The 101,204-nt window shown below is 36.0% G+C and overlaps 2 protein-coding genes across 3 annotated transcripts; both read right to left on the minus strand.

Annotated features, from left to right (window-relative positions):
- Positions 1 to 8,591: 8,591 nt before the first annotated feature.
- On the minus strand, positions 8,592 to 26,735 carry GNRHR (gonadotropin releasing hormone receptor). 2 transcript variants are annotated; one of them, XM_039219881.1, is made up of 3 exons: positions 26,217 to 26,735; positions 11,452 to 11,671; positions 8,592 to 8,836 (listed from the first exon to the last, which is right to left on the minus strand). In XM_039219881.1, the coding sequence occupies exons 1-3, from the start codon at positions 26,733 to 26,735 to the stop codon at positions 8,592 to 8,594; spliced, it is 984 nt and encodes a 327-aa protein (XP_039075812.1). The 2 variants fall into 2 exon arrangements, with proteins under 2 accessions (XP_039075812.1, XP_039075813.1); XM_039219882.1 differs by having other exon boundaries at positions 8,815 to 8,836; positions 11,452 to 11,543.
- Positions 26,736 to 39,244: 12,509 nt separating this feature from the next.
- LOC120222175 (transmembrane protease serine 11C-like) lies at positions 39,245 to 93,004 on the minus strand. Its single transcript, XM_039219886.1, has 11 exons — positions 92,918 to 93,004; positions 90,756 to 90,907; positions 87,063 to 87,181; positions 79,888 to 80,006; positions 71,075 to 71,142; positions 67,465 to 67,628; positions 51,316 to 51,354; positions 47,748 to 47,919; positions 46,566 to 46,825; positions 45,009 to 45,151; positions 39,245 to 39,406 (listed from the first exon to the last, which is right to left on the minus strand). The coding sequence occupies exons 1-11, from the start codon at positions 93,002 to 93,004 to the stop codon at positions 39,245 to 39,247; spliced, it is 1,485 nt and encodes a 494-aa protein (XP_039075817.1).
- Between the last annotated feature and the right edge of the window lie 8,200 nt (positions 93,005 to 101,204).

Here is a 101,204-nt window from a genome sequence, read left to right on the forward strand (position 1 = left end):
TAATAGAAAAATAGATTGTGGGTGGTGAAGCTTAAAACAAATATATAGGGACTTTAAGAATGGTTAGTGGTTATTCTGGGGGACATGCCAAGTGGGAGAGGGCCTGGGGAACCAACTCGGTAGCTGGAGGGGTCCAGAGCCTCTTGATGTGGTAGGTGGTTCCACAGATGAATGCACATATACAGATTTCATTGAGCTGTTTTACGATACATGTGGAAATTAAATTGTGTATTTTATAAACTCAATTAAAATATTTTAAAACAATTTTGATAAGAAGGAAGGGTACTTAAAAGTAAGTGCATCTAGCAGTGATGGTTGTAGAACCTTAGGAATATACTAAAATCCACCTTGATAAATTTCGTGGTGTGCAAATATCTTTTTCTTTTATTTTCTAAAAACTTTTACCTGAAGTGTAAAATATCTACATAAAAGTACTCAATGAATTATCCCACATGTGTAAATACCTCAATTAAAATATTCACCCCAGGGTTTGCCTCCCTCCCTCTCCCCCACTATTTCCCTCTCCCCCACGGTTCTCTTTAAGTTCCTCCTAATCCTCCTATACGTGCAAACATATGTTAGCTGCCCTTCTCTGCCTGACTTATTTCGTTCAGCATAACACCCTCAAGGTCCATCCATGTTGCTACACATGGCCAGATTTCATTCTTTCTCATTGCCATGTAGTATTCCATTGTATAGATAAACCACATCTTCTTGATCCATTCGTCCGTTGATGGACACTTAGGCTCTTTCCTTGTGTAGGCTCTAGTTGAGAGTGCTGCTATGAACTTTGGGGTACATGTGCCCCTATGCATCAGCACTCCTGTATCCCTCGGGTAAATTCCTAGCAGTGCTATTGCTGGGTCCTAGGGGAATTCTATTGTTAATTTTTTGAGGAACCTCCACACTGTTTTCCAGAGGGGCTGCACCAGTTTACATGCCCACCAACAGTGTAGGAGGGTGCCCATTTCTGCACATCCTCACCAGCATCTAGAGTCTCCTGATTTGTTCATTTTAGCCACTCTGACTGGCATGAGGTGGTATCTCAGTGTGATTTTGATCTGTATTTTCCTGATGATGAGGGACACTGAGCATCGTTTCATGTGTCTGTTGGCCATCTGGATGTCCTCTTTGGAGAAGTGTCTGTTCATGTCTTCTGTCCATTTCTTCACTGGATTATTTGTTTTTTGGGTGTGGAGTTTGGTGAGTTCCTTATAGATTTTGGATACTAGCCCTTTATCTGATATGTCATTTGCAACTATCTTTTCCGATTCCGTCAGTTGCCTATTAGTTTTACTGATTGTTTCCTTTGCTATGCAGAAGCTTTTTATCTTGATGAGGTCCCAATAGTTCATTTTTGCTCTTGATTCCCTTACCTTTGGGGATGTGTCAAGTAAGAAATTGCTACAGTAGAGGTCAAGGAGGTTGTTTCCTGCTTTCTCCTCTAGGGTTTTGATAGTTTCCTGTCTCACATTTAGGTCCTTTATCCATTTTGAGCTTATTTTTGTGTATGGTGTGAGAAAATGATCTAGTTTCATTCTTCTGCACCTTGCCATACAGTTTTCCCAGCACCATCTGTTAAAGAGGCTGTCTTTTTTCCATTGGATACTCTTTCCTGCTTTGTCAAAGATGAGTTGGCCATACATTCATGGGTCCAATTCTGAGTTCTCTATTCTATTCTATTGGTGTATGTGTCTGTTTTTGTGCCAATACCATACTGTCTTGATGATGACAGCTTTGTAGTAGAGGCTAAAGTCTGGGGTGGTGATACCTCCCTTTTCGGTTTTCTTCTTCAGTATTACTTTGGCTATTTGGGGTCTTTTGTGGTTCCATACAAATTTTAAGATTGTTCTAGTTTTGAGAAGAATGCTGGTGCAATTTCGATTGGGATTGCATTGAATGTGTAGATTGCTTTGGGTAGTAATGACATATTAACAGTGTTTTTCCGACCCATGAGCATGTAATGTTTTTCCATTTCTTTGTGTCTTCTTCAATTTCCTTAATAAGTTTTCTATAGTTTTCATCATACAGATCCCCTGTATCTTTGGTTAGGTTTATTCCTAGGTATTTTATGGTTTTTTGTGCAATTGTGAAGGGGATCAGTTTCTTGATTTCTCTTTCTGTTGCTTCATTATTAGTGTATAAAAATGCAACCGATTTCTGTACGTTGATTTTGTACCCTGTGACTTTGCTGAATTCATGGATCAGTTTTAGTAGGCTTCTGGTGGAGTCTGTCAGGTTTTCCATGTAGAGTATCATGTCATCTGCGAAAAGTGAGAGTTTGACTTCTTCTTGCCAATTCTGGTGCCTTTTATTTCCTTTTGTTGTCTGATGGCTGATGCTAGGACTTCCAGCACTATGTTAAACAAAAGTGGTGAGAGTGGACATCCCTGTCGTGTTCCTGATCTCTGGGGGAAATGTCTCAGTTTTTCCCCATTGAGGAGAATGTTAGATGAGGGCTTCTCATAGATGGCTTTTATGATGTTTAAGTACATTCCTTCTATCCTGACTTTCTCGAGGGTCTTTATTAAGAAAGGATGCTGTATCTTGTCAAACGCTTTTTCTGCATCTATCGACAGGATCATATGGCTTTTATCTCCTCTTTTATTAATATGATGTATCACATTGATTGATTTGTGAATACTGAACCAGCCCTATAACCCAGGAATGAATCCCACTTGATCTTGGTGGATAATTCTTTTTATGTGCTGTTGCATTCGATTTGCAAGTATCTTTTTGGGGATTTTTGCATCCGTGTTCATCAAGAATATTGGCCTGTAGTTCTCTTTTTTTTGCTGGGTCTCTGTCTGGCTTGAGAATCAAAGTGATGCTGGTTTCATAAAATGAGTCCGGAAGTTTTCCTTCAATTTCTATTTTTTTGGAATAGTTTGAATAGAATCGGTATTAATTCTGTTTTAAATGTCTGGTAGAATTCCCCAGGAAAGCCATGTGGCCAAGGGCTCTTATTTGTTGGGAGATTTTTGATAACTGATTCGATTTCCTCACTAATTATGGGTTTGTTCAGATTTTCTATCTCTTCCTATGTGAATTTTGGTGGTGTGTGTTTAGGAATTTCTCCATTTCTTCTATGTTGTCTTGTTTGTTGGCATTTAGTTTTTCATAGTATTTCCTGGTGATTGCTTGTATTTCTGAGGGGTTGGTTGCAATCAGTCCATTTTCATTCATGATTTTGTCTATTTGAGTGCTCCCCATTTTCTTTTTGAGAAGCCTGGCTAGAGGTTTGTCAATTTTGTTTATTTTTTCAAAAAACCAACTGTTGATTTCATTGATCTGTTCAACTGTTGTGGTTTTTGTTTTTGGTTTCTATATTGTTTATATCTGTCCTGATTTTTATTATTTCTCTTCTCCTACTGGGTTTGAGGTGCTCTTGTTGCTCTCCCTCTAGTTCCTTTAGGTGAGCTGTTAGATTTTGTACTTGTGCTTTTTCTAATTTCTTGAAATAGGCCTGGTGTGCAATGTACTTTCCTCTTAGGACTCCCTTTGCTGTATCCCATAGAGTTTGGATTGTTGTATTTTCATTTTCATTTGGTTCCATGTATTTTTTAATTTCTTCTCTAATTGCCTGATTGTCCCTTTCATTCTTTAGTAGGGTGTTATTTAACCTCCATGTTTTTGGAGGTTTTCCAGACTTCTTCCTGTGGTTGATTTCAAGTTTCATACCACTGTGATCTGAAAGTGAACATGTCATGATCTCAATTCTTTTATATTTATTGAGGGCTGCATTATATCCCAGTGTGTGATCTATCTTGGAGAATGTGCCATGCGCACTTCAGAAGAAAGTGAATTCCATGGCCTCAGGATATAGAGATCTAAGTATATCTGTCAAATCCATTAGATCCAATGTGTCATTCAAGTCCATTGTTTCTTCAGTGATTTTCTGTTTAGTTGATCTATCCATTGCTGTAAGTGGAATATTAAAGTCCCCTGCTATTAGTATTAGATTGTTTCTGTTTGTGATTAATTGTTTTATGTATTTGGGTGCTTCTGAATTTGGTGCATAGACATTTATAACTGTTAGCTATCCCTGATGAATAGACCCTGTAATTAATATATAATGTCCTTCTTCATAACTTGTTACTGCCTTTACTTTAAAGTCCAGTTTGTCTGATAGAGTTATGACTACTCTGGCTTTCTTTTGACTTCCAGTAGCATATAGATATTTCTCCATCCCCTTACTTTCAATCTGAAAGTGTCCTCAAGTTTAAAACGAGTCTTTGGTCAGGGAGCCTGGGTGGCTCAGTCGGTTAAACGTCCAACTTCAGCTCAGGTCATGATCTGATGGTCTGTGGGTTCGAGCTCTGCATCAGGCTCTGTGTTGACCGCTAGCTCAGAGCCTGGAGCCTGCTTCAGATTCTGTGTCTCCCTCTCTGTCTGAACCCCCCTCCCCCCACTGCCACTGGCTCACGCTGTCTCTCTCTCTCTCTCTCAGAAATAAACATTAAACAAAATTTTAATGAGTCTCTTGTAGACAGCAAATAGATTTTTTTTTTTTATCCATTCTGATACCCTATGTCTTTTGATTGGAGCATTCAGTCCATTTACATTCAGTGTTATTATTGAAAAATATGAGTTTAGAGTCGTTGTATTCTATGTAGGAATCTTGCTTTCAGTGGTGTCTCTGGTACCTTGTGTCCTTGCAACATTTCCTTCATAGATTCCCCTTTAGGATATTTTTGTTTTTTATTTTTACTTTTTAAATATTTATTCACATGTGCAAGAGGGGCAGAGAGAGGGGGAAAGATGATCTGAAGCCACTTGGCACTGATAGCAGGGAGCCCAGTGTGGGACTCAAACTCACAAACCATGAAATCATGACCTGAGCTGAAGTCGGATGCTTTAATCAACTGAGCCTTCCAGGCACCCCTAAATAAATTAATTTTAATTAAAAATTAAAGTCAACTTTTTTCTTTTATTTAGTTTCCTATGGACACAATTTATACTAATTAGACAAGCTCAAGGAATTGGTTCAATATTTGAAAGTAGGCTAAAGGTAAAAAAGATGAAATTCTAAATATATTTTAAATGCCCATAAATATTATCTCTTTGTGACTATAAAGTAAGTTCTGAGACCAGGTCACTTTAAGGAAATTCCTAACTCATTTACACTGATATACACTCCTTGGAAGGTAATAATTGTGTACCCACTCCTCTCCTAGTATTTTTTTTTCTTTCTTAGCTGTTGTAGCTCTGTTTCTTAGGCTGAAATTGAATTAGAGCAGTCTTTTATTTTTTTTTTTCCAATTCATTGTCATTCATTTATATCATTTCTTTACTTAATTGAATTACAATAGGAAACCCAAGTTGTAGCCAGGAAGAGACAACCAAGATAAAATCTTAATTCTCTGGTATGGTGGATTTAGTCTACAGAATATATCCTGTTTTTATAAGGACTCCTCATCTTTTATTATGATTGGAGATAGAGTAAATAACTAAAATATCAAATATTGTATATTCTCTGTTGAATAGTATGTCTTTATTTTAACATACCATTTACCTTTTGAACTATAATTTTTCTTTAATGTTTGTTAATTTTAGAGAGAGAGTGTGTGGACAGGGGAGGGACAGAGAGAGAGGGAGACACAGAATCTGAAGCAGTCTCCAGGCTCTGAGCTGTCAGCACAGAGCCGGACTTGGGGCCTGGACCCATAAACCACAAGATCATGACCTGAGCCAAAGTTGGACATTTAAATGACTAAGCTACCGAGGCACCCGGTGCTATAAATTTTAATTTAAATCCATATCCATATAATAATTTATGGGCCACAAATTTATATAATATACTTATTTCTGCATAGTTTCTCATTACAAATTGAGCCTTGAGAGAATTTCTAAGTCTTAAGTGATGAGTAACCAAACTGAAACAATCCAGTTCAGTATTAATATTATTATGAATGCAGATAAACAAAGGAATATGTTCTTTTTTTAAAAAATTTTAACGTTTATTTATATTTGAGAGACAGAGACAGAGCATGAACAGGGAAGGGGCAGAGAGACAGGGAGACACAGAATCCAAAGCAGGCCCCAGGCTCTGAGCTGTCAGCACAGAGCCCGAAGAAGGACTCTAACCCACCGACTGTGAGATCATGACCTGAGCCAAAGTTGGATGCTCAGCTGACTGAGCCACCCAGGCGCCCCACAAATGAATGTGTTCTGATACACTTTTATCATAAATTTTCTTATACAAAATCGATGAGGGATTCTTAATCTTTTTGTCACATGAACTCCTTTGGCAGTCTGGTTTGGCTTACATAGCCCTTTCGGGATAATGTTTTTAAATTCATAAAATATAAGCAGAAATAAAAGAAAAGCAGTTGCACTGAAATACAGTTCTGTGCATGTACCATAGGTTAAAGACCCCTGCACCAAATTTTGAATAGCCCTTTAGCTAATGTATCAAAAAGTGCCAGAGAACATATCTAACTAGAACAGTTTCTTAAACATCTAAGGTCAAAGCTGACGTATGTGTTCATTAAGCACATATCTAATAAAGCCCTTAAATTATATCATGTATATGTGTTGTTTTTGCCTTTAAATCTGGAAGTAAGAATGGTTATCAATTTAGGAATAAGTATATGATAAAAATTAAAGGAGAAGGTTGGTTTTATTGTAACATATAGATATTATCGTGTCATTTGGTAGAACCATAAAATCTTGGTATCAACATACATGCCTTAAAAGTTAACTTTGAGCACTTTAGCACGTTACAAATTTTGAGCCTTGCCCAGTTCCACTGTGGAGTTGGTACATGGATTGATTAATTAAAGGTATGGGCTTAGTAAAACAGAAGATATGAATGGAAGAATAAGAGGATGGTAACAAACAGGATCAGTTGAAGTGGAATTAGAAAATAATGTGGGATGTGGAAACACACACACACACACACACACACAACAACAACAACAACTACACTGCCAAGTATGTATGAGAAGAGAAAAATAAGGAAAGACTATCATTAGCCTAATTAGTAATTTACTTTTCACACTTCCACATGCCCTGGAAATTTTGAAATTACGTTTCATCTTTGAGTGGCACTACGTATCTCATATTAAAATAATGATATTTTATCTATTTTCTTTAAAAGTATCTATTTTGACAGAGAGAGAGAAAGTTAGAGAGAGAACATTAACCAGGGAAAGTTAAGAGAGAGGGGGAGAGAATCCCAAATATTCTCTGTACTGTTTGTGTGAAGCCCGCTGTGGGGCTTCATCCCACAAACCATGAGATAATAACCTGAGCCAAGATCAAGAGTTGGGTGTTTAACCAACTGAGCAACCCAGGTGCCCCTATTTTACCTATTTTTTAAAAAGGAGTTAAATGATGACTGAATTACATTAAAGTCCCTTGTAAGCTTTTCTCATAATGTATATTATAGTCTCATAAATCTTATCCTTTTCCTTTTTCAATGGAACAGTAGAAACAGGCCTGAATTAAAGAGGTATTGTGCCCACATGTTTTGAAAACAATACCACTTAATGTGAATATCAGTAGGTGTTAGTTACACATTTATAGTTTTTCTCAATTTGTTTTCAATACTTTGTTGGCTTCTTTGACTTGTATATTTTTGTAACTACTTTTCAGTGTTCCTCTTAGGTATCAAATATCTTCACTTGTGCATTTGTTTGATTTATTATTTTTTCTCAGTGACTTGTGGATTATGGATTCAGTAAAATCAGAAGATAGAAAAAAACTCTCCTATTAAAACAGAGGCCATAATATGTATAAAACATAATCAGTATAGGACTTTTCTTGATTGTATTTAAAAACAATGTTATGTTAGTACAATTAATTACCACAAACACCACTGACTATACAGCCTACAATAATGTTCTAACCCCTGTCCAAATGTGAATCCGTCTACATTTCCCGTTTCTATCAAGGAACATCACGCTGTCCCAAGTAAAGCCTGGGATGAAGGAAAGCTACGTGTAAATCTTGTCATGTGAGTGGAATGGATGGTGGGTTGGTTGCTGAATACTTCAAACTTCGGAATGCTTTTGGAATCAAAGAAAAAATTAGATGCATTGCATTATTGTCTTTTTTTTTTTTTTTTTTTTTTACCAGAGGCGGGAAGATTGATCTTATGATCAGGGGAAATACTCTCTGTGCTTTACATATTATTGTAGCATAAGATATAATTGGTGCTAAGCCCTTGGAAAAAAACTCTCAAAAGCATGGCTAGGTTAAGACTGTGTTATGGTTTCTCAGTCTTACTTTTTGGAATCTCTTTGCCTTAGGCTATGGCTATGTTAAGTATTTATACATTACTAGACATGGAGAAAGTGGTGAGAAACCTATATAATATATTATAGGATCTCAGAAAGGGCAGAAATTAGTTCAGTTTATGATTATGAGTGATATTTTATTGTTTTTCTTGAATTTTCTTCTTTGTATTTTTTCTTTATATTTGAATTTCTGACAGTGTGATTTCTCAAAGAATAAGAATGTTAACATAACATTAAACTCTGCTTTGTTTACATATAAAAATGCTGTTGCCTTTGTGTTTATTATTCTCATTTGATGAAATTCACTACCTTGCTCTTCTTTACATGATTTCCTACATATTCTACTGATTACAGAGAGAAATATCCATATATAAGTGGATCAAAGCATGGATTTAAAAGAGCAAAAAGAAAGAAGAAGTGATTTACTGGCTCAGACACCCTATTTAACATTTCAGGATCAAACCAGTACCAAATTCCCAGGACATAGTAGGGAGTCCAGCAGACAGTAAAGGAGGTAGCAAATGCAACTGTCATCTTTAGGGTCCTCAGCCGAGCTCTTGGTATATTGTTCTTAGACTGATTCAGTTGTAATTCTGTTAGATAGAGAAAAAAGTAGGTGTTTAAAGACCAATTTTATTACAAAACTAAAATGACAAAAACTGAGGACTGATGGATGTGGGGGGGAGGGGGGGATGGGCATGGAGGAGGACACTTGTGGGGATGAGCACTGAGTGTTATGTGGAAACTAATTTGACAATAAACTATTTGTAAAAAAAAAAAAAAAACTAAAATGGACAATAAAGGAAGAGAGAATCACTAATTCAAACTAATTATTGGAATAAGAACAATTTCCCAATATTTTTAATAATGATAATTTGTTTGAAAGGGATGTTAATGCTCCAGGTTTTCCACTGTGTTATGTCACATAATGAAGAGAAACGGTTAAAGATGACAGTGCTTTTAAAGATAAGTTTCCACCAAACTAATTTGGATTTGAAATGTGGAGGTACTCAAACTCTTAAAATATAAATTAACAAAAAAACTATAATAAAGTTGAGCTGAATTGAATTATCTGTTAACACAGAACCATACTTACTGAGTTTCTCTGACGGTAAGGATACTGAGGATCATGCATGGGTGAAAGAGTGTTGTCCAAAATTGTCTTTCTCAACCATGCTCTATGATATTCAGAATAGTTTCACTTTTCATACCAATAGATTGCTTAAAGTTCACAGATGTGTGTGTCTGTGTCTGTGTCTGTGTCTGTGTGCGTGCATAGTGTATGTGTGGTGTGTATGTGTGTGTGTGGTGTGTATGGTGTCTGTGTGTGTGGTATATGTGTGCTTACTGTGTGGCGTATGTGTGGTGTGTGTATGTTTTGTGTGGTGTGTGTGTGATGTGTGTGGTGTCTGTCTGTGTATGTGTATCATGTGTGTAGTGTATGTGTGGAGTTTGAGTGTGGAAATTCACTAGAGTTTAAGGGAAGTGCTGACTCTAACAGGCTGCTCGCATGAATTTTAACACTTAACTAACTGCAGTTGTAAAGTACTCAAAATCTTTTCTTCTACTTCATAATCCAGAACTGCTATTTTAAAGTAAAAATTACCCTCTAGGTGCTATATTATTTTTAGAGAAATAGATCATACTATTAAGCAGTAGCCATTTTGCAACTTCTTGTTCATTAATCACAAAACAGTGGAAATTGGAAGAAAACATTTATATGTGTGATGTTTTAATTATAAAATCAATTTTTAACTAGAAATGTTAAAATCAGGAATTTATTGAGTACAGATTGGTTATAGATTTTTGTCATACAAATGTAATTACCATTTACTCTGTACCTTGCTATGGACCTTGTTCTTTCATACATTATTTCACTTAGTCTTCAATATATGTAAACTTAATGCCATTAAGTCCTAAAGCAATCAATAGGAATAAACACTTTTAAAAAAGCATCTTGGCTTAGCACAGGGGCTGAATTTGAAAAAAAATATTGAACCTCCTACAACATACTGTATTTCTACCTCATTTGAAATACCATCGCATTTCATTATTGGTTTACTGTTTTACTGTCTTTTCTGCTAGACGGTAGCCTCCAGGAAAGTGGAATTGTTTACTGGGCTGTTTTATTCATCACGGTATCCACATCTATCACCATTTCTAGCAATATTAAGTAGTTAAGACATATTGGTTGAATAAATAAAAGATTAAATAGCTAAATCTATGTTATAATATTTAACTATTATTCTTTGCCTCTGCTGTTGTGTTTTTCTGCTTCTGCCTAGCTCACATTGCTTCAGATTCAGCCTTATTTAGGATTTATCTTCTTAGTCCCCATGTGCCCTTCTTAGATATCCTGTATAGAACTTAATTTCTCTAGGATAAGATTTTGAGGGCAAATTGTTTTTGCAGTATACTTTTTAAGAAGTATCAGATACAATTTTTTGATGGGAACTGTCCAAGTTTCTATTACAGAGCATCACCATAATTATTTCCCTTAGAAAACACCTGCTGAGAGTAATCACGCTACAGTAACTAAGATAATTTTCCAGTTAAGTTGTACCATGTATAACTTATTTATCATGATACTGATAACATGTCTTTTGGATGTTATGATGACATAGCCATGTTTACTTTGCAAATTCATAAATTTTAGTTTTTGTGAATGCACCAGATTACTGAAGCAAAAAAGGCACAACCACAGCTGTGATGATTCCGATAAAAGAGTCAATTACAACAGTATTTCACACACCAACACACGCACACATGCATATAAGCCCAGTTATGCTGTGTGGAATAGGGGATTTGAGTATGAAACAGAACAGCTGAATTTTAATGAGTCTCCTGGCTACCATTTAACGAGGTATACTTTGCAATATTCTAGAAATCAGGTGTTTGGTACAGTGTTGTAACGGCCCAGCAGGAGCAATTTGCCAATGCTTATACTAGTAAAATGAAGTAATTGTTCTTTCGTTCTTAATTTCATGGTACAAATTTAGAGCTTTGGGAAATACCAAATTACCTCATCTGTAAATTAAGAATAGTAACAGTATAATAAAAGTATTACCTCAGTGTGAATAGTAACTGAGTTAATGTATGCAAACTGCTTAGAATAGTGTCTGGCACATAGTGCATGTCACTCTGCTTTGAATATTGCTGTTTGAAACCTGATTGCCCACAATTAACACCAAGTCTAAGGAATACATACTGTGGGGATCTTGATGAAGGACCTGTGTCAGAGTGAAGATGATTTTTGCATTGCAGATTAACATGATGAGAAGAGGGATGATGAAAAGGCAGCTGAAGGTGAAAAAGTTATAAAAGGCCTGATGCCACCATTGTAGAAAACTGCAGTGTGTTACACATTGAGAAAAACCCTCTGTCTGTCCAGAGCTGTCTGCTAAGTGGATCATCCGGAAGATATATAACTGTGTGAGAAAAAGAAAACAATTAAAAGATGGTGTTACTTTCTTTCAAACAGTATTTGCATGTTTTCTTGAAAGTTTCTTCCTTCTGTATTCTCCAGGTCTTCTAACATGTTGTTGCCCAAAGCAATGGCTAATATTATCCCTGATATTATCCTTTTGGTGCTTCAGTGAGAAGTTGTATGTGGATCTTTACCTAAAAAATGTTTGGGTAATGTGAATAGATCTATAGGATTTTGGATTTTTTGGAAACTATTTCAACCTAGCAGAATGATCACCAACCAAGGATTTAAACATTGTTTGTATTTCAATTTCAGATACAATTATACTGAGTAAACTTTTTGCAAGTAATTTTGTCTATCATAATTGAAGCACCTAAAACTGTATCTAACAGTTAGAATGTGCTTCCAAAATACGTATTTAAATTTCAGTTTTGAAACAGAAAACCCCATTCAAATGGTCAAAGACACGAATAGACCACTCTCAAAAGATAAAACAGTGGCCCTTAAGCATGTGAAAAGATGTTCAACCTCACTTGTGGTAAGAAAAATGACTATTAAGGCTAGAGTGAAACGGCATTTTTCACTATCAAGATTGGCAAAAATTAAAAATAGCAACATAGTCTCATGGCTAGGTTGTAAGAAAATAGAGAATCTCTCACATTGCTAGTAGGAATGCAAATTGGCACAACCACTAGGGAGAAGGATTTGGCAATAGCTAGCATAACTACTTCTGCATTTACCTTTGACCCAGCAATTTGACATCCAAGAACTTATCCTGAAGATACACTCCCACCTCTTTTATATGAAAATACTTAGGCAGAAAATTATTCACTGATGCATTGTTTGTAATTGAAAAAACACCAAAAATAATGGAAATACCAATTCATGGAACAGTAGCTGAAGGAACTGTGGTGGACCACACAACAGAGTACTATACAGCTGCCAAAAAAAAAGTAAGGAAAATCTCTATGTATATTTATATGCATGTGCATGTGCATTTATTTTCTAACTCTGTCTTCAGGGAGCCTAGGAACAATGAAATCCCAGAGGCAATAAGCACATCCCACACTCTCGTACCCAGAACTTGTTTTCTAAATACCATTCTCTACCAAAGGGAACCAGAGGTCATTGGAGAGGTGGGTGAGCCCATGGCTGACAGGCAAACTGCAATATACGCTTGGAACAGTTTGGGCCAAAAAGCCAGGAACTACTAGAGGAATAGCAAAGCATGTCAAAAGGAGCTCTGGAGCCAGCTTGAAAGTACTCCCATTAGTCAAATATGGGACAGTTGGAGCATTGAAAACCAAAACCAAAAATTAAGGGAAAAAAACCCAGTTAAAGGAATGATTAGCTATTGAACAAAGGAAGAATCCATGACTTCAGGCTGATAGAAATTACAAAAGAATGACATCAAATAAATGGGGAGGTGACAAAAGCTCTTTGTTACTGTAGAGAGCCAACTAATAAATGTGTAAAGAATAATGAGAGTAGTGATTACCAAATGGTAATAATAAGTGATTCAGGCAAGAATCATCAATGGATAGGAAAAACAAGAATGAAGTTTGAAGAAAGCAAATATTAACATCATCTTGAAGTATCTACCTGCAAGATAGTTTTTCACCATAAAGAGTGAAAAAACTTTACAGTAGATAATAACCAAATAATTAAATTAACAGTGCCAATAATGGGGACCAGTTGATAGCATCTGCTTCCTTATATAATGCATTGAGAGGTACTCACCATCAGTTCTTTTTTATCTTGGATTATAACCTTGGAGTTTCTTTTGTTTTTTAATTAGCAATACTTGCACCCCTGATAAACCTCATTGGCTACGATACTGCCGCTGCGCAAAGCTGGATTTTCTTTTGTTAAGAGGAAAATTTTGGGACAGTTGCTGAGATATGAATAAGTTATATAGATTAAAATAGCATTTTGTCAGTGTTAATTTCATGATTTTTGATACTTGTACTGTGGGTATGTGCCAGAAAAAAAAGTATTAAAAGAGACATCATATCTGAATTTACTTTTAAATGATTTAGAATAAATGGTTATAGGAGACAAAGCAGATAAGCAAATCTAGTAAAATGTTAATATTTGGAGAAGCTGAGGGAAAGGTATTCCAGAAATCTTTGTATCATTCTTGCAATCTTTCTCTAAGTGTGAAGCTTTTGTTGTTGTTTTTGTTTTTTAAACACAAATTGAATCAACTATTAAAGAAATGTTGCAAAGATAACAGAGCAGTAGGGGGACCCTATGCTTGCCTCATCCATTAAACACAGCCAGATAAGGGGTGCCTGGGTGGCTCAGTTGGTTAAGTGTCTGACTTTGGCTCAGGTCATGATCTCGCAGTTTGTGAGTTCGAGCCCCACATCAGGCTCAGCACTGATGGCTGAGAGCCTGGAGCCTGCTTCAGAATATGTCTCCCTCTCTGTCTGCCCCTACCCCGTTCACACTGTCTCTATCTCTCAAATATAGATAAATATTTTAAAATTAAAAAAAAAAACACAGCCAGATAAATATCAAATCATTCTGAACACCCAGGAAATTGGTCTGAGGATTGAAAGACAAGCTGCACATCTGGAGGGAGGAAAATGACCACATAGTGGAAAGTAGGAGCTGCAGAGACTTGATTTGGGGGAGAAATGAATTATAGGTGCTGTGGAGGGGAGAGAGCCCTGATCACAGAGGGAGGAGAGAGAGAGAAAGCAGCACACAGGGGATCACGCACGCGTGCACACACATACACATACCCACCACTTCCCCCAAACCATTCACTGAGAAAAGGACATTGGCTGATTATCATAAGATTTTACAAGCAGCGGAGCTCAAAGTCTGAAGTTTTAGAGTCTACACCATTGCTGAGATCATGCCTGGCAGGCTTAGCAATGCTCTTGTGCAGAAGAAGGGTAGGGCCTGGGAGCAGACAGTGTGTTCTGAGGATCCTTTGGGTTGCACTGGGAAAGACATTTCCCCTTATTGGAGTGCATTTGGGAGAGGTGACACTGCCTCTCAGGGCACAAAAGAAACAGTGGGCACCATTGAGAGGTCCCATTAATTAGCATAGCAGCAAGAGGCACCTGCTGAGAGCAGCTAACCTGGAAGCCAGCTTTTGGCTGTGTTTTATCATAAACTCTGAGCCCCTGTGTGGTTGTGTGACTGCTTTTCTGGGACAAACCAGCACCAGCTACAGTGCAATGAGAACTTCCCCTAGAAGATCAGTGCAGGTCCCTAAAATTTGGAGTTTGGAAACCCAGCCGCATTCCTGAGCTAAAACACAGGAGCACTGTACCAGATAGCTCAGACATAGACAACATAAAGGCAAGATTCTGATGGAAGCCTGGGATACAAGAGTGGAGACTGTCACTCTTCTGTGAGGGCAGAAATGAGGGCAGTTCTTCAGTGAGGAACACAGCACCCCCCAGGGGAGGCTGGAGCTGCTTACATCAAGCACTGCCCCACTGTGCTCTGCAGGTGCATCTCTACTAGGGCAAGTCAGCCTGAGAACCAGTGCAGCAGGCCCCTCTCCCAGAAGAATGGCACAAGCCCCTCACCGCAACTCCCCCCACTGTATGCACCAAGTCTACCGATCATAGGGAAACAGGATCTTGGCTTTTCTAACAAGTAGACCAAAACCAACTAGTTAAAAGTTGCCACAACAGGATAAGTTCCAAACACTCCCCACTGAGGGCAAGAAGAAACTCTGCAAAAGACTGATCTGAGGGAAAGAGCAGACAAAACACCACAGCAGAGTGCACACAGCATACACCAAAAAACTTTCTGAAGCACCAGGCCCTGGACAGTATATGACCTCTTCTTAATATTGCCATTATACCCAGAAGCAGGAAACATAGCAGTGTTTCCTAACAACAGAAGACAGAGAATTAGGCAAATGCCAAAATGGAAAAATTCATCCCCAAAGAAAGAACAAGAAGGGGTCACAGCCAGGGATCTAACCAAAACAGGCTTGAAAAAAGCATAGAAGACCCTAGGGATTCCCCTATTGCAGAGATAAAAGAATTAAAAATCAGTCAAGCCAAAATAAAAGATGTTATGCAGAACTGAGTGGTGTGATGACGACAAGGATGGAAGAAGCTAAGGAAACAATAAGTGCTCATAGAAGATAAAATTATGGAAAATAATGACGTTGAAAAGAAGCAGGGAAAGAAAAATATTAGATTACAAATATAGACTTAAGGAACTCAGTAACTCCAGAAAGCATAATAACATTTGTATCATAGGAGTTCTAGAAGAAGAGAGGGAAAAAGGGGGCAGAGGTTTATTTGAGTAGATTATAGCTGAAAATTTCCCTAATCTGGGGAAGGAAACAGACATTGAAATCCAGGAGGCATAGAGGACCCCCATCAAAATCAGCAAAAGGAGGCCAACACTGAAACATACTAGTACACTTTGCAAAATATACAGAAAAGCAAAGAATCCTGAAAGCAGGAAGGGAATAAAGTCCTTAACCTACAAAGGAAAACAAATAAGTTTTACAGCAGATCTTTCCACAGAAACTTGCCAGGCCAGAAGGGAATGGTATGATATCTTCAATGTGCTGAATGGGAAAAATATTTAGCCATGAATGCTTTATCCTACAATACTGTCATTCAGAATAGGAGTGATAAAGAATTCCCCAGGTAAACAAAAAATAAGAGTTTGTGACCACTACACCAGCCCTGCGAGAAATATTAAAGGGGACTTTTTAAGTGGGAAAGAAATACCAAAAGCAACAAACATTAGAAAGGAACAGAGAAAATCTCCAGAAACAGTGAATTTACAGGTTACTAAATTCATATCTATCAATGATTACTCTGGATGTAAAATTGACTAAATGCTCCAAAGACAATGGTAACAGAATGGATTAAAAATAAGACCCATCTCTGTGCTGCCTACAAGAGATTCATTTTAGACCTAAAGACACCTGCAGGTTGAAAGTGAATGGATGGAGAACAATTTATCATGCTAATGGACATCAAAAGAAAGCCGGAGTAGCCATACTTATATCAGACAAACTAGATTTTAGAACAAAGAGTGTAACAAGTGATGAATAAGGACACTGTATCATAAGTAAAGAATCTATTCAACAAGATCTAAGAATAAGATCTAAGAATAGATCTATTAAGATCTAAATATTTATGCCCCCAATTTGAGAGCACCGAAAGATATAAATCAATTAATAACAAACATAAAGAAATTCATTGATAATAATACAATAATAGTAGGGGAATTAAACACCCACTGACAGCATGGACAGATCATCTAAGCAGATCAACAAAGAACATTGGCTTTGAATGACATGCTGGACTGTAGGATTACATAGACTTAACAGATATATTCAGAACATTTCACCCTAATGCAGCAGAATATACATCCTTTTGAGTTACATGGAATATTTTACAGAAGAGATCACATACTGGGTCACAAATCAGGTCTTAACAAGTACAAAAAGATGGAGATCACACCAAGCACATTTTAAGACCACAACGCTATGAAACTTGCAGTCAACCACAAGAAAAAATCTGGAAAGTCCACAAATACATGGAGATTAAAGAACATCCTACTAAAGAATGAATCGATTAACTAGGAAATTAAAGAAGAAATAAAATAAATATATGGAGAAAAATGAAAATGAAAATATGACAGTCTGAAATTTTTGGGATATAAGCAAAGGTCATCAAAAGAAAGAAGCATATACCAGTACAGGCCTACCTTAAGAAGCAAGAAGAGTCTCAAATACATAAGCTAACCTTACATCTAAAGGAACTAGAAAAGGAACAGCAAATAAAGTCTAAAGTTAGCAGAGGGAGGGACATAATAAAGGTTAGAGCAGAAATAAATGATATGGAAACAAACAAAACAGCAGAACAGATGAAACTAAGAGCTGGTTCTTGGAATAAATTAATAAAATTGATACACCTTTAACTAGACTTATCAAAAAGAAAAGAGAAAGGACCTAAATAAATAAAATCACAAATGAAAGAGAAAAAATCACAACCAACACTACAAAAATCAAACAATTATAAGAGAATATTAGGAAAAATGATATGTCAATGAACTGGGCAATCTGAAGAAATGGATAAATTCCCAGAAATATGCAAACTACCAAAACTGAAACAGGAAGGAGGAATAAAAAAATTGAACAGATTCATAACCAATAAGGAAATTAAATCAGTAATCAAAAAATCTCCCAACAAACAAAAATCCAGGGCCAGAATTCCTAGGAGAATTCTATAAAAACGTTTAAAGAAGAGTTAATACCTATTCTTCTCAAACTGTTCCAAAAAGAGAAGAAGAAATAGAAAGAAACTTACAAGCTCATTCTACAAGGCAAGTATTACTTTAATTCCAAAATCAAAGACTCCACCAAACGCCGGTATCTCTGATGAACATGGATGCAAAATTTCTCAACAAGATACTAGCAAATCAAATCCAACAGTACATTAAAGGAATTATTCACTACAATCAAGTGGGATTCATCACTTAGCTGCAGACGTGATTTAATATTTGCACATCAAACAATGTGATACACCACATTAATAAAAGAAAGGACAAGAACCATATGATCCTCTCAATAGATGCAGAAAAAGCATTTGACAAAAGACAGCATCCATTCTTCATGAAAACCCTCAACAAAGTAGGAATAAATGAACATATGTCAACATCATAAAAGCCATGTATGAAAAACCCATAGCTATTTTTCCCATCCTCAATGGGAAAAAACAGTGCTTTTCCCTCTACAGATTAATAAGACAGAGATGTCTACTCTCACCAATGTTATTTACGATAGTGCCGTTGTCCTAGCCTCATCAATCAGAAAGAAAGACAGTAAAATGAAATAAAAGGTATTCAAATTGGCAAGGAAGAAACCAAACTTTTACTATTCATAGACAACATGCTACTCTATGTAGAAAAACCAGTTTCAGGTATTTTTTTCAAGGCCAAAATAGTATTTTCAAATTAATCCACTAGAGGGCGCAAAATGATCATATCATCAAATTTAAAACTCAGAAACTCAATTCAGCTAATTCTATTTTATAATCCAGATCTTTTTCCGCATCACAAAGTAACCATTTAAGTTTTCCATACTTCTTTGCAGTTTGACTTTTAAATTTAAAGTTTAGTTTTGAATTTGACCGAACAGATGTTGTGAATCTTTGGAAGGGTTACTTTACAAACAATTTGAGAATCTAGTATTTCTTTAAAGCCTTGGGTACTTCTCTCTTCTCTTCCCAATTATACTTGGACCCACTTGACCTGAGTTTGACTTTCTCTTCTGCACTAGGCGACATTTTCACTGTAATATTTAATCTTTTTTAAGTTAATATGATAAAGCTTTCAATAAAATGACTTTTTTTTTTTTTTTTCTGGTACAAAAAGGTGATTTTATTAAGGCACTGGAACAGGACCTGTGGGCAGAAGAGCTGCTCTGGACCCTGAGGAGAGACTGATTATGACCTTGGGAGTTGGGGGAGGTAAAGTCAAAGGGAAGTTTCCCAAGTGATTTTCACAGGCTAAAGAAGATTCACAGGATCCTGGGGGTCTAGCCATTGTCAGGCTAAGGTTGTTTTTCTCTCTAGCAAAACATTAACTTTAAGACAGTAGGGAGTTCCTGGAGAAAATGTATACTATGCCTGCCTCAAGTATTTGTCAATGGGATGCAGGTTTTAAGGAAATTTAATTTGACTTTGAAATAAAGTACTATGATTTGAGCTTCTGGTTATCATCTTCATTTAATAAGTGCTTATTTTTAAAGCAACTCCGTGTTCAAAAACTACACTAGGTGATCTCTGACATAAAAGATGAACCAGATATATCCTGTTATCAGAGAATTTAAAATTTGATAGGGGAGGGGCGCCTGGGTGGCTTAGTCGGTTAAGCTTCCGACTTTCGCTTGGGTCATGATCTCGCGGTTCGTGGGTTCGAGCCCCGCGTCGGGCTCTGTGCTGACTGCCAGCTCAGAGCCTGGAGCCTGTTTCAGTCTGTGACTCCCTCTCTCTCTGACCCTCCCCTGCTCAAGCTGTCTCTCTCTCTCTCCTAGAAATAAATAAAACATTAAAAAAAAATTTGATAGGGGAGATATAGCATGGTTGTGACACCTGTTATACACACTAGGTAGACCGTGATAAGTGATTAAAGAGTGATATGGTAAAGTTTATGGCAATTCAGAACCTTACTTGCCCATTAATAGTTTAGGCTAAGTTCAGTTTATTTTGTGCTCCAAGGTCATGTTCATCTGAATGATTAATATAGGGATCAACTTTACTTTGTGGGTCTTTTTTATTTTTTGGGGGTCTTTGGATTATATTTCTTTAATTTTTTTGTTTCTCCTTTCTTCTCCCTGACCTCAGTTCTCACCAGTGTTTGCTTTTTGCCATAACTAAGAGAAGTATGTTTTCCTTCTTTACAGTCATTTGCAGATGCTTCTTGGAGTATTATTTTTAACCCTGACTATACCCCAGACTAATTTCATTATTGCCTAATCTTTTCCAGAGGTAATTATCTTTAATACTATTTTTAAATGTTTATGTATTTTGAGAGGAAAAGAGCATGAGCAAGCAAAGGAGGTGCAGAGAGATGGAGAGAGAGAGAATCCTAAGTAGGCTCCACTGTGTCAGTATAGAGCGCGATGCCGGGCTTGAACCCATGAACAGTGAGATCATGACCTGAGCCAAAACCAAGTGTCAGACACTTAGCCAACTGAGCCATCCAGACATCCCTAAGAGGGAATTATCTTTAGGTGATGTACTTCAGTTTCCTCATCTATAAAAGGGACATGTTAATAGTTTTTACCTCTAGGAGCTGTGAAGACAATTAAATGAGTTAATACTTGCAAAGTATTTCTAATAATGCTCGGCACACAGCACTGTATGAGTTATAACCATTATTATCAAAAATTCAAGGCATACAATTTATAAATGAATATTCATATATATATTTATTTATATATTTGTAAATGTATACCATATGTTTTTTTCCTTACAGCTCTTAGCATACATTCTGAACTTAAGACTTTCCTACCATTTCTTTCTACATCATCCTACAAGAAAAAACGAAATCAACAACATGGCATAGTGTGATATAGTGTAGTATTTAAAAGCTATGGGTGTGGAGTTAACTGGATGTAATGACACCCACACTTACTAGAAAGTAATCTTGGGCATTTTATATAACATTCTTAACCTTAGTTTCTTTATGAATAAAAAAAGATAATAATTGTGTCCAATACATAGGGTTGTTGGGAGCCTTACATGAAATAACGCATGCAAAAGGATTTAGCATTCCCCAGCACATATTTTTATGTCTTCAATAACTAACATTTATAATCATCATCGTTACTGTTGTTATTTATGTATTTAGTATGCTATTACTATGTTCCAGTATAGTTCTTGGCATATTGTGCATGTGTGATAAGTATTTATTGAACTTAAGCTGCTTGTCAAGTTCAGAAACACATTCCAGACTGTCAAGTGCATTCTGTGTGTCAAGGCAAGCCTCTGCACATCTTCAGGACACATACCTTTTTTTTGTTTTAATGTTTATTTTTGAAGACTCTTTTTTTAATGTTTTATTTATTTCTGAGAGAGAGGGAGACAGCGTGAGCAGGGGAGGGTCAGAGAGAGAGGGAGACACAGAATCTGAAGTAGGCTCCAGGCTCTGAGCTAGCTGTCAGCAGCACAGAGCCCGACTAGGGGCTCAACCCCACAAACCATGAGATCATGACCTGAGCCAAAGTCAGATGCTTAACCAACTGAGCCACCCAGGCACCCCTTAAGTGTTTGTTTATTTTTGAGAGAGTGCAGGCAGGTAAGGTACAGAGAGGGGAGAACAGAGGATCTTTAGCGGTTCTGTCCCCCCAATGTGGGGCCCACACTCAATGAACTACAAGATCATGACCTGAACTGAACCAGATGCTTAAGGGACTGAGCCCCTCGGGTGCCCCCAGGCCACGTATATTTACACCAAAGACTGAAAGGATATCTCATGTATCATGCCTTCTGACCTGAGTTAATGATAGAATTTAAAAGATGTCAGAATGTAATGCTCCATATTAACACAGATAAGCTAGAGTTATGAACTTCTGCAAACAGTCTGCTACTCTAGAGCTCTTGTGGTGGTAGATGGCTGTCATTGGAAACCATGTGATTTGTATTAGATATGGACACATCTAATCCAGGAAATATTTTCTCCTCAACACGCACTTACCAGCCTCACAACACATAGTCTTAAAGCAGATTGCCTTTCAGGTCATGTTTGTTCCTTCTCTTTCTTTCCCCTTCCCTTCTTTTTTCTTTCTCCTTCTTCCCTCCTTGCCTCCCTCATTGTCTTCCTCCTTCCCTCCTTGCCTCCCTCTTCCTTCCTTCGTTCCTTCCTTCCTTCCTTATTTTACTGTTACAAATGATATATTTAAGACTAGAATTATATGCATTAGCATATGAGCAGGATAACCTGGTGACTAGGGGGTAGATTGGCTGAACTTACTTATTAGTCAGAATGAATGTTATAATTTTGAGAAATAGGAAATAATCTTTATGTAAGCAATTCTCTTTACTGTCTCTTAAAGCATCATTTAATTTTCATACTCATATTTCCCTACTATTTTATCTCCTGACTTTTTAAAAATTTTTTATTTAAAAAATTATTTTAAAAAACTTTTAAATTTATTTCTGAGAGACAGAGAGAGAGCATGAGCAGGGGAGGGTCAGAGAGAGAGGGAGGTACAGAATCTGAAACAGGCTCCAGGCTCTGAGGTAGCTGTCAGCACAGAGCCCAATGTGGGGCTTGAACCCATGAACCGTGAGATCACGACCTGAGCTGAAGTCGGACGCTTAACCAACTGAGCCATTCAGGAGCCCCTCTCCTGACTTCAAAAATGTTATTATGAACAAGGGAATGAAAACAGGAGGAGAGGGAAAAATGAACATTAACAGTGTCTAAAACACTGCTCATGTTCTCTCTCTCTCTCAAAATAAATAAACTTAAAAAAATGAAGTGGAATGGAATTGAATATTTTATGAAAAATTTTCCCAGTTATTGGTGTGTGAGGAACAGACAAAGTCCCAATGTAGTATGCATTTCTTTTTTTTTTTAATGTTTATTTATTTTTGAGAGAGAGAAAGACAGCGTGAGCAGGTGAGGGACAGAGGGAGAGAGAGAGAGAGAGAGAGAGAGATAGAGAGAGAGAAAATTGGAAGCAGGCTCCAGGCTCTGAGCTGTCTGTCAGCAGATGTGGGGCTTGAACTCCTGAACTGTAAGATCATGACCTGAGCTGAAGTCAGACACTTAACTGAGCCACCCCGGTGCCCCTGTAGTATCCATTTCTTACTGCCAGAAAGGTTGGCATTACTTTCAAAGTTTCTCTTTGTATGTTCTCTGATACGCAGGGTGGGGGTAGTAACATGGCTGTTACATGCTACACAGAGTAAGGTTTTTCAGGAAACTTTGGCAAAGTGTTTTACAAATGTAATCTGCTACTGAAAGTAAGGATGAATCATGTGTTTTACCAAATAAAATAATACCATCATTTTCTGTGGCCCATATTCACATAAATCTCTTAGGAAGAGTGATGTATTTGAGGTCAGGCTATTGCATGAAAATCCTAAACAATTCAAATTTGATTTCATAATTTCTTTTTACTACATCAAGATAGATAATTATTTGACACTATCTTTCTATTATTGCTGTGACATACTTAGATGATGATAATTGAATTAATAAATCAATATTTTTATTATAGCCTCTGGGACAGTGCTTTAGAGAAGACTGAAGTTGTTCATTTGCATTCAGTTATTATCACAAATTGACCTATTCCTACTTCTTCAGACTTTCATCAGTATCCTAACTTACCAACTACTTTCCAAATGACTATACTTATACAAAGACCTTATATTGGTATTATTATGGCCTAAAGCAAATGTTATCAGCTCTTTTCACAGCCTGCCTTCCCTCCCCATTCAAACAGAGAAACAAACAAACAGCCACTCTTTTTCTCAACCTACCTGTCTATTTCAGTGGTTTTACTGTTAAAACTCCTTGGCTAAAAACATTAGAGCTTTAGTTTATACGTCTCTCTTTATCAACTCCCTAAATCCAATTTGTTGCCAAGCCTTGTTTTTTGTTTGAAATGTCCCTCTTAAAATCAGTGCTCTCTGTGGCGCCTGGGTAGCTCAGTTGGTTAAGCATCCAACTTCGACCCAGGTCACGATCTCACAGATCAGAGCCCAGAGCCTGCTTCAGATTCTGTGTGTATCTCTCTCTCCCTCTGCCCCTCCCCTGCTTCCACTCTGTCTCTGTCTCTCTCAAACATAAATAAAACATTAAAAAAAAATCAGTGCTCTCTGAGGCCACCATAGCCACCAATGTAATCATTTCATTGCCAGAAAATCCTGAAAAGGTTTCCCTGTTTCTTGCAATTATTTGGCTCTATGGAAATTTTCTTAAAATATTTTTGTTAAAAAATCATTTTATTTCTTGCATTGGACTCACAAAGGATGGATGGCTCCCACATTAATTTCAGAATTCCCCCTCGCTCTCTATGTCTTCTATAATATAGGTCCATTATAGCCTTCACTCATTGATTTATTTAGCCAAATTTTTTTTTTAAGGAAAAGGTGAAGGATTTCTTTGCTCTGAAGAGAAATTAGATCATCTGAACACTTACAATCTATGTTTTTGCTAGTTGTCCTATTATGTACAGTGAATGTTAGTGAAAGTTGAACACAACATAGTCTCCACCATTTAAGAGTGTATTCCTTAACGACAAAGACAAGCAAATGCATAATCGTGATGTTTTATGACAGAGTGCACTGGGCAGTGGAAGACAAGGGAGCAACCACCAAATGTGAGATCCTGGTGGTGTCACCTCTCAATCTGTCACTTCAGCCAGACAAGTCTTCTCTGAAAATTAATCACACATTTCAACCTTTGCTGAAAAATACATGTGATCCCTGACTGATTTTTCCCTCCAAATACCATTCACTTGAAAAAACTCAGCTTATCCTACTTTTTTCTTAAATACTTCCTTCACCATTTCAACTCTTACTCATCTCTGCTCCCTATAATTGTACTAGGTTTTTAAAAATGCTTAGTATATAGTTGTATTAGTTTTATAAAAGTTTTGTCACCACAACCGAATTGTATTTTATTGGAGGGCTGTTTCTTTCAAACCATCAGTATCACGCTCCGTGTGAAGAATCTAACTTGTTTATTTTTCCCAAGAAAAACAGTAAATAGGCAACATAATCTTACTTTAAAGAAACAAAATGGAAAACTTCAGCCATAAGACTTAGCTAAATAATCTCATTTCGGGAGGCATATCTACTAAACCTATTCTTGTATATTCAGTCACTGTGAGAATTGTCATATGCTTTTCTCCAGCAAAGTCAAAGCATTGTAATTTTTCCCATTTCTCCTGCCATAAAACACACCCTAATTAAATTGATCTAATATCCAAAAAATATTAGTTAAGTGAGGAATTGGTGAGAACATTTGGTGACCCAACTTTCTAGTGGTTTACTGTATTTAGTGAGTTCTGCATGGCAGGATTTCTGTTGTTGTTGTTGTTGTTTGTTTCTTCTTTTTGTTTTTTAAATCACCTGGCCTGTTTAGAATGTCTAGATAAATTCCCTTTGGAGTAGCAAAGTTTTGGAACATCCTGGTTAACCTTGATGCCACTTCTTAACACATCCTTGTACCCTGGGTTCGTCATCATACGATACATTTACAGCATAGAGACAACTTATTCATCTGTTATTAGAGGATCTTTGCTATTTGTAAGACTGGGTCCTTTTCTTCAGAGATATGACTGCTGAAAAAAGGCAGATTCCACAGGCCACTTAACCAGTTTGCTTCTGATGAGGGCAATCTGGTGCGATATCTGCCTGTACTTGATTTTGCTAACAGCCTCTTATAGTCTAAACTTCTAGAAAAGCTCAAGTCAATCTCAGAGAAATAATTCAAATTTCAGAAGTTCGGGTTTTCCCACTTTTCCTCTTTTTTCAGTGCCACCCAGCTGCAAACTCCAGAACGACATACTAGTTGAGAATAATTTTAAGTTGTGACAGAAACAGATTAGTTTCCACTTAAGAAATCCCAAGTAAGACCATTATAAATACTTTCTACCTATGTAAATGTCATAGTTCCTAAATATTCTCTACATTTACCATATCAACCAGAGCAAAAAGAGAACTAGAGGAAAGAATAAGATGGGGACGAGGTCAAATTGGACAATAGCCACATTTTTTGAGGAGCATTTACCATGTACCAGAGATTATGCTAGACACCTTAATACATTGTTCTTTTTATTTTCACAAAAGTTCCATAACACAGGCATTACCTCCACTTTATAAATGAAGGAACTGAACCCCAGAGAAGCTACAAAAAATTGCCCAAGGTAACAGAGCCAGGATTAAACTGCACTCTCGAAATTCCAGAGTCCAAACTCCCAAAGATAATACAATATTGCTTTTGACATACAATCATACATTACCCAAGGTTAGACAGGAAATCTGTGATTGCCATATCCTAACAGGTTCATGATAATGGTTTACCTGTGGTCCAGCAAGGATGCTACTGAGGAGCCAGGCCAAGCCGATCATGGACTGCCCGAGCTTGCCATTGGTCTTCACAGCTAGAGGCCTCGTGATGGCCAGGAAGCGGTCCAGGCTGATCACTACCATCATGAAGGCTGGGGCATACATGGAGAAAAGCTTCAGATAGCTGAGGACTTTGCAGAGGAGCTCTCCAGCGTACCACTGGACTGTAATGTTCCACATCCCATCTAGTGGCATGACAATCAGAGTCTCCAACAGGTTGGCTAAGGTCAGATGTTTTAAAAGCATCTTCATTCTTGAGAGCTTTTTTCCTTTCTCTTTCTTCTGAGTCCACTTCTGAAGTTTCAACAAGAAAGAAGCATTAAAAGTTGTAGATAGTAGAAAAAGGAAGAAAGTAACTGTCACTCGGATCTTTCCAGATAAGGTCAGGGTGGGGAGGTTGCCCTGCATCAGTGGGATACTGTTGTTTATGGCTGAGCAGTGATTCTGATTCTGTTCAGGAGAGGCACTTGCCATACCTCCTGACTGATAGAGCTTCGAGCCCTGTGTTTCTGGCACTTCTGACGTTTTATCGTAACCTAGTCCAAAGCCCCGTTTTATTTCTGCCTCCTTTAGATGGAAATGTCACAGGTGTAGATTTATGTCAAATTTTGTCCCTGAGCTGCCTTATATTGAATGTAAAAGATCAAGGTGAACTTGTTTTGTGGGCTAGTAATCCAACAGAGTGCTAAAACAGAACATGTCAAACACATTGTGAGGGCCAAATGTAACCGTAGTACCTCAGCAGATGGCCTGGTTTTCACAACATTTTTCCTAAGTAGAGAAGGACACTTGAAGCTTAATTTTGAATTTAAAATCCACTCATGCTATTATGCACACAACTTTAATAAGGAGATTCCCTTAAAACTATTAAGTGTTATTATTCTGTCCAAGAGATATAAAATTAAAATGAAAAATACTCCAAAAGAACTAGGCCCAGTTCAAATCTGTTGTTTTAAGAAATTAATTCATTTCTCAAAAGCATTGGTTTTCTTTTCAATCACATGCTGCTGTACATTGAAACACTAGACAACATATTTATGTTCATTTAAAACCATCCTCCACAAAATGTCAACTTAATACGTTAACAGAATTAATTTGATCTAATAGAAATTAGCCTGCATTCAAATTTATCTATCAGTCTTAATGGTCAGACTGTCCATACTTAGGTTGGAGTAAAAGTGATTAATTTTTAAAATTATTGCCTTGATTTTATTATTGTTTAAATACTATACTTTCCATTATTGCATATTATTCATAGGGTAGCTAATATTGGAGAGAGTACTATATAAATGCTGTAATCACATTTATATATTTATATACAATATGAATATTCACTTAAATTCCTTTATATGTTATCTGATCATTTCAAATTGGGGCCACTTCAAAACTTTCTCTGTGTTGCTGCTTTACCTTTCATGGTGAGTGCTTAATGATGTTATTTACCAATACTGATATAACTTACACTAGAATTATTAAATCACTAGGTTGATTCAACTTATATCAACCAGTTTGCTTTTGTGGCAGCTAAAGCAGGAATGTTAAGCGTGCAGGTGAGTCTTTTGACTTAGACGGTCCATTCTTGTAGGTTCATTTATTTGTTTTTTTCTGTCTTATATTTGTTTATTTAATAAGTAGTAGCTATATATGCTCTTAGCCTTTGCTGGTGATAAAACATGCACGTGGCAGCATCCGTGCCCTGAAGGAGCATATTTGCTACTACAGAAGAATACATAAGAGTATTGGATATGTCTTAGGTGCCTCCTCCAACTCCCTTTGCGCTCCCTGCCTTCAGGATCTGGACGGACTTCAAACAGTTGTGTACCTGGGCTCCCTCTTGGCTGTCACCACATGGCCAAATTACTGGCTTTCTCTCACTATTTCTAACCTTAAATGAAATATTATAGTGCAGGGCATGGAATCTGGCTTCCTAAGTGGTTTTCTGAAGGGACTGGAAATATTTTCTGATGGAGTATTTTGGTTCTGAAATGGACCCTTTCAGAATAATTAGTGAGAGTAATAGATGAGTCAGGAGTTATGAGAAGTACACCTTTTAGAAAAACATGCCACATGTATTTTTAAACACAAAAGGAGCATAAATATAGACTTGACTCTCATTGTCTGTGGTAGTTCTATCAAGTTGCCACAAGAACGGTCATACCCGCAAGGTTAACGCTTTTCACACCAGGTGGCCTTTCGAACTGTGCAAGTCAGTTACCGTAAGTTTTTTGGCTTTCACTGTCACAGCAATGCTGTCTCGCATATTTTTAATGCCTTTTTAAAGTTTATTTATTTTGAAAAAGAGAGAGCATGAGTGGAGTAGGTGCAGAGAGAGAGGGAGAAAGAATTCTAAGCAGGCTCTGCATTGTCAGTGCAAAGCCTGACATAGGGCTTGAATTCAAGAACAGTGATTCGTGATTGCCTATAAATAAAAATCAATAAATAAAACCAAAAAGTTAAAGAAAAACAAAAATTCCCACAAGAACTTCCAAACGAATTAAACTGTACTACAAACATAAATGTGTATAACATTAAAAGAATAGTATTTTAACCCAGAACTTCACAATAGATTGAAAGAAATACTATTTGTTGAGTCTTGAGCTGTTGAGAGTTTAAGGGAGATACTGAAATTATATTTATATAGAATATTAAAGAAAAGGATTTTTTTTACACCTGAGATTTATGACCATAAAGGTTGTACCCATTATATTAGCTATATTAGGTTCATTATAAGAGTTTAGTTACCTAAAGAACTCAAAAGGCTTTGCATATACATCATGTCAGTTAATCTGAGCAGGGTCATATGTTTGAAACAAAAGAAAACAAGGTAATCACTGGACAGATTTTACAAACCGGAAAAGCTATTATATGTGGGCCAGAAACAAAAAGAAGAAAGGAAAAATGTTCATGGTAAAAGCTGATTACACTTACGCATATCTTGCCCTTTGTGTCTCATTTAGGGAAAGAAAAACTGGAGCATGAATGCTTTATTATTAATTTCTTCCTTTCCTTTCCTTTCCTTTCCTTTCCTTTCCTTTCCTTTCCTTTCCTTTCCTGTCTCTTTCTTTTCCCACATTCATCTTGGTTGTAACTTCTTCCAAACTGTATCTATTCATTAAAGTAAGAAAGAGAGCAAAGAAAAAAAACAAAGGATAGGAGAAAGGAAGGGAAAGGGAATTTAAGAGACAGGCAAAAAAGTGATTGTGGGATGGGGAGGACGTTCTCGGCAGCTAGAGCAGTCAGGCTTAAATACAACGTTAGAAGCATCACTGTGCCTGCACAAGCGTGTGTGAGTGTGACGAAAGATGAGGCAGCTGTCAGATCAGGACAGTAGTTTCTCTTATCTACAAGGAATATGTTCTAAGACCCCCCCAGGGACCTCCTGAAACTGAGGATAGTACCAAACCCTCTATATTACTCTGTTGTACCTATACACACATACTTATGATAAAGTTTAATTTATAAATTAGGCACAGTAAGAAATTCACAACAATAACTAGTAAAATAGGGCAACTATAATAATATGCTGTATTAAAAATTATGTGAAGGTGGTCTCTCAAAATACCTTATTGTACTGTACTCAGCTTTCTTCTAGTGATGATATGAGATGATAAAATGCTTATGTTATGAGATGAAATGAGTGAATGACTAGGGATCATGACGTCGTGTTAGGCTACAATTGACCTTCTGTTATCTGTGTCCAGACTATATTTGATCTGGGGTAACTGGAGCTATGGAAAGTAAAATTACGGATAAGGGGGCACTACCATACATGCTAAAGACTTTGGGCTTTCCCTATAAATAGTGCCTTGAACGATGGAGTGGTATGGTATAGATACGGCAGATTCATACTTAGAAAAGTCATTGTGTCACATACAGATAGTGCTTTGAAGGCATTTGGGAATTGTGGGTGGATCAAATTTGAGGCAGTTCATCTATTTAGAAAGTCTTTGTTACCAACACAACATGCAAAATATGGTGTTAGCATAAAATGGAGAGAGATAAATTTTAAATTTTATGTGTATAGAAAGTACAGTTAATAGGACTTGATTGGTTAGTTCTTATTTTTGAGAGACTGGATGGAATAAAGAATTAGTCCTTAATTTCCAACTTTGGAAAAATGAGTTGAATGGGCTGTTTATTAAAACTAGGAATAGTGGAAGGAGAGCAGTTTTAGATGTATGGAGTTTGAGATGCCTGTAAATTAGCCCAAAGGAAATTTTTAGGAGGTACTTGGCTATACAGGGGGGAAGCTCAAGACATACATCCTGGCTAAAGATATAAATTAGCAGGATATATTTGTATATTGCTTGTGGATGAAGCCATGGGAATGAATGAGATTACCTAGAGAGAGTGTGAACAATGAGAAGTGCCAGGAGAGAACTCTGTGAACACAGTCATTTAAGGAGCACACAGGAGGTTGGGAACATTGTAAAATAATGAGGAGACCAGAAGAGAGTAATGTAATTGAAGTAATAGGAGGAGAGAATTCCAGGAGAGAGGGAGTGACCCATACATTAAATATCTCAGTGATAGGATAAGACCCAAAGGGAATTAGTGGGATGAAGTAATTAGGAAGTCACTGATGACTTGCATAGAGTAGCTTTGGTGTTTTGGTGAGAATGGTCATTATAAAGCACACGAAATTTGAGGAAGTGGACATAAAGAAAAAAAGATTTAAAAAAACAGATATGTGAGACTTGAGGATGTTTAGAGATTTAGAGATGGAACTAGTAGAAAGAAGAGGTCAAGGGACTAGGGCAGATGTAGCAGAAAGACAAGGGAGCAGATCCCTTAGGGGAGCTGATTATGTAGTAAGGCACTAAAGAGTTAGGCTTGATAGGGAAGGAAGTGGATCTATGAATGGGGTAGAGTTAGGGTAGACTCAAATAAAAGAGAGGGCTTAAGTAAAGAAGATCCTGATGGAAAGAAAATAAATGATAATGGAGTAAGGGGGTCTTACACAAAGGAGGATGTAGAATTTTGAATTTAAGATTCTAGATATGAAGTTGTTCTGATTAACCAGAAAGTTCAGGGTGTGGCCATGAAAGCAGATAGGTGAAGTGGAGGGTCAATGGATTTTGATGTCATGTTAATTAGGTCCTTTTGGTTGCAATAATAGAGGCCTCTTTCATAATACACAAGGCCTAGAGTAACTCAGGCAGTTCCAAGGATGAGCAAATCTGTTTCATGACCTCAGCTGGTCCTCAAGCAAGATATCTTTGTTTCTCTTTGTATTATCTTCATCATCTTCCTGTACCTAACAGCTAAGCTCTTTTTGAATTGCAGGTCCAAATTCTGAGGTGACAGAAATGATAGTTTGGAAGTGACCCAAAGGAACAAGGAATAAATTTTTAACACCTCTTTACCAAGAAGACTGACAGAATAGAAGAAGGCAGGTCTTTTAAAGGGGAAGTGTGTAAATGAAAAGTATTTGGGAGAAGATTTTGCTAGAAAAGTTAGAGGCAGCACACTATCAGAGAAGAGAAATATAAAATTTTTTCCTCTATTTTTCAAAACATGGTTTACTTCATTTAGCCAAGAATGATAATGACTGTGACAAATATGATGGGAGAAAAAGGGGAGATTTTTATTCAAGTTTAAATTGGAAGGATTTGAGGAAAGAATGTGTATTATTAATTATGAAGAAGTGTTTCCACAAAGTTGCTATGGAAATGAGGAATAAATTATAAAAGCTATTAATTTTTTAGTAGGTCATAGTAAATTACTTGTAGCATTTAAACTGGATCTTATTTAGAGAATCATGCCGCAAGACGTTATTATAGTTCTCATTTCAGTATAGCTGAGTCAGAGGTAAATGGTAGGATTAGGGTTGAAAATCTATGTAAGATACTGGAGATCAGATTAACAAAAAATACATAACAAATCATTGATATTATGAAATGAATGAAAAAGCAGAAGCATAATGATCATATTTATTTGTCAAAATTGATATATTCACTAAATATTGAAAGTATTATTATTAAAAATATTTTATTTTTGTTTTAATTATGATTATAATATGTAACTAAATATAACTAATAAACAAGAATATTTTATTATTTCAATAATTCAGTTAATTGAATATTTATTGAACATTATGTCCTAGGCACTGTACTTGTAGTTACTAAAGAAAGGCTAGCCAAAGCTCATTATACCTGGTATTTCCAAACATTTAATAATTATATTATGTTGAGATATTTTTATTCATCTAAACTTCATGTGGGCTGCTGGATATTGAAAATAGCATAGTTTTAATTTTATTCTTTTGCTGCTAATCTTCTGTTGACCCCATTACATATCCATTTCATAAAGAATGTTTTTCCATTTCTTTGTATCTTCTTCAAATACAATATATCTTAATCTCATCTTTTTCAGAATTGGATGTTTGAAAGCTACATCTCCAATAATCAAGTTGAGAATTTGTTAAAAATTTTAAAGTTTATTTATTTATATATTCAGAGAGAGCAAGCAGGGGAGGGGCAGAGAGAGGGGAGAGAATCCTAAGCAGGCTCCACGCTATCAGCACAGAGCCTGATGTGGGGATTGAACTCCTGAACTGCAGATCACTCCCTGAGGTCCCACCTTGGTAGTTGTGGGGAGCAAAATGGCGGCACCCGAGTCCCTGCTGGAACTAAGCACCGCAAATTGCTCCCTTGGGTTCGATCTCCCTGTGCCATGGGTGCAGTCAAGTTGGGCCGTGCTCTAGAGATCTGTATTATGAAAACTATAGAAAACTTATGAAGGAAATTGAAGAAGACACAAAGAAATGGAAAAACATTCCATGCTCATGGGTTGGAAGAATAAATATTGTTAAAATGTTATTACTACCCAAAGCAATCTACACATTCAATGCAATCCCAATCAAAATTGTACCAGCATTCTTCTCAAATCTAGAAAAAATTATCCTAAAATTTGTATGGAACCACAAAAGACTCTGAATAGCCAAAGTAATACTGAACAAGAAAACCAAAATGAGAGGCATCACCATCCCAGACTTTAGCCTCTACTACAAAGCGGTCATCATCATGACAGTATGGTATTGGCACAAAAACAGACACATAGACCAGTGGAACAGAATGGAGAATTCAGAATTGGACTCGCAAATGTACGGCCAACTAATCTTTGACAAAGCAGGAAAGAGTATCCAATGGAAAAAAGACAGCCTCTTTAACAGATGGTGCTGCATGGGCAGCAACATGCAGAAGAATGAAACTGGATCACTGTCTCACACCATACACAAAAATAAATTCAAAATGGATAAAGGATCTGAATGTGAGATGGGAAACTATCAAAACCCTAGAGGAGAAAGTAGGAAACAACCTCTTTGACCTCAACCGCAGCAATTTCTTACTTGACACATCCCCAAAGGCAAGAGTTTCAAGAGCAAAAATGAACTATTGGGACCTCATCAAGATAAAAAGCTTCTGCACAGCAAAGGAAACAATAACAAAACTGATAGGCAACTGACAGAATAGGGTAAGAGAGTTGCCAATGACATATCAGATAAAGGGCTAATATCCAAAATCTATAAGGAATTCACCAAACTCCACACTCGAAAAACAAATAATCCAGTGAAGAAATGGACAAAAATTGGACATGAGCAGAAAAAATGGACGTGAACAGAAATTTCTCCAAAGAGGACATTCAGATGGCCAACAGACACATGACATGATGCTCAACATCACTTATCATCAGGGAAATAAAGATCAAAACCACACTGAGATACCACCTCACACCAGTCAGAATGGCTAAAATGAACAAATCAGGAGACTCTAGATGCTGGCGAGGATGTGGAGAAATGGGCACCCAACTGCACTGTTGGTGGGAATGTAAACTGGTGCAGCCCCTGTGGAAAACAGTGTGGAGGTTTCTCAAAAGATTATCAATAGAACTCCCCTATGACCCAGGAATAGTACTGCTAGGAATTTACCCAGGGGATACAGGAGTGCTGATGCATAGGGGCACATGTACCCCAATGTTCATAGCAGCACTCTCAACAATAGCCAAAACATGGAAACAGCCTAAGTGTCCATCAACTGACAAATGGATCAAGAAGATGTGATTTATATATACAATGGAATGCTACATGGCAATGAGAAAGAATGAAATCTGGCCATTTGTAGCAACATGGATGGGTGTTATGCTGAGTGAAATAAGTCAGGCAGAGAAGAACAGATACCACATGTTTGCATGTATAAGTGATTAGGAGGAACCTAATGGAGTACCATGAGGGTAAAGAATGGGAAAAATAGTTAGGGAGAGGGAGGGAGGCAAACCATGAGAGACTTGAATACTGAGAACAAACAGAGGGCTGATGGGGGTCGGGAAGAAGGGAAGGGGGTGATGGGCATGGAGGAGGGCACTTGGGATGAGCACTGGGTGTTATATAGAATCCACCTTGACAATAAACTATGAAAGAAAAAAAAATAAAAAAAAACCCCACAAAGTTTTCAAAGGATATACTTGACAATAGTGCAGCAACCTAGAACCAGATTGAAACCATGTAAACTGGAAAACATGACTTATTGTTGACTGTCCCCCAGATCTTTCGTAACTCTTCTCCTTCAGTCATGTGCTTTAATTGCCAATTCTCTTCTCTGTTTCTCTCTCCTTCTACCTCTTTCTCTTCTTGTCTGTGTCTCTCCCATACACATGCTCATACATACAGATATCTATTAGACATTAGCTATTTAATAGACTTTATTTCTATTCTCAATTTAATGGTTTATCTTACTAATGAATCTGCTTGTGTTAAAGGCTGTTGGGACATTGATATTAAAGCAGCATTATTTGAGCCAAAAAAAAGAATTTATGATGCAAATGTGTAAGAACAAGTTAAATTAAAAAATACAAGTATATGTGGTTGTTGGCATTATCTATTAAAATTGTTTTTAAATGTTTATTTATTTTTGAGAGAAAGAGAGAGCATGAGCATGGGAGGAGCAGAGAGAGAGAGGGAGACACAGAATCTGAAGCAGGATCCAGGCACTGAGCTGTCAACACAGTGCTTGACTCAGAGCTCAAACGCATGAACTGCGAGATCATGACCTGAGCTGAAGTCGGAGGCTCAACCGACTGAGCCACCCAGGCGCCCCTATTAAAATTTTTTTTAATGTTTAGTTATTTATTTTGAGAGAAAAAGAGAACATGAGCGTGGGGGGGGGGCAGAAAGAGAGGGAAAGAGAGAGAGTCCCGCACAGGTGCTGTGTTGTCAGCAGAACCCAATGTGGGGCTGAACTCATGAACAGTGAGATTATGACCTCATCCCAAATCAAGAGTCTGATGCTTAACCAACCAGGCAACCCTGGTATTATCCATTTTTATTCAAATTACATTTTAGTAAGACTGAGTTCCCATAAAATTGATTGACATTCTATTAATTCCTATATAACATACTCATTATTTTATTCAAATTCCTTCACTTTTAAAAAAGGTTTCTATAAAGTTTCTGATGTTTCTAAGGGTGGTTTATTCACTTTTATAATTCCTTGATGCTCCTTTCATTAGGCATTTATAAAAAATCATCAGTATTGCTTGCTTTTAATTTTGTTATGTGCCCAATACAGTTGAGTATGCTAAAATTTAGTAATTTTTTTAGCTGAATTAAATACATTTCCAACCTTTAATTCCATACTATATCAGAGGGAGGTATAACAACACGGCAGAAGTACCTTTGAGTGTCACTAAAGTTAGTTTAGAAACGATTAGTATAATGTGATTTTTAAATACATAGTATATTTTTCTGGGAAAATAGTAAAGAAATGCTTTTAAAACTTATTTTACTACCTATGCTACTTCTAGAGAGAGCATAGGAAATTTCTCTGTATTTATAAGACTGAACTATTGCCTAATTCATAAATTAGACTAAAATAGTGAGAATAATATCACAAATCTATATGTAATATTCCATCAGAATAAGAATATACTGACTTAAACAATTCTCATTTTACCTCAGTAAGCAAATATATGCTAGGGATAGGTGTCTTAGTTCATACAGAAGGCTATTTTTAAAAAAAGAATTTCGCAGTCATTTGTGGTCCTCAGTCTAGCTTTTCTAGTTTCCATTCATTATATTCCCATTCTCTTACTCACCTAGTCATTATATCTTAAAGTTAATTTTGACCCTTCTTTTCCATTATCTAATCATTCACCACTATTTTATTTTATTTTTTAGAGAGAGAGTGCATGTGTGAATGGGGAATAGGGACAGAGGGAGAGAGAGACAGAGAGAGACAGAGAGAGATTGAGAGAGAGAACCTTAAGCAGGCTCCATGCTCAGTGCAGACCTGATGTGGTGCTCAATCCCATGATCCTGGGGTCATGACCTGAGCCAAAATCAATAGTGCGTTGCTCAACCAACTGAGCCACTCAGGCACCCCAATCATCTTGCTTTTAAAAACTAAGATACTAGAATATACATAGCGTGACATTGCTTTATGCAAAATCTGTAGTTAAGACAAAAAACATGTGAAAATATAGAAAATAAAGAATGAGATGATATAATTTGAAATAACATTGTATTGATTCAGAAAATAGCACATTTTGCACTGGGTAATAAATAACCATTATTTTTTTTGTCTGCCAGAATTCTTTTCTTCCTTGAAATACCTCCCTATCCTGCTTGGGGGGTGGAGGTGTGTGTGTGGCTATCAATCAAGTCCCCTCCCTCCCACCTTCACCTAAGCCCATTATAAGAATCCTCAGGATTTTTAAAAATTGGAGCCAGAGGGCAGGAGGCTCTATTTTTGTGGCACTGTTAGCACTAAAAGAAACCTAATTGTAGAGCCAGTAAACAGGTCGTTACTTACCTCAGTGGGCAGTATCTGACTATGAATGAAGACAGAGGAAAGAAAAGTTAAGATGTGGCTAGAGATCAAAACACTGTTGAGGCCCTGGATACAGCTTCGGCTCTATCAGATTCATGTAGATCTCTAGATTTTTAGTTAGATGAGTTGAAAATTTCTTCTTCTCACTTCAGGTAGGGTTAATTGAGTTTCCCTCACTTGTGACCAATGAATCCTGACCAATATCCATATAGTTTTTTGTAAATAAGTTCTAAAAAATTGAAAAGTAGAAATATCAACTTTTGTAAATGTATAACTTGAGATCTGTCAAAATATTTTTTTAAATGTTTATTTATTTTGAAAGAGAGAGAGGGAGTTCATGGGAACGTGGCAGGGACAGAGAGAGAGAGGAAGAGAGAATCCCAAGAAGACTCCACACTGTCAGTGCAGAGCCCAATTTGGGGCTTGGTCTCATGAGCCATGAGATCATGACCTGAGCCAAAATCAAGAGTTGGACACTTAACAGACTGAGCTACACACAAGCCACGAGAGATGTCACAATATTTTAAAAATCCATCAAATAAGGCTACTGTATTAACTAATCTATAAAATTTATGACAAATATTACATTTTAGAATACTATGCTAGGTAGACCCTTAGTTATAATCATATCACATAACAGGGCATAGTTGTTTCCAGTGTGGGCTCTGAAATCCAATCGTCTGATTTTGAATCCCAGCTCAGCCAATTATAAACTTTCTGAGCTCCACTTCTCTCTCAGTTTCCTTACCTATAAAATTAAGATTACAAGGGAACCATCCTTACAAGGTTGTTGAGAGGATTCAGTGTAATAATACACATAAAGTGAACCTGGCACGTAATAAGTAGTCTATAAATGTTAGCTACTATTATTAATGCAATTATTTTTTCGGCCCATGAACAAAATTTATATCATAATGAATGCTATTAGTGGTAGCTGTAGGGATGTCAGTGATGACAAAAGAGAAAGGTAAACTGCTTTAGAGACACTGGTGGACTGCAGTCTGGAAAAGCACCGTCATGAGATCATATTCATCATAAAATCCAACTGATCTGTTTATGTGGCAAGTGGGCATGAGCTCTAACAGTGCATTCACAGACATCTGTACCCTCAGCTAGAATGTTTCTGTATGGGCAAAAGGAAAGTATGTGAAAGCAAAATTTCCATATTATTTAATCTGGCTGATAATTTATATTGTTGAGGAATTTTAAGAGATTGGAGATATGTAATACAGTGTTATCTGTTCAAGCTTATGTAGTGAAACATAGCCCATGTGTCTGAGGATAATTTTACTGTTATGTGTGTACATGTGAGAAACGTCTTCTGGCCTCACTTACATATGAAAGAGAAATAGGGACAGATCAAAAAGCATTGGGATCTATCTATTCAATGCACCCCATGGCATTATCATGCTGTTTTGTGTCAGTCCAAGTGAAGAAGCCATAAATGGAGACGAGATTAGCATTGGGACAAAGACTAGAAAGAAAACAGGTAGACAGGTTTTCTTTGGAATTTTTTATAGGTGATATTACTGTAATTCATTAGGGTACAACCTATGACTATATAGATTTTGTAGCAGTGATGTGATTCAGCTGGGGATTATTTATATCCTAAGAAAGGAGTTTATTGCTAACATCTATTCTATGATTTCCTAAGGGACCTAGATCTACAAATCAGCAGAAAAGAACTTATTAGCACATCGTAATCTATATTTACTCATATAATTACCTTCAGTCTAGAGAGAAGTATAGGGGAGATAATATGTTCTGGTTCATTACTGTCACTAACCTCTTTTCAAAGTCTAATATACAAAAAATTTTCAGTTTTAGAATTTTATATCTTTATGTTTGCAACATTAAATGTGCATAAAGAGAAGTGGTTCTAAGTTAAGTGTAGCTACAAATATTTAACAGGGGATCATTTTCAAGCTTCTTTTTTTTTTAGATGTTTATTTTTGAGAGACAGTGAGCACAAGCAGAGTAAAGGCAGACAGAGAGGGACACAGAGGATCTGAAGTGGGCTCTGCACTGATAGCAGAGAGCCCAATGTGAGGCTTGAACCCATGAACTGTGAGATCATGAGCTGAGCTGGAGTTGGATGCTCAGGCAACTGAACCACCCAGGTGCCCTTCAAGGTTTAATCTATAAAGAACTTCTGCACTAGAGACCAGTTTTGGACAAGATCCAGTCTCGGTAATATGTTACGCGAGTGTAGACACCAGGCTTGTTTGGAAGAGCACATTCATCTCCCCAGCTTACAATACCAGCAAGGAACCAAGTGCCTTTATAATCTGCACCAACCAGAGGTCCACCAGAGTCACCCTAGAGAGAAGGATACATACAATTACTATAGTTTAAAGGTACATACTGCTTGTTTTTCTCTTTGTAATAAAGACAGGGAGACACAGAAAAAGGAAAATAAAACCCTAGATATTTCAATATTAAAATGATTCTAGTATAGAATGCTTTTGTTATCATTTATTTAAATCAAAGATGTCAGTATATGTCTCTGGATATAACACTACCATAATAGAAAATATATATGAAAAATTTCAATTCAATTATCACCCAAAAGAGATATTGAAGGTATTGTTGCTTATGAACTCAACAGTGTGCTGAAGAATTTTCTTATTATCTTTCCAAACTTCCTTATTTTCAGGCAGATATTGAGAAAAAAACAAGATTTATATTTACCCATTTACAGTACTGTACTGTATTTATTGAAAAAAATTTGTGTAAAAGTGGGCCCCTGCAGGTTAAGCCTGTATTGTTCAAGGGTCAACTGTATTTATTAAACATTTCTATGTCACTTTTTATCATCACTGGAATTTTTCCACCTGTATAATATTATTCAGCACTGTGATTGCCTGTACCTATTCCTTCAGTTTTCTCACTTCACTACCTTCCCATCTACATCTGTAGTTCTTCAACCTCATGAAGAATGGCAGTTCTTGACTACTCCCTTTGTTTTGTACTGTATTAGCTTACTTCTTACTTCCCATCTTTCTTTATGTGACTTTATTTCATAATATTCCCATACCACTATGCTTTCGCTAGGGCTCTTTACCTTTTTTTCCAAATGTAATTTTATTTTATTTTATTATTATTTTTTATCATAGTTTATCATCAAATTGGTTTCCATATAACATCCAGTGCTCATCCTAGCAAGTGTCTTCCTTCATGCCCATCACCCATTTTTCCCTCTACCCCAACCTCCATCAACACTCAGTTCTCAGTATTTAAGAATCTCATGGTTTGCCTTTCTCCTTCTCCTTAACTATTTTTTTCCCCTTTCCTTCCCCTATGGTCCTCTGTTAAATTTCGCCTGTTCCACAGATGAGTGAAAACATATGGTACTTGTCTTTCTCTGCCTGACTTATTTCGCCTAGCATAATACCCTCAAGTTCCATCCACGTTGCTACAAATGGCCAGATTTCATTCTTTCTCATTGCCATGTAGCATTCCATTGTATATATAAACCACATCTTCTTGATCCATTCGTCAGTTGTGGACATTTAGGCTCTTTCCATGATTTGGCAATTGTTGAGAGTGCTGCTATGAACATTGGGGTACATGTGCCCCTATGCATCAGCACTCCTGTATCCCTTGGGTAAATTCCTAGCAGTGATATTGCTGGGTCATAGGGGAGTTCTATTGATAATCTTTTGAAGAACCTCCACACTGTTTTCCAGAGGAGCTTCACCAGTTTACATTCCCACCAACAGTGTACGAGGGTGTAGGGCTTTCTACTTCTTACTTTCCACCCCATCATAACCTGGGCCAAACCATACTGTGAAAGAAAACCATGTTATAAATTTACATCCTCAAACTAACACTCCTCCCCGATGTGTCTTCCACCATATTCCTTTCTCATGTGTAAGAGCAGCCAATCCAAACTTTTCTCATTTCACATTAAAAAATCATTATTTATTTTTAAATTGTATAAAATATATATAACAGAAATTTACCTTTTTAACCATTTTAAATATATACCTCAATGGCATTAACTACATTCATATTGTTGTGCAATCAACACCATCCACTTCCACACCTTTTTTCATTCTGCAGAACTAATACTTTATACCGATTAAATAATAAGTCCCAATAGCCCTGTTCTCCCAGCTCCTGGCAACCACCATTTTATTTTCTGTCTCTATGAGTTTGACGACTCTAAGTACCTCATAGGAATGGAGTCATATAGTATTTATCCTTTTGTGACTGGCTCATTTCACTTAACACAGTGTCTTCAAGTTTTGTTCATATTGTAGCATATGTCAGCATTCACTTCCTTTTTAAGACTGAGTAATACTCTATTTTATATATATGCTACATTTTGTTTATCCACTTTTCCAACAATGAGCACTTGGGTTGCTTCCATCTTTTGGCTATTGTAAATAATGCTGCTAGGAATTAAATGTACAAATCTCTATGTCCTTGCTTTCAATTCTTTTGAGTATATACACAGAAATGGAATTAATGGATCATATAGTAATCTATTTTTAATTTTTTGAGGACCTACCATGTTGTTTTCCATAGAGGCTGCACCATTCTACATTCCTACCAACAGTACATAAGGCTTATTTTACAATTTTTAAAAATCAGGTTCCCGCACTCTGAACCTAATCTGTTGGTTTCAAATTCATAAAGTGGAGAATAATAGATTGCAATCTCTCCATTTCTTGTCCTTGTCTCTTTTGAGTTCCTAGCTCACCTGCAGCAGTCCACATCTGTATTTACTATCATTGTGTGATAAATGGGGGTATTTAGCTCTTTCTCAGGCTAATCCCTCCATCTGTTCTCTGGATCAAGGACACTGTTCTATCAATAATCTTCTCTTTTCTTGTTTGTTTTTCCTAATAACATCTTCCTTTCCTCCAGTCTTTCCCCACCAGGTATATACACTTTGTTTTTTCAGTTTTGCCCAACTGAAAAAAATGACAGCCTTTCTGGATCTTAAGATCTCTTCCATTGCCCTAATTATCTTCCTTTCATAGCTAAGTGGCTTGAAGTAGTAGTCTATACAGAAATTTCCATTTTCTTGTCTTATTTTCAACTTTCCTTTAGATGGTTTTTCTTTCCACAAATGAACCTTCTAAATTTTGCCAATAAACAACTGTTAAAGTTGATACACCATTTCCAGCATTTATCTTACTCTATGGAACTTGTCACTATTGACTATTCCCTTTTGTTCTGATCCCTGGACTCCTGTGACACGAATTTTTATTGTTTTTGTTTTTCCCCTGGTTTTCCTTATCTCTTACTGTTAGCTTCTTAGGAGCATTTATGCCTGAGTTCTAAATCTTAGGTGCTTCTTATTTTATATACATTACTTGAGCAATTGTATCTGTGCTCATGAATTTAATTGCCACCACGATGACAATAACTTTCAGGTATATATGTACAGCCAGAACTCTTTCTTGAGCCCAGGGTTTTTATTTCTAATGGCACATTGGACATATATGTCTGGTTATTCCACAGGCACCTCAAATTTAGCATTCCCCAAATTCTCATCCTCCACAAACCTGCTTTTTCTCCTGTATCTTCTCTCCCTTTGCACAAGGAGAAGTATGGAATTTAGTATGTATTCCTTCTTTTCCCTATTCTTCCCTGTTTTTTTTTTTTTACACACAAACAACAAACTTTTCATACAGAGCCTTTGTATAGCAGATTTTACAGAAAGTTCAGAGAAACTAAGAAATAGATGGGGTTGCACTGCTGACCCATAAGCAAATAGAATTGAATAGCAGTCATCCTGTAGTTTGTTGTTGTTGATGATGATGTTTTAAGTAGGCTCCATGCCCAGTGTGGAGCCCGATGCAGAATTCAAACTCACGATCTTGAGATCAGACCTGAACTGAGATCAAGAGTCAGACCCTTACCCGACTGAGCCACCCATGTTCCCCCATTCTTCCTCACTTCTAATCAGGCCCACAGTCTTGTCCATCTAACTGTCTTAGTGCCTCTTCATTCTTACTGTGTCTTAGTTGAAGCTCTCTTTACCTTTCTCAGGCAAAATATTTTAATAGATCATAACATCTCTTGGTCACTTGCTTCTAGCCCATCGTCCACTATGCATGTATTGACTGTAGCAATTAGACCATCATTAGTAATCTTGGCTACTGGACTGTTAAGTCAAAAGCCTGCAAGCAGTGGCTCCGAGAATGATTAAATTGAGAATATGGAACAATGATGGTAGACTATTCTTTAGAGATTTGACCAAGAACAGAAAAAGAAAGAGTAGGATGTATTAAAGGAGAGATATGATAATATTTGTAGAATATTGTTGGAGTGGGATAGTTTGGAAAACATGGAAGAAATTTCAAATTAATGTAAAGTACGAATACCTGTGTAGATAGAGAGTGGATGAAGAATATAGGCAAAAGATTAGCTTTGAAGAGTAGAAGAAATTTGTTCATCCTGAGCCTAGGAGGAGAGGATAGGAACAAATATAAATTTATCATATAGAAAAGAAATTAAAGGAGTTCTCATGATTTATTCTTTTTTTTTTCTAGTTAGTATGAGGAAATGTCATATGTTAAGGAATACAAGAGCATATATGGACACATTCAAACAATGTAATAAAATATTGCTTATATAGGATATGCATATATATATGCATATATATATGAAGGATGCATTCAATAGTTCTATAATGTGGTAAGGACTAAGCTGTGATTATATGACACCAGTTTACAAGGTTGCAAGATTTCTTCTAGTTGTGCTCAGGAGCTCACATATAGGAGCCAATAAAATAGTCATATTGCTCTGTGGCTGGAGATTATTAGCATGGGTGTGGGGAAGTAGGAGACAGTGAAGTCACTGAGGGTGGACAATGGAGAGGTTGAAATAATAAAACCTCTAGGCTGCATAAGATTATAAGAGAGTCATCGGTGATGGACTGAGAGAAAATGGAGAGAATCCAAGATTTAAGCTTGTCATAACTTTGAAGAACAGAGTTAATGTGAGAGTAGGAAATATGGGAATCTCTGTACTGAGAGATGACAATTATGTATTGCAAGTACTTGTTTGTATATCTTGTAGCTCCTAGAGTGCATGAATAATGCTTTATTCACATTTAACTATCTTGCACCTAGCACAGAGTATGGGACAGTGTAGTCCATAGAAATGAATGAATGAAATAAGGGTTTTCCTGGATTTACACCTGATTCTGCCCACCTAGATAACTAGAGTAGTACTTTTGTTAACTCTGGTACTATTGCTTATAAACAGCATTAGAGGTGTTTGAAGAATATTAAACATAAGGAAAGGCAGCTTAGTGTAGCATTCAGAATATAGGCTGTGTAGCCCAATCTCCTTTGTTTAAATCTGGGTTCTACCCCTTGATGCCTGTGTGAATTTAGACAAATTACTTGATTTCTTTGTCTCAATCCCTTCATCTGAGAAATAGAGCTTATAATAGCATAAGCATACACCACAGAATTGTCATAACTTGAAGAAATTAACATTTATAAAGAGCTTTAACCATTGTAAAGAGTGGCTAACACATGGAGATGCTATATAAACATTGTTAAATCAATAAAATATTTAGGGTGTTGGAGCCACCCTAAATTAAGAAAGCTCCATGATTATTAGGTTTGGTGTTGGACTCAGTTGAGTGTTTCCTCAGTGAAAGAGGGTCAATCCAGCTAAAGTTACCAATATTCCCTTCACCTCTTTCTTGCTTATTCCAAATTTAGTATCTTCCCCACACTTATTCCTAGCTTCTTATAACCATAAGAGAGACTTAACTCTTTAGTATTTTAATAAGGCCTGTTAGATGGCAATATAATTCTAATTAATTACTCCGGCTACAAAACAAACTTAAACCTTTAAAAATTGTCAGTCTTTTGAGAAAATTGAACAAATCAATTGGAATTAAAATACACAGGAAAAAAAATCCTGAAAATGGAATAGGGAGATTTACCTGACAGGCATCCACACTTCCTTCCAGGAACCCAGCACACAACATTCCAGGTGTGATCACACCACCATATACCTCTTCACTGTTGCAGGTTTTGTTATCTATGATCTTCACTAGTCCTTTTTGGAGTATATTAGGACTTGTTCCTAAAGGAAGAAAAGTATATAATTTTTGCTAACCACAATATTAATGTCTCTGGCTAGATTTATTTATAACTACCACCATGTACAATTTCCAAATCAATGTAAAACATATGTTTTAATTAAGCTTTTGTCTCTTTTCACAGTGTAATGCTATGAACATACCAAGCTATTGTTAAAAATGACCATATTTGGGGGGGGCCTGGGTGGCTTAGTTGGTTGAGCATCTGACTTTAGCTCAGGTCATGATCTCATGGTTTGTTTATGGGTTTGAGCCCCGCGTCAGGCTCTGTGCTGACAACTTAGAGCCTAGAGCTTGCTTCGGATTCTGTGTCTCCCTCTTCTCTCTGCCCCACCCCTGCTTGCACTTTCTTTCTTTCTCTCTCTCTCAAAAATAAATAAACATTTAAAAAAAGACCATGTTTAGAAATACTTGTGTATGGGATCCCACGTGTGATGGGATTTTTTTCCCTTTGAATTGTTTTGGAATTTTATATTTATTATTTCTATGTCTCAGAAAACAAAATAAAACTTCATATTCCAAAAACTTATATTTTATAATCATTTTAAGATTTTCTGCTGTTACTGTAATTCTGAGCCTCAGAATTATTATTATTTTTTTCTTCTTTCCAATGCATTTATGAACATTAATAGCCACTAAATCTTTACATAACTAAGGTCATGGGGATGCATATATTTAAATGATTTTTGCTCAAGTATTGCCCTGTCACATAGGGCTATTCGTTTCTCCCATGAAAAATGCCTAAACCTCTGTAGTCTTGTTTGTTTGTTTGTTTGTTTGTTTGTTTTGCTTTGGTACTTACCTGTATAAAACATGCTGTGTAATCTACTTATTTTTTGTATTTTGTGATTATTGTCTTCTTTTACTAAAAATGTAAGCCTTATGGGGGCAGAAATATTTGTCTATTTTATAGATTAATATTTCCAAACCACTTAGACAGTATTTGCCATAAAGGTGGTAATCAAGATAAATATTTATTGAATGAATGAATGAACGAATGAATAAAATGGAAGAAAATGAATTACTTATTCAATAATGCATTTCTGTATTGTTAAGGGAAATTATGGCAAAAGCTCTAGGAAATTGTAGTTTCTATATGAATGTGGTTGACGATAATTTTCAAGCATATTAAGTCTAAAGAAAGGCAGCTTCGTGTAGCATTCGGAATATAGGCTGTGCAGCCCAATCTCCTCTGTTTAAATCTGAGTTCTACCACTTAATGCCTATGTGAGTTTAGACAAATTACTTGATTTCTTTAATCCTTTACATTATCCTTCTTTACATTATCCTCTTTAAAATGATCCAGAGAAAATATATTTCAGATTTAGTTGTGATTCAGAGTATTTTTTTTAATTCCTAAAACTTAAACCATGTAATGGAGGAAGGTTAGGAACTCACCATCAGACTTGAATGTTCCCCATCCAGTAACCACCACATCTGAATTGGGTGGGAATGTATAAGTAGCTTCTGGAAGACATGCTCTTCGGATGTTGCTTGTATATAATACTGGTGAGGACAGATGCACAACAGCAATGTCATTATCATGTGCAGGGTAATGGTAGTTTTCATGAATTATAATATCCTTGATACTTCGCTGTGTTTGTGGATCACTTAAAAGAAGACCAAAACTAACATTCCATTCTTTGGGATCTCTGGCCCTAAAAAAAATACAGATTTATTTATTAAGTGTCCTGAATTTCAGAGTTGTGGGAATTAATATCTTACATGTTTTAAAACAATTAGATATGTACTGAATACCCATAATGCATATAAACATACAAAAGTAAAGCTATGTGTTGGAGAATCACAAAAATAATAACATGAATGACTTTGAGTAATTCAATAAACTCAAGTTTATTCAAATAAATTCAATAAAGTCTCAAGTTTAAGAGGGATTTTTATTTAAAAATAAAACCAATTAGTGCTACATAAAACCAATAGAAATTAGTAAAATTAAACATCAAACAAAAGAGAAAAAACAAAGCAAATTTTTGGTGCGATAAAATATCCTTTAAAGAAATAATAATTTCAGATAGGCCTATAATATATATGGGAAGATGCAGGATGAATTCAAATACTTATGATTAAATAAATAAGACCAAAGGAAATAATGAAGAGAAATAAATATAAGAACAACGTTCGGTTTAGGATTTATAGTTTCTTTACAAAATTGATTAAGTGTAGCTTAGTCATTCTCAATCTAGGGCTATTTTGTCCTTCAGGAGACATTTAGTAATAACTGAAGACATTTTTGGTTTTCAATCCTGGGGTTATGCTACAGGCATTTGGTGCGTGGGAGCCAGGGATGCTGCTAAATATTCTACAATGCACAGGATAGCCCCTTCCCCAAAACTAAGAATCATTTGGACCAAATATAATAGTGCCACTCTTGACATTTCCTGCTCTAGCCTGAATATATCTCTTTTTAAAAACTGATAATTCATTGCATAATTTTGAGAGCATACTTCACAATATTGAATAGCTGGAGGCATAATTGTGTGACCATATTCTTGAAAGATATGTATCTCAGACTTTCAGGTGCGTGAGGTACTTTGAGCCTTTATGTCGTCCAGAGCTTACTTTAAAAAACAGTGAGCAGCAGTGACAAGCCAGCTGTTACTAATCAGAGTGGCTCCACATCGGTGGACACTGTTCTGTTGAAGGCTAGCTTGCCAGGGCCATTCCCCTTCTTGGGCATCCTTGCCCCCTGCTATCTTGTTGCCAGAAGGAGTTATTGTTCGTTGTCCACAACCTGCTCAAAATGGAGTTAGTTAGCAAATAATGATACTGATATTGCTTTTGTATGCATTGCTATAGTAAACAAACTCTCATAATACATGTCACTATTAACTGTTACCTGAGGAAAAGCCCATAGTCTTGGAGAGGTTAGGACTAACTGCTGATATGAGATTTTCTGAGAATTCAGTCAAAATAGATTGACATCTTCCTCCCCCATCCTCATTACTCACACAACTCTCTGTGTGTCTGCATGACCTTGGTATGCTCTGTTATAAGAAGCAGGCAAAATGAAGTGTTTGAATTTGGAAGATAATAATAAAAAACCAGTTGCTAAGTTGTATAGGAAATATGTGCCTTGTAATTTTGTGAGCAGTTGTTTAACGCAGTGATTGCTCTGAAACTTTATAAGAAAAAAGTGAATGGCTATGAATGCCAATGGGTGATTGACAAGAGACAGAGTAGACAGAAATGTGTTAGCATTCAAGTTACAATACACAATATCTGGCTTAAAGGAATAACACATGAAGATATCCAACTCCTTCTCAAAGCAATATGCTTCTCTGAAGCAGAACTATGCTCTAGTGTCAATTTAGATCCAGAGAAATGGCTAGACTCTTCAACTGTTTAAAGCAAATCTGCAGTAATAGTACAACTTCACTATTGTTCTGTCTCTCTCTCTGATTCTCTTGACTAAGTCATGTTACTCCCACTAAAGCACTGAGATTTTTCCTTAACAATTTATTGTATCTTTTACTAGAGATTGTCAGTCTTATTAATCATATGTTTTAGAGGGCAGGAACCATATATTTAAAAATATATATATATATACATATATTTTTATAACCTATCACAGAGAATCTATAACCTATAAGGTGCTCAATAAATGTATATGGAAATGAAGTGTACGTCATGTAACCCATAGGACATCTTGAAATAAAAATATTTGACTGCAAAATCCTTTTTTGTAATGGGTGTGTTCCTAACACTTAAAGCGTGAGAAAAACTTGTCATAGTCAGTGCAGTGCGCATAGATGAAAGCAGTGGTTCTCAATCAGGGACACTTTTGCATTCCACTCCTAACGCCAGGAGAAATTTGGCAATATCTGGAGATATTTTTGGTTGTCTTAATTGGGGTGGGGGGTGCACTACTGGTATCTATCGGTAGAGGCTGCTAAGAATTCTAGAATGCACAGGGCTGTTCTTGAAAAAAAATTCTTGCCCAAAATGTTAATAGTGTTAAGATTCAGCAACTCTGAGTTAGAGAATGGTAATTTTATCAAGAATGAGAACATTTAAATTAATTGGAAAGGTTAGATGATCAATCGCTTCCTTAAATTTGTATATTGTTTCTGATTCTAGATTGTTTCCTTTGATGCAGTCGAAACCTCAAGTTGTTAAGGCATCCTCTTCATAAAAAACCACTTAGCTGAAGCAGAGCCTTTGTGTTTATTTTTTAATGAGCTCTCATGTTGACCCATTGACTGTAACTCCCTTTTCTTTTCCTTTCTTTCCACTCCCTTATCATGGAATCTACAGAGGACAAAACAAATAACCCAGAACTGAAAGGTATAATAGTTCTTCCCTATCCTCCCTTCTGTTTGGACAACTCCTAAAGGAAGTTGGCTTTTACTGAACTTCCTTCAGAGGAATATAAAAACAAAAATGCTCCTCTGTGGGGTTGGAGAACCTCCCCGGTGTGACTCTACTTTCCTGTTTGTGCATTTGTTCAGAATTGCAGTCTAATTGATAATTGTCCACTAATTTCTATTCTGAATTCTTATTTACTCATGGTTGTGTCTGTTAAGCTTCCGGCTGTCACCTCTGCAGCATTACCTTGTTATTACCTCTGCTGAAATCTTACATGGCACCTTGGAGCTTTTGTTATATCAAAAGGTCATAGGGTAAACTTCAAGAATTTAAAGAATATAATGAAGACTTGATGGCTGATACTTTCACAAACATCAAAGAACCTACCCAGCTCTTACAGCCTCCCTACTTGCATTCCATTTGTTACTGTACTTTAATATACTTTGTCACGTACCAAACCATATTCTTTCTTCAACCCTGTTTTACTTTTCTCACCACCCTTTCCCCATCTCACTATTTATTTAAAATACAATTAAAACCTCAGATAGACCAAGTAAAATTCAGAATACTGATCTGGATCATTGCTTAATGTTCTGGCTAGAGGGAATACAAATTGGCCAATCTCTTGCCTACTACTGATTTTATTCCTGTCTTGTACACCTCTTTACTATCAACCCGACAACTTTTTCATTGTGGATTTTGATTGTATCAGTACTAAAATTTTTAACTGGAAATATTGACTTAAAAACGTCTTCAAAAAATTTTTTTTAGTTTAGAAATAGAGAGAGAGTGGGACTGGAGGCAGAGGAGAGAGGGAGAGGAGAGAAAGAGAGAATCTTAAACAGACTCCATGCTTAGTGCAGAGCCCAACATGGGGTTTGATGTGGGGTTCAATCCTACAACCCTGAGATCACGACTTGAGCCAAAATTGAGTTGGGTGTTCAACTGAGCCACCCAGGGACTCCTAAAATGTTTTATTAAGTTCCTTGAGGGTTGTCCAGTTAAATATATATCAGAAAGAAAAATAATCTAATAAAGTTTTATGTTTAAGTTTTGTCCAGGTTGCTCAGAAATAACCATGCTGTGACTGAAACGTAGTAAGGGCCAATGATGTTGGTGTTGCTTGGCTCCGGAAGGCAATTTGCAGGTGTCTAAATTCATCTCAGTGCCCAGATAAGAGCAGTGCTCCTCTGACAGCCTGCTACTTGTTCCGGCAACCCTGAGGATCAGATTTCCCTGGGGAGTTGTTGGGAGAATGCCTTGGCCGGCAGGGAGCTGCTTGCTTGTACGTTTCAGCACACTAAATAAACTTGGCTTGTGTCATCAGAATTCCAGTGAGTTCCTAGGCCTACAGTTTTTAAAGGCAGAATAAAAAATACAGATAGCTGAAATCTACTGAGTGCTTATTATGAGCTGTATACTTTTGTAAGTACTTTACTTGTGTTGCCTTCTTTTATCATTGCAACAACTTAGAACTGAAGGTTTGAGAAATTAAATAGCCTGTGAAAATTCCTCCATCTGGGAAGTGTTAGATCTGGGGCTCAACACTGATGTGTAGCTGGTTTTAGGTCCTAAGTTCTTAATCATGACTGCTTGTCCCTAGATCCCCTCTGCCATTATGGCATGTAATAATGTCTTCCTCATTTAAAATCCATAATATCAGTCAATTTAAGGCCAACCACAGTCATCTTTTTACAAGTTTCTAAAAGCAGGCTTCCCATTACATCTTTATGGACACTGTATTGACTGTCAAATGGAGGTCTTTTTTGTCATCCATGGAATTAAATTTCACTAGAAAATAATTCTTTGTCAGTGAACTTACAGGTATTGAGAAGATTTTCTGCTGTTGGCATTGCAATGTCTAAAAGTCAAAGAAAAAGAAGAAATATTCATGTTTATGAACATTAAAAATGTTAATTAATACTAATTATGTTTGGGGGAACACATTCTGTAAACAATCATTTTATTCAGTTTTGACTATATAATTTCTGTGTTCATGGATTAGCATAGAGAGAAATAAAATCTTAGTATTCATTCTTCTGTTTCTAAAGACTCTCACTTCCCCATTATAAGTTGAAAAAGAGGTCTGGGTCCTAGAAAGTACTAAAAAATATTTTTAAAAATGGTGATCTTTCACTGTATCTTGAATCCAAATCACCAGATAACTGAATGTATTCGACATCAATCTTTGTATCACTATAAATACTCTTGGCCATATCCAAAATGTGGTGACTGATTTCATACAGATTCGGATCTGCCTTACTCAGGAGTAATTTGGCACATGCCCCTCTCAAGTTAGCACCTTTGCTTCTCACTTTCTGCCAGAAGGGCTCCACTGGACATTCCCAGATGGACAGTAGGAAATGTAGGAGTTAACTCTGTAGGAGCTGGTATAAGATGGGAGTTGAGGGACAAATTCTTCCCCCATTAATCATAGAGGAGCACAGCTCTGGTATATAACTCAGAAGAACCTATGGAATGGAGCTAGACTTGCCCTTAATCTTGGAAACTCTCCCTCCTTATTTTATGCTTTTTGCCCTTTGCTCTTTCTCAGATCGAATACCACAGGTGATTCTGTCTCAGACTCTGCTTTTTGGGAACCCAAAAGATACTGAAATAACTATATAGCATAACAAATAATGCTAATAACCAGAGACTGTACACATTATTATATGCACTGCATATTTTTTAGTGTTGAGTGCATTTTGGTATATTTTGATCGTTTTAAAATTAACACCCTTTGTGTGGTTTCAATTATTCAGAAAACTCAATTAAGTATGCCATTCCATTTCCCATCTGTTTTGGATTAAAAAAATACGTTAGTAATAAAACAGACTTTAATATTGTCTACTCATTCCTAGATAGCTAGGGAGTATTTTAGGATGAGATTTACAATAGATGATTTTGTTGCAGGGAACTGCAAACCTATTTAATTCATGATGAATGTGCACGAGGAGAGGGTGAACAAGTGAATTACAATTATGCCCCAAATTTCAGATGTAGAGAACTGTAAATATACTAGCCATTTCTACTCAAGAGTTTCTCTTCAAAAAAAAAAAAAAGAATCATCAATTGCTTTATAGATTAAATACTATAAATGCCAATGTAAGTTCATTTTTATTATGCTATTACACGTGTATAAATCCAGGAGGGAGTATCCATTTATATATGACAATTATAGTTACACACTCTTACATTAGATTGCACAACAAATCAAGGAGACAAAAGAATTCTTTACCAGAAAGTTAACTTGTTTGTACAAAAAGGAAGGACCAATTCAACTGTCAGATGGACTGACTAGGTATGAGCCACACCCACTTAAATGGAAAGGTGGCTCATTTCCACCTAATCCTTAATAGCTGCCTTCCAGAGCTAATTTTTATTGGACATGATACTTTTAGAGTTTGATTCTGAGCTTTGCGTGGTTAGTAAAATATAAAAAAACATATTAAAAGTTTGGGAAATGATTAAACTCCAGTAACTCAACCGGAAAAATGTTAAATCCTACACCCTATGAACTGATTATTTAGAGAACTCAATTTCACAGAACTTTCTTTTTTTGAGGTTTCTTTATTGATGTATGTCCTGCTAAAGGGGAGAAATGTTTTTGACTTATATTTGCTTTTATGTATTATTCCAGAGCTTAATAGAATAACTATCACTTGGGTAGGTGAAAGACAGACAGATAAAATAAATGGGGAAGTGATTTAAGCTGTCACTCCTTGGATTGAGTCAGTGCTGTGGCTATTTGTGTTTCCTTTCTTTTAAGTCCTTTGGCTCACACTCAAAGGCTGGAACTCCTATGGATTTATGCTTGAATCAAGGAGTCACCACTGTAATTTAAGGTACTCTGTTTACAATGTAACATTTAAAGGAAGTGACAACAAACAATGGCACTGCCCCTGCCTAGAAGGAGATTCCATCAAAGGATAGATAGTAAGACAAAGCAGTTTTAAAAAGCAACTAAGGAACTGTGCACTGATCTTCTCCTATAGTCCAGGAATCAAAGACAATAGACATGGACCCTGTCCTCAATTAACTTGCAGTGTAGTGGAAGAGATGAACAACTAACTACTTCCTAGCAGAGGAACTAGGAACATCTGATGACAAACATTTTTGGAAAGGAGCCAAACTATTAAAAATACCAGCATCAAACATAGCCATAATTCCCTTATTATTGAACATTAATTAGAAAAGATGCTTACATACTTTCTAAATGGGCTTTGGATCTATAATTATTTAATATTTGCTTGTCTTTCTGGAGTTAGGAAGAAAGAAATGCAAATTTGGATGTGCTAGTAAAAGTCTGATATCCAGTGAATATTTTCTTCCTTAAAAATCTCTGAAACTTAATAATAATGAAAACTAAGCTATATGATTCTAAAGTATAAGGAAGAATTTTACAGTAGCAGTAGATACATTTATAATATAAATTGTACATAGATCCTGGGCTTTGACTCTACTCAGGTGAGTTTATTACTTTACCTGAGTCCAAATGCTAAATACATTGACTAATCCTACTTTTAAGATAGTTTACCTAGGGTTCTAGCATTAAAGATTTAGAGATTAATTGAATTCTCTTATGGAATGTATTTTATGGGATGTTTAGAAATTTTCATGTGTTAGCTCTGTGAAAACTTTAAAATTATAAATGTGTATGGACTTACTGAGCTAGGTAACTACTGGAATTGTTTTATTACAGGAATTATCATCTTCCACCTTGGAAGGCCATTCATAATATTTTCACCTCTTGACCCCGAGCCCCCCCTCCCCCAAAGGAGCATGAATACTACTGGTCTGAATTAAAAGGCAAAGGAACAAAGGGGAGTTGGAGTGTGGTTGAATAAAAGCTGAATTCTTCACTCACTGTAGGTTTTGATTAGTCACCTAGTTGCATATTTAACCTCAGTAAATGCTTTTCTTTGTGCTTCTGATTAGACTGAAAATTATCTCTGTGATTAGACATTATATATTTGTCATTGCTCAGAGTGATGTGGATTAGTCTTTTTACAGTACCTGTCTTCAATATGTTTGCCATTTTGACTCTGAAGATAAAATTTGAAAAATATCTTATTAAGAGTTAATTATTTATAATAAATACATCTTTTAAAATCCTTTAATAAAATTAACAAACCTTTTAAAATTAATTAAATATTTAAAATTAATTAAGCCTAATAACTAATTATATACGCAGGTGGTAGTTTTTCTTTTTTTTCTTAATTATGAAAAATCCAAACTTATTTGGATCTTATATTTCTTCTATACTTAGCCATTGTTGATTTTAAGTTTTGAAAGCTGTGCAAAAGACTACTGTAAAGAAGAGAGGACAAGACATATACTGGGGAGTATATTTAGACAGTTATGTTGATAGAATGAGCAATGGACAATGTGAGTGAGAACATCTATCTTATGCTTTTGACATGACATGCTTGTGTTTCTAAGGGGCCCTTTTGAGGACATGCATTGGACAGAAAGTTAATATTTAGGATAGCACTTTCACTTTGACAAGTATCTAGCTTGGTTGTCCCTGGTACTGAGACATTTTATGAAGGTCTGCATTTTGATGGCTTAGCTCTGGTATAACACCAAGCAGAGAATACTTCATGGATTTCTTTCAGTTCATGTCCGTAGCTTTTTTGAAGACCTATCTTGAGACATGGCTTCTCCAAGAAGCTTTCCTTCTTTTTTCTTTGTTTACTTATTTATTTTTGAGAGCGGGTAAGAGAGAGAGAGAGAGAGGTCATGAGTGGGGGAGAGGCAGAGAGATGGAGTCAGAATCCCAAGCCAGCTCTGCACTGTCAGTACAGAGTTTGACTCGGGGAGCAATGTGAGATCATGACCTGAGGTGAAATCAAGAGTTGGACACTTAACCGACTGAGCCACCCAGATGTCCCAAGGAGTTTTCCTTTTTAACTCCTTCTTCTCAGATAATTTCTTAGCTTTTGCTCTTGCCAATTTGCATATATTAGTTTTTGTTACAAAATAACTGTCACCTAGTAATATTTTATTCATGCTGAAAGAATTAAATGTTTTTCTCTGGAATTTATTTAAGTTGCTTAAATTTTTTAAAATGTTTCATTTATTTTTGAGAAAGAGAAAGAAACAGAGACAGAGCATGAGTGGGGAAGAGCAGAGAAAGAGACACAGAATCTGAAACAGGCTCCAGGGTCTGAGCTGTCAGCACAGAGTTGGAGGGCGGGGTTTGAACTTGGGAACAATGAGGCTGAATTGGACGCTTTCTCAACTGAGCCACTCAGATACCCCTTAAGCTGTTTGTTTTATGTGTATTTTTCTACAGCAAAATAAATTCTTCTGGGAAATATATATTTGAAAAAACCTAGAAAAATAAAAATATTCAGGCATTGGTTGGTTGACCCCATGACCACTTTAAGAGAATTTACAGACTTATTTTATGCAATACTGTTGAGTAAATCCATGACAATTATATGGTTTTTGAAGTTGCACAAATAACCTGTCATTAAGCACAAACCACAACTATTCTGTTCTTACTCAGAACATAAAGGATTCTTATGTGTTTCTTCAGAAATTCTATATAAGAGACAAGAATGTAGAAGGTACAAAGAATGGAAAAGCTGGTTAGGAAAATATTTCTGAAATCTTTAAGTTTAAATTTCTTTCTGACCTGAGTTGACAGCTAAGTAAAGACAGTTATTTCTTTCTTTCTTTTTTTTTTTTAAAAAGAGGTATTCGTATTTTGAATGCCTTTTCTTGTACTTTATTGATATTATTCCACATAATGAGCTTTGCTAAAAGCTCTTGGATGTACAATTTATCAGTAATAGAAACCACTTTAAGGGGAAAAACATTAAAACTGGTATCTAGTATATGATACTTACAGCTATTTAATGTATATTGCACTAAGGGAAGCAGGAAAAAGTCAAATGTAATTCATCAGTATATAAAAGAAGAATCAAAGTGGTTTGGCCTCATAGTTTTAGTACCTTTACAATTTTATATTAGGGTGAAGGTCAAAAGATTTCAACATCAAGAAAAAAATCTCAATTAACCTAATTTTGCATCTCAAGGGACTAGAAGAATAGTAAAGTTACCAGGAGGAAAGAAATAACAAATATCAGAGAAGAAATTAGTGAAATAGAGACTATAGAAAGAATATAGAAAAAATCGATAAGGTGCCTGGGTGGTGCCCAGGTGGTTAAGCATCCAAATTCAGCTCAGGTCATGAACTTACAGTTTGTGAGTTTGAGCCTTGCATTGGGCTCTGTGCTGACAGCTCAGAGCCTAGAGCCTGCTTCCGATTCTTTGTCTTCTCTCTCTGTTCCTCCCTGCTCCCATGGTGTCTCTCTCTCTCAAAAATAAATAAGATTAAAAAAAATTTAGAAAAAATTGATGAATCTAAGAGCTAGTTCTTTGAAAAGATAAACAAAATTGACAAATCTTTAAACTCACAAGAAAAAAAAGATAAGATTCAAATAAATAAAAGCAGAAATAAAAGAGGAGACATTACAACTGATACCCCAGAAATAGAGAATCATAAGAAGCTACTATGAATAATTATAATGCCAACAAATTTGACAACTTAGAAAGAATAGATAAATTCCTGGAAATGTACAACCTACCAAGACTGAACCATGAAGAAAAAGAAAATATGAACAGACTGATTACTGCTAAGGGGATTGAATCAGTAATCAAAAAGCTCTCCAAAAAGGCCAGGACCAGATGGTTTCACTGGTGAATTCTATCAAACATTCACAGAGGAATTAATACTAATTCTTTTCAGACTTTTCAAAAAATAGAATAAGAGGGAACACTTCCAAACTCATGTCATGAAGCCAGTGTTACCCTGATACCAAAATCAAAGGTGTCATATTAAAAAAAATACCTTATGAACAAAGATGCAAAAATCTTCAGTAAAATATTAGCAAACTGAATTCACCAATGCATTAAAAGATCAAGTGGAATTTATTCCAAGAATGCAAGGATCTGCGATTTGATCACTGTGGGGTGTGGAGAGGTGAGCTAAATGGATGAAGAGAGTCAAAAAGGGATTATTTCCAGTTATAAAAAATAAATAAGTCATGGGGATATAATGTACACCCTGGTAACTATAGTTAAAAATACTGTATTGCATATTTGAAACTTGCTAAGAGAATAAAACTTAAAAGTTCTCATCACAAGAAATTTTTTTCTAAATATGTACAGTGATAGATGTTAACTAGACTTACTGTTGTGTTCATTTGGCAATATATATAAATATTAAATCATTCTGTTTTACACCTGAAATGAATGTAATGTTATATGTCAATTATACCTCAATAAGGAAGATTTTAGGTTGCTAGAATAGAAGATAAAATATCATTATCATATTTTGATAGGAGTTAGTCCACAGTGCTAGTTTTTCAGAGTCTTAAGAGATTGCCAAACTTCTCAAAGATATTTGAAAACAGTCATGCTATGGCTCATCTAAATCATATCAAATTTGTTTCAATAGTGATGCAGAGATCTAGGCATATGAGAGATAAAGATCCAAAGTCATCAGATCATCTGAGGTCTTATCCCAAGAAATGTGTATGTTTTTTAAATGTAATTTTTAAAAATCCAACATTTTATTATGATATAATAGCAGATTTAGATACAGTAATAAATAATGTTTAAATACTCTTTCCCCAATTTCCCCCAATATCTTGCAAGATGTTGTAAAGACAATATCTTCAAAGCTATAGTGCAGTATTGTAACCAGAATATTGACCTTGATGCTGTTGAAATACAGCACATTTCCACCAGCACAAGAATTTGTCATGTTGCCTTTTTATAGTCATATCTATTTACTTCCATCCTACTCCCTGCTTAATCCCTGGTAACTATTTAATCTGTTCCCTCCTTCTATAGTTTTATCATTTCAGGAATGTCCCATATATTCATATTAAACAATCATACAGTATGTACTTTTCTGGGTTGGCTTCTTTTACTCAATGTAACTGTCTAGAGATCCATCCAAGTTCTTACTGCTAAGTAGTATTCTACGGTATGATGTACCCAAGTTTGTTTAACCTTTAACTTCTTGAAGGATATCTGGATTGTTTTAAGTTTTTGGCATTTAGGAATAAAGCTATTATAAACATCATGTATAAGTTTTATGGGAACACAGTCATCATCTGTCTGGGATAATAATACCAGGAGTGCCGTTAATGAGTTGTATGGCTGTTGTATGTTTAATTAAAAAAATACCAGATTATTTTCCAGAATGGATGTACATTTTACATTCCCATGAATGCTATATGAGTGATTCATTTTCTCCACATCCTTGCCAGCATTTGGTTTTGACATCATTTAAAAAAAATTAGTCATTTCACAAATGTGTAGTAATATTTCATTGTAATTTTAAAAAAAGTTTTATTTATTTTGAGAAAGAGAGAGAGAGAGCACGCACACACAAGCAGGGGAGCAGCAGAGAAAGAGGGAGAGAGAGAATCCAAACAGGCTCTGTGCTGTCAGGGTTCCATGCTGGGCTCGAACCCACAAACTGTGATATCATGATCTGAGCCAAAATTAAGAGTCAAATGCTTAACTGTCTGAGCCACCCAGGAACCCTTCATTGTAGTTTTAAGTTGTATTTCTCTAATTGCTAATGATGGTGAACACCTATGCATGTGCTTATTTCCCATGTGTATATTCTTTTTAGTTAAACATCTCTTTGCACTTTTTGCTAGTTTTCTAAATTAATTGTTTTTTCATTGAGTTTTAAGAGTTCTTTATATATTCTAGATACTAGTCCTTTGATAAGCGATTTGAATTTTTTTTCTGTCTGTAGCTTGATTTTTCATCCTCTTAATAGACTTTTGCAGATCAAAACTTTTAACTTTGATGAAGTTTACTAATTTTCCTTTTTTTGTATTATGCTTTTGATGTCAAGTCAATGAACTCTACCTAGCCCTAGATGCAAAAGATTTTTCCTACTTTTTTTTTTTTTCCAAAAAAAAATACTGTATATCAATTTGGGGACAATTGACATCTTTCAATTGTCAGTTCATCTTCAACTTCAATTTCATCTTGACAATTGAGTCTTTCAATCCATGAAGATGATTTTTCTCTTCATTTATTTACATCTTTGATTTATTTCATTAAAATGCTGTGTAGCTTTCAGCATATAAATCCTATACATATTAATTAGAGCCCAGAGATGGTAGAAATAGAGGATCGCCACTTAGCTTTTGCTGCCATGGGTTAGGCTAAAGCCAGAGTTTTTCCTATGGTATTTTGGCTGCAGCAGAGCAGTTATTGTTTAAAAACATTTTATCTTGCTATACTGATGCTTTCCTGGTCTTCTGATTAAAGAAAGCAAGCCTTTCCCCACCACCTCCCTGCATTCTTGAGCATATTTGGATCACTGGCTTCTTCAGCTCCCATTTTAGAATATATGAAGTAAACTGGTGGGACTCATTAGCATGTTGCTGGGCACCGAGTCACCTCTCAGTTATTATGTTTGTTTTATATATAATATCCAGAAATCTTAGGTATATTTAGTGGGGGGAATAGGGAAAAGTACATCTATTCTATCTTCCTGGATGGTAAAGTCATGTATTCCTTATTGCATATTTATAAAACCTTTTCTCATACCTTTTTATCTATTTTTTTTATCATCTCAAATCCCTACTCCTCTTTTTTTCTTCTTAATAAATGAAAATATTCTCCAAAACTCTACCTTTGACTCTTCTTCTTCTCATCTTCTTGTAGTCTTTGAAATCTTATTCTTTTTTAGGACTTCATTATTATAGGAATGACCATCATATATATGGTTTTAGACCCAAGCTTCCTCCAGAGGACCAATCTTTTATTTCCAAATGCCTGATAAACAACTTTATCTGGAGATGTTTATTCTATCTAATACTCAAATGTAAGCTAATCACCTATATTCTACTCCTTCTCTATTGTCTGCTATTTCTATATGAAGTTATCATTCCACTAATTACTCAGACTTAAAAGTTGGATGTGGTATTCAATTTCTCTCACTGTTTTGCCTCACATGAGCTATGTCAATTCCATAAATATAATCTCTTTGATATATGTCCATTATTTCTAATGTTATTTTAACTATGACAGTTCTGGTTTTCAGTTCTTCACACTTACACCATTTTAATTATTTTCTAACCAATCTCTCTGCTTAACGACTCTCCCTTCTAGCTCATTTTACACAGTATTATCAAACAAAATTTTAGAAAGCAAAGCTTTGAGCCTATGTTTTTCATAAATTAATGTATCTTAATGGGCCCCACCAAAATTAAACTCTTTTTTTCTTTTTTTAAGTGGGCTTCACACCAAGTGTAGAGCCCAATGTGGGGCTTAAACTCATAACCCTGAGATCAAGACATGAGCTGAGATCAAGAGTCAGACGCTTAACCAATTGAGCCACCCTGGTGCCCCCCAAGTGGAACTCTATTTCTCTCTCTCTCTATTTTTTCCAAAATGGAATTATTTAACCTAAAACTCATCACTCTTAATTGTGATTATGTTATAACTCACTCAAGCTGGGCGTGAGTGCAGTGACTTCAAAGGCTTAGGTTCTTGGGAAATGAAAGAAAGCTAAAACAAACTTGAAGGGAGACAAGGTCATTAGTCTAGCTATATGAACAATTGGCCTCTTGGGATTTTGTGAGGCAAGCAGGCTGTCTGAAAGCCCATTTCAAACTTGAGATTATTTGGGCTTGATGGTGATTGGCAGTGTACTCTGGGAAGTCATATTCGAGCTCTCTAGAGAAATAGAAGTATTTGTTCATTCATTCATTTATTCATGTATTAGGAGGAATTAGCTCCCAGGCAGTTATGGAAGCTGAGAAGTCCTGTGATCTTCCATCTGCAAAGATGGACACCCACAAAAGCAGTGGTGTAATTCCAGTTCAAAGAATGATTGGTTAGTTCAGTTCCTAAAATATAAAGGCCTGAGAAATAGACTGCCAATGGTGTAAATCCCAATACAAGGACAGGAGAAAACCTGTTCTAGCTCAACAGTCAGGCAGAGAGGGAGAATTTACCCTTTATCTTTTTCTCCTAGTCAGGCCTTTAATAGGTTGGATTATGCTCACTTACATTGGGGAAGGCAATAAGCTTTACTTAGTTCACTAATTCAAATGCTAATATTGTCCAGAAACATCCTCACAGATGTGCCCAGAAATACTGTATAACCAGATAACTAAGCATCTTGTGGTTCGGTAATGCTGCCACATAAAATTAATCATCACACACATCTATCCCAGCCTCAAATGGATGATGTTGGACATCAGTTAGGAAGTGTCTGTTTTCCAGGTGTGTCTAATACATAGTGGTGTTATTCAATATTGTGTATTTCAAACTCTAAGCTCAAGGTTACCTTTTAAAATTACTTAAAGAAATAGTATTTTAATTAAATATCTCAGTTTATTGGAAGAACTTTTGAAATACCCGCAGAAATAATGCACCACATTCCTCAGGAGACTTAGCAACATTTTCTCTGGAATAAAGTCAAGAATCAGGAAATGATGGTGTCTGAGGAGCCGAAAGTCACAGAAAAAGAATAACTCACAAGAGCTTATATAATTAATTAAGGAGGCCCCAAATACCCTCATTCAAAGGCTATTTGCTTTTCTTGGGTCATAATCTTACAGTACATGAGATGGAACACTGTTCCGGGTTCCATGCTGACAGCGTAGAGACTGCTTGGGATTCTCTCTCTCCCTCTCTCTCTGCCCCTCCCCTGCTCTCTCTCAAAAAACACCAAACAAATAAACAAACAAAAGCTATTTGCTTTCCTAATTTTTGTGTATAAGTTACTGTGAAATATTTAAAATAAATTTGGAGAAGGTAGAAGAAAGAACATAGAGAACGCAGAAGTGATGGCAGGAACTCCGCTTGATATCGAAGTATGAAAAAGAAATGAAATATAAAGAACAAATATGAGAGCTGAAAACTTGGGATAATTTGTTGAAGGCATCAATAACCCTACATTTCCCTAAATGCTTTGAGGACACTACAATATCTATATGTATATCTATAATATATACAATTAAAACTATATATATATATGTATTTAATGTTTCTTTTTTTTAACATTTAGTCATTTTTGAAAGAGAGAGAGAGAGCACAAGTGAGGAACAGGCGAGGGAGAGGGAGACACAGAATCCCAGGTAGGTTCCAGGCTCTGAGCTGTCAGCATAGAGTCTGATGTGGGGCTTGAACCCACAAAATGTGAGATCATGACCTGAGCCACCCAGGTGCCCCAATATCCACTGTATACTAACGAATGTCCATAGTGATGTCAGAAAAGTAGGTGGAAAGTTTGAGAAAGATTTTTGAAAAAATTAATTTTAAGGATACTTTTTGTAATTTATTAAAAAGATAAAATATGAACTCTTCAGAAGGTTTGCCTTTTTAGAAGACTTACTTCCAAGGAATTTTGAATAGTAATCTTACACTAGTTAGAATCTTTTAAGGAACCTTTTGCTCATAAAGTATGTTTATAGAGCTTAAAATTGTCTCTTAGTTAAGAAAGGACATGCTGGGCAATAGTATGCTTTTAAAAAAGTTCTCTAGGATTCATCAAACAATGATTGGTTAGTTCAGTTCCTTAAAGCATGGTACAAATGAAGCTATTCATTGTCTCAGGATCAAGTCACATGAAAGAAGCGTGTTTTACGAACATCATCATCCATATCTCAGTGTTATCCAGCTGCTCACAGAGTGGTAGAGGCCAAAGCTTCGCTCCTCTTCTTGTAAAACTCCTAATAGTGAGCCAGGACTGTCATCCTATTATATGAAGTTCTGTTATTATTCTTTCTCTTACTTCCACATAATTTGAGTTCTTACTTTAGCCAATTATGATTTAGTATAAGTATTTAAAATATTTTTCATACTTATTCAATAGATAATTAAGGGTACCAGTATATACAGGGCATTTTTTGTAGAAATGATTATTATTTTTAAATATGCTCATTAAAGTTATGAGCATTTAACTTTATAAGGCATTTCATTTAAAATGCTTATGAGGCATCTCTTCACATTTACGAGGAATGACTTTGAATTTTTCCTTCTTGGGCTTTCAGGAGAGAGCCACCATGTGGTCATTCTTGCAATTATGTAGTTGGTACATCTAGTCAAGTGTTACATTTTTTTCTTAGCTCTTGGTGTGGTAGTTTATGACAGTGATAGTCAAGTGCATCATAGCAAAATATCATTTGCATTGTTTTGTTTTCTTTTTTCCATTTTTTGTGCATTAAAATTTAAATTGTATAAACATTAAGTATCATGTGTACTTTTTTGATTTTTAAACTATAAAATAACAAAATCACGGAAGTAGTCTTATTATAAAATAAGTAATAAAAGAAAATTGGCTGTGTTAACCAATTTTAACTATTGAAGTTATCATCTCTATTTTAATAGTGTTTAAGCATAAGTGAATATAAATTCAGAGATTTGGGAATGCATATAAATTTTTCCCATTGAAGTCAATGGTATTAGGTCAAAGAATTTGCCTTATAATAGATTTTTTAAGAATCTATTCTTTCATGGGCAGGGGAAAACTATGCCATTAATTGTTTTTCTGGGTTTTATACTAACCAATCAACTTGAAAATCTTTGACCCCTTGAGTTTAGAATTGATGGAGAAAACATTCTCTCTCACTGAGAATATAGTCCATAAATACTGATTGTTAGTACCTTGTAAGGCAGTACAGTGTCTTTTTTCATGGAATTCAAGAATGACTGGAATATTAAATTAAACATAGTGTTCATGGATCTCAATAATTGAAGCATTTATTCCATCCTAAATCTGGGAGTGGCAGTGTCTACAAGTAGCCTACATGGGCCACAGTTGCTGTCAGCTCTCCTAAATTGGGATTCTAGAAGAGAATTAAACTTTAACACCATGGGGAGCTTTCATTTTTATGAAATGAATGAACTCCCCCTTTTATTACTGAAATATAATTAACATGCATTGTTATATTACTTTCAGATGTACAGTGTAATAATTCAACAATTCTATACATTACTCAGGGTCCATCAAGATAAGTGTACTCTTAATCCTCTTTATCTGAAATTCTCTTTTATGAATCTGGAAACATACTATGTATCATCCTTAAAAGAACTGAAAACAGGCACTCACATCATTTTTGTTAGGGCTTAACTCTTTGTGGGAACCTTAGATAAGGAAGGCTATATATATTCTCTCCTACTCTGGTTTTCAATTGCAGCTTTGATATTGCAGCTTTGTTCACCCAACAACCACTTGCTGCCATATGCCAGCCCCTGCATAGGCTTGAAGATGTGATGGTGAGCAAACAAGCACATGACCTCTTCTCTCGTGGAGATTATCTGTCGGAAGAGATGGTCAGTAATCAAATCATCATTTTAGTGAATACATAATCAAAACCTGGAAAGTGCTCTGAAGGAAAGGAATCTGCTTCTCTGAGACCTGTGTTAAAGGAATCTGTCCTCTGCTGGGATCGCTGCCCAAAAGTCATGATAAGGGTTTACAGACCAGTGAACTGAGAAACCTGGGGCCTGAAGCATATTGTCGACAAAACCAGTTTTCACCTGTTCTTATTTAGCAACTTGCAATCACTAATTTTACCAGCTGATGACAGCATTAGGTCAAGCCACATCACACTGTGTATACTGAACAAACTTAAAATATTTGTGTCATAACGATACCAATTATACCTTTCATGTACACGGGATCAGTGTGAGCTTAAATGTATATACCTGTATGTGTATTTATTTATTTTATGAGCATTTTGCTGAGAGGAACAATACTCTTTTCCTCTTTGAAGTTCCCACATTGCCTAGCAAAGTATTTGTACAAGTACTTCATAATTGTCTATTGGAACTAATATCTTATAATATTTGACGTTAGCCTCTCTCAGTGATTCTTTAAGTATGGACTTGCATGCTTTCTTTGTTGATGTTAAAACGGAGGGTAGAGGTTAAGAGGTTTTGATTTTAGGATAATTGACTTCAGACTTAGAAAAAGAAGCCAGATTGCTTTTTCACTAAATTGCAGATCTGCTTTATTTATCTTTGTTCTTTTGAGGTCACCACACATAAGATAAACTGTGTGAGAAGGAAGGTTCTAAGAGAAAGCATCTAATAACCCGAGGAGAATCACATTTCAATCACACAATGACTTCTTATCCAGAAGAAGCATGTTTAGGTTTTGCTTTTTGATCCTTTTGATGTTCTATGCAAATGAACACTTGGCCTAGATTTATTTTTTCACAAACATTTCATCCTTTTAGTCCTTCCTGTAGGGGCAGGGATGTTTTTCTGCCCTTGGTCAAATTTGTTGTAGCTGAGAACTGATAGCTGAGCTTAACTGTGCTGAGCGTTGGTTGTCCTTTTATTAAGACCAGAGAGGCACTCATTATCCTGGGAATGAAGGGACATTTGTCCCTGCCCTTTAGAAGCTGTCTTTCACAATACTGTTAGGTGACCAAGAATAAGAATTAGGTTGTGCAGTTGTACACCTGAAGCTAATATAACACTGTATGTTAACTACACTGGAATTAAAACAAATAAAAAATAGAATTAGATTGTATATAAGAGTGAGAGAGACAAAGTCCATTAAAGGCCTATCAGGAAGTAGGCTTGATGTTAAAGAGATTCAAACTCGTTTCTGGAATGTAGGAGTCTAGATTCTTGAGATATCCAGAAGAACTGAGGGAGAAATCACGACCCACAGAACAAGCCATTAAGAGTTTAAGGCTGCCTTGTTTTGTAAGGAAATGTTATTTGAGGCCCTGACTACTTTTTTTTTTTTTAACTCTATCATTGTGGGAATAGTTAGGATTTCCCTGAGCTTGCACCGATGGGTTAACAAGGCATAAAGAAATAGAAAGCCACAGGATGAATGTATCCAAGAGTAGGTAAACAAGATTAGGTAAACAGGGCAAAGGCCCCCAGTACAGGATAAAAGTATAGGAATAGGAAATCTCAGGATGAAAACATCCAAGATTAGGTAAACAAGATTAGTTATTCAGGGCGGAAATGCGCCCCAATTTAGTACAATAGCAGAAAGCTGCTTTCGCAAGAAGGAAGGACCAAAATAGGTAAGCAGGTAAACAGGGCTATGGACTGCAGCAGGGTGAAGTTGTGCTGAGTGGAGCTAATTAGCAAAAGAACAGTGCCTTGTTAACCCTGAGGTAGCATGCTCTGTCTTTCTTTCTTTTTTTTTTTTTTTAATATTTTTTTATTTATTTCTAGGAGAGAGAGACAGCGTGAGCAGGGGAGGGTCAGAGAGAGAGAGAGAGACACAGACTGTGAAACAGGCTCCAGGCTCTGAGCTGGCAGTCAGCACAGAGCCCGACGCGGGGCTCGAACCCACACACTGCGAGATCATGACCCAAGCGAAAGTCGGACCCTTAACCGACTAAGCCACCCAGGCGCCCCAACATGCTCTGTCTTTCTTGTCCCTTAGGTCAGTTTAGGTAAACAGAAGTGGCGCCTCCTGCTTGCTGTAAACAAGCATCTGCCCAGTGCCAGGATTTTATTTTGTATTGACCCAAACCCCTAACACCACGTATCTTCAAAACCCCCTTTCCCTTAAGCCCATGAGTTAATGTTCACATGTTCATTGTCTCTTTGTGCACATCCATCACGCGAGTAAGCCTTCTGATCCTAATATAAATGGAGCGAGAACCCTTTCTTGCGGCTCTTGTCTCCTCCTGGACATTAGCCTCTCTTTTATTTCAATCCTGTGTCCTGCTCTCTTGCTGGACAAGAGAGAACTCCAGATCCAGAGTCTACAACTTATCATCAAGTAAAGTTTAAGTCTAAGAGTACAAGAATGATACTATATCAAGAAATTGATTAACATGGACCCTGATTACTTTAACAGTGGTTAAAAGCAATAATCATTGTATATGAAATTATGTTTAAGGAGGGAAGTGTTGTTTTCATTTTTATAACAAAACACCATATTAAAATTAAAAGATGAAAATGATTCTATACCATATATAAAAAGGCTTACCTGAAAATTTAAATGAAGAAGAATCTATACATAAAGAGCAAGTTTTGCCCTTTAGCTTCTGATATAAAATGGTTTCAATCCTATCCCGAAATTTTGCTGCATTATTTTTAAAACAAGATTTAAATTTCAGCACAGCATGTATTATCACTTTCCCTTGGGCTCGGCTGCAGAACAGAAACAGACAAATAAATTATGCTTTTATTACTGAGTCTCAATCATTCTTAGAGGAGTCATTTTATAATTTTGTTAAGCAGAACTCCTGGAAGCTATTCCACTCTCAAGGGAGTAGAAATGGCACTTTATGGACATGGTGAACAGTAAAGAGAGTATAATTTAGACTCAGAGAACTGAGTTTGTATTCTAGATTCACCATCTGCCAATTCCAACTACAGCAAGCTATTGGCATTCTCTGCACTTACAAATTTCTTCATCTCTGTAATGGGGATAATAGTATTTACTGGGCTGTTGTATACACCATATAAATTAATGTATATGGAGGTATTTTTTAAAATCTCAGTACTGTGCAAAAGATATGTATTAATATAAATATATCTTTATATCAGAAATCCACCATGGACTTGGTATGTAGGGCTGTTAGCAAATAACGAAATGAAACATAATAGGCAGGATGAGAGAATCATTTATTATCTTGAGTGTTTTTTGTTTGTTCATTTGGTTTTTGGTGGAGGCACAATTTGCAAGGGTGGGCCAGGACTCTCTCATCTGTTCGAAATCATGACTGAACAAACACCCATTAGACTGGATTTGTTTTATTTGTAATTCTGACTTGAAGATGCAAATGTGTAAATCAGAAGTTTTAAAAGAGGGGTGTTATTACTGACTTGATGGGATGTCTGTTCTGCTGTATTCTCTGTTTCTGTGCCTTCTCTTCTCTTCCCAGGCATTTCTCTATATTTATGTATTTCAAAATCCACAACTTTGAAATATGTGACTCAAGAGAGATCTTGAAAACATCCACTTGCAAACATTCATAATATCCATGAACAAAACAGAAACCATGGACTAAGTTCATGGACTAAGATCCAATATATTCTGAGTAATTATAATGCTTTATTATTTCAATAATATTTTTGCAGCATAATTCTAAATAATAGATTTGCTAACTTCTATATCACTCCTTATTACTTTATGTTTTAGGATATAAGTATACCAAATACTCTTCCATTGAGCACTGTACATGTATTCTTTTAATTTCCTTTTGTACAGTATTAAGCATTTAATAGTTGTATGTTAATTTATTAAGTATTCTCAGTTCTTTTGCTTTTAATGCAGGTGCAATGCTAATTTTTCTTGTGTGATTTGTAGAGACAATCCCTTTATTTCTCATGGAATAGACAAGGACATATTATATTGCTTTGTTTATTTTAAAAATATTGTCAAACCATGCATGTCACTGTGAACTTTTCTCCTGGGTCAAATAATAATCTAAAACTAAACTAAATAGAGACATGGATTCTTAATCTGACATCATCAAGAGTCATATGATCCTATTTTCTACCAAAAACATGAACTAAAAGTTACTTTGATGTTACCTTCTCTTGACTAATAAAATAATCTTTAGTTTTATATGACAAATGCCTTTAATTCTTTGCCACAGTATTTTCCTTTCCATTCCTGAAGTTTCAGTTCATTCATTCATTCAACAAATGTATATTGTCCAAGCAATAGATCAGTTTTAGGGATCAGAGCTACAACAGCTTTGAACATATAAGGCCACAGGTGCCTGCTCTCATGCTACTGAGACAGATAAACAGGAAAATGAAGAAATAAAATAATCTTCAAAATGAGTTCTATGAAGGAGACAGAGCAATGACTTGAAGGTTAGAGATGAGAACATTTTGGACAACTTTAGGGAAGGCCTCTTTGAGATGAGAGTCTAATGACAAGAAGGAGTGAGTCATGAGACAAAAGGGGGAGGAATGTCCCAGAAAGAAGGAACATCAAGTACAAAGGCCCTGACCAAGAAAAACTTAATACTTCCCTCAGTTTTCTGAGGAAAGTCTTCTTTCTGACTCTGGACCCCAATAGCCATTTCCTTATAGAGCATTTACTTTAGAAAAGTCATAAATTCTTTCTCTGCCTCTTTGAACTGTATGCAAATCTTTTAAAAGCTTCTTGCAGTTTAACAGCCCCAGAAATGTCTTTCTCAAGGACCTGAAAGCCATCTCTTTGAAATGTAACCATCCAAAGAGATAGAGATTCTATCTCTCAGTTTCTGTGAGACAGGTGGAGACCTAACTCTGGTAGGCCACTTTACTTACTGCAAGTTGTAAAACTATCTCCTGTCATGACAAATGAGAACTTTACTTTTCCTTGGGCAAAGCCAATTAGCAAACAGAGATGATCTAAAATATCCCCATCACCCCAGCCTTTAAAAATGTTATGGTCCTTTATTTCATGGGAGTTATGAAATGAAGTCAGAGAGAGGCAAGACCAGATCAGGGAGGATCATGTGGACTCTATAAGGAATTTGGAATTTATGAGAGGCTGTCAGAGAATATGAAGTAGGAGGATGTGTGCCCTTCAAATTCACTTTGATTGCTGCATGGAGAATGGATTGTCATGGAGCAGGAATGAAAGGTGAAGTTGGTGCAGTAATCTAGATATGACTACAGCTTTATTATTTATTAAATGTGTGACCTTGGCAAGTCACTTAAACTACCTTTGCTTCAGTATCCTTATCTATAAAATAAGAAACTAATCTGTACATATTAAATGATTTAATACCAAGAAAGTCTTGGGGAGCTACTGGTTAAGAGCATGGATTATTTAAAAATAACCTAGGAAAATTAAACAGAAAAAGTTCTCTCTAGGAAGAGGTAGATTCCAAAGCATATGAACTTTTTAATTTGCGCTTGTAGTCACTATTTTTTCATATCTATTGTAGATTATCTGTTCCTAGGTTATCTGTGCCTCACCAGTGTTTGAATAAACATTGCTGCTAGACAACAGTTGTAGAATTGGATTTCTAGAGGGGTCAGTAGGTAAAGGAGAGGATGAAGCTGATTGGGTGCAAGTATATATGCACACATCATGGAAGCGTTGGGAGTTGCCAGTGTGTGGTCTCAGTTTCAGTGCATGATTACCACATGGGGATGTGGGCCCTGTAATCTGAGATTACAGATTTTGTTTTTCCACACATTCTGAAAATTATGTCTTTTATATGATTTTTCTCAACTTTTATACTTAATCCATGACTCTAAACTAGATTTGTCTCATATCTACTAGTTTCCCCCTCCTGGGTCAAATATTCTATGGCTCTCTTATCTTACCCATTCTTTTCCTCTGCTGAAATCATCTCCTGATGTTAGATTTGCTTTTTGACCTTGTGCCTTCAAATAAAAGACAAATCCATTCAGCCTTTACCTGAGACTCATAATCAGTTGGAATTCTTGGTTCTGGTTGACTAATTTTCCAACAGATCTTGAATACATTTTTCACATTTGAAAATGCTGGTAGTTTTGAAGCCTCAAACTAAAACATATTTCAACCTTCCAATTTATACCAAAAAGTTTATTCTGGTGAGTATGAGGCATGAAGGTAAAGGACAGAATTTTCTGCTCTGTGCCTCTTGGGCTATTTTACATACCTTACTTGGACAACGTGAGATTTGACATACTGTCTTCTCAGTTTAGATCCATGAAATGTTTCATTTATCTGTTAAAAAGTAAAATGAATAAAGACTCACTTTTTCTTTTTTAAAAAAAATTTAAATTTTTTATTGTGGAGAACTCCAAACATATATAATAGCAAATAAAAGAATGTAATGAACCCTGTGTACCCATCATTCAACTTCACCATTAAATGGCTAAATTTGTTTTATTTTATTACTACCTGCATGCCAATAATTAATAAATCCTTAATATATTGAATACATAATGTTAAAATTTCCCTAGACCATGACCCATGTAAGAAAAAGATGCAATGTATGCTAAACATATCTTTTTGAAAATTTTCTTTATATTAGCTAGGTTTATTCACAAATGTCTTCAAATCAATAAATTATGTGGTAAGGTAAGGCAAGAATATTTGTTTCCTAGCAGTAGCATGATAGGGCAGAATATAGTACTTTTTTTGAAGAGGTGAATTCAAACAACCAACTGATAGAGACTGCTTTCCATGTTCAGATTTAAAAAATATTTTTAAAAATGTTTATTTTTGAGAGACAGAGAGAGACAGAGCATGAACAGGGGAAGGGCAGAGGGGGAGAAACAGAAAGCAGGCTCCAGGTTCTGAGTGGTCAGCACAGAGCCAGATGCAGGGCTCGAACCCACAAACTGCGAGATCATGACCTGAGCCGAAGTCGGATGCTTAACTGACTGAACCACACAGGCGCCCCCCCATATTCAGCTTCTTATTGAACATCAATGCCATAAAACTTAACAGAGATGTCCTCAAAGATGAAATATTTCTTTTCTTTTTTTTTTTTAACTATGGGCCCCCTTTCATGGCTGGGCTACACATCATTTTCCTTGCTCTTTCAGGTATATGCCACTGGTGGGTTTGAAGCAGGATATGTAAAAATGTCTCAAATTTTATGTAAGAATCATTTTCTTAATTGTTCCTGATTTTAACCTAATGAGTGATTTCCCACAGAAGGACCTTCACAAGGCACCCAACAACAAATTTCGCTGTTCGTGGCTTTTACTTTGGCAAAGACAGGCCTTCAATATCAGTGACTCATTATTGACATTGCAAAGATTTAATTTATACTTTTCCTTTTGTTCCAAAGCAATTGGAATGTATTCATTTATTCAATAGATATCTATTGAAATAAAACTATAAACAGAGTAGATTCATACTTGGAAATTCAGTGGAGAAAACAGATAATAAGTAGACTAAGAATAAATATATAAATATGATAATTTGACATAGTGTTAGGTAATAAAAAGAATGTAAAATAAAGTAATGCAACAGAGTGATCCAGGGGACAATATTTGAATGATCCAATAAGTCCTTTCAGAAGAGGTGACATTTGGTTGAGACTTGGAAGATGAAAAGTTGAAAATCCAGGGGAGATGATTATTTTAGATGGAGAGAAAACCAGGTACTATAGTCCTAGTAAGAATGAGATTGGTATGTTTGAGGGGTAGAAAAAATTCTTGTGACTTAAGTAAAGTGAACAAAGGAGAGTGTATAAGTTGAGGTTGTTCAGGTAGGTGGGAAAGCCTTGTTAGCCATGGTAAGGAGTTTAGATGTTATTTCTAAATATAATTAATGAAGGAATCTTGGCAAGATGGTAACTAACAATACCACATTTCTCTTCTATTCCTAATTCCATTACATCTGTCTCTCCTGGACCAAATGGAGTGGGGTTTTATGGGGGACCTGGAAGCAGGGAGGTGATGAGGAACTTTCTCTTCCAGGGGTCAAGGAAGGACCTAGAAAACAGTCTGAGAGCCCTGTGTAAGATGAGAATTGCAACAGCCCCTGGGAAGAGCGTGGCCAACAGAGGTTTATAGATAGCCAGGGATAAAGCTGACACTGGACCATGTGAGTAGATTTTCATGGCCCCACAGAGGCCAAGAAGGATTTATAAGCCTTATAGAATTTGTAGGACTGCCTGAAATAAAAAGACAGTGGCCCCAGTGGGCCAACAAAGAAAAATGATAATGCAAATAAAGGAGCCTAGCATTCAAAGAAGGGAAATAAAACAGATTAGATACTCATCAAAATAGAACTTCTGGAGGAAACAGCATCCTAAACAATGGTGGGGCAAAAAAAAGCCCGTGTAAGAGTAGAGTACACCCAAGCACAGCAAAAAAGACTATGTGGTACTAAAACATAATTTTCAAGTTAAAAAATTTAGTAGGTCAATTTAAAAAGATGTTTCAGGGTGCCTGGGTGGCTCAGGCGGTTAAGCATTTGACCATTGATTTTGGCTCAGGTCATGGTCTCATGGGTCAAGGCCCTCATTGGGCCACTTTACAAAACTCTTATTCCTTCCAGTAATTTTTCAATTGAGTCTCTTGAATATTTTAAGTATATAGTAATGTTGTCTGTAAATAGTGACTTTTTCCCACCATTCTTTTCAATATACTAAATCACTTCTATTTCTTTTTTTCTAATTGAATTAGTATGGACTTCTAGCAGAATACTCGATCCAGTCCTTTAATTAATTGACAGCACCTTATTCCCTTAAATTAATTAATTAATTACCCACTCAGCTTCCTTTTATAATCTTTACTGTTTCTGATCTTAGATTAGTTCCAAGCTTTTGTTGGGAAGACATGCTTTTTGGAGGCCCATATTTTATCTCCAGGGGGTTGTGATTTGTCAACAACTATACTGCCGAGCTTAGATTTTACTCTTAAAGAGAGCTCTAATTTTTATCTTCCAGAAACTTCTCACTCTTTCAGTGCATGATGGGACTATTCCTGCCATTGTAAGACACATTAGGATGTTTTCATTTTTCTTCTGTCATTCCAGTGAGATTTGAGGATGGAATAAGGGATAAATACTTGTTTTTAATCAGTTGTCTTGGAAGTCAAACCAGGCCACTTTAAAGGAAAAATTAATAAAATGTGATGAGGGGAACCTGATTGATTCAGTTGGTTGGGCATCTGAATCTTGATTTTGACTCACATAATGATCCCAGGGGTATGGGATTAAGACTTGTGTCTGGCTTCCTGCCAAGCGTGGAGTATGCTTAAGATTCTCTCTCTCTTTCTCTCTCCCTCGCTCTCTCACTCTTTCTCTCCATTTCTGCCCTTTTCCCCTCCTCATGCTCTCTCTCTCTCTAATAAAAAAAATATAAAATAAAATAAAATAAAATAAAATAAAAAGTGGTGAATGATTAGATAATGGAAAAGAAGGGTTAAAATTGACTTTAGGATATAATGACTAGGTGAGTTATAATGAAAGTAAAATAGGGAGACTAGATTGAAGACCACAGTTGATGACTGCTAAATTATTGTTTTTTTTTTAAATGTTTATTTATTTATTTTGAGAGAGAGACAAAGAGCAGAGGAAGGGCAGAGAGAGAGAGAGGGAGACACAGATCTGAAGAGGGCTCAAGGCTCTGAGCCGTCAACACAGAGACTGAGGAGGGGCTCTAACTCACAAACTGCGAGATCATGACCTGAGCCCACCTCGGACGCTTATCCGACTGAGCCACCCAGGAGCCTGACTGGTAAATTATTTTTTTTTTTAATATTTTTTTTATATATATTTCTGAGAGACAGAGACACAGCGTGAGCAGGGGAGGGTCAGAGAGAGAGGGAGACACAGAATCCGAAACAAGCTCCAGGCTTTGAGCTGTCAGCACAGAGCCCGACGCGGGGCTCGCACCCAGGAACCGCGAGATCATGACCTGAGCCGAAGTCGGACGCCCAACCGACTGAGCCACCCAGGCGCCCTTGGTAAATTATTTTTAAAATAAACTTTCAGTATGAACAGAGACACGTGGCCCTAGCATATATTTGCTTACTAAGCTAAGATGGATAAGTGGACGATACAGAACCATTTTTTGATATGGCACTGTCTCCAAATCAAAATGTAACTGAACTTGCAATGCTTTTAGTTTTCGTTCTTTTTTCCAAAGACTGGCTATTCATAGTTTGTTCTAACATCCTTAATTCCTCATCCCTTTTCTTTTTCTTTTTTTTTTTTTAATGTTTTATTTATTTCTAAGAGAAAGAGAAACAGCGTGAGCAGGGGAGGGTCAGAGAGAGAGGGAGTCACAGACTCTGAAACAGGCTCCAGGCTCTGAGCTGGCAGTCAGCACAGAGCCCGATGCGGGGCTCGAACCCACGAACCGCGAGATCATGACCTAAGCGAAAGTCGGACGCTCAACCGACTAAGCCACCCAGGCGCCCCTCCTCATCCCTTTTCTAATTACATTCATCTTCCCAAAACTTACAATAGCTCAGAAGATCAACACATATCTTAACTAATACCAAAACATGTTTAGGGTGTTTTAAGAAGCTGTATGGTGAAGTTATGGAGATTTCTCCAGTAATATCCATGAAATTCCTATTTTTCAGAAGCCCAGTCTCTGTAGAAAAGAGTTATCAGATATTTAACTTGAAATTAAATGGAAAATTTCAGAAACTTGATTAGGGTTATTGGACAGGGCCTTGAGCAGGAATTGCTGAACTAATCTTCCCAGAAATAAGGAAAGACAAGACTGGAAATTCAAATGGAGCTTGAAAGACACACATACTAAAAACCCTAAATCTTTCTCTTTCATACCAGGTAAACTAACTTTTTACTTTTCTCAGATTCTTCATCTGACTCCATCCTTCTTCCTAAAGAAAAGAAAAATGTACAAAATTCTTCCCAAGTCACCAGTTCGACAAGCACATGGAAGGAGATTCTGAACTATGTTGATACGAAGATCTTGACAATGATGGAGCCAAGGATGAGTTTATTAACTGCAAATCATGATCATTTTTGATGTTCAAATCATCTTTACAGTTGAATTGGTCATCACAATACTTATCAAATACATGCAGCTTAAAAGTACCAATCAATACATGCTTTTAATAAATAGAGGAGCTAGATCAAAGTCTAACTGTATAGTTTATATATGGGATTGTCTATGAAAAATTTCAGCTCAAAGTTTTCTGAAGATCAACAAAAATAACTATATCACATGAGGGAGCAGAAAAAATTTCCAGAAAGTAATTGGAGCCACTTTTCTGAAGAATTTCTGGTTTCTAACTTATCATATTTTAGTGTTGTAACAGTTTAGTATTGTTTAACATATTCATTTGCAATCAATTTTTATACAAACCATCTAGGTATTTAAAATTCTCTTTCATATCAGTTCACAAATATGTAGGAAAACATTTTGTTTATGATATTGTTATATTGTTAAATTTTACTGTTGAATGTTTGACAGGATTATAAGGTGATGCATTATTATAGAGGCAGGAAAATACAACTCCCACATGATACCCCCCAAAGTGGATGCAAGAGAGATTGTACATATTTGCTAATTAGGTGCTCTCAGATGTGGAGTGAAAGTTGGGTCTATGGTTCTTTCTGTATTTTTACAGTAATCACCCTCCCCCCATGTCTGTAGACATCTTGAACATATAGTATTTATTTCTTCTATTCTTATTTTCCAACTGTAGAAAACTAGCACATTAGTAATTTTGTTAGTTATCTTTATATCATTTGAAATATGAAGAATAGCTCTGTAATGTGGTTATATTTTTTGATAAACCTTGGATCTTCTTTAATTCTTCAGGGCTGAAAACTTAATGTACAATGATTTCTATTTAATACATCAGATAAGTATTTTGCTTTAAAAATAGCCTAGATTAAGGAGTATAGTAATAAGGAATTTAGGACCACTTCTGGCACTTTAGATTTCTAATATGTTTTGAGGGGTGTAAAACTGAATGAACTAAAATGATTTTTACTCCAACTAAATATTGTTAACCATGTTAGAAGGAATAGGAATCCTGAGTATTGTCCTTCATTTTATTACTTTAAAAAATTATGTATTTCAAATCCTGATGAATTCTATAGTGAATCCTGTCATTTGATAGGTTGCCCCTAAGAGAGGCATATGCATAAAGGTACATTTGCCCATGCCAGATTTACATTAACTCAGTGGAAAATACATTTGACAAATGCCCTGATTTATAGTGACCAAAGATGCCCCCTGATCTTGGACAAGTGGTTTGATATATGAACATGACTGCCCTGTTTTGTAGGGATAATTTTGGTACCTCACATATATGAGATATTTTGGTAATCTATAATCTGATGCATTATATATGAAAACCACATAGAATTTGTTTAAACATTTTTGAACATTTGACCGGCCATGTGAAATAGATATAATCTGAAATTTGCTCAAGATTTTATATATGTATGCTCTTCAATTACAGCACAGAAAAATCATAAAGAAGGTGGGAAGCATACTTTCCCTGAGTATGTTAGCCTTTTAGTGCCTCAGTTTCCTCATATAGAAAATGGGAACGTATGAGGAGTAAAGAAATTAATGTGTAAAGCCCTGAAGCCCATACTGATGGTTAATAAAGCTAATTATTATTGTTAAGGTACTACCTCACTCTAATTTTTAGAATTTCTATGTGCTGTAGTAGGGCATCATATCTGTTGGAGAGCTACAAAAAATAGGAAATGACATAGAGATTTTTTCTTGAGTTGTCTGCTAGAAAACGACATATTTAAAACATGAGAATATTCCCTATGGAGGCCTAGTCTCTGTAGGTAAAAGACTACCATTCATAGTAAAGCACCATCTCTCTTTATCAAATTTCTTTCTTCTTTTTACAGTCTATCATCACAAGAATTATTTAATGAAAATCACAAGAAGATGAACAGGTTGTAGGTATTATAATAAGGACTAAAAGGTGAGTTTGATGGATGATTCACAGCTCCATTTTGTGCTCTTATCACCAGTGTTGTGTTTATGAATGCCATGTACAGTAATAATTATAATACACAGAGCATCATTGTATTAAGTGAAAACAGAATGGTGTGAAAAAGCAGGCACTTTAACACATGTAGAAGAAAAAGTATGAGAACTATCTGGTGATTGTTTTATTTATTTATTTACTTACTTATTTTTAAAATAAAGTTTATTTATTTGTTTTGAGAGAGGGAGTGAGCAGAGGATGGGGAAAGGGCAGAAAGAGAGGGAGAGAGAGAATCCCAAGTAGGCTCTGCTCTGTCAGCACAGAGCTGGATGCGGGCTCGATTTCATGAACGGTGAGGTCATGAGCTAAACTGAAACCAAGAGTCAGAAGCTCAACTAACTGAGACACCGAGGAGCCCCTGATGATTGTTTTAACACAGATGAGTTGGGGCTCCTGGTTGACTCAGTTGGTTAAATGTCTGACTTCAGCTCAGGTCATGATCTCATGGTTCCTGGGTTTGAGACCCATGTCAGGCTCTGTGTTGACAGGTTGGAGACTGGAGCCTGTTTCAGATTCTGTGTCTCCCTCTCTCTCTGCTCTTCCCCTGCTTGTGTTCTTTGTCTCTCTCTCTCTCAAAAATAAATAAACATTTAAAAAAATACAAATGAGTTAAAAACTGAGAATGAGGATTGCTAAAGGGGTCTGAAGCAATGTGTCAGGATTGGTCTAACATGATATGATAATTAATTAAAACCAACAATTTTAGAATATTCATTTTGATATAAACACAGGTTAATTGATTTAAATGAATTGGTCTTCTAAATTTATAGCAGAAAAGATGATTTTCTTAGTTTGGGTATATTTGGAATTTTTTTAAGTTATATATTAACTTTGTTATGTTTATAACTTATTACAAATATTAACGATGCTCTGTTTTAGGTATATTTTTAGGTTATCTTTTTTAAAGGGCTTACAGAATAATAGGACTTTTGCTAAGATGATGATGTGTTTCATCTTATATGATGCCTACAACAATTCTATGATATAGGTATTTGTCATATCATTTTTAGTTGAAGAAACTGAGATGTGAAGAGATTAAGTGATTTGTTTAAGTTTATGTAGCTGGTAAATGCCTAAATTTAGACTTGAATAAGACTCCGAGTCCCAGGCCTGTTCTTAACCATTTTATATCGCTCCTTTGTTATTTCCTTTTTATCATAAAGCTACAATACAAGTGGGAATTTTCTTTCTCCATTTTCTATATACTAACTCATAGTATAATGGTAAAAACATACCAAGACTTTTAAAGACTGAATTTATTAGAAACTTGGAGGTAGAGGGATGTTATGGAAAGACTGCAAGCTTCAGTCAGATCGAAGATGTCCTGCCAGGAACGCATGTGGAGAAATGGGAGGCGAATGATGCCACCACTGCTCTTGGCAATATTTGGTTTGTTTGGTAGAATTACTTGAGCTAATCAGAGTGTATATATGATAAAGGAAGCTTATGTCCAAGGAGTAGTCAAGAGTTTTCATTAGGTTTTTACTCAGCTAAAGGTTAACTTAGAGCACACTCTTAAGTAGGCATTTAAAATTTTTTACCACACTGAGGAGATATGAGATCTTTATTTTGGGCTATATGTTCGCTTCTACACTGGCCATTCTTCCTTGAAGGACTCCTTAGTTTAGGATCAGAAACAACAATTTTTTTGTTCAGATATCTTGAAGATAGGATGTATTTTATTCACTTTTTAATACATTAGAAATGTTCATTGTCTTTCACATGTCAGGCATTTATTAAGTGTTCTCTAAATTTGTCCCTCTTACATTTTTCTTCCTGAACATGTTGTCTGATTCTCTTTCTAAAAGGACTATCTTAAAAAATAATAATAATAAAATAAAATAAAATAAAATAAAAGGACTATCTTAATCAGGAACTAAGATAGTGGTAAGAAATAATAAGAAATTATAAATCATTTCTAACTTGGAAGGTTATTATTAGGATTCTGGCACTTCTAGGAACATAACATTTAGAAGGCAATAAACAGAAAAAAATGTCAACTTACCAAAGATACTATCTTTTTATTTAGGTCCATATATTCTTGTGAATATGGTTTTTCAAACTTGCTGTCATAATCAATATTATTGACTTTAAAGCTGATATGATAGTAGAAAGGTGTCTTTGCTGGAAAGGAGAGAGAAAAAAAGTAGTTCTCACTTCATTCATTGTGTAACTACTTTCATTCTTAAGAGAATCATGTGAAATTTAATATTCTGATTAAATTGCAGGTAACTCAACATTTAAATAGTTTTCATTCCTAATGATTGTTAAAGTAACTTTGACAGAGCAATGTTTATTGACATTACCTAGCTCTATAACCTTACCCAAAGATGTATTCAGAATTTTTAATGTAAAACTTTAATGTACCAGCTTTCGAGTTTCGGTCATCTGAGAGAGATATGTTACTATGAGAAATGATATTTAAGCATAGACATTATCTTAGTTTTTGTGCTCTTCATGGATTACAATTTAGGAAGATCAACGGAGTCCTATGTTTTATCATTTGTGAAGCACCTAGAATATGAAAATGAATAAAGGAGAAAGTAAAATGAAGCATGACTTGTACGTACTGCAAATTAGGTAAATAGAAGAAAGAAGTCAAACTTAAAATTATAGAAAAGTAAAGCAAAGAGTTGAGTGTTAAACTGGACTATACTATTTTAATACATCAAATACAGTATAAATTAATTTTTTTCTTTCAGCTTTTCTCAGGCCCTGTTGTACCTCTCCATTCCATAGACTAGGAGTTCACAATGAGGAGCGGGGGGGGGGGGGGGGGGAAGAAAGAGAGAGAGCTCAAACTCTTCCAAAAACTGAAGAAGAGGGAATACTTCCAAACTTATTTTATGAGGCCAACATTACTCCGATACTAAAGCCAGATAAGGACGTACAAGAAAAGAAAACTACACACTAACATCCCTGATGAATATAAGTGCAAATATCCTCAACAAAATACTAGTTAACTGAATTTAACAACACATTTAAAATATCATACACCATAATCAAATGGGATTTATCCTTGGGATGCTAGGATGGTTTAATATACACAAATCAATAAATATGATACACTACATTAATAGAAGAAAAATAAATATCATGATAATCTCAATAAGTGAGGAAAAATCATTTGACAAAATGTAGTATGACATTCTTTCACGTTGTAAAAACATTCACACATAGGGTCTAGAAGAAACATACCTCAACATAATAAAAGCCATATATGAAAAACCATAGCCAACATCATAACTAATGGTGAAAGGTTAAAAGCTTTTCCTGTAAGGTCAGGAATAAGGCAAGGATACTCACTCTCTTCGCTCTTATTCAACATAGTATTAGTAGTTATAGCCAGAGCAATCAGGCAAGAGAAAGAAATAAAAGGCATCCAAATTGGAAAGGAAAATGTAAAACTGTCATTATTTGCAGATGATGTGATATAGAAAATCCTATAGAGCCCAGAAAAAATTATTAGCACTAATTGAGTTTTGTAAATTTGCAAGATATAAAATCAACATACAGAAACCAGTTGTGTTTCTATACACTAACAATGAAACGTCTGAAATAATATATGTGTATGGTGGTAATCATTTCAATTCAATATGGTATATCAAATCATTTCATTGTACACCTTCAGCTACACAATGTTATGTGTCAACTATATCTCAATAAATCTGGAAAAGAAAATTCCGAAGACCATGGCATTTTTATTGTTATATATTTTTATTCATAAATACTCTATGACTTCTTATTTCTCTATTAGAATATCAAGGTTGAGAATCTGTGGCATTGCGGCAATGTTAGGTTATATTAACTTCTTGAACTATGAGATAAATTTCAAACACTAAAGAGAAAAGCCATTGTCTAGTTCGGGTATCATGTAAGACACCAAACAATTAGAAGATAGAGTGGTAAACTGAGTGTTAAGTCTTGGCATTCAGAAGAACTAGCAGACTATCATAATAAAAAATTAGCTCTTCTCCTTCAAATGTAACCTAGACCTTGAGCAACAAGACATTTATGACCTAGAATATCTTCTAAGTGTTATTTTCTTGTTCTTTTCCTTCCTAGAAGAGTCATATTTTTCAAATAATCCAGGACACACTCTGAGCTAGGCTTAAGGGCTCCAGGGAGGACTAGATCCTGACTGATTCACCTCTTTGTATTTTCATTAAAACATGTTTTAAATTTCCTAGTGATTTTTAAAAACTCAGATATAATTGACATATAACATTATATTAGTTTCAGGTATACAATGTAATGATTTGATATATGTATATCAATTATAAATATATACATGTATATAAAGATATATATATATTATGTATATATGTATGTATTTATATCAGCACAGTAAGTCTGGTTAACATCCATTCAAGTGATTTTTATGCACTTTAAAGGTTGAGAAGCAAGGCTTGGGTGAGTGGCTCTCAGCCTGGGTTTCTAATGAGGATCACAGGTGGAGTTTTAAGAACTCTCATCACTTGTGCCCTCTCACAGTCTGTCTATTCTGGGTGGGAGCATCAATGCTGTAATTAAGTACTCCAGGTGATCTTAAGGTGAGGCCAGGGTTAAGCATGAGGGCTGTGGAGTGTATTTCTGAGAGTTGAGTAGCCTTTGGTTCAAGAGGAGGTAATAGGATCTCTTTTACCTGGATTTGGTGGGGGCAGGTCAGTGTAGCCTGTATTATCCATGCTGTAGGAGAATTTTGGAGCATCTGTGGGAAGGGAAGTTCCCGTAAGATAGGCAAGGTGAGACTCCATGTAGGAACTTATTATTTCTGAAACTCTCCTGAGAGAAAAGACCAAAAAGAGGCCTTTCTTGTATTTCAAGGCCCTTCTGTCTGGCTGCAGTGGTAGCAGGTGAAGGGCCTGTGCTGAAGCCTTTAAAGGAGTGGTCTCAAGATGCGATGTAACTTCTCTACATAATCTCACCTAAGGAAGAAACACAGTGAAGGAAGAGGAAAGGACAGAAATGGAAGGTTCTCAGGTAAGTGTTATTTCCTGGGTCAGGGCCTGTGTCTACTTTTCCTCCTGCAAGGCCATTGTTTTAGAACATGTAGACATTTACTTCTATACCTCTGGTGTTCCTGCCTAACAAGTTTGTTTCAACTACTTTTTTTCCTATGTCTTCCTATGACAGTCAAGTTTAGCTCCTTCTCCCCTATAGCCCAGAGCCCTCTCTCAATGTAGACTTCCCCTTTCTGCATTCAGACTTTTGATATTCCTTAAGCAATTCCTAACATGAATTAGTGACCTGCAACTACTGAAAATATTCCCTTTGTGATAAATCAACTTGGGAAGGTGTGGATATCTGTGAATCCTATGGGGGAGGAGGTAGGTCCTGGGATATCGGTGACAAAGGAGAGTAGTGTTTAGGTCTCCTCGGCATGTTCTGTCAGCTCTTTGTGGACCAGGATTAAGAAAATGCATATCTCATCAGGATGGTATTAATTGCTCAGAATAACTGAGAAATTTCTGATGAAGAGTAATTGGAAGATACATGCTCTCCAAAATGCTGAAGAAAGCTTACTTAACTACACTATTAGAGATTATAGAGAATGGACGCTTTATATGGCTTGACATTTGAATAAAACTGATATCTTCATGAGTAGATCTAAATTATAACTTACTTGCTTTTCTGGCCAGTAAGTAAATAGCAGTTATTATGTGTCCTTTGGCAAATATTGGGCACCTGATATCAATTTGTCCCATTACAGCTGATGTTAACTTCATTCACTTGGTTCAATTGCTCTCTGCCAGATTCCTTCTAATATGATTCTTAGGTGCAGGCAGGGTTAAAATTCATTGTTCTGGATTAGGGGTCAGCAAACTATGAAATCTAGCCTACTACCTGTTTCTGTAGAGCCTGTGACCAAAGAAAGGCTTTTACTTTTTTAAAAGTTGAAAAGTCAAAAGAATAATATTTTGTCATGTGAAAGTTATATGAAATTCAAATTTTAGTGTTTATGAATAAAGTTTTATTGAGAAACACTACAATTATTTATTTATGTATTGTCTACTCTAGCGCAGCAGAGACTCAAGTCATTGTAATAGAGACTATCATGGCTCATCAGAAGGAAAATATTTACCTTCTGGCCCTTTGTTAGACAATTGTGCTGACCGTGCTGAATGCTTTTAGTTCAAGACTAGTATGATGCTCTATCAGCTCTCTTTCATTACAGCGATTCCTCCATTATAGCACCTAGCTAGGGTTTGCCAGTAAGTACATAGTAGTCATCCAATGAATGCTTGTTGAATTGAATCTGGGTAGTTTCAGATGCCTTTTTTCTTTTCTCTTTTCTTTTCTTATCTATTTATCTCTTAAAAAGCTAACCAAATAGAAGACACAATATTATCATTATATAGAGTCATGGGAAGCAGAAAAAGATAGGTATCCTGGAGTGAACATTTGTGTGGGGCTTTGGTTTTTCCAGCCATCTTTCCAGTTTTTGTGAGGAGATGGCTCATCACTTTCAGGTTTGGAGTCTGGCATAGTGAACTAGAAAATATTCAAATGGTACTGAAAGCTTCATCTAAAAGATGAGCATCGTAAGGCTGCCTCTGTATGATGCCATGACACAGCATCTGGGTATAAAGTATAAAATTTGGTTCATCAGATTGAGATTTGGTTTATTTAGTGACAAATATGTAGATTTCTTAAAAGGATCATTCTGATTCATTTAATGTTTTAGTTCATACGAGATATTGTGGCGTCAGGTATGTAAACTTAAGGTGAAGAGCCAATGATTTTTAGAAAGATATGCCCTATCAAAGTATTTTACACAGTCTCAGGAGGTTCTCTTCTTGTTCCCACAGGTCTACTATGACTTGAGAAAACTTAAATTGTTAACAAAACTTACCTATTCTGATGCAGAAGTATTTAGTTAGGATTTTTTTTCCTTTTCAGAAGATTGTATAAGTCACTAAGGTTTATAATTTCTGGGAAATAGGTATCGCTAACTCTAAGAGTGAGATCTTAAATATATTAGAACTCATATTCATTTTCACATGGGTAGTTTCTTCTAGGCCTACTGAACATATCTGTATAGAATATTGCTTTAAAATAAATTGCAAATCGTGCGTACACACACGCACACACACATACACACACACAAATATATACACTGGCACTACAAACAAGTATAATTTGTAGTATGTAACCATAAAAACAATTTTGTTTTTAAACTCTTTAGTAACAAATAGTATTACGGTCACTATAAACCACAAAACATGGTCTCAATTCAGAAGTTAAAATACCCAGGTCTATTTTTTTCAAATTTTTAATGTTTTATTTATTTCTAAGAGAGAGAGAGAGACAGACAGACAGACAGTATGAGCAGGGGAGGGTCAGAGAGACAGGGAGATACAGAATCTGAAACAGGCTCCAGGCCCTGAGCTGTCAGCACAGAGCCAACCCGGGGCTTGAACTCATGAACCATGAGATCATAACCTTAGCTGAAGTTGAATGCTTAACCGACTGAGCCACCCAGGTGCCCCAACCCAGGTCTATTTTTAAATCAAAGTTTGAACTTGATTTAAAGTTGTTGTTTTTGTTTCCCCTCTTACCAAGCGTTTTACTTACCCAGTCCGGCTATTCCTTTCCCACTTCATTAACTGGATATGGACCCCTCTAGCTCCCTGAATGGTTAAGAATTTGTCATCTAGCTTTAACTACTCTAGGAACATAGTTGTCATCTAACTACTCTAGGAACGTAGTACATACTTAAAACTAATTTCCTTTTAGGTTTTTCTGAACTTTTCTGAAATTGGTTTCTCTTTCAAAACTCAGCTTGACATAAGGGGGAGAACATCTGTTATTCATATATTGGGGAGATTTTAGTAGTATAAAAACTTTATGGCATACCCCAAAGATAACCTCTTTAAATATCTTTTCTTCTTTCTAGTTTCTGGCACTTTTATACTTTTGATGAAAGGATTCAGGTTCTGTGTCCATCCCTTGAGTGAGCAACTCTTATTCAAGGATTTATGGGCATATGCCATGATTATGACTCTTGGCCTGGAAGTGGTAGTCGCTTACAATCTATTAAGGATCGTGTTCACACAGTCTGTGTCTAGGAAGGGTGTGTGTGGAAGATGAAGCATTGCAGTATAAACAGTTTCGGGAGAGATGGCCTCCTTACTCCACTGTATACAGCTCTATTTGTCTCTATGGAAATTATTTTCACCTTATAAACTGAAATGGTTGTTTACTTAGCTAGACAGCTTTTTTCCTAAATGTGTTTTTTTCAGAAAATACTACTCTATTCTAAAGCAGTGGTACCCAATTTATGAGCCATGAATTAGATAGGATAGTGGCATGGGGGTAGCAGAAGATGATTCTAGGGAGAAATATTTATGTATATACCAGGCATTGTTCTAGACCTAAAAAATGATGATTCTTGTGCATATATATGTATTACGGATTTTCAGACATAAGTAGACGTAGTTAATTAAATACAAGTTAATTTTAAAAGAATTGCTAAATTTATAGTTGTCATTATTATCTTATTCAACAAAGTAATTATTCTCTTGTGGGAATGTAGAAAAAAATTATTTTCCTATAAAAGGGTCCTCATTCTTGAAGAGGTCAGGAAATAGTGGGTTAAAGAAAGTAATAAGAACAGCACAAGACAAATTTGGCACAAAGTGCTGTGTTTGAGAAAGATTGATCTTGAGGATCCCATAATTTTTTTTCTTATTTTATGCAAAATATATAAAAATTTGTATTTGTATTGTCCTTTTAAAGTTTCATCCCTCAAAGGTAGGGAATGTTCTACTTTTTAGGAAGAATTTTATGGGAAGAAAATATTATAGGCTTTGAAACAAAATAGTTTACAATCCCATAGTGTAGGGCTTTTATGTTTGTTAACTCATTAATTATCTCTTCAGAAAGTCGTAAGTTCAACAGAGGTAGGAACTGTGGCTTATTCATCAACATATTACCAGAACCCAAATCTTTAACAGGAATTAAGAAAAGAGTACACCAAATCTCTGCATTTAGAATACCCTAAGCCAAAGGTCACTAAAGAACAGTTTGTAGTAAATGCTATTAAACTTAAGAAATTCTCTGCTACATAATCTTGTCTGATTTCTTTGTTTCCTCCATTCTCAAAATTCATATTTTTCCCAACAAGGGAATCAATAATTCTGTGTGATTAGCCAGTTAGACACAGTGACTACTTACCATAAGTGACAAAGTAAACGATGAGTCCGATGATTACAGCAGCAATAACCAGCATTAAGATACCCAGGGAAATCTTTCCACACATTGTAAGTTTCATTTTTGTGTTTGGCTCTGTTCCTCTGAGCAGAAAGGTATGGGAAAAGCAAGTGTTAATATTAGCAAGATATAGGACACTCTCAGAAATTGTATGGATTTGATATTAAGAATAAAAATGGATTCTTTTACATTACCTGTGGATTCAATGATCTGCTGAGCTTGAAAAATAACATGTAAAAGTAGTAAATATAATATTTGGCTTGCTTATTTTTCAGCACATATGAATAGTGTAATACTAAAATATTAATTTAGCAAATATTTACAGATGTTCTATAGACTATGCATGGTAGCAGGAATAAAGTTATCTTTCCTTATGGAGATTACATTTTACTGAGAGATAACAAAGAGTATGATTAATAAATAAGATATATAACTGGTAGAAAGATCTTAAGTGCTATAGGAAAAGTAGAGCTAGGTAAAGGTCAGAAATGTGGGAGTGTACGTGAGATGGTAGTGGCAGGATGTGGGATTAGGGTGGTCAGGTTAGGCCTACTGAGAAGGTAAAATCTGAGTAGACTTGAAACCTATGATGTTGTTGGCGATACAAGTTTCTGGAATGTCCCATGCAAATGGAACAACTCTGCAAAGGCTATGAGAAAAAGGGATGCCTGGCAGGGCATGTTAGGAGAACACTGTGGCCAACTCAGTGAATGAGGATAATAGTAGGAAGAGAATAATTTTGAAAAGTTCCAAAGCCCAGGTCATTTAGGGCTCTGTGGGTCATTGTAATAATTTTGGCTTTTTCTTTGAGTGAAATGTGAGCTTTGGGGGCTTTGGGCATAATAGTATAATGATCTGATTTAGTTTCTTTAAAAAATGTTTATTTATTTTTGAGAGAGAGAGCACACAAGTGGGGAAGGGACGGAGGGAGAGGGAGACTCAGAATCCGAAACAGGCTCCAGGCTCTGAACTGTCAGCTCAGAGCCTGGTGCGAGGCTCGTACCCATGAACTGTGTGATCATGATCTGAGCCAAAGTTGGATATTTAACCAACCAAGCCATTCAGGTGCCCCGATCTCATTTATTTTCTTAATGGGATCTCTCTGACTGCTTTTTAGAAAGTAAATTATAGAGGGCAAAGATGGTAACAGAATGACAAGACAGGACATGATTATAATAATTCAAGCACAATTTGATGTTGGTTTGGACCAGAGTGGTACAGGTGGAGGAAATGAAAAGAGTTTGAACTTGGATATGTTTTGAGTATAGAGTTGGTAGGAGTTATGGTTGGATTGGTGTGGAGTATGAGTAGAAAAGAGATGTCAGATGGTTTTCAGTGTTTTAGCTTGATGAGGGAGTTATCCTCAACTAAGGTGGGAAGCCTTTTAATCTATCAAGTTTTGAGGGAATAACTATGAGTTCACTTTTGTTTTTTGTGTGTTTTAGATGTTCCCTAGTCAACCAAATGGAGATGTAGATTGGATATACAAGTCTGGAGTTTGAGATAGAGATTGGGGCTAGTAATATAAATGTAGAATTCTTCAACATATAGATTAGGATCTGAGGCTAGAAGAGATTACCAAGCGAGTAAGTATAGATAGAGAAGACCAGGACATGGTCACTTGAGCACTCTCATATTAAGAGATTAGGGAGAAGAGAAAGACCAAGCAAAGGAGACTGACTATAAGGGTAGGAGGAAAAGCAAGAGACAGTGGTGTCCTGGAAGCCAAAAGAAGTGTATCAGGGATAAGGAAGGAGATGAACTGTGTCAAATGTTTCTAACAGCTCAGGATGAGCAAATGAGCACTAAAAATGGACCATTGGATCAGCATTATAGAGGTAATTGATGACCCTGATGCAAGAAGTTTTAGAGGTGGAAGGGGAAGAGAATGGTTAGAGGTGGTGTCAAAGAGAACGGAAGTAGAGTGACTGGAGACAATGACCACTGACCATTCTTTAAAAGATCACTGAAGAAGGTAATAAACAAATGGGACTATAATGGTGAAGGTAATGGAATCAAGAGAAATTATATTTTATCTTGGAAAACTTTGAATATGCCTAAAAACAGAACAGTGTGATAAACCTACATCTATCCCTCACATAGATTTAAGAGCTGTGAACATTTTACAGTATTTCATTTGTTTTTGAAAACATTTTAAAGTAGTTATAGAAAAATAATTACATCATCATGGCATTCACTCTTAAATACTTTCTTTTCTTTATTTTATTTTCTTTATTTATTTTTTTCCTGGCTTAAACAGAAAAATTTATTTCCTCACAGTTCTAGAGGCCAGAAGGCTGAGATCAAGGTGTTGCAGAATTGGTTTCTCCTGAGGTTCCCCGCCTAGACTGGTAGATGGCCACAGTTTTCACATGGTCTTTTGTCTGCCTATGTCTGTGTCCAAATTTACTTTTCTTATAAGGACACCAGCCACATTGGATTGAGGCCCATCTTAATGACTTCCTTATAACTTAATTACCACTCCAGAGACCCTATCTCCAAATACAGTCAGATTCTGATCCTAGGGGTTAGGATTTTGAGACATGAAATTTGAGGGGACACAATTCAGTCAATAACATTTTGGTTTATATTACATACTTTATATATTTATATTGTGTATTTAATATTTTATATACTTTTTACCCTATGTACAGTATTCCATGTATACTTATGTTTGTGTGTATGTGTTTCATATATTTATGTCAACATACATTGAAATGATCATATTAATCCTGATTAATTTAAAATACCTACATTTATTTTATTTTTGTTTGAAAACAGAATCAAATACCTATCAAAAATTTATTTTTTTCAGTTAGTTAATTTTCATTTCTGGAATAGGTAATACTTCCTGAAGAGATAATATTAGCTAGATATCCAATGCAGATGAAATTTCCAAGTCTCATGTTTTTAGAAGTTTCATCTTACTTAAAAATTACTTTGACCATTTAAATACATTCTGTCTAAATTAGGTTTTCACTTTGTACATAAAAATTAATATTTTAATATTTCTATGAAAGTATAATGCCCATAAATAGTTTTGGCTCATATTAAATAAAATAAAAATTCCTAAAAGACACTTAACTATGAAAAATGTTTTCCTCTAAATATCTACAATCCAACCAACTCACTGAATCTAGAATAGTGTTTAAAATTTGGGGGAAATATAAATGACTAAATTATATGGTAAAACCCTGGAAACTTAATTCCCATAGATGAGTATGTTATCTTAAAGCATCCTCCTTCATATCTGCATTTATGTCTGCATATCTTACTCAACACAGCCTGCCATGGAATAAGCCTCAATGAAAATGTATTAATTGTAGCATGAAATTGGTAGCAAAAACTTGAAGTATATTTTCTATTTATCTCAACTGTCCCCTTCTAATAGATTGAAGTATATAAAAACTGCTCCTTTTGTACATTAAAAAAATTGAATACTGGCAAATGTACAATAATTGAACCTATAGATACACAGATACACTTTATTTGTTGTTTCCTCTTATTAGTCTACAAGCTGATATAAAAAGTGATTCTTGTCAATAAGAATTTGTTTACTAGGGAGATTGACTTCAAATTTCTCTCCAGTGTAAAGTTCCTAAACTGAGAGACACGTAGTCTTTTAGAACTGGAAGCGACTTTGGAAATCACCCATACTGGTTTCCTAATTTTAAAGAGGACATGTAGGGCAGTATTTTCTCTTTAGGACCCTTCAAACTTGGGGAAGATAAGCACTCCAGGTAGATATTTGTCCTTTGATTGTCAGCATATTTAGCATTAGAATTAAGACTAGGGTTCTTTTCTGATATCTAGAAGGAAAATTAAACTGTTTTTAGCCCACTCTAACATGCAACTCTCACTTCTCTTACACCTAAAATCTGAGATCACTACAGTAAGTTCACTGTCTTGATTTATAAATGTAAAATTTTGGTTAATGAATAAAAATTAATTTTAAAGGCAAATGAACTAAATGTCATTCTTGAGTTTTCTTTAAGTTTATTAATTTTGAGAGAGAGAGTGTGTGAGAGAGATCATGAGAGTATGAGTAGGGGAGAGGCATTGAGAGGGAGAGAGAGAATCCCAAGTGGGCTCTGTGCTGTCATCATGGAACCCACTATGGGGCTCCATCCCATGAGATCAAGACCTAAGCTGATATTAGGAGTCGGACACTTAACTGACTGAACCACCCAGGCATCCCACTAACTGAGTTTTTTAAGATACAGACATTCTTCCTACTTGCAAAAGGTTTTATTGATTTAGAAGGTAGAGTCCCCTGTGTTTGTGTGTGCGTGTGTGTGTGTGCGCACATGCATGCATGTATGTGTGCATGTGCATGTATTCCTGAATTCAAAAGGAAAATTAAGCTTTATAAATATCCAATTATTTTAAGTATTCCTCTAGAAAACAATGCCAGACATATGAATTCCATTTTTTCTAAGTGTTATTATTATTTGGAATGTTGGTTGAAAATAGACTATTTGACAGAAATTAGGTCTTGGGTAGAGTTGAAAACAATAGAAAAACTTGTTTTGATTTTAGCAACATGTGTTAAGTTTTTCAAAGTATTTTATTTATTCACCAAGTGTATGCTGAAGTTATTTAGGTGTAATGACAACATGGTAATGACACTGAGGATTATTTAATGATTTCAGAAAAAGTGGCTTTCTGGTGAGTTGTACTTTAAAAATTATTAATTCTTTGAATGGCTGAAACAAGAGTATATCTACACATTATTTCTCATGTACTGATAATGGAGCATAAGGAGTTGAGTGAGTTAACATGGACATAAGACACATTACAGCCAAGATTAAACATTTTTACTAGACTTTTTGTTAACTCGTGAGGATAAACGAAAACAATTTGGAAAACATTTCAGGGATTCTCTTATAGCTAATTAAGCTAAATATGAATGTGAATATGTAAGTGACTGATTACTAAAGCTGTTTATTGTGAAGTTACATCCTGCACAATCTTAAACTGCTCACCTAGAATCTAGATGTTGGCAAGATAGTGCAACCAGAAAATTTGCCCAAAGATTTTATCAAGCATATGGGCAAGACTCAAGGGGTCTATCAAAGCCTTCATTTTGTTAGAGGATAGACTAATGTGGATGTGAACATTTATCTTTGTGTTAATCTGATTAGCTTAAGAACCAAAACACAAAAACTGTTTGTTCATCTGTGTGTACTATGGAACCAGTCAGCCCATTTGTTTGATTTTCAGGCCAATTGCTATCTGAGCATATGGCATAGCTAATGGGAAAAACTGAAATTCCCTGTTCGTGTTTCCAGCTAAAATTTTAAATCACACCACCAAAAAATGTCTAGCCATGAAGCATTATGATGTTTCAATAATTAAAAATTAATACTTAGAACTTTTGTCTGCCACATCCTGAAAGTAAAATAGAATATTGTGAACATTAATATCGATGTCTCTATTATTGACACACATCATTAGAAATAGATACCTGTAACTATCTTGTATTCTTTCCATTTTCAGGATGAAATTCTTTTTAGAAGTAAAATGCCTCTATTTGACTTCATCAGTTTCAGCATACTTTTCATGAATGCTTTAATTTTGCTGGGAAGCTGTCTCACAAAAATTAACAAGCCAAACGGATTCTAATGATGAAAATTTATCCATCTTAGTCATTCTTATTTTTCTTTCATTTGGGGTATATATTGCTCCTATTGTTATAAAATGGTTATTTTTACAAAGAATTTTAGGATACAAATGAAACTAACTAATTTGGCCCCTTCAGAGAATTTCCCTGAGGAGAAATGACAAACCATCCTGCCTCCCACCTGCCTTCAGCCTACCTGGGCTGCAGCGGTGTCCATGCCTGCTGTCTCTTGGGAGAGTGTTCCTGCAGCATCTCGTCCTCGAGTGCTGTGTGGCGCAGTCATTCTCTACCTATTTAGCTTATGAAATCCCATGACTTTTATGTGTGTTATGATAATGATCATATTTAGCACTCCTACAAATGCCTCATCTTCAAAGCGCTTTCTGATTAATTTTATATTAGTAAAACATGAGCCCTGTATATGCTGCTCCATAAAAAATCCTATGACCTAACTGTAGGCAAAATTTAAAACTCATCTGTTGTGACTCAGGAACAATAGAGTCACCTGGTTTGAGGAGGACAGTGAGCCTTTACTCAGTGTTGCGTCTTGTGAATTTGGAGACAAGTGGCTGCTCTTCTCACTAGAATCCACTTCCAAAGGTTGTGGGAATTTCTTTATTGCTTTTTGGAGGAAGGTTAATAGCTCCTCAAGTTCTAACCCTCCATTAGGATCTGAATGCTCTCCAATTTGTAATTGTCTTGCCTCCTTCAACCCATATATCATCCTTTTGTGAATTCCTCCATGAAATTTTAGTGTTGTCCTAATACTAGCACATGTTAAAACACTTTCATTCCCTGAAAATCCAAAGGGTGTTGATTTTTTAAATTAAAAATAGATATGGATTTAACCAGTAATATTCCCAGTTTTGGATAGCACTCTGGTTCTTAGCAGCCAATTTAGATCTTGGTGTGGAGACTAGCTAGGACACATCCTAATGTTCAGCCATTTGGAAGAGAAAGAGTTTGCCAGAGGTCAGGGACCCACAGTAAGGGAGAATCTAGTTATTCTGGGGAAAATGTCTTCCTTGGGTTAACAGGTTTTTGTTAAAGAGACTTAACCTTATTCTATGATCAAGTAGAATCATTGTTCTTTCTTGTATCTCCTTGTATCATTGTATCTCCTTTCTTCCCAAATATGTAAAGAGAAAGATAATCAGAGAAGTCATATTTGCATTAGAATGAAAAAGAACAATAATGGCATTTCTTGTTATCAGTTATTAATAGGAACTTGATCAGATATATTTACTTAAAAATTTTCCATTGTAATTGTATTTGAGTATTTCATACTCTGTGCCTTTGCCTACATCCTCAAAATTTCCACTATGTTCTTCTCATTCACATTTGTCTTTGTAAATCCTACTCATTCTTTAAGGTTAGCTCAAGCCATACTTTTTCCATGTGGACTTCTCAAAATACATGGCTTTATCATATGAAGCTCACAATCTCCTGAGATCTCACATCTGGCTGAGTTAACATGGTGGTCAGGCACTTAAGTAGGGAGATTTCACAGTGTATTGAGGCGGAGAGACCCTGAGATAGTTTTGCTGAGTTTGGTAGTGACTGAGAGTGGTGGCGGAAAGTGGTCCACTTATTCTGCGCCTCTAAGAAGTGTGCAGAAAATGTGTGCGAAACCTGGTTGACCCACCTTTTGGAAACTGTGTCAGCAGTTAGTAGCATGATTCCTTGAGTCTGACTCAGAGACAAAATGGGAACCCAGACCTCTGAGAGGACAGGTGTGGAGGGTTGATGATGCTCGCAGACCAGATGGGGGAAAGTGTCTCTGGAAAGGACAGTTGAGACAATGACTGTAAATCGGCCCCTCAGCCCCTGTTCTTTGACACTACATAAGCTAGGATACCTAAAACTTAGATAGAAAGAATATGGTAACTTGCCGGAGAAAACCCCAAGCTATCTAGGAAAACCATGGATTGATAAAATCTACTAAGAATAGAGCGTATAGTTACCACCATTAGGCAGAGATGTGATAAAGGAAATTACTTTTGGTGGGACGCATACTTCAGTTTATTGCAAGAAAATATATCAGCTAGAGTAGCAAGTGTTAGTGTGAGCTTTAAAGTTGAGGCAACTTTTAAGCTATACAGAAAAGAAGTTTTTAGAAAAGTTTTAGTTTTTAAGCACTGGGATGTTTAGAAGTATCAAGGAGAGACAGGATATAGCTTTAAAAAATTATATGGAACAAAGATGCCTTAGAAAGACATTATAGTGAAGTAGAGTATAGCTCTAAGTTTCTTTTTAAATTCCACAATTTTATGTGTTTGGAAGTATCTTCCCTATATACCTAACATTTGTGATCGTGTATTCTAGAACACTTAAAAAAAAACCTAAAAGTATTTTTTCTTGTTACAACTCTAAGTGTCCACTTTAAATATTTTTTAAAATGTTTTATTATTTTGAGAGGGAGAGAGAAAGCGAGAGGGTGAGGAAGAGAACGAGAGAGAGAGAGGGAGAGAGAGAGAGAGAGAGAGAGAGAGGGAATCCAAAGCAGGCTTCACACTGTCAGCATAGAGTCCAATGCTCCATAACACACACCTTGAGATCATGACCGGAGCCGAAATTGAAAGCCAGACGCTCAACCGGCTGAGCCACCCAGGCTAAGTGTCCACTTTAAACGCTATTGTTAAAAATTAACCAACTACAGGATTGAAATGAGAAAGGTTTAAAAACGAATTTTTTTCTTTATTTTTGAGAGACAACACTAGTGGGGGAGGGGCAGAGGGAAGAGAGAGAGAATCTTAATTAAGCAGGTTCCATGCCCAGCGCAGAGCCAGATTGGGGGTGTTTCCATCCCATGAACCTCGAGATCATGACTTGAGCTGATACCGAGATTAGATGCTTAATGAACTGAGCCACCCAGGTGCCCCTAAACACTAATTTTAAAACAAGCATTAACTGATACATTGATATATAAATTAAATGAAAATTTAGAATCTTTTGATAAGGTAAGCAGCACATAATGATGTTAAAGATAAACTGTAAGTGAATAAGGTAGGATACAAAGTAGTTTGATATTATTGTTAGAGGAGGTCATGGAAAGGACATGACTGCCACTTGACCTGGGAGAAGAGCGACCAATCAGGGGCTCCTCACCCCTTCTGCATTCTTGGAATATAACTTCTGTCCACTGTTCCCACAGTTGGAGCAATTTTTGACACCATAGCCTTGAGAGAATAATGTGTTGAGAATTTCTGGACAGAATATGTGGCTGAAGCAGGCTAATGCATCTGTATAAACTGTTACGATCTACTTATGGACCTGGCATTTTACACAAGCCTGGTATGTAAGTTCCCTTGCTTCTTAAAACTGCTATCGGGTCAGTCTCGAGTGGTCTGTCTCTTCTTTCCATCTTTCCGTGACCTCTGTGTATAGGGGCCAGTTTGCAAATCAGTAATCATGATTACAAACCAAGTAAAATTATACATATGTTTAGAAGAAAACTAGAAGATGAGAAAGAGAAAATTGATATTATTGGCAGTGTCACTTATTTTAAGCTTTTAATTCCTTCACGTTATTATATCATCGCTTACATGGTAGCATTCTTTGGAAATGAAGGAATGTTTAAAATGTTTTTTTTGGCCTGTTCATTTATAACCACTTAACACTTCAGGTGACATTTTTTTAAATGAATCTATTTAATTTATTTTAAAAAAATTTAATGTTTATTTTTGAGAAAGAGACAGAGATAGAGCATGAGCAGGGGGAGGGGCAGAGAAAGGAGACATAGAAACTGAAGCAGGCTTCAGGCTCTGAGCTGTCAGTACAGAGTCGGATGCAATGGGCTGCAGTCCACAAACAAACCAGACCTGAGCCAAGGTCAGACACATAACGACTGAGCCACCCAGGTGGCCCTAAATGAAATGAAGGAAAAAAATAAGGTTACTTTCCTATCCAGTTTTCAAATGGAATACATTTAATGGAAGGAAGGTTGGGAAAACCACAAAGGATAAAGTTTACCATAAAGATACTTAAATGTTTAAAAGGCACTTAGGAAAGAGGAAATATTAGTGTTTAAACATAATAAACCACTTTAGAAGACATTATTCTATGCAAATTTTCATTTACAATATGAAGAAAACTAGTTTAAGAGATAATACTGAAGTGCATGCAATTCCTAACTTGAGAATTAATATTTATGGTTTTTATTATATATTAATAATAATGTGCTAATTGGTAATTTATATTTTAAACTATTTTTGTAAAAATTGTCTAACTCTTAAAAACAAATATTAGTCAAATTCTCTATTCTTACCTCAAAATACTTTTGGGTATTTTTTTTTTGTTAATGTGCATATGATTGTGTTTCTGTAGATATATATAATTCCTTTAAGGTCTATAATTGTATATATTTGAAAGTGCTTATATCTGTGTCCATGTTTCTGTATGTACCTAGCTGATTCAGTAGCACTCGAGCCTTTTCTAACTCAACCTGTATACTAGGAAAATTTTCTGAATGAATTTTACTAAAGTTTGAAACAAGTGCATTGTTTTTTATAATGTATTTTGATTTTAGAAACCATAATAAAAAATAGCTGCATATAAGGTAAAATTTCCTGTGGCTACAATCTCCATCTCCTATGAGAGGAAATTTAATTTTCCTTTTAATGTCATTGAATTTTAACTTTCATTCATTCATTCCTTTGGCAAATATTTATTAAATATCTGTTATCTGTTATGCATCATGATGGGAATTCTGAGATCAAAGTCAAATACATTTAAATTTATTGAAAATTTAGGGGTACCTGGGTGGCTCAGCCAATGAAGCGTCTGACTTTGGCTTGGGTCATGGTCACATGGTTTGTGGGTTTGAGACCCCATGTCAGTCTCTGTGCTGACAGCTCAGAGCCTGGAGCCTGCTTCAGATACTATGTCTCCCTCTCTCTGTCCCTAAAAGCTAAAAAACGAAAATTTAAATCCCATAAGGATTTTGTGGAAAGTGTGCATACATGTGTTGCATGATTGTGTAAATTTCAGGAGAAAGCTGTGATATGTGACATGAAGTTAATTGCCCTGTATTTTTGTCTTCTCAGTCCCAATGATTATATAATTCAATATTACTGAATTGCATAAGAAACCTAATATGTAAATACACATACAAAAATCTTGCTTTTTTAAGTGTTTAAAACTCACTGAACAATTAAAATCCAGTGTGTCACAATGTAGGATCCTATGGGACTTTACCATATGCACAAAAGTAATTGAAAACATATACTCAAATATTGGTCAATATTTTCTTTTAATTGATGGATAATTTCAAGTTTGCTTAAAGCAAACATTGTCCTGAAGAATATTCTCTTAGTTTGTAAGCCTTCTAGTTCTTTTTCCTTCCTCTTCTTTGCCTCATTTACAGAGCCTTTTTATTTGGTCTATTTTTAAATTATTTAGAAATTTTCAATTTTATTTTTAAAATTTAAGAACTTACTTTAGAGGAGCATAATAAAAATCTCCTTTTTTTGGAGGCAGGGTAAAAGAATCCCTCTATTTTAGAGAGTTCTTTTTCATGACACAGTCATTTTTTAAAAATTTTCTTCTTTTTAAAAAATCTTTTAAGTTTATTTGTTTATTTTCAGTGAGACAGATATAGGATGAGCAAGAGAGGGACAGAGAGAGAGGAAGACATAGAATCCCAACCAGGCTCCATACTGTCAGTGCAGAAGCCAGACATAGGGCTCGAACTCACAAAACTGTGAGATCATGACCTGAGGCGAAACCAAGAATTGGACGCTTAACTCAGCCATCCAGGCACCCCTCTAAGTTTCTTAATATTGCCACTGAGCAAAGCCCTACAATACTATATCTCTATGTTGGCATTTATCCCCCAGATTATATGAAAAAATGAAAGTCACATTTACCTCTGGGTCTCTAGAATTGGTGGAGAAGAAAAGAAGTCTTCATTTTAATCTCTGCCGTGGGTAAGTGTACCAGAAAGAATTAGGGGGAGTTTGTGCTGCAACCAATGTTTCCTGAGCCAAGGTTGAGAAAGAAAATGTAGTTATAGGCAATTTATATAAAACAAATTTGACAAGTGTATACAGAAAAGTTTTAGAGAAGGGGTTGTAAAATCTTCAGATTTTAGAAAAGGAAAATGTCCTTGTTCTGAGAAGTGCTATCAACCAAACAGGATTTTTTAAAACCAGAATAATATAATTACATACATTATAACATCAGAGAATAATTTTGAAGTTTTTTTTTTTTTTTTCTAATTGGTCCAGGTGGGTGGTATACACCTATCTTTGGAGCTAGTGTTGATTTCTTGAAAGTAATCTTTATTGCATATGATTTTAATAGCTCATAAAAATTTGTATCTTATTGAATTGCTCTGACTCTTAAAAGTAGAAAGAAAGCAATATATCTAAGGTAAAAAAGAAACAGTGTTGCATCCTAAGCCCATTCAGGATAAACAAAATGTTAGTAAAATCAAGAATGCATAAATCTCAACAAGAAAAGCAAGCGCAGGATTTTTTGGGGGGCCCATGATAAGTGTAAATGGTATGGAGTTAGGACAGCATTAGAACTAGAAAAGTTTAGGAATTAAAGATAAAGTGTGATTCAGTCACATAAACATTCCTTCATTTCCAAAGAATGTTACCATGTAAGCGATGATATAATAATGTGATTGAATTAAAAGCTTAAAGAAAGTGACACTGCCAATAATATGTTCTGTTTGGGGCCTTGACTTCTCTAAGAAATGACAGTCCCAGGGACCTAATGCTTCCCTTGAACTCCCTCTGGGCACTGGCTCTCTAAAAGAAAGAAAACTAAAGTTTCCATACATATCAATGCAATGAAAGCAGATGGTGAGAAGGAACCCAGGATGAAGGTATGAGGGTTGGTGAAAGCTTCAGGGCTTCAGGTAAGTCACCTAGAAGCAGTGTCCTATTATAGTTTTAAACTACTCTACCTTCTATTTGCACATTTTAATATAATGAGCTGGTGAAATTTTAAGGAATGGATGATCAGTAAAAGCTGAATGAAATGTTGAAGAACTATTTCTTGAGACTCTGGACCCCATTAGAATCATCTGTTATGAAAAAGTGTGACTTCAGTTTGGGGGAAGACTGAGAAGCTACTGTTTCTGCCCCTGCACAGACAACTCTATTCCCAAGGGTTAGAAGTTCAGGGAAATTTCCAGAGATGGTAGCATTTGTAGCCTCGATGTGAAGATAGGTGTCATAGGTTTATGAAAGGCTTCATGGGCACTGTGGGCATATTTGAGCCTGGGAAAGAGGAAAACAGGCTGGCTTCTATGTGATGCTTACAGATAGAAGAAAAGTGGTTCAAAAAAGAGGCGAATGTGTTATATCATCACACTGAGAGTGAGAATGTGTCTAGAGGAAGAACAAAGAAATTTGCTAAACCATCTGACTGTCATGATTTTGAAGGTACCAGTTTGAATTAGAGCTAGTGTATGTTTGTTGATAATAGGGGATGTCAATACATAATAACTATGGAAAAATCTATTATCAAAATGTGGTGACTCATCATGTGGAGGGCAATGGTGAGAATATGACGATCATAGTATAGAGGAAATTGTATTTAGATATTCTGATTCTTAGGTTAAAAATTCAGTTTGGAAAATAAAAATAAAATGCAAAAATAAAATTATGCTAACAATTAGTTTCTAAGGATAAGTATACAGGCTTTAGAATCTGAAGAACTGCCTTGAGATCCAAACTCTGCAATATACCAGCTCTGTGATCTCAGACATTTTACTTAACTTCTCTGAGCTTTAGTTTCTTTTCTTTTTCTTTTTTTTTTTTTTACAAATAGTTTATTGTCAAGTTGGTTTTCATATAACACCCAGTGCTCATTCCCACAAGTGCCCTCCTCCATGTCCATCTCCCCCCTCCCCCAAACACCCATCAGTCCTGTTTGTTCTCATCATTCAAGAGTCTCTCATGGTTTGCCTCCCTCCCTCTCCCCAACCATTTCCCCCCTTCTTCTCCCCCTTGTTCCTCAGTTAAGTTCCTCCTAATCCTCCTATGTGTGCAAACATATGATATTTGTCCTTCTCTGCCTGACTTATTTCACTCAGCATAACACCCTCAAGGTCCATCCATGCTACACATGGCCAGATTTCATTCTTTCTCATTGCCATGTAGTATTCCATGGTATAGATAAACCACATCTTCTTGATCCATTCGTCTGTTGATGGACACTTAGGCTCTTTCCATGTTTTAGCTATTGTGGAGAGTGCTGCTATGAACATTGGGATACATGTGCCCCTATGCATCAGCACTCCTGTATCCCTTGGGTAAATTCCTAGCAGTGCTATTGCTGGGTCATAGGGGAGTTCTATAGTTAATATAAAGAGGAACCTCCACACTGTTTTCCAGAGGGGCTGAACCAGTTTACATTCCCACCAACAGTGAAGAAGGGTGCCCATTTCTCCACATCCTCGCCAACATCTAGAGTTCTCTGATTTGCTCATTTTAGCCACTCTGACTGGCGTGAGGTGGCATCTCAGT

Source organism: Hyaena hyaena, unplaced genomic scaffold (assembly GCF_003009895.1).
Source record: "Hyaena hyaena isolate Hyena2069 unplaced genomic scaffold, ASM300989v1 scaffold_846, whole genome shotgun sequence".
NCBI lineage: Eukaryota > Metazoa > Chordata > Mammalia > Carnivora > Hyaenidae > Hyaena > Hyaena hyaena.

What these genes read in the sequence shown, in the direction of transcription:
- GNRHR (XM_039219881.1), bottom strand. Translation starts at nt 26,735, where the DNA reads ATGGCAAGTGCCTCTCCTGAACAGAATCAGAATCACTGCTCAGCCATA. An exon ending in GCATCCTTGCTGGACCACAG is followed by an intron (nt 11,672 to 26,216) that starts GTAAACCATTAT and finishes TTTCTCACACAG; the next exon opens with TTATATATCTTCCGGATGAT. An exon ending in CCTTCATCAAGATCCCCACA is followed by an intron (nt 8,837 to 11,451) that starts GTATGTATTCCT and finishes TCTATCTAACAG; the next exon opens with AATTACAACTGAATCAGTCT.
- LOC120222175 (XM_039219886.1), bottom strand. Translation starts at nt 93,004, where the DNA reads ATGACTGCGCCACACAGCACTCGAGGACGAGATGCTGCAGGAACACTC. An exon ending in TCTCACGTTGTCCAAGTAAG is followed by an intron (nt 67,629 to 71,074) that starts GTATGTAAAATA and finishes TCTGTTCTGCAG; the next exon opens with CCGAGCCCAAGGGAAAGTGA. An exon ending in GCTGCTCACTGTTTTTTAAA is followed by an intron (nt 46,826 to 47,747) that starts GTAAGCTCTGGA and finishes TATTTTTTTTAG; the next exon opens with GGCCAGAGATCCCAAAGAAT.